The sequence below is a fragment of the Mesoplodon densirostris genome, chromosome 18 (genome assembly GCF_025265405.1).
Source record: "Mesoplodon densirostris isolate mMesDen1 chromosome 18, mMesDen1 primary haplotype, whole genome shotgun sequence".
In the NCBI taxonomy this organism is placed as follows: domain Eukaryota; kingdom Metazoa; phylum Chordata; class Mammalia; order Artiodactyla; family Ziphiidae; genus Mesoplodon; species Mesoplodon densirostris.
In genome coordinates, this window is record NC_082678.1 from 44,477,802 (window position 1) to 44,599,697 (window position 121,896).

Below are 121,896 nucleotides of genomic sequence, written 5' to 3' on the forward strand. Positions count from 1 at the left end.
GTGAACGCGTCCATTGGTGTCTTCTGCGGCGATTGTCGGAAGAAGGAGGTGGGACTGTGTGGGATGGAGCTGTCGAGGAAATCTATTTGCTCCCTGACTAAGTCCTCACTTTTTTTCCGCAGGGCGCCCCTCACTGAGGCTCCACGGACCTGGTCCGTCGCTCCTGGACACCCGCCTGCCCCCCCGCGCCCTGGAATAAACTATTTAGAGCTCTCTTCCGCGTCTCAGATTGTGCCCTTTACAAGGAGTGTCCGAAGGTCTCCATATACACCGTGGCTTGGGGCTCTCGTGTTTGGGACCCTTGCACCCCGCTTGTTATTTCCTTAATAAATAGTTATTGAACTATTAGTGCACTGGAAATACTGTGTAAACAAGACAGGCAAGTTCTGTGCTCTTAAAGAATTTAACATTCCAGGGGTAGAATATGGGCAATTTTAAAAAGAGGCAATAAATTATTTTAATTGGTGATAAGCACTTTTTAAAAACACGGAGGTAGTGGGATAGATACTGACTGATGGATGGACTTTTTTAATAAGATAAAGTCCAAGAAAGAGAAATTGGAGCTGAGATCTGGTGGATGGGCTAACCATCTGGACAGTTGGGGGATTCCAGGCAGAGAGGGCAGCAAGGACGAAGACCCTCAATGGGACTCAGTATACAGAAAAGCCACTGTTTGAGTTTTGGCGCAGGGGGGAAGGAAAACTATGGAAACGACATCTTAGCCTCCTAAGTTCTAGAAAATGAAACCTTAAGACGATATAGCATTGTCACCTCCTAATTTGGTAGAAGTTTCTTGATCTGGGGTCACTGGTGGTTCAGAAAGGAAACAACCTGGTCTCTTAATGGGGACGAGGTGTCTGCAGAGGCTCACAGAAAGGCAGGGACTTCCTTAACTTGTACGCAAAATTGTGTTTAAGTGTGTCTTTTCTGAACTATGGGTCAGTAACTTACAGTAGCTTGCCGTGGACTCCTGAGACCAAATCCTAATTGGGCCTGGCCCGATGCTAGGTTAGGAGGAAGATGGGGCTACGCAGTTTCCCACCCCTAAAACAAGCGACACCAAAGCCAAGACAGAGAAGCTTTAATAGCGGAGGTGGGACTAGGCTTGGGCTGGGAGAGGGCGGCGATGGTGTCAACTGCGGCAGCAGAAAAAGCGCGCGTCGTTAACAGCGGTGTCATCGAGGAGGCCTCTAGGCTGCTCGATCTTGGTCTGCAAGCCGCACACTCCTTTAGGGCAAGGCTCACTCCAGTTTCCAAAGTCTCCCCAGGATAGACCGGGCCCCTGCAGCTCCGTGCTGTCGGAGCAGCGGAAGCTCACGTTGTTCGCAGCCGTGTTGTCCCAGGGGGTCACGGGGGCCTCCACGCGAAGCGAGAAAGCCACCAGGAAGCCGCCGCCGGGACACCACAGCGGCTCACTCCACGCGCCCCACCTGCGAGGGAAGCAGAGACGCGCGGTCTCCGCGGGCGCCCCCACCCACCTCCAGCCGGACCCAGGCCTCGGGGCTTCCCAGTCAGGTGCTCCAGTCACCTGACCTCCACTGTGGTGGGGAGCTGGCAGTCTCCCACCCGCTTCCCAGGTCTAAACCTCCCCACAGCGCTGGAGGAACCTGCCTGTCGGTAGGGGATGCGTGTAATGGAGAGTAAGGGGCATACCCCGACCCTAGGGGATCCTCGGCCCTTGCCCCTCACCTTCCAGACTGGGACTCCACCACATGCGTGTTGAGCTCCGCATTCCCGCGCGCGCAGTGCAGCCGGATTCCGTTCAGAGCCGTGTCGTCGCCAGGAATGCCTTGGGGGGGCTCCACCTGGGCGGCGGAGGACGAGTCAGAAGACTGCCATCCTCTGCTTGGGGTCCCCACCGAGACCTAGGCCTGAGCCCCTACCTTGAGCGAGAACCCGCTGGCGAAGAATCCGTCAGGACACATCTCTGGCCAGGCCCAGTCGCCCCAGGGCCCCCCGTTGGTTACCTCGATGACCAATGTGTAGCCGCTTGACGCATCTGCTCTTGCACGCCCGAAGCACGTCGCCCACAGCAGCAGAAGCAGCTTGGCTCCCGCGCCCCGCTCCATCCCGCAGCCTCTGTGAGCCCAGGCCCTTTGTGCAGGTGTATACCACCTTTGCCCTAAGAGGGCTCCGATTGCGGAAGGGCCACCTGGATTAAGTGACACTCAAAACTAATCCGTTCCGGAAGCCTACAAACTTGTTTCTCAGCTCAGGGAGACTGACGCTCCCAGCGCCAGAGGGGGAGGGGCAGCAAGAACCCACGGGTTTAAATAACCACCAACCTACCGAATGTTTACAGACTATAGGCCACGAATCGTGGTTAGCGTTTTGCTGGCATGTTTTATTTAATCCACACAATTTTAGGAGGTGAGAATTACGATTCCTATTCTGCCAGTGAGGGAACTAGGGCTGCGAAATTGCAAGCGACTTGCCTAAGGTCACAGTCAGCAAGCCAGGGAACATTCCAGCACTACGAAATGGGGAACCCACGGCTAGGGATGGAAGTGATGGTTCCAGAATCCCACTGGACAGGGACCCCAGGGACCTCCAGGATGTGAGGGAGCATCGGAGTGAGACAGAGTAAGAATCCATGAACTGTGGGAGCTGGGAAGCATCTTGTGAGTGATTGGGGCCCCGACTCCTTGAGAATATGGGACATCCCTTCCCCTCAAAAGAAAATGTACACAGAGACAGGAACAGTTTTAAAAAGTTTATGGAGGGAACTGAGAACAGGAGAGCGATTTCTTTCATTGCTTCCTGTAGCCTTTCCCTCAATGTTTTTCCCCCTGTGACCACCAGGGGGACTCCTAATTTAAAAAAAAAAATTTGTTGTGGGGAGTACCACCCCTGATTTGCCTGCCCTGCATACACATTCCTTTGTCTATTCAATATTACTTATTTAAAAATAATGTGTTTTGGCCCAGGCAATATTCTAAATGCTAAATAGAGCAGCCACCAAGAAAAGGCCCCTGTCTTCATCAGAGCTCACATTCCAGTGGGGGAGACAGATGATAAATTCTCCAATGGACCCTGAGCTCTGTGAAGGCACATTTGTCTTCATGGGGCCTAGTACAGGGCCTGGCATGTGGAGGTAGTTAATAAAGGTTGGTTTGATGAATGATTGAGGAATCAATTTGGAGATTAAAAAATGTAAACTACAAAAATGTAAAAGGTGACAGCCTAAACTATATAATTGAGACCTCAGACATCCAGATTAAGATAAGGTCCCCTGGGCTTCCCTCATGGTGCAGTGGTTGAGAATCCACCTGCCAATGCAGGGGACATGGGTTCGAGCCCTGGTCCGGGAAGATCCCACATGCCGCGGAGCAACTAAGCCTGTGTGCCACAACTACTGAGCCTGAACTCTAGAGCCCGCGAGCCACAATTACTGAGCCCTCGTGCCACAACTACTGTAGCCTGCGCGCCTAGAGCCCGTGCTCCACAACAAGAGAAGCCACCACAATGAGAAGCCCGCGTGCCACAACGAAGAGTAGCACTGGCTCACTGCAACTAGAGAAAGCCCGCGTGCAGCAATGAAGACCCAACGCAGCCAAAAAATAAATAAATTAATAAAATAAAAATAATAATAAGATAAGGTCCCTTGGGGACAGGATAGAGAATTTAGAAGTGGGTGTTCTCTGAATCCCAGGTGCCCCATGCTTGAACTTAAAAGGCAAGATTTATGGGCTTCCCTGGTGGCGCAGTGGTTGAGAGTCCGCCTGCCGATGCAGGGTACATGGGTTCATGCCCCAGTCTGGGAAGATCCCACATGCCGTGGCTTGGCTAGGCTCGTGAGCCATGGCCGCTGGGCCTGTGCATCCAGAGCCTGTGCCCTGCAACGGGAGAGGCCACAACAGTGAGAGGCCCGTGTACCACAAAAAAATAAATAAATAAATAAAAGGTAAGATTTATGGAGCAATTGTAGTAAGCTTTTCCATTTACAGTGTTTGCACATACAATATCATTTAATCCTCACATGAAGCCTGCAAAAGAACATATTATTATCCTCAATGTACAGTGGAAGGAACTCAGGCCCAGAGTCAACTTAGGGTCCACCATTGCTCAGTGGGGGAACTGGTTCTGACCTCAGCCTCTCCTCACAATATCCAGGCTTCCTCTTACTACAACCTGGCCTTACAGGAAAGGGAAATGTACTGACGTGTCACTGCTACTGAATCCCCCAAATCCTCTTCATCCAGTCCTTCTCTCCTCAGATGCTGCCCTCTGGGGCAAAGGGCACAGGAGAGGGGGACTTAGTAGATTAATTATTAACCCTTTGCGCCTCAGGCACTGCGGCTTCTCTCCCCTCCTGGAGGCGAAGGCACAAGGCCTGGCGAGGGGCTGGTGAGGGGGCGGTGGTCCCTGCAGCAGCCATGCGGGTCGCACTGCCTCAGCCGGTCGCACTGCCTCAGCCGGTCCCTCGGCGCTGGTTGCGCAGTGCGATTCCTCTTGCTGTCTTCACACTACTGCTTGTTTATCTCTGGGATCGGAGCCTCCGTGAGTACCCCTTCCCTCACCTGCTCTGGGAGGAACCGGGGAATCCAGGCCCTTGAGACCTAAGGTTTCTCCTCAAGCCCTCGCTGCTCTCTTTCACTTCCCTCAGGTGCCCTCTCAGGCTGCAGCTCTGGGGCCCAGTCCTGCATTGCCAGGGAACCGCCTCCTTTCCAGGTATGCTCCCGGAAGGGCTGGGACTGGGAACTCCAGGTAGGACCCTGAGCAGGGGGAAGTGGACCAGGCTGAGGATCTGATGAAGGGCAGGCCCTCCTCCTCCTCTCCCTTCTCCCGTCAGAAGCTGAGAATACAGCAAGAGGGACACCATCTAGATCTTAGGAATAATTTCTTCAGAACCCAACTGGGCTGTTTGGCGAACCCAGCAAGCTAGGGATTCTGCTCCCACTCCTTTCCCCTCCTATCTCACCCCCAGGTCCCGCAACAGTCGGGACCCTTGGAGGCCCCGGAATGGGAAGAGCCTCAGTGTCTGGGCCCTCAGGGGATGCTGGGCCGCATGATGAGGCCGTTCCGCGCCAGTCTGAACTCGGAAAGGGATGTGGAGTTGTCGCAGTACCTAGCAGGATGGAGGGAGCTAGTCCGGTGAGTGGTCCCCCCCGATCCAGTCCCCGCCTCTTTGTGGCTCCATCGCCCTCTCTCATACCTTCCTACCCTTCCCACCATCACACACACAGGTTCCTAACTCCCCTCGGCTCCATCTTCGCGTTTGCCACAAGTGAGGCCTCCGCCAAAGTGACAGCCCTCGAGGCTCTGGTGCGCGGCCCAGAGGCCGCGCACTACAAGTCGCTGGCGACCATGGTGGCGTGGGAGCGGCCCGGGATCGCCCCACGACTCTCGGCCGAGTCCCCGGGCTCACTGACGATGCTCTTACTGCACCGTGCGCTACGCTGGTCCCAGCTCTGCCTCCACCGGGTGGCGACCGGGATGCTCGGAGGCCCGGACGCTGGCGCTCAGTGCAGCGACGCCTACGGCACGGCCCTGGCTCCGCACCACCCCTGGATCGTCCGTCAGGCCGCCCACCTCGCATTCCTCGCCTTCCCGGGTCGCGGCCGCTTGCTCGAGCTGGCGTGTCCGGGTTCCAAAGAGGCGGAGGCGCGGAACGCGCTGGTCCGGGCCGCGGGCACCCTAGAGGACGTCTACAACCGTACTCAGGGATTGCTGGCCGACGGCGGCCTGCTCGAGCTGGCCTGACGCCTACCGGCCGGAGGAACTAAGCGCCCTGGGGAGGGGTCGGTGCAGCTCCAGGTTGAGCCCTTGGCCCCGCCTCCCGGTGCCGGGGGCGTGGTCGCATATACTCCGCTTCCTTGGTGACGTCACCACCCCTGGAGGCTCACCTCGTTAGGGGTGCGTTTTTTAGACCCTGCCTCTATCCGCAATCTCCGGGAGAAGGGAGGAGCTGTGGGGAATAAAAAGTATTCTTTGGGACTTCCCTGGTGGCAGTGGTTGAGGATCCGCCTGCCAATGCAGGGGACCCGGGTTTGAGCCCTGGTCCGGGAAGATCTCACATGCAGCGGAGCAACTAAGCCCGCGAGCCACAACTACTGAGCCTGTGCTCTAGAGCAGCGAACCACGACTGCTGAGCCCACAGGCCTAGAGCCCTTGCTCGGCCACAAGGGAAGCCACCGCAGTGAGAAGCCTGCACAGCAAGGAAGAGTAGCCCCTGCTCGCCGCAAGTAGAGGAAAGCCCGTGCACAGCAATGAAGACCCAATGCAGCCTAAAATAAATAAATAAATAAATTTATTTATTTCTAAAAAAGTATTCTTTGGTAGCCGTCGATTAAGGGCGTTTTGTGTGATGACAGCAGGCGCTTAAGGGAAACAGGAAAAAATAGATGTGGGAAGATGTGTCATCCCTGTTTCCGGCCGCCGAGAGACTCACGCTACCCCTGGCCTATGTCAACCACTCCTACAGCTTCAGTTGCCAACTACATGCCAAGTCTCCAGACCAGACCTGTCCCCTGAGCTGCAGCCCCCATAAAGCGAACTCTTTCCTGGACACCTCCACAGACACCACAAATGCAACACATCCAACACGAATCCAGTCACCGCCTCCCAGAACTGCACCTCTTCTTGTGTTTCCTATCTCAATAAATGACACCCTTTCCTGACAACTACCCAAGGCTAAAACCTGTGCGTCTTGCCTCACGCCAAGCAGGTGCTCAGCTCAGTAATGTATGTTTATTAAATGACTCCACTCCCACAATAGTAAACAAAGTTACACACTGATAATTCCCAAATTATAACTCCAACCCACTTTCCCCTGGACTCCAGAATACTATATATCACTTCCTTATTCCACATCTCCACTTGGATTTCAACTAGAGATAGCAAACTTAACAAGTCCAAAACTGAGCTTCCGATATTCCCTCCTCCCAAAATACCCCACAGTCCTCGCTAGCTCAGTAAACGACAATTCCACTCTTCCAGGTCCTTAAGCCAAAACCCTTGCAGTCATCCTGACTCTTTGGTTTCTCTTTCATCTTACCCACCTCCAAGCAGTCAGAATCTATTTCTCACTGTCTCCACTGCTACCAACCTTGTCAAATCAACTTCATCTATCACCTGGATTATTGCAATAGCCTCCTAATGGTTTCTCTCTCCCATACTTTGCGTCCCTACAGTGTATTTTCAATAGAGGAGCCAAAGCGATCTTTAAAATTTAAAGCATATCATGTCACTTCCCTGCTCAAAACTTTCCAATGGCTTCCAATTGCAGGAAATTTTCTGGATCGTATTTTCAGTTGAGAATGATGAAAAGCTTCTCAAAGGCCCTATGTGATCTGATTGCACTAGCCAAACTGACCTCATCAATATTCATTGAATATGTCAGGCATGATCCTGCCTCATGACTTTGCACTTGCTCTTCCCTCTGTCCAAATGCTTTTCCCCAAAATATACAAATGACTTCCCTCCTTCCTTCTGGTCTTTTTTTAAATGTCTCTCCAGTGAGACCTTCCCTGATTATTCTTTCTAAAATTTCAACACACACACACACACACACACACACACACATCTTCCTATCTGCCTTCCTTGCTTTTTCTTCTTAGTATGATTCACTATTTAACATGCTGTATATTGCACTTATTTTTTTGTCTCCCTTTATACATGTAAGTTCCATGGGGCTAGGAATTTCTGTCTACTTTGTTCCCTGATGTACTTCCAGTGCTTCAAACTGTGCCTGGCACCTAGTAGACATTCAACAGCTTTTGTTGAATGAATGTATGAGCACTAAAAGTAGTTCAGATGGCTGGAGACAAGAGTGTCAAAAAGAAAAGAGGGGATTGCACAACAAGGTAAATGCACTTCATGCTACTGAATTGTACACCAAAAGTGGTTAAAATGCTAAATTTTATGTTATTTATATTTTATTACAATAAAAAATTTAGTAGTAAATAAGAGATGTGATTCCAGACAGGTGGGCAGGAGTGAGTACATAAAGGGCCTTATAAACTATGTTATAGAGACAGCACTTTATCTTGAGAGTTAATTTTAAGTGGGGGATTGTCTGGATCATATTTTCAATTCAAAGCACCAGCTCCAGGGACTCTCTGGTGGTCCAGTGGTTAAGAATCCATCTTGCAATGGAGGGGACGCTGGTTCAATCCCTGGTCAGCGAACTAAGATCCCACATGCCTCAGGGCAACTAAGCCCACGTGCTGCAACTACAGAGCCCACCCGCCACAACTAATGAGCCCTCGTGCTCTGGAATCCGTGCATTCTGGAGCCTGCACACCACAACTAGAGAGAAGACCACGCACCACAACAAAAGATCCTGAGTGACACAACTAAGACACTACGTGGCAAACATGTAAATAAATAAATACTTTAAAAAAAACAAAACCACCAGCTCCAGCTGCAGTATGTAGAAATAGTACGGCACGTTCATAGGAGGACTACTCCACACAGTAACAGCAAAATACACATTCTTGTCAAGTGCACATGCAACATTCTCCAGGAAGGACCATAGGGTAGGCCACAAAAAGTCTCAATTAATTTAAAAATGTTGAAGTCACAAAATATTCTCCAACTAAACTGGAGTGAAATTAGAAATCAATAGCAAAAGGGAATTTGGAAAATACACAACTATGTGGGAAGTAAAAAACACACTCCTGGGCTTCCCTGGTGGTGCAGTGGTTGAGAGTCCGCCTGCCGATGCAGGGGACACGGGTTCGTGCCCCGGTCCGTGTGCAGCGGCTGTGCCCGTGAGCCATGGCCGCTGAGCCTGCGCGTGCGGAGCCTGTGCTCTGCAACGGGAGAGGCCACAGCAGTGAGAGGCCCGCGAACTGCAAAAAAAAAAAAAAAAAAAGAAGAAACCCCCAAACAGTCCTGGAACTTCCCTGGTGGTCCAGTGGTTGACTCCACGCTTCCGGGCTTCCCTGATGACGCAGTGGTTAAGAATCCGCCTGCCAATGCAGGGGACACGGGTTCAATTCCTGGTCTGGGAAGATCCCACATGCCTCGGAGCAACTAAGCCCATGCGCCCCAACTACTGAACCTGTGCTCTAGAGCCCGTGAGCGACAACTACAGAGCCTGCGTGCAGCAGCTACTGAAGCCCGCGGGCCTAGAGCCCGTGGTCCGCAGCAAGAGAAGCCACCGCAATGAGAAGCCCGAACGCAGCAGTGAAGACCCAACGCAGCCAAAAAAAAAAAAGACTCCACGCTTGCACTGCAGGGGGCACGGGTTCAATCCTTGGTCGGGGAACTAAGATCCCACATGCTGTGTGGCATGGCCAAAAACAAAACAAAGCAAAACAAAAACCCCACCAAAAGAGTCCTAAATAATTCTTTGATCACCGAGAATATCTGAATTGCAAACACAGATGATTATAAACAGATGAGAATGTATCATGGCAAAACTTGAAGAATGGGTGTAAATGACACCAGATTACTGAGTACTTATGATTGGTATCAGAGACATTTCATAAATTATCTTATATAATCCTCACAACAGATATGGCATAATGCCTCTGTTGTAAATAGGCACTCATAAAAATTTGCCGAAGGGGGGTATGTGGCTCAGAGAGATTAAGTAACTTGCTTAAAACCACACAGCTGACACCAGTCAAACTGGGACTTGTACTCATGCCTGGCAGACTCCTGTGCTTGTCATTGCTGTGCCACCATCAACATGATTGATGGAATATGCAGAGGGGAGGAGCCGGTGGTTTCAGCTGGCTTTAACCGAAACCTGTTTTCTCAGGCTTTTTGCTTACCTGTTCTTTCTCTCTTTCTTCCCTCTCCTTTTCTTTCTTTCATATGACAAAGGTTATTGAGTACTTACTGTGTACCAGATATTGTTCAGTGTGCTGGGGATTCAGCTGGGGAGAGGCAGACAATAAACAAGTCAACAATACATATACAACTTTAGGGAGAAATACTTGTTGTGAAGAAAAAGGAAACAAGATAAGGAGGTAGACTGACAGGCTATTTTAGTTAGCAAGGTCAGGGAAGGTCTCTCTGAGGCAGTGACCTTCAGGAAGGGAGTGGGATTTGGGAGGAAGAGTGTTCCAGCGAAGGCAACAGTAAGTGCAAAGGCCCTGGGGAAAGGGGCTTGGCCTGCAAAGAATGGGCACAGCAGGCACTTCCCTGGCGGTCCAGTGTTTAAGACTCTGCACTTCCACTGCAGGGGGCATGGGTTCGATCCCTGGTCGGGGAACTAAAATCCCGCGTGCTGCATGGCGTGGCCAAAAATAAATACTTAAAAAAAAAATAAAAGGGACTTCTCTGGGGTACAGTGGCTAAGACTCCACGTTCCCAATGCAGGGGGCCCAGGGTCAATCCCTGGTCAGGGAACTAGATCCCACAGGCCGCAACTAAGAGTTTGTATGCCACAACTAAAGATCCCACATGCTGCAACTAAGACTGGGTGCAGCCAAATAAATAAATAAATAAATAAATATTAAAAACAAAATAAACACGAGGAAGCACGGGGAAGACAGGTGGAGGGCAAGGGAGAAAGGAGAGTAGAGGACAGACAGAGAGGCAGGAGGAGGAAAAACCAGCACAAGGATACCCTAGCAAAGGGAGAGGGAAACCAGGGGAGTGTGCTGTCCCAGAGGCCAACACAGTGCTTCAAAGAGTGAGTGCATTTAACAACTCTGTTAAATGCTGCTAAGAGAGTGAATACTGACCATTGGTCTAGGCACTATCTCAACAAGGGTACTCTTCATCGGAGTGGTTGGGATGTAAACGGAGAAGGAAGGATGACCAGACATTTGAGGAAAGCATTTAACATGAATGACCAAAAAAACAAACAGAAGAACGGAAATTGCAGGGAATAGATATCATAAGAAGCACTGGTGGAAAGATGAGGGAGTTCTGAGGATGGGGACACGCAGTGTTGCCATCTGAGGCAAGAAGGGGAATTTCAGAGAGCAGAAGAGAGTATTGAGCAGAGAAATCATAGGATGGTTGGGTGTCCTAAGAGCCCACTTGTGATTTGTTGTTACACATTCCAAGTGAGGTTTGTCAGCACACTTGTTTATCCCCAGCCGTGCTCAGTTGCTCAGGGAAATTCTCATTGTTGGTGGAGTTTGGTTTGATCCTTCTTGCAGTTTTGCAAGGAAAATGGTGGGACAAGAGCATTAAGAGTGTGTGCGAAGGAATCATTATAGTCATGGACCTAAACTGGGTGAAGTGGGATGTGAAGATGTGAAGAGGGTGATGGACAGTGAAAATGTGGACTAAAGAACCTGAAAGGTTGAAGGATTGTTGAACTGAGGATATCAGAGAGGGGACTAGAAGGATGGATAGTAGTGGGGTGCTGGGAATCAGAAGGTTGGAAGAGGTGCAGTTACTGGTAATGACAGGGCTCTAGGGTTTGGCCATTGGAGCGTGTGGCTGAGGAGGGGTGGAAGAGAAGAGGACAAGGAGCTGAGAGGTTGGGCTGTTGGATGGATTATCTCAGTGGATGTCTTAGTTACACAAATGAAGACATGATTAATGATGGAGAAGTAAACATAAGCCAAATGCTTAAGCCCTTGATGAAGCTGGTAGATGTTACAAGATGTTTGCCACAGGAAGGGTAATGGCTGGTCTAGTCTCCTGGCATGTGCTTCAAAGAGGCTGGGGTTTTGGAGGGAGGAGAAATTTTTTGGAAGCAAAAACATACGGTAAGGGCTTCCCTGGTGGCGCAGTAGTTGAGAGTCCGCCTGCCGATGCAGGGGACACGGGTTCGTGCCCCGGTCTGGGAAGATCCCACATGCCGCGGAGAGGCTGGGCCCGTGAGCCATGACTGCTGAGCCTGCGCATCCGTAGCCTGTGCTCCGCAACGGGAGAGGCCACAATAGTGAGAGGCCTGCGTACCGCAAAAAAAAAAAAAAAAAAAAAAATACGGTAAGAAAGACAACTGCCTCATCTCAGAATTTGTGGAATGTGGGAGAAAAAATGTTTCTTCAAAGGGTTGCAAGCGGGTAGTGGCTTTGGAGGAGCACCAAGTTTCTGAGAGCAAGAAGGCAAAGTGAAAACCAAGAGAAGAGGTGGACGATTTGGGGCATCTTGTTGATCTTAAATCCCAGAGGGTCCAGTGAGAGGATCTGGGGCAAGAAAGGGAGGAGGTAGGATATTGAACCCAAGAGGGGATGAACAGAGTCACGTGGGGATAAGTCAAGGTGACAACGGGTATGTTGGCAAGTGTGGACTTCTGGCGTGTTGACAGTGAAAGCGTATGACTTTGCTTCCTGGGCTCTAGGTGCTATGCTGTGCTCTTCATGCCCCTCGGATTTACAGCAGCTCTTTGGCTTCTGTCTGTGGTTCCTGTCTTCTAGGCCTCAGATCTGTGTCCACGAGGCTGGGTTGGGACTAGCACCCCACACAGGCCCATGTTGTCTTCTTCATCCTATGCTTCTACCTCGGTCCCTGCAAACTGCCCTCCTCCTTCCTTGGCCGGAAACTCCATGCGAAGTGTCTCAGGCATATCAACTCCCCGCCCACCGGGGAGGCCCAGGCAGTCTTGGGTCCTGCTTTGGTTCCCAACTGGGACACTTTCTACTTCCTCCTTCCTTTAAAATAGAGAAAAATTAGGAACTGCCTAAATGTCCCACTAGGCCATGTCACGTTCATAAAGTAAACTAATATACAGCCATCTGTATAGACAGATGAGACAAAGAGACTGTCTAATGACATAAAAAGCTGTTCATAACATATTATACATTTATTTATTTATTTACTTTTAATTTTTGGCTGCGTTGTGTCTTCGTTGCTGCTCGCAGGCTTTCTCTAGTTGCAGCGAGCGGGGGCTACTCTTTGTTGCGGTGCACAGGCTTCTCATGGCGGTGGCTTCTCTTGTTGCAGAGCATGGGCTCTAGGCATGCGGGCTTCAGTAGTTGTGGTGTGAGGGCTCAGTAGTTGTGGCTCATGGGTTCTAGAGCACAGGCTCAGTAGTTGTGGTGCACGGGCTTAGTTGCTCCGCGGCATGTGGGATCTTCCCGGACCAGGGCTCGAACCCGTGCCCCCCGCATTGGCAGGCGGATACTTAACCACTGCGCCACCAGGGAAGTCCCCAAAAGCTGTTCATAACATATTGTTTTATTAAAAGAGCAAGCTAGTTAGCATGATGTACAGTATGATTAAAGTTTGTAAAAATATGTACATTTTGATAAAAGAGACTGTAAACACACCAAAATGACGACGGTGGTTATCTCTAGGTGTTGGGATTGAGGGCCATTTGAATTTTCTTTTTAGGGTTTTCTGTATTCTCTAAGTTGCCCAATTGTTGCCTCTAATTCGCCTCACTCTCACTCTCCACCCTCTCAAGGCTGCCACCACCACTCTGTTGAATACTCTCTTGTCTTTGTTGTGAAGTACAGGGGACATTTCTTCACCTTGATCTGACCTGGCCTAAGCAGTGTCTGGCACAGCTGAGCACCCTTTCTTTGGTTCTGAAGCCTCCTGGTTTTCCACTGCTCTCAGCACTTCTCCCTCTCCTAGTTGCCTCCTCTTCCTCTGACCATCCTTACCTCCACCAGGATTCTGTTTTGAAGGCCCCTTCTTCTTTCTAGGCTCCTCATCCACTCTCCTAGTTGTGTGAGTTCCATCTCACATGTCAATTGCCTACCAGAATCTCCACCGCGAGGTCCCATGTGCATTTCAAACTTAACAAGTCCACCCTGAATTCATTACCTTTCTCTCCCACCCCTTCCGACCGCTCTAACTCCATCCCTCCTCTTCCTGTGTCCCCACTGTGAGCACACGGCACTTCCTTCGATCTGGTTGTCCTGGCTGGGAACGTTCAGCTCCTTCTCTGCCCTCCCTTTGTTCCAGTATAATTGCTCACCATCTGTTATTTCTACCTCATTAGCCCTAGGATTTAACCTGTTTCTCTCCAGCATCAAGGCACCATCAGCTCTTGCCTGTATTGCTACCAAAAACTCCTAGCTGATCTGTCTCAAGTCTTACCCTCTCATAGTCCATTTTCCCTCCAGTATAGCAGGAATAGGTTTCTAAAAGTCCTTTAGGGAATTCCCTGGCTGTCCAGTGGTTAGGACTCAGTGCTTTCGTTGCCGTGGGCCGGGGCTCAGTCTCTGGTCAGGGAACTAAGATCCCTCAAGCTGCGCAGCCGGAAAAAAAATAAAATTCCTTTAGTAAATGCCGAGTGGCTATCACATCCCAGGCACTGTGCTGGGGCATAGTTATAATCAGACAGACAAGGTCTCCCCTTTCATGGAATTCAGTTTTTAGTGTGTCTTAGAGGAGGAGGGGTAATAAACATAAATAAATGAATGACATAATAAAATAACTGTAATACGTGCTCAAAGAAAAGAAAAGAGTAATGTGATAGAGAGTGATGAGGGTAAGGGATCCTTGTAAATTTCATGGAAACAGGGACCATTCTCTTGGGTTTTTTTTCCCCACTGGATCTCTAACATAAAGCCGTGTGTGCATTCAATGAGTATTTAGTACGTGAATTATTAAGGTGGGCAAATTTGTAAATTAAACGTTTTTATTACAAAAGTACTGTGTGTTCACGGAAGAAAAATGAGCAGGACAGCAAAACAAAATGAGTAAACAAATCCTTAGTAATCCCGCTGCTCTGAGATAACAATATGCTTTCATGTAGGAGATGGCAGGAACTTAGGGAGAGGTTATTTTTCTGGCCAAGGGAGTGGGGAAAAGTTCTCTTTCCCCTCAATCCACCAGGGACCTAGGCTGCCCTTTTATGGCTGTAGGGGATTTACAAGGTATTATCAGGGGGTGTCTACCCTCATCTGGGGTCAAGGAAGGCCTCCCTTCCTAAGGAAGTGAGCTTTAGGCTGAGAAGACATTAATTGTGCAAGAAAACAGGGAACTTCCACACTGAGAGAGTGTGGTGTCTTCATTTAGAGCCCCTGGCTCGAGGGTAGGGAGGGGGCAGGAAGCAGGATGAGATCAGCCTGTGGAGGTTGGCAGCGGCCACATTAAAAGGGCCTTGTCATCTAGATCTAATTGCCAGATTATAGAACTAAAGAATATAGATGAACAGATTAAAAAAACACCCAGAGGAAATAATCAGCCAGATCCAGAATGAGGAACATTCTACAGCACAAGTGATTTAGTTTCTCATTGAATCAGTGGACTGAAAATAAAAAAGGGAAGGAGGTCTGTTATAGAAAAAAACAAAAAAACTTAAGAGAGATAACAACCGAAAGCCATGTGTAGATCCTATTCATTTCTTGATAGTAACAAACCAACTGTAAAAGCCATTTCTGAGATAATTCAAGAAATTTGAATATGAACTGGGTATTATGATAAGATATTAAAGAATAATTGTTAATTGTATTGGGTATGATAATGGCATGGTGGTTACATTTTTTTAAGTCTTTATTAGTTATAGATGCATATAAGTGAGCTAACTGATGTCTGGGGTGTGCCTTAAAACACTCTGGGAAACAGCTGGGGGTGTGTGATATTGTGATGTAAGAAATACATATTTTGGTCTTCATCCCAGGTTCTTGGCTCAAAAGCGTGTAAAACCCTTGGAATTTCCTGAGTGATAAGAGGTGAGAGGAGTGTCTTTTGTTATACATAACAGGCCCCTTTGACTATACCTGAGTTTATGCTAATGAGGTGACTTTTGGTGGGTCCTGGATAGCTTTAGGGTTATTCCTCAGGAATAACCTCCTGTGTGTCTGGTTGGCATACAGCCACTTATGATTGTTTAATAGTGAACTGTGGTCCTGTATCAACCCAAACATGCTGTTCTATCCTGAACACTTATAAACAAAGATACTGCCCCTAAATTAGTCACTCTCATAATCCATTTTAGTAAAGGTCCTTCAGGAAGCTGATGATACCAATCTACAAAATGAAGCAACTCCTTCACAACTATATTCCTGGTTTCAGTAGATCCTTGGTTTTTGCCTTCCCCCCATGCTGACTACCTTCTTGGTGAGCAGAGGCCTTAGAGGTACTTTCTGTTGTCCCAGCCTAATTATTTCCTGGATAGCTTTGAGGCTAGTGGCCAAAACTCAGACTGACTCAAACCCGAGCTTAGTCCAGCACCAAAGTCCAAACCAGAACTCTTTTTAAATTTCATTTTAGCTATTACAAATAATCACCAAGGGATTGTATATGTCACTTTTTTTCTTATTGGTTTGCATTTCCTTATGCATCTAGTGAAACAACTTCCTGGGAGTTGAATCCAACTTTAAATTCCATTTGTTACTTTTACCTGTAGTAACTGAGTGCAGCACAGCTGCTGCTCCATGCCATGGGTGACCACATGGCCACCCAGGAATCAAAGGTTCTGTATCTCCCATCTTTTTATCCTTTCTCCTCTCAAACCACATATTTCTGTGAGCTAGGGCCAGTCTAGCAAATCTCACTTCTGACACCAACTATTAGCTGTTTTTACTAATAGCACTTTTAATACCAAATAGGTGTTTTGTTTTTGTTTGTTCTCTCACACCAACCAATTCTCCAACTACCCTGACACCAACTGGGTGTCCTACAATTCAATCAATTCTTTTTTTTTTTTTTAAACAGGGTATGTATGTATGTATTTATTTATTTTGGCTGCGTTGGGTCTTCGTTGCTGCACACAGGCTTTCTCTAGTTGTGGCGAGCAGGGGCTACTCTTCGTTGCAGTGCATGGGCTTCTCATTGCAGTGGCTTCTCTTTTTGCATACCAGGGCTCTAGGCATGTGGGCTTCAATAGTTGCAGCACACGGGCTCAGTTGTTGCAGCACATGGGCTCTAGAGCACAGGCTCAGTAGTTGTGGTGCACAGGCTTAGTTGCTCGATGGCATGTGGGATCTTCCCAGACCAGGGATTGAACCTGTGTCCCCTGCGTTGGCAGGCAGATTCTTTACCACTGCGCCACCGGGGAAGTCCCAGTTCAATCACTTCTGACTCGAAATACCCAGAGTGAGCACAGACTGCCACAGGTTAAGGGCTGAGTCCTAAAAGACTGCCCCCACTTCAGATGCTAATTGCAAGCCCTCGGCCCTCTGACCAACTGACTATAAACTGAGGCTTCCTGTGATCTCCTTCTCAGGTTCAATAATTTGCTAAAATGGCTCACAGAACTTGGGAAAACAGTTTACTGATTATTACTGGTTTGTTGTAAAGGAACTGCAAAATGGAAAAGAGGTATAGGGCAAGGTGTGGTGAGGGAAGAGGGGGTAGCCTGGAGCTTCCATGTTCTCTCCAGGTGTGCCAGCCTCAGTACCTCAGTGTGTTCATTAACCCAGAAGCTCTCTGAACCCCATCGTTTAGGGATTTTTATGCAGGTTGCTTGGTGATTAACTTAATCTCCAGCCCCAGCTCCTCTCCCTTGGAGAGCAAGGGGTGGGGCTGAACGTTTCAGCCCTCTAATCATGTGGTTGGTTCCTCTAGTATCTAACTTCCATCCTGAAGTTAAATAAGGGCCCACCTAGAGCTACCTTATTAAACTCAGGTATGGTTGAAAGGGGCTTGTTATGAATAACAAAAGATGCTCCTCTCACCTCTGTCACTCAGATTATAGAAGCTCTTGTGCCAGAAATGGGGCACGCAGACCAAATATATATTTCTTATATTATCACATTATCACAGGGAGTAATAACAAAATTTGAAAAATGTTGATAATTGTTGAAGCTGGGTGATGGGCACAGAGCGATTCATTATGCTGAATCTTCTGGGCTTTTGTGTATATTTGGAAACTTTGATAATAAGATAGTTATAATAAAAGAGGGTGACAGAAAGAGAAGCACCTTACAAGCCATACTAAAGAGTCTGAAATTTTAAACTTTTTTTTGGAAAGAATTTTAGATTTATAGGTGGGGTGCACAGACAGTAGAGTGTTCCCAAACACTCCTCACACATCTTCCTTATTACTTCTGCTATAACCACAGCGTGTTTATCAAAACTAAGAAATTAGCATTGATACAATACCATTAGCTACACTGAAAACTTTATTTGAACTTCTCCAGTTTTTCCATTAATTTTTTTTTCCTGTTCCAGGGTTCAAACCAGGATACTGCATCGTATTTAGTTGTCATGTCTCCTTAGCCTCGTCCAATCTGTCACTGTTTTTTGGTCTTTCTTTGCTTTTCGTGAATTTGATACTTTTGAAGAATAGCAGTCAGGGGTTTTGTAGACTGTCCCACAGTTTGGTTTTGTCTGACGTGTTCTCATGATTAGTCTAAAGTTATGGATTTGGGGGAAGAATACTACAGAGGGGATGTGGCCTTATTGCATCATGTCAGGGAGCATGACGTCAACATGACTTCTTATTTCCTGTAAACCTAGTCACTTGGTGCAGGTGGTGTCTGCCAGGTTTCTCCACTATTTTTCCCTTTCTATACTTTGTGATAAGAGTCATTAAGCCCGGCCCACACTCACGGGGATTTTAAAAGTAGAGGAAAGTCATTGAAGGGATTTAAGCAGGGAGTAATGTTTCGAATGTCTGTTTTGGAAGGAACACGAGATATGGTGGCATTTGCAGTGGGACTGGACATAAACTGCTGGATGTTGAGTGACCAGCAGCCTGACTCAGCTGGAGCTGGTTCTTTATGGGACGTGAAGGATGAGAGAATGTGGAGTCAGGGATGGCCATGAAGTTTCTAACTTGGACAGTTGGGTGGCTGGGGTCTTTCACTGACTCTAAACCAGGGTTGTGAGTGCCCCTAGGAGGTTGCATGCCTCCCCTGCCCCCGCCCCCGCCCCCCCCCCCCCCCCCCGAGAGAAGCCACTTTCTGTTTCTTGGTCTTGCTTGACTGGGATCCGGTCCCTGCCTGTTACTGGGGCCGGAAAATGCCTTGTCAACACACACATTAGAAGAAGTTTGGGATTACCCAGGAGGGTCAGAATCCCAAGTAAGAGAGGGGACAGCTGTCGAGGAACTGAAGAAAGATGGAAGAAAATGTCATCCGTAAATCCTTTAATCCTCTTTCCATTTAAGGACCCAGTTATGAGCGTTTGACTCAGTGCTTTCAAACAAGTAATTTTATTTACCTTTTCGTGTTACGCCCTCCCCCTCGTTCTCGCCTGTTTCGTGTTCCTTTCTGAGGCGTGTTAGGGGAGGGGGTGGACTTCTACCTCTCCGCCCTCACCTCCGCCGGCGGGCCCCCAGTCCAGATTTCTTTTCTCCTTGGCGCCTACGGGCCGGGGCGGGAGGAACGGGCCGTGGCGCGGGGCGGGCCCAGCTCCCTTGCGGAGGCTTGTAGACCAGGTGGAAGATGAAGGCGTTGCAGTACCTGAGGGGGGCGTGGCGCCGTCAGGGGCGGGGCCAAGAGGCCGGGATTTTGCCAAGGGGCGGAGTTTGTGGGCTCCGAGTTTCAGGGGGTGGGGCTAAACTTAGGGCTCTGCCAGCCCGAGCGTAATCTGGCGTTTTTTTTGCGGAGGGGTTGGGGCCGGGGCTGGGAAACGAGGAGTTGGAGAGATTTTTGTGAGCTGGATCTAAAGAGGGGTGTGTGGGCGTTGTCGAGACCCTCCAGCGGGGGTGGTGGGAGTGCGGGCGGCGAAAGCAGGGTGTAGGGCTGGGCCAGGAGGGTCCCAGGACCGCAGAGACGAGGGTAGAGGTGGGCCTTTCAGGTTGCGTGGCCAGAGAGTAAGAAGGCCTTACCAGGGCATACAGTTGTCCGCCGCTCTGAGGCGAAAGGGGGAGCGGAAAGGGTTGAGCTGTGGAGGGCTGGCGCCCCCTCCCGTGGCCACCGCCATGGTCTGGTCGTCCATCACACAGCCGTACTCGCTGCTCTCGGTGAAGAAGGCCGGCACTCGGAGGGACTGGGGTGGGGGCGGGGCCTCAGACACTCTCAGAAAGGCTCCCGACCCCACGTACCTCCCGAGGACCCAGACGGACCGGGATGGGGAGAGGCACGAGGCAGGCACAGAGGGGGGCAGGAGGACCCGCTGGCGCACCCCAGGTCTGTAGAGCAGATGATGGGGAAGAAGAGACTTTCCGAAGAGGAGGAGGGACCGGGCAGGAGGTGAGAGAAGGTCCCTTTTGTCCCATCCCCCACCTGTAACCGGGGCAGCGAGCTCAGCCAAATGTCCTTTAGACCAAAGCCAGAGTTAAATCCTGCGGAGGGAAGGAGAGCAGGGAGAAGCTGGCTCCCAGGGCCTCCTCTCACCTCCCCCATGCTCCTACCCCAGGCGCTTACCGATAACCAAGTCAGGCTTGGGCCCCTGGAGCAGGTGGTAGGGCCGTGCAGACACCTTGATCTGCAGGTCCCTGCGGCGTCCCATCTCCTTAGTCCCAGAGCTTAGCCGTGCTGATACCCCGGAAGCAGGACGGACAGCTACTTCGAGGTCATCCTGGGGAGTTTGGAGTGGGGTGGAGAAGCCGGTGGAAGTTACGGTACTGGGAGATGCATCAAGTAAGACAGGGGAGAGGAGGCAGGGATCGGAAGGGCAGAGCCCAGCTGGGAGGACAGCAGGAGGGTTAGGGCTAAAGAGCAGGGCCCCCTTCAGCCCTCACCCTCTGCAGGGTAAAATTCTGCTGGTCACTCTCAGGGGGCAGGCTGTCACCCACAAACTGCAGCTCCAGGGCCACGTCGGGGAGCAAGACCAAGAGCTCCTGAAGGGCAAAGAGGACAGATCTGGGTCCCACCCTGCATCCACCTCCACACCCAAGTGCTCCACCCTCAGGCCTGGAGGGACTTACCCAAAACACCATGATGAGGTCAAACTCCTTCCCAGCCTCCACCACGTGGATTTTCAGTGACTTTTTGTTCTGGATGTTGAGCTCAGGGACTGGGTGATAAGCTAGCCATTTAAGAATATGGTCTCCTCCTCCCCTCCCTCCTGTCCCCTGCCACCCCCCTGGCCCCCCCGGCTCCACACACTCCTCCCCCTGCCTCTGCCCTCCTTACAGGACTGGGGCACCAGATGGGTGATGACGTAGTACACAGTCAGCGGGTAGGTGAGAAGCACAGCCATGGGGGAGTCCAAGCTGAGGCCCCGCCATGTGTAGTAATCCTGCCACGAGCCTGGGGAGAGTGGGTTACTGGGGACCGTGCCCCAGGCCTGTGGACCCCCACCTCTCCTGTCCAATAGCCCCTTTTCTCAGCCACCGAGACTGCTGGCCCTCCAGTCCCCGTCCCTACCCCTAGCTCCCTCAGGGCCCCTCCAGCTCACCAAAGAGACCCCTGGGTGGATCTGGGGGCACAGGAGGCATCAGAGCAGGCCCGTCCCCCTGAAGAAGCTGGTAGGGATCTCCTGAGAGGATGAAAGAAGAGGAGCCTGGTGTCAGGGAGGTCCCCACCTGGCCTCTTCCTTCTTCCGAAGGAGCTGTGTTCCCTGAGAGAGGGCCTGGAGCTGCAGCAGGAGGAATGGGGAGCTGCCTAGGGATGGGGCTTCTGGATGGGCTGGGCAGGGGTGACTTTTCTGAGGGTTGAGGAGAGGCATGAAATGCCCTGGTGGTGGCGGTGAGGTTTGGTGTGTATGTGGAGGGGTTATCTAGGACCCGGACAACTTTTTGCCCTCCCGTCCTTCCCTCTAGTCTGAGGGACTTATGCCTGGAGAGAGGCCCCACGCACCACTGAGAAGAGCGCTGAGGGATGGCGTGCTGCCCCTTGGGTGCCCGGGGGTGCCAGGGCCTGGAATCAGCATGCTGAACTGGGTCCAGTAGCCACGAGTGAGGCCTCGTGAGGCCAGGAAGGCCTCCTTGTTAAAGGTTTCACTGGTCACCTCTGGAGAAGGGTGAGGGGACGGGTTGAGGGCCTGGTGGCCAGGATTCCAGACTTTGGCTCTCCTCAGTCTCTCCCCAGGACCCTGAGTCTGAGTCTGGTTCTAGTCAGGCAGAGAACTGTTAACATTTCTGAGTGTCTACAGCGTAGCCCACAGAACCCATATAACAATTCCATGGGTTTTAACATTTGTTAGTCTGTGCATTTCACAGTTGAGGAAATAGCTCCAAGAAGTAAAGCGATTTGTTTCAGGTCACCAGTTAGTGGTGAAGCTGAGAAGCAAGTATTTGAATCCCTACTCCCATAAGTTCTCTCAGGGACCAGGGCACTCAGTTCTCAGCTCCAGAGATCCTGTGTCCAGCCCCAAATACCCAGCACCCAGCTGTTATTACAGGGATCTAGATTCCAGCCCCAGACACTTAGCCTTCAAGCCCAGGACCCTGTTCCCAGGCACCTGGGGCCCCAGTTCCAAAGACCGGGTCCCACTTTCCCCCACCCATCCTGACCTCCTTAGGGTACCTGCGGTGTAGGTAAAAGGCAGAGTTGCCAGTTCTCCGGCCCGCTCCATGAAGGCTGCAAGCCTTGGGCACCAAAATCGGTGGCTCACATCATCTGGGCATCGCTTCCAGTCAGCCTGGAGACAAGCCTCTCCGCAGTACAGGACAGCACCACACTGGGGGCTGGGGTCACGGGGGGAGGGCACTCAGTGTTAGTGTCTGTAGGTCCCCTGTCTGCTGTCCATCTGTCCTGCGGCTGCCCGTACGCTCAGTCTGTTTGTACTCTCTCTGCCTAGGGCAGCTTTGTGTGTGTGTGTGTGTCGTCTTCTTGTTTCCCTGTCCCTCACTCTGTCTGTCTGCAGGGCCCCCCACCAGCCTGCTTCCTCTCTGTTGGCCTGACTGTTGGGGTCTTCCTTCTGCTTGCTCCACCTCTGCAGGCTGCTCACCAGGGCGTTAGCTTCACTTCAAAGCTATGCCTGTGACAAACATGGCAGGTTCGAGCCCGAAGGGAGGCAAAGGTGAAGCCGGGCTGGGGACCCCATGTCCGCATCGGGGTCTTGGTTAGCTTCACTCTCAGCCTTGGGACCAGATTCTCCAGCTCCCTGAATGGGGGTGGAGACGGCATCAGGCTGGGGGGCTCAGGAGCCCAGGGCCCCAGGCTTCCCCACCCTCTACCAGGTTTCTGTACCGATGCAGCTGGGCGTCTCCCACAGTAAGCTTTCGGGGCTTTCGGGGGTCACCAGAGCCCATGGGGCAGGCCATGCTGTGGCAGAGGAGAGCATAGGCCCGAGGAGCCAGGTTCTGTGTCCCTGAGCCCCTGCCTGCCCTCCCCTGCCCTCCATCCATCAGCAGGTCAACGCCCAGGATGGTGCCGTGTGCATCCGTCACCAGTAGGATGCAGGAAGGGTGCAGGGGGGCCGCCTCTGGGGAAAAAGGGAAAAGTCAGGGGCGGGGGTGGGGGGCAGACTGTCAGGGTCAGGGACACCAAATCAAATGCCCACGGGGACTAGGAGACTGAGCGAAGGGGACTAGGGAGAGAGGGCATGCCTCATCGGAAGGGGACTGCGGCTACACAGAACCAGCATTTGCTGCCAGGTGGAAATGTGGGCCTGCTGTGGGGACTTTACATTTTTCTTGGGAAGGGGTAACTCCAGACTTCTGGAAGTTTTTTCTTTTAATGTTTAAATGTTGGCTCAAATTTAAAAAACAAAGAACATTGTGGATCAATGAAGACACCTTTTTAGGCCAGATTGGCCTGAGGGCCTCCCATTTGTGACTCCTAGCTGGATTCTGAGGGGCAGAGGAGGGCTTTGAAGGGGAGTATGCCTGGGCAGGGGCAGGGCAGGGCCAGCCCTGGGTTCTTACCATTTCTCTGTCCCTTCCTCCTCTCAGGCCCTGGTTCGTCCTCCGCCCTGTCCTCTTGGCAGCCAACCTCGCCACCTCCTGCCTCCTGCTGGGCCTCCTCTGCCTCCCCTGGGGGGTTTGCTTCCTGTGGGGACTCCCTGCTGGTAGGGGCTGGCTCCCCATCCTCCTCTGTTTCTACTTTCTCGGTGCCTGCACCCTCCTCCTCTCCATTTTCTTCTTCCTCTTCCTCCTCCTCCCCCGCTTCCTCCAGGCTGACAAAGCTGACATAGGGGCTTAGGTCCCGCAGGTGGAGTGGGGGCTCGTCTCCCAGGAGCCAGGCGGCCTCCAGGCCTGGTGCAGGGCCTGGCTCTGCCCCTTGCCCCAGGCTGATGCCCACACTACGGTTGGGCAAGACATGGAGCACCCAAAGGGCGCAGTCCTGGGGTAGGCTTCTGATCTGAGCCTCCAGCTGCTGCCAGCAACGCTCAAGGGTGGTCCCCTCGGCCCCGCGCTCCGCCACGAACTTGTGGAACCAGCTAAAGAGGAGGGCAGTGAAATCAAGGAACTCATCCCGGTATCCAGACACAAACTCCATGTCTTCAGGGGCACAAGGCCTGGGCCCAGACTGAGCAGAGGGAGGGATATGTGGTGAGAGAGAGGTACTCGGGAGAGTTTGGGGCTGGGTCATAAAATGGGAGCGATTGTGGGTTTGAGGGTCACTTAGGGTGGAATCTATGGATGAGTGTTAGGAGTGAGAAAGGAGCTTTCAGGGTGGAGGATGGGAATTCAGGGTGAGAATGGGGTCCAGACTTGAAAGTGGGTGCTAGGGCTAAGGATGAATAGTCGGGAGGGAGATGGTATTTGGGGCCCAAAATTTGAGGCTCAAACCCTCAAAGGTAGGGTTTGAGTTGAGGATAGAAGTGGGAGAGGGTTAGGGTTAGGCAAGGGTTTGGTGAGGAGGGAGGAGTTTTGGATCCGTTTGTGGGGTGTGGGAGGAGGGGGACAGGAGCTAGGGCATCTCTTCGGCTTGGCTAGGTTTGGCGGTGAGCCCCGGTACACCTAGCCCCTCCCGTCCGGTCCGCTTCTCCGGTACCGGCCACCACTTTTCGAAGGTAAATACCTCGGGGTGGGGCGTGACGTCAGGCTGCCCGAGCCCCCCGCCGGCTCCTCGGGTTGCCACGCCCCCCGTGTCTTGCGCGGCGCGGAGGCGCTCAGGGCAGTCAGTGTCTGTGCTGCTGGGCGCGCGGACTCGTCTGCCGCGGTCACTCCAGCCATGTAACTGGATCCGTGACTGGATTCCGGTGCGCCGGACCCGAGCCCGAAAAGTGAAAGCCTCTCAAAGGAGGAGGTCTAGCCGACTGACCTGCGGAGGGCGGGCGGGCGGGGCTGACATCCCCGGGCCGAACCGGATCAGCCTAGTGGTCAGTGCCCGTCCGCCGCGCCTGGCCCTGCAGCCTGGACTTTCTTCCGCTTTCTTTCGCCTTCTTCAGACATTTCTGGCTGCCCCCTCGACGGGGCTCTGTGCTGGGTGCGGGGGCGCGGGCGGAGGCGCTCCGCCTCCCGGAGTTTCCCCGCCGCCCCAGGCCGGCGATCACGCGGCTACAACGGTACTGACCGCACTTATCGGTTCGAGACGGTGAGGGCGCACAGAGGGAGGCGCCGCCACCTCGCGCCTCGCCTCGGCCGGGCCTTGGTGCCGACGGCCGCCGTCTCCCGCAGAATCTCAGGCGTAGCGGGAGAAGGAAGCGAAAGCCATTGAGACACGGGCTGGACGTCAGGCTCCGGAGCACGTCTTCGGGAGTCAGCCAGGGCGAGGCGGGCCCGAGATGATGCTGGGTTGGGAACTCCGGTTCCGCTTGGTCCTACTCTTTCTAGCGTGCCACACTCCTCCAGGTTCGTCAGGGGCCCGGCTGGTGCCCATATCCCCGAATCCGGGGACGGGGATGGGGGGCACGAGGGCCGCGGGGTTGAGTTGAATAAGTGGGGAGTCAGGGTCCCCAAGGCAACCGGGGCAGGGGGAGGGCCAGCTGCCTGGGGTTGGGGACGGGCTGGGGAACACCAGGGCCCAGGTGTGATTATGGACGTGTTTGGGGAGTGTGATGTGTGAGTTGAGCCCTGGGGGTGGGAGGGGCTCAGATCCCCGGGTCTAGGGGAGAGGCTGCAGTGGGGCTGTGGGTTGGAGGCTAAGTTTACCGCTGCGTGAGCCCCTAGACCTGGGAACCTGTGCTGACCACCTCGGTCCCGCTCAAGAGATGGCAATGAAGGTAGCATCGCTGGAAGTTGTCCCTGTGATAGAAGAATTTCTTCCCACTCCCCTCCTAACGATCAATACATGGGACATCTCCGAAAATACCTGAAAGTCTATCAACGTTGCTCTTCCTACGTCAGGTAATCTCACCCACCCCTGGGAGCGCAGAGCCTCCGGGTGCCTCCAGGACCCTCTCTGGTCAAACTTGAACTCCTTCTGGGAGGACCCCTAGTCCCTTCTATAGTCCCCATTACATTAGGTTATGTGTGCCCTAATACTCCACACCTTAGTTTCCCTGTCCTGCGCGTACCGCAAAAAAAAAAAAAACCCAAAAAACAAAAACAAAACAAAACAAAAAAAACACACTCCTAACCAACCACTGGGTCAAAGAAGAAATCACAGGGAAAATATTTTGAGGTTAGTGACAATGAAAACAAAACATACCAAAACTTGGGATGCAGCATAAGCAGTGCTCAGAAGGAAATGTGTAGCTATGAATGCCTATATTAAAAATGAAGAAAGATCTCAAATCAACAGCTTAACCTTCTACCTTAATAAACTAGAAAAAGAAAAGCAGGGAATTCCCTGGCAGTCCAGTGGTTAGGACTCCCCACTGCATGGGGCCTGGGTTCAATCCTTGCTTGCGGAACTAAGATCCTGCAAGCCACGTGTCACAGCTGAAAAGAAAAGAAAAGAAAAAGGAGGGCAAACTAAATCTAAAGAAAGCAGAAGGAAGGAGATAGTAAAGATTAGGGTGTAAATAAATGAAGTAGAAAACGGAAAAACAATAGAATCAACTAAAACAGAAGTTGGCTCTTTGAAAAGACCACTAAGATTGATGAACCTTTAGCTAGACTGACCAAGAGAAAAAGAGAGAAGACTCAAATTATTAAAATCAAAAATGAAAGACGGGATGCTGTGGAGCAACTAAGCCCATGCACCACAACTTCTGAGCCTGCACTCTAGAGCCTGTGAGCCACAACTACTAAGCCTGTGTGCTGCCACTACTGAAGCCTGTGTGCCTAGAGCCTGTGCTCCACAACAAGAGAAGCCACCGCAATGAGAAGCCCGCACACCACAACAAAGAGTAGCCCCGGCTCACCACAACTAGAGAAAGCACACACACAGCAATGAAGACCCAATGCAGCCAAAAAAAAAAAAGAATTTATAGAAGAAAATACAAAAGAGTATTAAAAAAAAAATGAGGGACTTCTCTGGTAGCACAGTGGTTAAGAATCCACCTGCCAATGCAGGGGACACAGGTTCGAGCCCTGGTCCAGGAAGATCCCACATGCCGCAGATCAACTAGGCCTCAGTGCCACAACTACTGAGCCTGCACTGTAGAGCCCGCGAGCCACAACTACTGAGCCTGAAAGCCACAACTACTGAGCACACATGCCACGACTACTGCAGCCTGCGTGTCTAGAGCCTGTGCTCCGCAACGAAGAGAAGCCGCTGCAATGAGAAGCCTGCACACCACAATGAAGAGTAGCCCGCGCTCGCCACAGCTAGAGAAAGCCCGTGCACAGCAACAAAGACCCAACACAGCCAATAAATAAATAAATAAATAAATAAATAAATTTTTTTTAAAAAAGAAGAAGAAAGAAAGAGGGGGAGTTCCCTGATGGCCTAGTGGTTAGGATTCCAGGCTTTCACTTCTGTGGCACAGGTTCAATCCCTGGTCAGGAACTGAGATCCTGCAAAAAAAAAAAAAAAGAGGAAACATTACTAACGATCTTACAGAAATAAAAAGTATTATAAGGAAATACTATAAACAACTGTAGGCCAAGAAAGTAGATAACCTAAATGAAATGGACAAATTCCTAAAAAGACACACACTACCAAACCAGACTGAAGAATAAATACAAAATCTGGGACTTCCCTGGTGGTCCAGTGGTTAAGAATCTCCCTTCCAGGGACTTCCCTGGTGGCACAGTGATTAAGAATCTGCCTGCCAATGCAGGGGACACGGGTTCGAGCCCTGGTCTGGGAAGATCCCACATGCTGTGGAGCAACTAAGCTGCAACTGAAAAGAAAGCCCAACTAAGCTGCAACTAAAAAGAAAGCCCATACGCAGCAATGAAGACCCAATGCAGCCGAAAATTAATTAATTAATTAATTTTAAAAAAAGAAAAGAAAGTGAGAAGACAGTCCATGGAATGGGAGAAAATATTTGCAAATTGTATGTCTGATAAAGGTGTAGTATGTAGAATATAAAAAGAACTCTTACAATTAGGATTATGGGATTAACAGATGCAAACTACTATACATAAAATAGATAAGCAACAATGATTTACTATATAGCACAGGGAGCTATACTCAATATCTTGTAATAGCCTATAATGGAAATACATATATATATATATAAAACTTAATCACTTTGCTATACACCTGAAACTAACAGAATATTGTAAATCAACTATACTTCAATTTTAAAAAAAGTTTGATGTTGGGAGTTCCCTAGTGACCGAGTGGTTAGGATTCTGGGCTTTCACTACAGGGGCCCGGGGTTTAGTCCCTGGTGGGGGAACTAGGATCCCACAAGCCGCGCGGTGCAGAAAAGAAAAAAAAAGAAAAGAAAAAGTTTGATGCTTTGCTCGTGAAGGGAAAAAAAAACCCTCATAACTCAACAATAAAAAGATAACCCAATTTTAAAACAGGCAAAGGACTTAAATAGGTATTTTTCAAAAGAAGATATACAAATGGTCAATCAGCGCATGCAAATATGTTCAATGTCACTCATCACAGGGAAAAGCAAAAACAACAACAACAACAACTCCACAAGATATCACTTCACACCCACTAGGATGGGTAAAATTAAAAATGCACCACAACAATTAGGAAGTGGAGAAATCGGAATCCTCATTCATGGCTGGTGAGAATGTAAAACGAGGCAGCTGCTGTGGAAAAGCTGTCAGTTTCTTAAAATGTTAAACAAAAAGTTACTAAATGACCCAACAATTTCACTCCTAGTATATACGCCTAAGTATAAACCTAAGAGAAATGAAAACATAGTGCGGTCATTCTAAATCGGAGACGCTCAAGTCTATCCTGAAGTCTCTTTGAATCGCAACTCCGATCGGATATATCAGTCCCGCGTAAACCGATAGGAAAGTAGTTTTTCCAGACGGTTTGGATCTGTTTGTTGTTTGTTTTTTTTGTTTGTTTCTTGTTTCTTTGTTTGCCACCCACGCTGCCATCAAGCTCTCACGGTCGCAAAGAACGTTCACTACACATTTCTTTTCCTTTCTGCCGTCAACCGTGGCGCAGCTTCGCCCCCAGAAGGCCTCAGAGCACGACTAAAGAGAGTGACTGAGCGCTTTACGACAGTTGCTTTGTGGCCGTACCGGAGGAGGAAGATGGCGGCCACCTTAGTAGCTGCTCGGGGAGCGCGGCCAGCACCAGCCTGGGGGCCTGAGGCCATTACCCCCGACTGGGAAAACCGGGAAGTCTCAACAGGGGTGAGGAAGCACTCGGGGTTCACGAGATATGCACAAGGATTGAAGCGATGGAAAGATAAGGCTGGAGTGGGTTGGGAGAACTGGAGGGGCGGGGAAGAGAGGTGGTCTGTGTGATGCGCTCAGGCAGGGGAGGAGGTATCCTAAGGACGCAGGAGTGGTGTGGGAGGAGGTGGAAGGTAGGCTGAAGCGTGGAATTCTGGAATCTTGCAGGACTAAAGTTTAAGGTCAGGGTGGGCCTTTGGGAACTTGAAGATTGGATTTCTGGTATTCTGCGGGTTATTGAGAACCCCATGAGATTTGACGATGTGTTGGTGGCGCACGACTTTTCTCATACTCTAGGGACTGGATAGACGGATCATTAAGGTTTGTTTGTGTATGCTGGAGAATGTGGAGAGGCCCAGACTCACCCCTTTCTCCTCTTTCTCCAGACCACTATCATGGCCGTGCAATTTGAAGGGGGCGTGGTTCTAGGAGCCGACTCCAGAACAACCACTGGGTGAGCTCAGGACAGATATGTGAAAGGTCTTCTTCCCATCTTTCCCTTCCTTCCTTCCTTGCCTGCCAGCCCATCCTTACCCTCCATAGACTACTGTGGGAAGGGAGGTTTCGCCCCTCCCGGGAGATAAGGATTTGTTCCAGCTTCTACTGCTTCGTAGTTCTCTTCACCTTTTGGTGAACTTCTTGCAAAAGTTTGTTCTCCAGCCTGCTTCAGTTTAGATGAGAACTAACAGGAAATACTGGAATTCCTGTTGAGGGAGTGGATGGTAAAAGATGAAAGTAGGAGACAGGTGGGGTCCTTCCCTCACTATTCTGCTATCCTGCAGGTCGTACATTGCCAATCGAGTGACTGACAAGCTGACCCCTATTCACGACCGTATTTTTTGCTGCCGCTCAGGCTCAGCAGCTGATACCCAGGCAGTAGCTGACGCAGTCACTTATCAGCTTGGTTTCCACAGGTACTTGTGGGCAGGGGGGGAGCAAGTATCTGAAAGGAGTTGGGACCTGAGGAGCAGAATAGTCTGACTTCCAGGTCCTGACACTGCCTTCCCTATGACTCCCTTCACCCTCTAGCATTGAGCTGAATGAGCCTCCGCTGGTACACACAGCAGCCAGCCTCTTTAAGGAGATGTGTTACCGATACCGAGAAGACCTGATGGCAGGAATCATCATTGCGGGCTGGGACCCCCAAGAAGGGGGGCAGGTCAGATACCACCACCCCGAGAACATTGGAACCATGCCTTTCATTCTCTCCCCACCGCAGGCATTTTCTAGTTCTCTTTCCAGTCTCTACATCACACTTGCTATGAACTTTTCGCATACCAGTTCTGCAGTGGACAGGCGAACATACGTGTGTTGTGGGGAGGGTACAAATGGTGACATTCTTCTCCTCCCTCCGTCTGGCAGGTGTATTCGGTACCCATGGGGGGTATGATGGTAAGACAGTCCTTTGCCATCGGGGGCTCCGGGAGTTCCTATATCTATGGCTATGTCGATGCTACCTACCGGGAGGGCATGACCAAGGAGGAATGTCTGCAATTCACTGCCAATGGTGAGAACTGCGGCTTCTGGGTCTGTGAGCATAAATCCCCATACTCAAACCAGGTCAGCATTCCTCTTGCCTTGCCATGATCCCAGCATCTGACTCCAATCCCAACTTTCTTCTTTTCTCCACAGCTCTCGCTTTGGCCATGGAGCGGGATGGCTCCAGCGGAGGGGTGATCCGCCTGGCAGCCATTGCAGAATCAGGGGTAGAGCGGCAGGTACTTTTGGGAGACCAGATTCCCAAATTCACCATTGCCACTTTACCACCTCCCTGAATCCTAGGATTCTAAGATAGCACGAGAGACACCCCATACTGATGACAAAATTCAATAAATAGTTTTGTCAGTGAGAATCTGTGTGCTTTGGGGTTCTTTTCTTAACCTCAAGCCTGAACTTCTCTGGCCCATTTCTGTTTGTGTAAACCACTGCCCTGAGGGAGCTGGAGAGGACGCTTCTCCAGCCCATCATGCCCCACACTTTCGTTACCATATCCAGGTCTCTCTGACAGTAGTGTGGTTGGTGTAGGGGCTCCCAGCAAATGACCCACTCCCCTCCCTGTTTAAGCCTAAGGGGGAACTCAGAATTCTGAGAGAGACTGGAGTCACCTCCCCTCAGCCTGCCTCCTGCCTCCTGGGAGGCTACTGGCCCTAAAGTCAGAAGGACTCCACATGTCCGACCCAGGCTCACAGTCCCCTCTCTTCACAGTCACCTCTGTCACCTCATCTTGTCAGAAGCAGCAGTGTGACTTCTTTGGCTTTGGGGAGGAAGTTGGACCTTGGTGCACATGGAGTTTCAGTTTAACCTTCAGTGGGAGAGGGCGGCCACTGGGAGTGCTGTGGGTTGGCTCCAGAAGCCACCATTCCCATGCGGAGGTGATGGGAAGTTACCTTTCAGCCCCACGGATGAGAACTGAGAGCCGGCTCTGGCCCCTGCAAGATGGTCCCCACTCCAGCCAAGTGCTCATCGACAGTGACCAACAGTCTTGCCCTAATCTACATTTCTCCAGTCTATGGATAAGGGAACTGTGGAAGCCACATTTGAAAACCTGGTTCTAGAATACAATCCTCCCCTGGAGGATTTCGGGGGGTACAGAGGAGACTTCCTAAGGAGGTGGTGAGGTCCTGAATTAAGTGAAGAAGGATCTCTCACCCCAGATGTGTATCTCAAAAGAACCAATGCACAACTTTTGATTTTCTGCAAAACCTGTTCTCCCGGTCCTCCCTGTCTCAAGGCATCTTGATTCCTCTTTCCCTTGTACTCCGCAATCCTGAGAACTCTACATCCCTCAACAGAAAGGCCTTTCCTGGCCACTTGAATTTTAAGAAACACCACCCTCCTCCACCCTGCTCTCACATTACCTGTTTAATTTTCTTCGTAGCAGTACTTAACCGCCATCTCCTATTACCATGCTTATTTATTTATTGTCTGCCTCCCCTACCAGAAAGCAAATTCAGTGAGAAGAGAGAATTCCTTGTGCTTGATCCACTGATATATTTTCAATGCCTGGCAGGGAGTGGACATTTGATAGTCATTGAACGAATACGCGCCCTAGCCCCATCTGCTGTCCTGCCTACCCCGCACCCGCTCCAAACTGCTCTCACCACACTGAACTCTGAAGCTTGATTTCAGCAAACCTACTTCCTGCTAGGCACACCTGGGCGCCGCATGAGGTCAGCTGCCTCCTGTTCCCCACTCCTGCGTCCTCACTCCCACCCCGTGCTGCACTTCCCACCTCAGCCCCATAACAGCCCTGGTGTCGTGGTCCCCACCTCCTCTCCAAAACATATGCACATACACACAGCACTTGGCAATTCTCAGTGTATTTAATAAGAAGGTCATGAGGGGTCTGTGGGAGCCGGACACTGGGATGACTGAGAAGGCGGGGGAAGGAAAGTTGCCAAGGCCTCCTGGAAGTTCAGCCCCTGGTTGTCCCCTTCAAATGGTGGAGTCGTTGGCCGATGCTATGTCATGCAGCTGGTGGCGGAAGGAGAGACGGGCTTTCCTGCTGAAGTAGACGCCAGACCCAAGGGACGGTATCCCTCCCTCAGCCACGATGGAGGCTACAGCTGGGCTGGGATCTGGATCTGGGGGGGCAGCTGGATCCAGGCCTAAAAGGGAGATTGGAGGGGGAAGAAGGGAGTTGTGTGTCAGGCGGAGGAAAGAGGCCAGGGAACCTAGGGGGTGAGTGTCGCTAGCAGCAGCAGGGAGAGGAGAGGGGACGTTGGCAGCAGGCCTGGCTGGCTTCCCTGGCCCGTGACCTATGCACTGGACACGGGGCCACACTCAGAAGGACCCCCATGCTTGGTGTAATGCTCTGCTGTCACGGTCTTGAAATTCTTAATATTTTTTTTAATAAGGGGGTCCCACTTCTCCATTTCGCACTGGGCCCTGCGAAGTGTTTAGCCAATCCTTTGACGAAGGGGTGCCCCCTTTGCCCAGGGGGCAAATTATCCTTTTCCCTTCCCTGATTTGAGCACTTACCTTTCTCCCCAGTGCAGTTTGTCTGTCTGCCTGGCAGCCCACCTTTTCCTCTGTCTCCCCCGTACCTGCTCCTCTTTCAGTCCCCCGCTGTCTCCGGCACCCACACCATGGGAAACACCATGCCCCCTTCAGATCCATCTCAGTAATGGACGAGACCGGGATGCTGACAATGGCCAGGAGCACCCTAGGAGGGGTGTGGTTTCCAAGCCCCTCCACTGTGGGCAAAGCTACCACTTAGCCTCAGACCGCCTGGTGATTACAGGCGCCAGGAGATAGAAGGGGGAGGAGAGGGAGGAGGGAAGGGGTGGGGGATCCCCCACTCAAACACCTATCCTTTTGTGCCCCCTTAATCTTGGAGTTGTCTCTGATCCCCATGGAGAAGCAGGAGAAGACTAGGAGGGGAGGCATGGTAGAGACAGACACACAAGTGCCGACACAGACAGATGCAGTGAAAATTCATCGCAGCAATGCCAGACAACAAGGGTGCCAGGCTGGACCCTGCTGGGGTTTCATTTGTATTTTATTTTATTTTTTGTTAATATTTATTTATTTATTTATTTATTTATTTGGCTGTGCCGGGTCTTAGTTGCGGCACGTGGGATCTTCGTTGCCATGTGCGGGATCTTTTAGTTGTGGCCTGTGGGTTCTAGTTCTCTGACCAGGGATTGAACCCGGGCCCCCTGCATTGAAAGCTCAGAGTCTTAGCCACTGGACCACCAGGGAAATCCCTCATCTATATTTTAGAATGAGATTCACTTGTATTTAGAATGCCCAAGATGTAAAAAATTTAAAGAATAGTTTATTTTTTTAGAACAAGAAACTTTACTAGTTAGGGAAATGTTATGTTCTCAAGTGGTCCAGTAGCTCTCAACCCCTTTTATGAAAATAGTTGTAATTGATTAATTATGCTGTGCCAGGTAGATTCTAGGGACTTTTACATGATCGTGTCAATGATTTTTTTTTTTTTTTTTTTTTTGTGGCCACGCTGTGCAGCATGTGGGATATTAGTTCCCGGACCAGGGACTGGATCCATGCCCCCTGCATTGGGAGTCTGAACCACTGGACCACCAGGGAAGTCCCTTTTTTTTTTTAACATCAATGATCTTTTAAAGTAAGTGTTATTATTATGCTGATCTCAGAGATGAGGAATCAGAGGCACTGAGAGATTAGGTAGCTTGTCCAAGGTCACACAGGCAGTTATCAGAAGAGCAGTACTTTCCCTCACCCTCTTCAGTCTGACCCCAGAGTCCACTCTGTTAACTGCCACACCGAGCTTTCCAAGCATGTTCCTGGCAGCTATTGCCCTCAGCCAGGTTTAGGGCAGCCAGAGCCCAGGCTGGGAGCCTCAGGTCCACAGTATGCTAACCAAGGACTCTAAATGCCCTCCAAGAGCTATATTATCATTCCCTAAGGGTATCATGATGTGGGAAAGGTTGGAAAGCACTGCTGACTATGCTGCCTGACTGAAATCTGTTATTTTATTTTATTTCTTTTTAATTTTTATTTTATATTGGAAAATCTGTTTTTTAAATTAACTTTATGGAAGTAAAAATTTACATACAATTTAATGCACACATCTTAGTGTACAGTTCTATGAGTTTTGACAAGTGCATACACCCATGTAATCACCACCCGAATCAAGATATAGGACATCTCCATCACCAAGTTCCCTGTGTGGCCTTTACTGTCCCTCTTTTTCCCCACTCCCTGCCGTAGGCAACTACTGATCCAATCTCCATCACTATAGATTGGTTTTTCTGTTCCAGAACTTTATATTAATGGAGTCATATAGTACTACTCTTTTGTGTATGCTTCTTTCAGCATAATGGTTTTGAAATTCACCCGTGTTGTATGTATTAACAGTTTGTATTTTTTTGTAAAAACAACTTTATTGAGAAATAATTCATGCACCATATAATTCACCCTTTAAAGTCTATAATTCAGTGGTTTTTGACTATATTCACAGAGGTGTGCAACCATCACAATTAATGTTATAACCTTCTCATCATGCTCAAAAGAAACCCTGTACCCATTAGCAGTCACTCCCCTGTCCTTCTCCCCAGCTACTGTCCCAGCTATGGTCTCTTTGGATTTACTTATTCTGGACATTTCATAGAAATGGAATCATATAAAATGTGGTCCTTTGTGTCTGGCTTCTTTCACTTAGCATAATGTTTCAAGGTCCATCCCTGTTGTAGCATGTATCAGTACATCATTCCTTTTTATGGCTGAATAATATTCCATGGTAGGGATACACCACATTTTGTTTATCCATTCATTACTTGATGGACATTTTGGTTTGTGTCTACTTTTTTGTTATTTGAATAATACTACTGTGGACATTCATGTACAAGTTTTTGTGAAGGTATACATTTTCAATTCTTTTTGGCATATACTTAGGAGTGGAATTGCTGGGCCACATGGTAACTCTATGCTTAACACTTTGAAACTGTTTCCAAGGTGGCTGTACCATTTTACACTTTATTCATTTTTATTGCTGAGTAATAGTCTACAGGCCACAAATTAATCAAAATAAAAAACCTCTGCTTTTCAAAAGGCACCGTTATTTTATTTATTTATTTATTTTGGCCATGCTGAGTGGCTGGCTGGGCCCCAGCAGTGAAAGAGCCAAGTCCTACTGGATCAACAGGGAATTCCAAAAAGGCACCATTATTTTAAAAAGACAAGCCAAAAAAATAAATAAATAAAAATAAAAATAAAAATAAAAAGACAAGCCACATTCTGGGTGAAAATATTTGCAATACATATATCTGATGAAGGATTTGTATCCAAAATATATAAAGAACTCTTACAAATCACCAATAAGACAAATAACATGTTTTTTAAAAAAATTAGTGAAAGAATTGAACACTTAAAAAGAGATATAAAAATGGTCAATAAGCACATGAAACATGGTCAACATCATTAGTCATCAGAGAAATGCAAATAAAACTATGATGATGTACTATTTTACACTTATTAGCATGGCTAACACTAAAAAGATAGAGTCTAATATCAAACGTTGGCCATGCTGCAGAACAAATGGAATTATCATACATAGATTTTGGAAATGTAAAACACAACAACCATTTTGGAAAACAGTTTGGCAGTTCCTTTTACCCCCTATCTTAAGATATTTCACTTATTTAAAAAGTGCTTTTTGGAGTTGGAGGAATCAGGCTCCCTGACTTCAAACTATACCACAAAGCTACAGTAATCAAGACAGTATAGTACTGGCACAAAAACAGAAATATAGACCAATGATACAGGATAGCGTGCCCAGAGATAAACCCACACACATATGGGCACCTAATTTACGACAAAGGAGGCAAGGACATACAATGGGCAAAAGACAGCCTCTTCAATAAGTGGTTCTGGGAAAACTGGACAGCTACATGTAAAAGAATGAAATTAGAACACTACCTAACACCATACACAAAAATAAACTGCAAATGGATTAAAGATTTAAATGTAAGACCAGACACTATAAAACTCTTAGAGGAAAACATAGGAAAAACCCTCTCTGACATAAACCACAGCAAGATCTTTTTTGACCCACCTCCTAGAGTAACGGAACTAAAACCAAAAATAAACAAATGGGACTTAATTCAACTTCAAAGCTTTTGCACAGCAAAGGAGGCCATAAACAAGACAAAAAGACGACCCTCAGAATGGGAGAAAATATTTTCAAATGAAACAACAGACAAAGGATTAATCTCCAAAATATACAAACAGCTCATGTGGCTCAATATCAAAAAAACAAATAATCCAGTTAAAAAATGGGCGGAAGACCTAAATAGACATTTCACAAAAGAAGACATACAGATGGCCAAGAGGCACATGAAAAGATGCTCAACATCACTAATTATTAGAGAAATGTAAATCAAAAGTACAATGAGGGATCACCTCACACCAGTCAGAATGGTCATTATCAAAAAATCTAGAAACAATAAATGCTGCAAAGGGTGTGGTGAAAAGCGAACCTTCCTGCACTGTTGGTGGGAATGTAAATTGATACAACCACTATGGAAAACAGTATGGAGGTTCATTAAAAAACTAAAAATAGAACTACCATATGACCCAGCAATCCCACTACTGGGCATATACCCTGAGAAAACCATAATTCAAAAAGAGACATGTACCACAATGTTCATTGCAGCACTATTTACAATAGCCAGGGCACGGAACCAACCTAAATGTCCACTGACAGATGAATGGATAAAGAAGATGTGGCACATATATACAATGGAATATTACTCAGCCAAAAAAGGAACGAAATTGAGTTATTTGTAGTGAGGTGGATGGACCTAGCGTCTGTCATACAGAGTGAAGTAAGTCAGAAAGAGAAAAACAAATACCATATGCTAAGGCATATATATGGAATCTTAAAAAAAAATGGCACTGATGAACCTAGTTGCAGGGCAGGAATAAAGAGGTAGACCTAGAGAATGGACTTGAGGACTTGGGGTGGGAGGGTGAAGCTGGGGCGAAGTGAGAGTAGAATCGACATATATACACTACCGAATGTAAAAGAGTTGGCTGGTGGGAAGCAGCAGAGCACAGGGAGATCGGCTCAGTGCTTTGCCATGACCCAGAGGGGTGGGATAGGGAAGATGGGAGGGAGGCTCAAGAGGGAGGGGATATGGGGACACGTGTACGCTTGTGGCTGATTCACTTTGTTGTGCAACAGAAACTAACAGTATTGTGAAGCAATTATACTCCAATGAAGATCTATTTTTTAAAAAGTGTTTTTTAATGACCATTTAAAAATAGCCTTTATTTGTCACTTTCTTCACCCTGCCTCTATATAAATGTGTGCAATTAGAGATCAAACAAGTTTGGCTAGTTTCTTAAAAAGTTAAAATGATGGAGCAACTCCACTCCTAGCTATTTACCCAAGAGAAACGAAAACATATTTCTACACAAAGACTTACCCAGGAATGTTTATAGGAGCTTTATTCGCAGCAGGCAAAAACTAGAAACAACCCAAATGTCCATGAAGAAATATCCATCAACCCACTCTTCCATCTAGAAGAGATAAAGAAATCTACTTTAAAAAAAAAATGAAATATTTTGTCTATTAGAACCTGAAATTTTTCCTGTTTCCCCTTAGACTGTTAGTTCCAGAAGAGCAAGTCCCGTGATAGTCTTATTCACTACTGTATGCTCAGAGTCTGGCGCGGAGCAAGTACGCGGTAAATAGTGAATGAATGAAAGAATGCAAGCTTGCGTACGTTAATGAATTTGTGGCCACCAGCCCTCGGGCCTTTCGTCATTCCTTCCATCTACAAACGCTGGCTAGGCCGGCCCAATGTGGTTCTCAGCCGGCCCGGGAAGGGGACACAGCCAGGTCCCTGCCGCGGAGGCGCGTCCCGCCAGGGGCCCTGGCGGGATCGGTGGCCGGAGAGGCCCCGGGGGGGCTGGCGCCCGAGCGGAGGGGGGTGCGCAGGGCCAAGCGCCCACAGGGAGGAGCCGGCCTGCACGGACCGACGGCGCAGGACAGACTGACAGCCCGGCAGACGGCGCCGCACCGATGCACAGGGAGGGTAGCGCCGTCCCGCAGAGCCGAGGGCGGCCCCAGCGCCCAGGCCGCACGCAGGACTGCAAGGGCAGGCCGAGGGCGGCGGGGGTGGGACAGGACCGACGAGAATCCCGAGGAGGTGAGGCCGGGGGCCGTCCCGCCCCCAAGGGCAGGCCCTGAGCGCCCGCCCCGCCCTGGCCCTCTGGGGTGTGGGCTCCCGCTCTGACTCTGCTGCGCTGCCGCCGGCTCGGGCTGCCCGGGTGAGGGGAGCCGCGGAGATGCCGGGCCGAGGAAATCGGCCGGGGACGGGAATGAGCTTTGGCTGCGGGTCCTCCTGACTCAGCCTCATGCTCAGATTTCGGGGTTTCCCTCCCGGGCGGGGAATGCGTAACTTCCTCATTCCCGCCTGGACCCCTTCTTCCAGCTGGCTTGGCCTGGCTGGAGCCCCGGTGGCTCGGGAACCCTGGCAACCCCCGGGGCCCCTCCCCTGGCTTCTTCTCTGCCCCACTTCGGGGCCATCCGGGCCTGGCCGGGTGTTCCTCGGCACCCTGGTTACGGGACGGGAGGTGGGACTCAGGCATTCTGGATGCGGGAAGGATCGAAATAAGGGATGGAGATTAGAGGCGGGTTGGCAGGGCGTTGCAGGCCGATGCGCCATAATCAGAGAGAGTGGGGGCCAGCGGGAGCCAGGGGGGTGGGGAATGGGGGACCTGTGGGATATGGAAGACCGTGGGGTGCGATGGGGGGCAGGGTTCTGCAAAGCAGGTAACCTTCCTGAAGCCTCCCCATATTCCTAGGATGGCGGCGATCTCCGAGAGCCTCTTCCCCTCTGGGGGTGACCTGGACTCCAGCCAGTTACAGATGGAGCCCGATGAGGTGGACACTCTGAAGGAGGGAGAGGACCCAGGTACACAGGGAGGACGCCCTCAGGGAGAGGAGGGGGGGTGCTGAGACCTCCTGGAGTCCACATTCTTCCACTTTCTCTCCTGTCAGCTGACCGGATGCACCCCTTTCTGGCCATCTACGACCTCCAGCCTCTGAAAATTCACCCCTTGGTGTTTGCCCCTGGGGTTCCCGTCATAGCCCAGGTGGTGGGCACTGAAAGATACACCAGTGGATCCAAGGTGGCTGGACTGGCACCAGGGAGGGGGCTAAGGGGAGGGCTGGCCAGAGCGGGGGCTGCCACCCAACCAGGGAACATCCATTCAGTCAGTTCCTCACTCCCCCAGGTGGGCACCTGCACTCTGTATTCTGTCCGCTTGACTCACGGTGACTTTACCTGGACAACCAAGAAGAAGTTCCGTCATTTCCAGGAATTGCATCGGGACCTCCTGAGACACAAAGTCTTGATGAGTCTGCTCCCTCTGGCTCGGTGAGGGGGACCAGGACAAGACTGCCTCCTGTGAAGGGCAGGTGCCCCCTCACCGCGGGGCAGCATGGGATGTCACTGCCCCAGCCCCCATTGCTGCTTTCTGTCTGTCTCATCCCCAGACCACAGCCTTTCCTCCCCCAGCTGCTTTCCTCCCCCACCTCTGGCCACTGGGCCTGCTCCTCTGACCCCGGTTACCAGGAAACCTTCCCTGCTCAGCTCTCCCTGTCCGTGGTTCTGGGCCAGTATCTCAGCAGGGCTGGATGCCCAAAGTACCCTTGGCAGCCTCCCACCTTTTTCTGTCTCCATCCTCAGGGTAGGGGGCATTCCTTCTGCCAGCCTCGAGGTCCCCTCGCCTCTTCCAAGACCCCACCTCCAGTGCTTCAGGAATCCAGGCACCCAGCCTCCCATCCTCCTATTGACCTTCCCCCATCCCTTCCACAGCTTTGCCGTTGCCTATTCTCCAGACCAAGAGGCAAACAACAGGGAGATGCCCTCTCTACCCCGAGCAGGTCCTGAGGGCTCCGCCAGACATGCATCCAGCAAACAGGTGGGACCGGACACCAGGTTCTCTGGGAAGGTGTTTGGGTGCAAATGGTTCTGGTCCCATCTGTCTCTCTCTCTTTCCCATCCCTACTTCAGAAATACCTGGAGAATTACCTCAACCGCCTCCTGACCATGTCTTTCTACCGCAACTACCATGCCATGGTAAGGTCAAGAGGCTGGTGCCAGGTCTCTTGAGATGGAGCAGGGGGCAGAGGACCAGGGTCGATAGAGTGTGAGGGGCTGAAAATCAGTCTCTCCTCTGAGCCTTCTTCTTCCTCTGCAGACAGAGTTTCTGGAAGTCAGTCAGCTGTCCTTTATCCCAGACCTTGGATCCAAAGGACTGTGAGTGTCTGACACCCCTCACCCGCCATCTGCCAACATCTGGATCTCTCCCTGGCTGAGAATAGGGAAAGAGCAGTGCACAGTGGGCTGGAGGTCTGGATCCCTCATCCAGCCTCATCCAACATCTCTTCCTGGTTTTCCCCACAGGGAGGGGGTGATCCGGAAGCGCTCAAGTGGCCACCGTGTTCCTGGCCTCACCTGCTGTGGCCGAGACCAAGTGTGTTATCGCTGGTCCAAGCGGTGAGGCCTGAGCAGAGCCGCTGGGCAGTGGGTGGGGGTGAGGAAGGAGATCCCAGGGGCATGGAGGCATGGTCAGAGCCCTTCCACTCCAGGTGGCTGGTGGTGAAGGACTCCTTCCTGCTGTACATGTGCCTCGAGACCGGCACCATCACATTTGTTCAGCTCTTCGACCCTGGCTTCGAGGTACAGGTGGGGAAAAGGAGCACAGAGGCACGGTACGGGGTCCGGATCGACACCTCCCACAGGTAAGCCTCCCTGGTGTGGACAGACATCTGGTGAGTGAAGAGCCAGCCTGGGGCCCTAAGGGGAGTTAAGTGGAAGAGACCATGGAAGAAAGGAAGGCGTTCCCACCTCCCTGGAGCCGGCCATGATTTGGAACCAGAGAACTGTTCTAGTCAGATGCTTGGGGCTGCTCTTAGAGGCTGGGCCCAGAGAAAGAGAGTTGAGTATAAGCCTGGGGGAAGGACTTTTGGTGCAAAAGATAGGGCACTCCATTCATTCATTTATTCATTCAACAAATTTAAGGGACTCCCCTGGCGGTCCAGTGGTTAAGATGCCATGCTTCCACTGCAAGGGGCACAGGTTTGATCCCTGGTCATGGAACTAAGACCCCACATGCAGTGCAGCATGGCCAAAAAAAAAAAAAAAACCAAAAAACAAACTTAAGTGGCTGGCACAATACTAGGTGCCAAGGACCCAACTGTGAATAAGGCAGATACGCTCCCTGTCCCTGTGAAGTCAAGTAGGGACTAAGGGAAGAGGTAGGAAAGAGGTGATAGCTAAAGGGGAGGTTTCTGGGCCAGGCCAGAGGTGTGGAGGGTGAGGATTGTGGTCCACCCATTGTTCCCGTCCAGGTCCTTGATTCTCAAGTGCAGCAGCTATCGGCAGGCACGGTGGTGGGCCCAGGAGATCACTGAGCTGGCCCAGGGCCCGGGCAGAGACTTTGTACAGCTGCACCGGCACGAAAGCTACGCTCCACCTCGGCCTGGGACCCTGGCCCGGTGGTGAGACACTGACATCCTTTCTGAAATTGTCAGTGGCCTTTTCGACCTCCTTGATGTTCTCTGAGTCCTTGATCCTCTTTATCTCCTCTGACCCCTTCTGACCCCAATAACCTCCCCCTTTGACTTCTCAAATCTCCCTGACCCCCTGACCTCTTTAATCATGCTGATCCCTCTGATTCCCCTTTGATCTTTCTGAACCCCAAACTGGGTAATCTCTGACCCCGACCTCTCCAACCTCCTGTGACCTTTTTAACCTCCTTTCACCACACTGACCCTCTCTGTTCTCAGTGATCTCAAATGTCTCTGATTTATTCGTCCATTTAATAAACATTTTCTGAGCACCCACTATGTGCCAGGTCCAGCGGCAGAGAAAAGACTTAGTAGGTGATTCAGTCACGAAACAATAGGAGTTTGCCACGCTGGTGGTAGATATAGGGTACCAAGCACAGAGGAGGGGCATCTGCCCCAGCGTAGGATGTCAGGACTGGCTTCTAGAAGGCAGTAACCCTGAGGTTAACCTTAGCAAGATAAAGAAAATGGAGAAGGGCAGTCCGTGCAGAGAAGCTAGAAATAGCCCAGCGTGTTTGGGAACCACAAAGACTGACTATTGTTGCAGTGTGAGGAGCAGTGGTCAGTAAAGAGTCTGGGGGTCGCAGGGTCTGATCAGTGCCTCTCCCGCTAAGCTGAGGGGGTTAACCTTTATCATAGGCAGAGAGGAGTCATGGAAAGAATTTTTCTTGGCGGTGGTGTTGAGATTTTTTTTATTGGAGTATAATTGCTTTACAATGTTGTGTTAGTTTCTGCTGTACAACAAAGTGAATCAACTATATGTATACATATAACCCCATATCCCCTCCCTCTTGAGCCTCCCTCCCACCCTCCCTACAGGGAGATCAGCTCGATGCTTTGTGACGACCTAGAGGGGTGGGATAGAGATTTATTTATTTATTTATTTAAAAAATTTATTTATTTTATTTTTATTTATTTTTGGCTGTGTTGGGTCTTTGTTGCTGCGCTAGCACTTTCTCTAGTCGCAGCAAGCGGGGGCTACTCTTCATTGCGGTGCGCAGGCTTCTCATTGCGGTGGCTTCTCTTGTTGCGGAGCACGGACTCTAGGCGCACAGGCTTCAGTAGTTGTGGCACACGGGCTCAGTAGTTGTGGCTCGCGGGCTCTAGAGCGCAAGGTCTGTAGTTGTGGCGCACGGGCTTAGTTGCTCTGCGGCATGTAGGATCTTCCCGGACCAGGGCTCGAACCCATGTGCCCTGAATAGGCAGGAGGATTCCCAACCACTGCGCCACCAGGGAAGCCTGAGATTTATTTTTTAACATAAGAACTGATCATAGCTAATACTTATGTAGCGCTTAGTGTGTGCCAGAAACCATTCTGACTGTTTTATGTTTATGAACTTAACAACAGCCCCGTGAAGCAGGTACAGTTGTTATATCCACTTTACAGGTGAGAAAACTGAGGCAAGGAGAAGTTAAGTAACTTGTCAAGGTCACACACCTTGTAAACAGTGGAACCAGGATTCAAATCCAGGTAGTTTGGATCAAGACCCTGCTCTTCACCATCAAACAGGACTGTTAGTTATTCAAAGTCTAACAATACGGAAACATATTAAGTAAAAAAATTAAAGTTCATTACACAAGCCTTTACCCCCTGGCCCTTAGTTCTTCTCTACACCCCCTCCCCCAAATCCCATTTTTCTCCCCAGAAGCATGCCTGGTGATAGTTTGATATTTATCCTCCCAGATCTTTTCCTGCATATTTTCATGTGCTTAGCATATATGTTACTTTTTGTTTTAATGTAAATTAGATCATGCACTCTCTTCTTTGTTTTATTTTTTTCACTTAACACGTGTTAGAGATTAGGCATTTACATTATTTCCCACTTTCAGTCTTATAAACGATACTGCAATGAACATAATCTTTGGTTAAGCACTTAATAGGATGTCTTCCTAGATATAGAATTACAAAGTGCATTTAATGATATCGGGGGTATGTGGATTTAATATTCTGATAGATACTACCAAACTGTCCTCTAAAAAAGCTATAAAACCAATGTATATTCTCACAAACTATGAGAATACTCACTTCCCCATATGCTAATATTGAATGTAACCTGCAATTTTAATTTTTGCCAATCTAGTGAATTTAAAAAGTGTTATTCATTTTAATATCAATTTCCTTGTTTAGTGATGAAGTTGAACATCTTTTCATCTATGATTAGCCATTTTCCCCCTGTGAACTATCAGTTCTCTCTTTTTTTTTTTTTTTTGGCTGTGCCGTGTGGCTTGTGGGACCCTGTTCCCCAACCAGGGGCCAAACCCGTGCCCTCCGCAGTGAAAGCACAGAGTCCTAACTGCTGGACGGCCAGGAGATTCCCATATCAGTTCTTATTCTTTGTTCAGTTGGCCTATATGTCTTTTTGTTATTGATACGTTGGAACTCTTTATATGTGATGTATTAATCTTCCCAATCTTTAGTCACTTTCTTTGGTTTGTTGTGTCTTTTGTAGTTTGTACTTTTATTTAGCTCGTACTGGCAAATTTATCCCACTTTGATATATCTGCTTCTGTCTGACCTCTCTGATCACTTTTGGTCTTTGACCCTGCTGTCACCTCTGACCCATGACTGTCCTCCGGTCTTCACTCTCCAGAGCTTTCTGGCTTCTGACTCCCCTGACCTCCTTGGCTTGGCCTCCCCCCAGGTTTGTGAATGGGGCAGGTTACTTTGCTGCTGCAGCTGATGCCATCCTGCGAGCTCAAGAAGAGATTTTCATCACAGACTGGTGGTAAGTGGGGAAAAAGCCTGAGCAAGAAGCGGTAGGATAGGGCCTGCAACAGATCAGCTTATGGGTCAGAAAAGGAGTGGAAGGGGAGGAGTGACTGTTGTCGGGAACTTAGCTTGCCCTTACCCGCTGCCCTGAATCCCAGGTTGAGTCCTGAGATTTACCTGAAGCGTCCAGCCCATTCAGATGACTGGAGACTGGACATTATGCTCAAGAAGAAGGCGGTGAGGAGAGTGGTTGGGCTGGAGGGGAGGTATGGTGGCGGGGTGGCCTGTGGGTGGAGATTGGTTAGAAGGGACTGTAGCATGGGGGAAGGCAGGGAATCTGAAACTTGAGGAGGAGGAAATATGCCCATCCTGGCTTAGTGTCTGGCAAACATTGCCGCCTCCCCTTCCCTGAGGAGAACTGACACCTCCCTGTTCTTGCCCTTCCTCTACCTGGTATAGACTTTCCTCCCAGTATCCATTACACTCTGTTGTGTTACTGCAGGGTGGACATGGCTGTCTCTCTCCCTGGGCTGATTAATATCACTGGTTCCAATACAAGGCGTAGTGTCTGCTATGTTGGGAGCATCCATAGATGTTGATGGGTGGGAGGGAAGATATGTGGATGATGGAGAGTGGGTGGGTGAATGGATGGGTAGATGATGGAAAGGGAGATAGATAGAAGGATATGAGGTTGGGAAGGTGGGTCAGTAGGAGAGTGGGTAGGTAGATGGATGAATGATAGATGGTACATAAGGGGATGAGTAAATTTTGGGGAAAATGGGTGGATAGATAATGCTGGGTAGGCGGGTAGATGTGTGGATGCGTGAGCAGATAGATGATATTCAATCTAGGTTTGCTGTAAGCATCAAAGCAGGGTGTAAGTGGCAGAGCTTTGAGGATCTCCACGCAGGGAGGAGGAATATACAGGAATCCTGAGCATGGGGAAGGGTTTGGGAGGGTGGGAAGGGGTCATTCCGAGGGAGGCATTAGGATCTGATTCCCTCACTGACCACCAGGAGGAGGGTGTCCGGGTGTCCATACTGCTGTTTAAGGAAGTGGAGTTGGCCTTGAACATCAACAGTGGCTATAGCAAGAAGGTTCTGATGCTACTGCATCCCAACATAAAGGTGACTCTCAGGACTCAGAGACCCCTTCCCTGCAGCCCTCCTCACCACACTTTCCCATCCCCTCAACCCTCCCTTTCCTTGAACATCTCATCCTTCCGTCTTTCCATTCTCTCCCCCAATGCCTCCTCTTTCTTCTCCCACCTAAGCTCACTCTCCTGAACTCCCCCACACCTGTTCTAGGTGATGCGCCACCCAGACCAGGTGACTCTGTGGGCCCATCATGAGAAGCTCCTGGTGGTGGACCAAGTAGTGGCCTTCTTGGGGGGGCTGGACCTCGCCTATGGCCGCTGGGATGACCTGCACTACAGACTGACTGACCTTGGGGACTCCTCTGAGTCAGCTGCCCGCCAGGTAACCCCCCAAGGCCTTCCTGAGCTCCTCCAAACTCAGCTAGCCTAAATCCACACCACTTCCCGGCTCCAGCCTTCCCCTCCAGTCATTCCAAGCCCACACTCAGGGTTCCTTGGCCTTTCTGGGACCCCAAGAACCTGCTTTGAATATACTATGACCCAGTCCCCTCCCCATGTCCGTTACCCACCCCTCCCCCCATTCCTCTAGGGATTTCAAATGCATCTGAAGGGGAGGACCGGGGAATCAAACTCTCTCTGCTTCATTCTTACTCTGTGTGTCTCTCTGTCTCCCAGTCTTCCAGTGCTCCTTTCTTCTCTTTGGCCTGGCTCTGTATGGCCCCATGACCTCTCCTTGCCCCTGGCTTGGGTGTGTTCCCCCTACAGCCTCCTACCTCATGCTCAGACCCTCCAGCTGCACCAGACCTCTCTCACAACCAACTCTTCTGGCTGGGCAAGGACTACAGCAATCTTAACACTAAGGACTGGGTCCAGCTGGATCGGCCTTTTGAGGGTAGGAGTCCCCTTCCTCCAAAGCCCGTGAGAGCTGGGAGCAGGGGCAGAAGGCAGGGCTGGGACTGAGGATGGGATGAACTGGGTCAAGGGTAATGCACCCTCCTCCTCCCTGCCCCAAGTGTCCCCAAGAGACCATCCCTGACCTCTCCCCTGACTCTCCTGGGACCCCCAGATTTCATTGACAGGGAGACCACACCCCGGATGCCATGGCGTGACGTCGGGGTGGTGGTCCATGGCTCACCCGCCAGGGACCTTGCCCGGCACTTCATCCAGCGCTGGAATTTCACCAAGGTGCTCAATCCCTCCTGTGAGGCTGGAGGGCAGGAGGGAGCTTGGGATGGCTCATCACCTCCCTCTGACTCTGCCATCCCTCTTCCTCAGACCACCAAGGCCAAGTACAAGATACCCATGTACCCCTACCTGCTGCCCAAGTCCACCAGCACTGCAAACCAGCTCCCTTTCATGCTCCCGGGAGTGCAGTGCGCCACCGTGCAGGTGAGGCTCCGACTTCAGCCTGCCCTCGCCTCCCTCCCTTCAGCCCAATGCCCCGGCCCACTTTCCCTGACCTGAAAGCCCCCGCCAGACCCCTCCTCTCCCGGGCTCAGGGGCCACATCATATTCGCCGTCCCCCCCAGGTCTTGCGGTCAGTGGACCGCTGGTCAGCGGGGACCTTGGAGAACTCCATCCTCAATGCCTACCTGCACACCATCAGGGAGAGTCAGCACTTCCTCTACATTGAGGTCTGACCGGGGTGAGGGTGGGGCAGATAACGGAGGGGACATCCCAGGGGAGAGACTTAGGATGTCAGTGGCATCAGTCGTTGAGGACTGGCATAGCTGGGCCTGGAGAAATGCAGAAGCCTGGGGCCAGGGCCTGGAGCCTGGGGGTGGGGATGGCAGTGGGGAGCTGAGGGCAGGGGCTGGGGCCGGACTGCTGATGTCTGTCATTGGTCCCTGCCCCAGAATCAATTCTTCATTAGCTGCTCAGATGGGCGGACGGTGCTGAACAAGGTGGGCGATGAGATTGTGGACAGAATCCTGAAGGCCCACAAGTAAGAGGGACCAGCCAGAGTGTGAGGATTGTGGGTGTGGTTTAAGCCCAACTGGATGGGTGGGGCTTGGGGGAGAGGTCACACCTCTGACTCCACCCCTCTCCAGACAGGGGCAGTGCTTCCGAGTCTACATGCTTTTGCCCCTGCTCCCTGGGTTCGAGGGCGACATCTCCACAGGTGGTGGTAACTCCATCCAGGCCATTCTGCACTTCACTTACAGGTGACCCCCGGCGCTCCCCTCAGCCAGACTCTGCCTCTCCATGGCCCCATCCTACCTATGCCTCCATCCTGACTCCGTCCTGATCCCTTCTTGCTGGACTTTTGAGGTCCACCTCTCTCCTGACATCCCCCATCTCCTCCCCAGTCTCCACCTCCCTCACCCATTCTCTTCCCTCAGGACTCTGTGTCGTGGGGAATATTCAATTCTACATCGCCTCAAAGCAGTCAGTGAGTGCTGGGAGCTGGGGGTTCAAGCCCTGGACCCCCGGGGAGGGGGCGATTGAGGGACTGGAGCCCCAGGGATGGAGGGAAGGAGGCTATCACTCCTGCATGCTTCTGGGGCTACTGCCTGAGCCCGCAGGTGGCCTGATACTGCAGAGAGAAGTATATAGACCAGGGCTTCTGAAGTGAGGAGGTAGATGAGACAGGGCTCTGTCTGCACATGGAGAGTACCTCTCACCTCACTCCCCTTCCCCCCATCTCTTACTCACAGTGGGGACAGCATGGCGGGACTATATTTCCATCTGTGGGCTTCGCACACATGGAGAGCTGGGTAGGCACCTGGTCTCAGAGCTCATCTACATCCACAGCAAGATGCTCATTGCAGATGACCGGACAGTCATCATTGGTCAGTGCTGGATCTCGGCCCCCAGCAACAAGAGGAGGGTGGGGAGAAGTGGAGCAGGGCCCAGCCAGGGGCAACGGGATGGAGGTGGGTGATGGAGACTGCAGCTGAGGCCCAACTGGGGATGGAGGCCGAAGAAGGCATGTTGCCCCCAGGCTGGTTCTTGGGTAGAGGTGATGGGGTCTCCTGGGCTCAGGAGGACGCAGTGTGACCTGCACCGCACCCCCCCACCCAGGCTCTGCAAACATCAATGACCGGAGTTTACTGGGGAAGCGGGACAGTGAGCTGGCTGTGCTGATGGAGGACACAGAGATGGAGGCGTCCCTCATGAATGGTGTGGAATATCAGGCGGGCAGGTTTGCCTTGAGTTTGCGGAAACACTGCTTCAGGTAGGGCCGGGGTGGGGTGCTACAGCGTGGTGGGAGAGGTGGAAAGGGGGAGGGTCTGCCTTTTGAGCAAGTGTGAGGATTGCTTAGAGGTAGTACTGGATTTCCCAAGAGGCAGACTCATCCAGTTTAAGGTACCGGCAAAGCAGGGATACCAAAAAAATGAGAAACAAATACTTCAAAAGTAATTTGGTATATCTTTTAAAGCATTAAAATAGTCGCCAAAGTAGAGACAAATTAAAGCTCTGTTGGACTCGTTTACACTTATTTTACTGTTTAACATTGCTTCTCTTTTGAAATACCTAGGTAGGCACATTATAATTTTCTGCTATTCAGGCTTTCAAAGGATCTTAATCTGGCCCTGCTGGGACCCCTTTCTCCCGCAGCGTGATTCTTGGGGCAGATGCCCGGCCGGACCTGGATCTCCGAGACCCTGTCTGTGATGACTTCTTCCAGTCGTGGCAAGACACAGCTGAGAGCAATGCCAATATCTATGAGCAGGTGGGCAAGGGGGGTGGGCAGGGGTGCTGGCAGGGGGAAGTTCATGGATAATCCTGTCTAGGGTGGGATAGAGAGGAGCCCCTGCACAGCCATCCTCATAAGAGGATAAGAGTCTGGGGACATCATGGGATTCAGTGGCTCAGGGTCAGTGTAGAGGGATATGGTGGGCATGGGGGTGTCTAGCCTAGTTGGGCTTGGACTCTTGGGCAGTCTCCCCAAGCCTTATTGGCTTCCATGCCCCTCGCCCACAGATCTTCCGCTGCCTGCCGTCCAACGCCACTCGCTCCCTGCGGGTACTCCGGGAGTATGTGGCCGTGGAGCCGCTGGCCACGGTCAGCCCTCCCTTGGCCCGGTCTGAACTCACCCAGGTCCAGGGCCACCTGGTCCACTTCCCCCTCAAGTTCCTGGAGGATGAGTCTTTGTTGCCCCCCCTGGGTAGCAAGGAGGGCGTGATACCCCTAGAAGTGTGGACATAGCTGTGGCTCCAGCCCGGGAGAGGTCACCAGCCGCTGGGCTCTAACTCATCTGGCTCCCTGCCCCCTCACCCCGAGGACCGAGGGCAGTGCCTCTGAGACCTGGGGGAGGCAGGCATCCCCGGAGGGGACTAGAGAAGTCACAGAGGACCCTTTCTTGAGAAGTAGCCAAAGAGGACACTCTCAAGCCCGGGCTGGGGAGACAGAAGAGGGTCCAGAGAAGTTCATCCTCCTCGCTGCCCAGTTCAAACCACTGCTACAAAGGAGAAGCAAAACTCCTGCCAGGATGCCTGGGGCCAGCCTCCTACTCCAGGAGGACCAGATTCTGCCCTGGGCCTTCCCATCTCTCCCTTAGTCTTCCTGCCCTTGAACCCCCTCCCTGCCCCAGGGCCTTTCCCAGTTCATTACAGCCAAGGTGGAGGGAAGGATGGAGCCACTCCCGGCTTCAGTGCCCATGGTGGTGAGGGGACGGGGGTGGGGGGATGCACACTAACCCTCTCCACCAGCTAATGACAGACACTAACTTTGTATCAGTTCAATAAGCATTTCATAAATAAAAGCCTAGAAAAGGTCCTTGCCTCTTCCTTGGCTGAACTGAGTGCTTGTCTCAGCTGCCCCCCCAGGCCTACACACAGCACCACAGGCCCCTTCATCCTCTCTCCACACCACTGGTTTCTTCTTTCTGTGACTTCATCTCCGCTCCGCTTGTCTGTGGCTTCGGGAGCTCTGTCAGTAGGTGCTGGGAAGACCAGGTGTTCACACAGGGATGCCTGGGTAAAAGAAGGGTGGGGCCAAACCAGGACTCCTGGAGGACAGTGGAGCTGATGGTGCAGCTTCAGGTGAGGGAGGCGCCCAAAGAAGGGCCCAGAGGGGCTGCCTCTTGTTCCTCAAGTGACTGCTAGGGGAGAGGCTTAGCGAAATCCCTGGGAGTGGAAAAGGGTATAGGCTTGAGGTCAGGAAGAACTGGGCCCAAATCCTGGACTTGTCACTTACTACCTTGGTGAGCTTCTCAAGTCACATCACTTCTCTGGGCCTCAGTGATCCCAACTGGGAAATGGGAATAATACTTAATAACTGGCTTGCTGTAAAGATTCAGTTATTGACTTAGATATTTATTGAGTACCTGCTCTTTGCCAGACACCATTCTAAACTCACAGCAGTGAGTACAACAAAGTCCCCACCCTCGTGGGACAGGCACGTATGTCCTGGAGCCTCAGTGTCCAGTACAGTAGCCACCAGCCACATTTGGCTATTTACATTTAAATTAATTACAATTAGAAATAGGTAAAGATTTAGTTCCTCACTCGCAGCAGCCATGTTTCAAGTGCTCAGGAGCCACTCGTGTCTAGTGGCTAGCATATTGGATGGTGCAGGTATAGACCATTTCCGTCATTGCACAGAGTTTTATTGGTTGGCACTGCTCCAGAGGGAAGAGAGAAAATAGATGGTGTAGTCTGCAAGAGAATGTAGTTCACACTGGACTGAGGAGGGTTACCTCCCACGGCAGGTGGAGAGAAAAGGATAAGATAACGGGTATACAGAGAGAGCTCTTTGAGTGAATTGGTGACTTTTATTTCTTAAGCTGGGTGGTGTGATATGAACTTTATATATATTTTTCCATATCTTTTTGTATATCTGAAATATTTTGCAATTAGGAAAAAGTTTAGCATAGTCCTGGATCTTGCCCTTTGTTCCCCCAGCCTCACTCCCCAATCTCAGAATTGACCACAGGAGCAGGAAGGAACAGAGGGGAATAGAGTGAGCAGTTTAGGAGGCCTTCCTGGAGGAGGGGTGTGCTTGTGGATGATGGCGTGGAGAGAGGGGATACTGTGGCCTTGCTCCCATCCTCTCCTTTGAGTCCAGCCCTCCGTTCCTCCGAAGAAGCCACTTCCACACAAGAAATTCCCCCTCCCATGTATAGCCAGTCCCCAGGTACTAATTGGCGTTCTGCTAATTAGCCTCATTGTCAGCACTAAGGGCCTCTTTCCCTAGGGGACCATTACCTCATTAACTGTGGAGTGGAGTGGAGGCAGCAGCTGCCCCAGGGCTGGGCCAGGGGTAGGTGGGCTTCTGCTTCATACTGTCTGCTGGTCTATCTGCTCCCCACTCATTGGTCCTGGAGTTTCTTGAATGGAGGCCCGCACAGTGTAGGGAAAAATAGCAGTGGGCCTGCAATCAGAAGAGTTGCCTCTAGACCCAGGGTGAAGAGAATGAATCCAGCCTCCCAAGGTGGGTGGGAGGCCCTGAGGGTGATTGGGTCTGTGCAGAATGTCCAACCCCCAGGGATCCAAAATTTGTCTTATTTTTATCTATTTATTTATTTTTGTCTGCGTTGGGTCTTCCCCGCTGCGCGCGGGCCTCCTCCAGCTGCGGTGCGCAGGTTTCCCATCGCGGCGGCCTCTCCCGTTGTGGAGCATGGGCCCCAGAGCGCAGGAACCCGTGTCCCCTGAACTGGCAGGAGGATTCCCAACCACTGCGCCACCAGGGAAGCCCCAAAATTTGTCTTATTTTTAATAGTTTAACTTTTCTTGATGCCTGATCCAGGGCTTCCTCTACCACATTGTCTCTTTTAAAGTTATTATGGACAATTTCATATATACATAAAAGTAGAGAATAGACTGATGAAACCTCAGGTACCCACACATCAATACTCCAGCTTCCATAATTATCAGCACAGGGCCAATCTTGTTTCTCTATCCTCCCCACCCCCCAGGTTAGACTGCCTCTTGAGGTTTGGGTGGCCATCTGTCCTACCTCTGTGATCTTAATTTGCTCATTCTTTGATTCAGCGTGTCTTTATTAAACACTGCCTGAGTCAGGCATTAGTAAATTTACTGAGGACCTTGAATATATCAAGTGCTTCACATACCTAATTTTATTTTATCCTAACCTTCCTGTTATTATCTGTTTTACAGATGATAGAATTGAGCCTGAGAGATTATTGACTTGCACAAGCACTGTGTTTTTTCCTACTATCCCATGCTCTTGTCCTTGAGTTACTATATTTCACAGTGCCTACCCAGACACAGAGGCCTTCATTCACTTGCATGTTACTGAACCTCTAGTGGGTGCCAGGCCCTGTGTTGAACAAGGCTGACATAATTCTTGCCTTTAAGGAGATTCAACATTTACAATTCAAAGTGTTAAATGTTACCATGGGTCTAAGCCAGGTAGCTAAAACAGGAGAGCCAAACTCAGTCTCAGGGGGTCAAGGAAGTCTTCATGGAGGAGGTGATTTAGACATGAAGGACAAAGCAAAAGTCAGTGAGAATGGGCATGGTCAGAATATTCTGGGGGAGAAGAAATGGTTGAGGAGGGTCTTTTGAGTTCTGGGAACTGCGTGTAGAGGATTTCCATATGGCTAGAACATGTGAGGTTGAATGGTGGAGTACTGAAAAACAGGGCAGGAGAAGCAGGCAGAATCTTGAAGGGTCATGGTTGCCACACTTGAGGCTCCAAAGACAGTGGGGGGCTAGTGAAGGATCTTAAACAGAAGATTGACATCAGATTTGAGATTTAGAAAAATCATGCACTCTGAGCATAGAGAATTGACCTAAGGAGGTCAGTCAAGAAGACCAAGTAGGAGGCTAATAAGAGTATTGGAGGTAGGTGATGATTATGGCTTGGACAAGGACAACAGCAAGGTAAACTGGGCGTGACGGGGGGGGCGGGGAGAGGAGCAAGACTGGATATGCATCGGAATGTGCAAAGAAGAAGGGTCCAGAAAGGAGGATGTCTGCCTCTTTCCAAGGACTTTTCATTCAAACTCTTCTAAGTGATGTTTACATTAAGGCTGACAGTGGGGTCTTTTGGAGATACCATCATTGCTGGAAGTGATCTCAAAGATCAAACGGCCTTCTCTTTCTTTCAAATTCACAATGAAAGAAAGGCCCAGAGAAGCAAAGCAACTTGTTCAAGGTCACACAGCATGTCAGTGGCAGAACATGACCCCTTGTTCTTTATATAGCATTACCCAGCCTCCAGTGAGGCTAATGGCTGGGGGTGCTATGCCAACATGACTAGACCTTAGGTGACCCAAGCAAGATTTGAAGGGGCTAGACGTAGATCCCTCCTCCTCCCTTCCACCTCCCCTTGCCACCCCTCCCCCTCGCACAGCTCCAGGGATCAGTCAATGAATAATTGTTGAAACAGTTCCTATGTACAGAACTAGAGGTGCAGAGACAAAGGTCTGCGGTAGGATTCCCTATCCTGAGATCTGAGATCCCCTTCTCAATCCTCCCCGCTGCAGCCGGGGAAGGGGGTCAGGGGCATTCCTGAGGCAGCCAGCGCTCTTCTCCATTCCCCATCCCCCAGGTGGTTTCTCCAGCCAAGTTCTCACGAAGAGGCCCCTCCCTCAGCGGTTCCACTGTTGCCATGGCAATTAGGTGGGTGGACAGCCCATCCTATCTAGAGGCCACCCAGCCCTCGCGTGGGGAGTTACCATAACAACTCCCCTAGTAATAGAGGGTGTTGGGTCCCGCCCCCCTCCCCCCGCAAATAGAGAGGTGGGTGGCTTGATTGGCAGCTGGGCACACGAAAGGAGGGAAAGGGAAGGAAAGGCGTCGTCAAAGAAGAGTTCAGAAGGAAACGGGGAGAGAAAGGGCAAAAAATACGGGGAGAGAAGGAAACGCGTGTGCGCACGCGCACCAGCTGGTGGGCGCGCTCCCCGGCAGCCCCGGCCACCGCCCACTTCTTTCACGCCAGGCTCGCGCGGTCGCTCAGTCCTCGCGCGCGCCTTTCGCTCTCTCTCCTGCGCCTGCGCGCAGGTGTCGGCGCCGAGGGGGAGGGGGAACCCGGCGCGCTCGCGTCACGTTCCCTCTTCCACCCTCCCCGGTGCTCGGCCATTCTGCGCCTGCGCGGGAGAGTCGGGAGGCTCGGGTTGCGGGCTCTGGGGCGATATCGCCTGTCAGTCGGTGGGTCGGTCTTCCCGCCGGCCTTCCCCCTCCCGGTTCTCCGCGGGAGGCGCGGTGGAGTCCGCCCCCGGGATCCCCCGATGGGGGAGAAGCGGCGACGGCGGCAGCGGAATAACCGAGCCGGAGCGTGAGCGGCCCCGGGGCCCCGTTCCCGGCGGAGGCCATGGGCGACCCAGCCCCCGCCCGCAGCCTGGACGACATCGACCTGTCCGCCCTGCGGGTGAGCGCGCTGCCCCCCAGCCTAGCCCCGCGGCGACCCCCGCCCCCTTCCGGGCGCCCGCTGCTGCCAGGCCTCCGCCCTCCGCTCCCCTCCGCTCTCCACGCGCTGCAGATTCTGGGAGCCAGTTTGGTCCCCGCCCTGGGGTGCCCCGCCCCCATTCTTCCCTCCTCCTCTACCTTTACTCAGGTTCCGTATCCCCTTCCTCCCAGGTGTTTGAGGGTCACCCTCTGGTTCTGAGCCTGCAGAATCTTTACCGTGATGCCCCTCCCTGGCCCCTGACATGCTTTGAGGCCTCTTTCCCCCCTTGCTCTTACTTAGGTCTTCTTCCTCCCCCTCCTCTTTTTCGGCTCCTCGAATTTTGACTTTGCCCCTGCCTTGCCAGCCTCCCCCTCATCACCCTTTCTCCTCCTCGCCCAGCCCTGAATTGCATCTCTTCCCGGTCGGCAGGCACTTCAGCCTCCCATCTCCGCCGCACACCTCCTACCGCCGCCCTCATCCCCTGCTCAGCTCTCCCCGTGCCTTGGCGTTTCAAGTGCAGCAGTCCAGAACCAGGCATTTCCGGTCTCAGGGTCCCCGCATATTACATTACCAACTCTGCAGCAGCGTGGGGCTGGGAGGAAAGACAAGTGCACTGGGGGAGGAGGGGACGCGTTTCTTGTCTTCAGAAACTCTGGCCTGGGCTGGGAAGAGGTTGTTTATATGTCTGTACACACACAAACACATGCAGCATGTGGTTTGGAAAAGCCTGGGTATTCATGGTTTCGCTGGAGGGAGGGGGAGGCGATGGAGATTTCTCCAGGGAGGGGTTCATTCGAAAAGGGATCAGAGGAAACAACTGCAGCAGGAATTTCTTCGAAATATTCGTTTTCCCTCCTGGGGCTCTTGCATGCCCTCATTTGGGGGCTTTCAGCAGCATTTATGTGTTTTTCTTCAGCAGGGAGCCCTGGCTTAAGGGGCAACTAAGTGATTTCAAGGTGAAGACTCCCGCCTGTCCCCCAGGGGGTGTTTTTGTCCTGTGTCCTTCCGGCTTTCTCAACAGGTCAGGGTGTTGGGGTGAGCAAGATTTCCCATCTCTGGGTTAGCTGCTCTGGAAGCCCCTGCTGAAATCGTCTTCTGGCTTTTGAGTTAGCCAGGGAACATGGCCAGTAGTGGGAAAAGGCGGTCAGCCACACAGGTGCCCCGGATATGACTGGAAGGGAGAGGGGAATTAAGAGAGCAGAGTCATGTCGTTAATTGGGTTTCTCTGGGTGACACAGTTTTTCTTGCCATTCAGGTCATAATTTGTTTGGTGCAGTGTTGGGCTAGGAGACCTGACTTGCTGGAGATAAGGTGATAAGTTGCTGAGGAGGGAGACGGAGCACTGATTTCTCTCTCTCTCTCTCTCTCTCAGTGTTTGTGTGTGTGGGGGGGTGGGTGGCAAGAGGGTCTGAAGGCTTTAGGAGGGAGATTCGCGGGCTTTCTCTAGTTGCGGCGAGCAGGGGCTACTCTTCGTTTTGGTGCGCGGGCTTCTCATTGTGGTCTTCTCATTCTCTTGTTGTGGAACACGGGCTCTAGGCGTGTGGGCTTCAGTAGTTGTGGCACGCGGGCTCAGTAGTTGTGGCTCACGGGCTCTAGAGCGCAGGCTCAGTAGTTGTGGTGCATGGGCTTAGTTGCTCCGCGGCATGTGGGATCTTCCTGGACCAGGGCTCGAACCCGTGTCCTCTGCATTGTCAGGTGGATTCTTAACCACTGCGTCACCAGGGAAGCCCAGGAGGGAGATTGTTAAGATTAGTTTAAACTGCGATTCTCAAGTTAAGCCAGCTGGGATACAAGATGGAAATCCAGGCTCCCCTTAATGAGCTTGTCTTTAGGATGAACCCCCAACTTCCCTTCCCACCTTGGTTGTTGATTAACTCTGGCTACAGGTTCCTGTGCTGTGGTGACTTAAATATAATAAAAAAGAAGGTGGGTCCAAACCATGACCTTTGGTTTAAACCTTGTGGGGACTCTCCTTGGGCTTCTCTTTCCCTTTAGCCTCTTCTGGTAGTTTGGCCTGGACCCTCAACCTGGGATTTCCAGCAATTCTGCAAACACCATCTGACCTTGGATTTGGTATTTCCCTTCTGGAATTCTCTATTTGAGGCAATGTTAGCCTCTTTCCTCAATCGCCTCCTGTTTTATTCTCCTCTCCCTTCATCAAGAGAGCCTGTGACCTGCGCCCAGTGCGTGTGTCTTTCCTGCCCCATGATGCTTAAGAAAGCATTGCCCTTCCCCCACTACCACCCCAGTACTCCAGGGCTGGAGGGAGTGCTTTCTTTGAAATGGGGCTGCAGAAGCCCTGCTTTCTCCTTGCTGCCGGCCTTTGCTCAGAGCCTGTCCCCTCCACCCCACCTCGGAGAGCCCCTGTGGCACTGTTGAGAAGCTCTCTCAGTCATCTCCTGTTCTGTTTCTGTCTGTTTTCCAGTGAGAAATGGCAACCTGGAGAATTAGCAGAAAAGCGTGTTTCCCTGTACCTACATCATCTCGTGTTGGGGGCCTGGGGAGGGGATGGGAGAGGAACATATTCAGCATTTATTAGGTGGCGTCAAAGAGCCCAAGTTGTCTTTCTCCTCTTATTTCAAGATAGGGCTTGTCTTCCAGCTGGTGATGAGAGTAATAGTCTGATATTAGGGAAGATTGAATTGCATTATCTCTTAGCCATGTGTGGAGGGGCAGGTGGACCTACCACACTGTGACCACAGGCACGCTTGACCTCTCTGAGGCTCTGTTTGTCCGCCAGCCCAGTAGCATGGGGTTGTGTTCCTGAGTTCAAGTCCCTGCTTTCTCACTTACTGTGTAACCTTGGCCTTTCTCCCCCTTCTTCCCTAGTTTGCTGCAGAGTCTGCAAAGAGCCTTACCTCTCTAAGGCTCCGTTTGCCCATCTGTATATAGTGGTGACGGTACTGAACTCAGAGTTGCTGAGGATTAAGTGAAATACTGCATATTAAGTACTTAGTTCAGTTCCTGGCACGTCGTGACTATATGATCACCCTTATTGTTTTTGTTGTTGTTGTTGTTGTTTTGTTTTTTTGGTTTTTTGGCTGCATGGGGTCTTTATTGCTGCGCGCAGGCTTTCTCTAGTTGTGAGGAGCGGGGGCTGCTCTTTGCAGTGCGCGGGCTTCTCATTGAGGTGGCTTCTCTTTGTCGCGGAGCACAGGCTCTAGGCACATGGGCTTCAGTAGTTGTGGCACGCAGGCTCAGTAGTTGTGGCGCACGAGCTTAGTGGCTCCGCGGCATGTGGGATCTTCCCGGACCAGGGCTCGAACCCGTGTCCCCTGCATTGGCAGGCGGATTCTTAACCACTGCGCCACCAGGGAAGCCCTCCTCCTTACTGTTAATTGTTATCAGATGACAATCAGAGAAGGCTTCCAGCGCAAGTGTATCTAAAATAGCACTTCCTCCCCTGCTTCGTTTTCATATAAATTTTTATATAGCATCCCTTAGCCTGCTGTGTTTTATTTCATAGTATTTATTGCCAGCTGACATATATTTATATACATCAACCCCGACTAAAATATAAGTTCAGGGCTTCCCTGGTGGCGCAGTGGTTGAGAGTCCGCCTGCTGATGCAGGGGACACGGGTTCGTGCCCTGGTCCGGGAAGATCCCACATGCCGCAGAGTGGCTGGGCCCATGAGCCATGGCCGCTGAGCCTGTGCGTCCGGAGCCTGTGCTCTGCAACGGGAGAGGCCACAACAGTGAGAGGCCCACATACCGCCAAAAAAAAAAAAATCTATATATATATATAGATACACATATACATATACATATAAGTTCAGTGTGAGTTAGGATTTTGACTGTTCTGTTCATTTTTGCATCCCCAGTGCCTGTAACAGTGTTTTGAACATAGTGGGGGCTCAACTGTTTGTTGAATAAACGCGTATCATAACAAGTGAAAGCTCTTAGCACAGTCTTGCTTAGAGAAAGCATTCAGTAAGTGTCATGCTTGTTAGGCTTTCTCTTGCCGTCTATATACACACAATTAAGAATATATCTTTTCTGGGTTGTTTTTGGAATCAGACCTTGTGGTAAACAAGAGTTTTGGAAGCCTCCTTCGGAGCAACGTCCTTGAAGTAAAGTGAGGACCTTCCAAGAGAAAAAGCGGGCCTCTTTTGTCAAACCTTCTGTGTGTCCAGGCTTGGTTATATTCCAGGAGAATCTTCTGACTTGGAACTCTTGGCTTCTCACAAAGGATAAGTATCAGTGGAAGAGGACGGGACAAGGAGGGACCAGACCCCGGGCTGACCTCTCTCCTTTTGCATTGCTCTTTTTGGTTGACCCACTTCATAAACCAAGCAGCCTCTCTTTACTGTCCAGCCAGCTGGAGGTTTTAGACTGCAGTGTCCTTGGAACCGTGGAGCTGTGCGCAGTGTGGCTGTATTGAAATAATACCATGACGTGCAGTCAGGAGGGACTTGTTGCCGGGTAGTAGTGCTGACAGAGATGTTCTTTCTCAAATGATCTTATGTTGTTGTGTCTGTTCTTTGGAGGAGTCGCTTCCCCTTCCTTTTTTCTTCACGAGGCTGTGGAGCCAGCACCACTCAGAAAGCTGGCAGTTCTGGGCATGTACTTGTAGGCTGCTGAGCAACTGCTGCACTCTGATGTGCTCGCTGTCCAAATGTTGGCGACAGATGCCTCAGGCAGGGGACGGGGAGACTGACCTCCTGCAGCAGAAGCAATGGCATTGACTGGGGACTTTTTTCCTAGAGAAACGCAGATGGGAGTGGGGCTGTTTGGGGAGCTAGTGGCACTTGGAGTGAAGTGAAAAGCTCCTTTGGCAAGAGGGTGGAAGGAAGGTTGCGGAGAACTTTGCTGGAACTAGGTGTTCAGCCATCCCCCAAACGAGGGAAGAGGCGTCGCCACCCTTTATGCCGCGGGATAGGCCAGAGCCATGGCCCTTCGTAACACACGGAGGGGAGGGTCTTTGAAGAAGTGAGGTTCTCACAGTTAAGAGAACAGTAAGAAGGTCAGGAAGAGAGCAGGCTGGCCCACCCCCTCACGCTTATCCCAGGAGCTCACTTAAGACTCTGCTGTGTAGAATCCCGATTTCAGATATGGCCTCCATTCCTTTCAACTCCGAACTGTGTGCCTAAAAGGGGGTAACTCACACAGTTTGGGTATGTTGAGTGTCCTTGCTTGTCATCCTGGGGACAAGATAGCAGGAAGTGTGCAACCACTCTTTACAAGCTTGTACTTTGGCATTGGTCTATGAATAAGAAATGCAGTGACCTCTCAATCCAGGAACATAAAACAGTTCTGGGGCTGCAGAGCATCTCCAGAAGCCATCTGAGAGTCTGCCAGACTAATCTTTCTGTCTCCAAAGTTGTACCAGAGAAAGTTATGACTAATATTCTTTCCTGCATCAGTCAGTCACCAAGCATTGCTGGTCTGTTTTATTGAGAATCAGGTTCTAGATACTATGGGAAGTATGTAATAGTGTGCTCATACTATTCTGAGCTTTTTAATCAGACCTCTGGAAGCATCCCTCTAAGCAATCCCTTTGCAAGCTGAGGCTCTCCCCCCACCCCCTTTTTTTTTTTAACCTGTTATTGCCTTCCTCATTATCTTAGAACCCTCAGGGTCAGGAAGTTTTTGTTAAATCTGGTTGCTGTGAATTATGCTCATTTTCTGTTGTCCCGTGGTCAGTCATCTTGAAATCTGATATGCAGTCTTTTCCCCTCCCCCAGCACTCACTTTGCACCCACAGCTCCCTCAGTTTTTTCTTTAGTAGGTTGAAGAAATTGAACAAAAAGTTATCAGGTTAACAAGTGAACTCTCAAAGCATTTCTTGAATGCCCACAGAATATAGGAAGATACAAGAACATGACGTGGTAGAAGCCCATATTCATTCTCTCCTCTCTCCTGTTCTTCCTGCTCTTCTCCTAACCAACCAGTTCTTGACTTGAGTCTGGGATTCTTCCATCTACGCGAAGCTCCTCTAGAGGGTAATTGAAAAGGTGTTTGAGGCTTTTTGTTCTTAATAAGGGTAGGGAATGGCAGAGGGAGGAGAGAAGAAAGGGATGGAATTGTGGTGATCCAAGGAGCCCCTAGAGATATTGCCCAGTGGCCAGACAGCCAGCCGAGGATGTACCTGCTAATGGTGGGTAGGATTTCCTGTTCTGCTTGAGGAAAGAGCTAGAACTAGGCACAGAGGATACAATGACACACAAGATAGACATGGTTTTCCTACAGTCTAGTTGTGGGGAGAGACATTAATAAAATAATTATATATGTATAGTTACAGATACATAAAATTGCAAGTCATGATAAGGACTGTAGCAGAAAACTTTGCCATGCCATGAGAGCCCATAAAAGAATTGTTTTTACTTTTCGCAAGACAAATATTTGGTTGGTAGATTGAGAGAGAAACAAATCACATGTTGAAAAACCAAGCTAGCGTTGCCACAGAAAGAGTAGATAGAGGTGAACCAGCAGGTAGAGGCGATGGCCAGAATTGGGAGACCTTGGATCAGGGCCATTCTTAGGGTGGAGCGTGTGGTCAGCAACCAAGGGCCAGGGGTCTGAGGATGCAGTAGAAACTCCAGGCTTAATTTCCAAAAGGATTTCTTCTGAACCTTCCTATGGGAGGGGAAAAAAAAAAAGTTTGTTTCAAAGGGTAAGGGTATTATATGGAAAGGGCATATAACTGTCTTTTTTTTTTTTTTTTTTTTTTTTTTGCGGTACGTGGGCCTCTCGCTGTCGCAGCCTCTCCCGTTGCGGAGCACAGGCTCCGGACGCGCAGGCTCAGCGGCCATGGCTCACGGGCCCAGCCGCTCCGCGGCATGTGGGATCTTCCCGGACCGGAGCACGAACCCGTGTCCCCTGCATCAGCAGGTGGACTCTCAACCACTGCGCCACCAGGGAAGCCCTATCATTTTTATTTATTGGGAGGAGCGTCTCTGAGTACTGGGTCTGTGCGGACTCGCATGTCGCTCTGCAGAGGGTGCGTGAGTGTGACGATTGGCCAAAGCGGGTGTATAAGGGAGAAAGGTATACCGCTAGATGTTTTATACTGTATTTTTAATAAAAATTGTGTGTATTTAAGGTGTACCACATGTTTTCATAGACACAGAGATAGTGAAATAACTACCATCAAGCTACTTAACATTTTCATCTCCTCACGTGTGTGTGTGTATGTGTGTTTGAATCGATGGTACTAGCCCAAGTGTCCAGGGTTGGAATGTCGGTAAGTCTCACAGGAATAATCACAAGTAGGCCCATTCTTGGCTTAGCTTTTGTGGTTGTGGGATGTGGGATTCTTCGTAACATTAGGTAGATACTGTGTGTATATATATATATATATATATATACACACACACACACACACACGTGTGTGTGTGTGTGTATGCAACTCTCAGTTTAACATTGTTGTACAAGTCAAGAATGAGTGAGCTGTGTAGGGGGAGTGTTGCTGATTTTGCACGTTTGAAATGAAACAGGGCTGGAGAAACACAGTCTTGGGCTTCTTCGAGGAGCCAGCCTCCAGGAGCAGCTGAAATGTCAGGAGGGCGGGGTGGGCTGTGGGAAGCGTTCGGTGGCACACCCCGTGGAGAGAGGGATGAGCGGAGGACATGGAGACTCTTTGTCTGAGAGGAAAGTTGAAGGTTGGTAAGGGAGCAGGCAAGAAGTCCTTGGACCGAGGAGGGAAGTGCGTGTCCCGGGGGCAGGAGAGTCTTACCGCTGCAGCCGGTGATAAGTGAAGCATCCCAACCACTCAGAGTCTGTTGACTCAGTCAGTGCATGTGGCAGTGGATGCACCTCTGCTCTGCCTTTAGGATGAGAAGGGCCTCCTGAAAGCAGGCCTGACAGTAGCGGGTCTTCTGAGAGAGAAGGGGAAACTTCTCACACCCTCTTCCACCAGAAATCATCCGAGGACAGGATCTGAAGGGCTGGGCTTGCTGAACCACAGGCTTGGAGGGGTTTTCTATGAACAGCGGTCCTTGCAGGGACCGATTGAGGATCAGCAGGGCTGTGTGAAGAAAATTCCACCTCCTTCAAGCCACCTCAACTTCCACTTCTCCCACGAAGCCTCCCCTGACCGAGCCAGCCCTCACTGGTCACCTTCTCCACCTTTTCATAGACCTTGTAATTTAGCATTTGAGCATATGTTACCCATATTGAATATTTCATGGTCATGTTTTCCCTGTCACTTCCTTACGTATAGGAACCCTGATCCATCCTTCCTGTTGATGCTCACAGTGCCCACAAAAATGCTGAGCACACAGTAGGGGTTCAGTAATTACTCGCTTGGTAGAGATAAGGAATTAAGTTTTTTTGTGTTTTTTTTTTTCTTTTAATTTTTTGGCCACACTGTGTAGCATGCGGGATCTTAGTTCCCTGACCAGGGATCAAACCCTTCCCTGACCAGGGTTAAGATTCCTGCAGTGGAAGCATGGAGTCTTAACCACTGGACCTCCAGGGAAGTCCCTGGAGCTAAGTATTCTTGTGACTTTCCCACTGGAGTGCCTTGTATGTGCTGGGCACCATGTGACACAAAACAGTACAGGTCCTTACTCAGGGCTTCTCAGCTAGGGTGGCACTGCCCTCCTGGGGGTGTTTGGATACGTTAGGGAGGGAAGTTTCATTGTCACGGAAGCACTAACAGCATCTAGTATGTGGGGATCAGGGATGTTAACCACCCTGCCATGACTGAACAGCACAGTGAAGAATTGTTTTTCCACCCAAATTGCCAATATGCCTCTTGTGAACTTGTGTGGACGTGGGAAAGGTCAGGTGAAGGACTAGACATGTTTTCTTCCATGAAGTCGGAAGTAGGTCCTAAGTCCCCTCCTTTCCTTCTTGCTGGGTGGAGAGAGGAATGTAGGCTGTAAATTACTTGTGTGCATGGCACATGGCTCTTCTCACAGCTTTTATTTGCCCGAACACCTCTGGAGGTAAACTGGGCGGGCTCCAGAGCCAGACTGCAAGGAAGAAGATTTTCATGTTCTCTCTTCACCACCTACCCACTCTCTCTTTCAAGGCACATTTGTCAGAAAGTGGTTGAAAGCATGTCGTACTTGGTCTTCAGTTCTGCATGTTCACGGAAGAGTCTTCAGGAAAAGATTCAGACAGATTCAATATCTTGTAATAACCCATAACAGAAAATAATCTGAAAAATATATATGTATATAATTGAATGACTCTACCGAACACCAGAAATTGATAGAATGTTGTAAATCAACTGTACTTCAATTAAAACAAAACAAAACAATTGGGCAGGGGCACCCAAAAGCCTGAGCAGCGGGAGGGGAGGCGGAGGTAGGTGTGTGGTCACAGCGTGAGAGAGGAGGCTGGCGTATGTATCTCTTCTCTCGTGTCTTTGCATCCTACGGTTGGCCCCTTGAAGACAGGGGTGTGCTGAGTGAGTGTCGTTGCTCAAATTGCAGGGAATAACTAGAGGGAAGACCACTTGCCTAGTATCCTTTGGAGAAGAGCAGAGCTTTGGGGGTGGGTGAGTGGCTGGCGGGGATGCACCCATGCAGCCGTGCAGCAGAGCCACCATCGCTTCGCACTCTCTGAATCCAACTTAGGAGGGCAGGACTGGAGGGGCTCTTGGTCTAGTCTAGCTAAGGTTTGGTGAAGTTGGAGAAGGTCCCTCTAACCTTCACAAGGTCCTTCTTCACTGTGGAAACTACCTTCAACCCCACAAAGCAGGGTTGGGGGGGCCAGGCAGCCTGTGGTTCAGAAGTTTGCCAGTTCCTTTATCCCTCCAGACCTCTAGGAAGCCCTCTTTTTCTCTCTTTCTTCAGTTCAGAACAAAAATTGCTCTGTAACAAGTCATTTGTATTTTAATGGGGATTCATTTCAGAAGGGGTTCTGGGGTGGAATAGGAATAATAATGAATACTTACTATGCAGTATGTTCTCTCCTTATATAATCTCATTATCCCTCACAGTAACCCTTTGAAGTGGGATATTTTATTCATTTTCAAGATGACGAGACCAAGGCTTTCAGAACTTGGAAGTTAAATAACGTGCCTAAGGTTGGACAGCCAGTAAGCGGCAGATTTCAGATTCAGACTCGGGTTCAGGGACTTCCCTGGTGGTCCAGTGTTTAAGACTCCACGCTTCCGATGCAGGGGCATGGGTTCGAGCCCTGGTCGGGGAACTAAGATCCCACATACAGAGTGGCATGCCCAAAAATGTAAAAAAAAAAAAAAAGACTCGGGTTCAGACTCAACCCAGAACCTGAGCCTGTGCGCCCCTGTGCTGGTGGAGGCCTGCGCCCAGGTGGCAGGTGTCTTTGTCTGTGGGTGTGTGTTGAGGGGAGGGCACCCTGCAGCTGACATTCTGGACTATGTACCTGGAGCAGCATTGTTTTCAACTGGCTTTAATCATGAATGTGTGGCCGGTGGGAAACAGGCTTTGTGGGCTCACTTGGGATAATATAACACTGTCCATAAAGTTTCTATGGTGAAGTATCAGGAGACTTAGGAACATGGCCTGTTTCATGGATTGGAGGCCGCCTGTATGAGAAGTGGTCACCACCTGCAAGAGCACACGGTCTAGATCTGCGTCTTGGTAGAGGACAGGTTTTAATCACATGAGTGCATTTTTTGAGAAGAGGGAGTGACTTGATTGATGGATTAAGTGACTTAAAAAAAATTTTTTTTTTCTAAGTAAATGACTTTAGCCTGAGCCTTTGTGAACTGCTGGTGGGTTGGCGTTGGTGGGCACCTGCTGGGAACACAAAGCTCCATGGGGCCTGTGCCCAGAACTGGTAGAGATTTCTAGATGTCAGGCTGCCGGGCACAGTACTCTGATGATAGGAGGGGAAAGCGTGCACAAGAATTCAGATTTATTCTGGAGGAAAGAGTTAATGATTCCGAAGGCCTGTTCTTCAGAGAGAGGAGAGGAAGACTATCTCATCCCTCCCACCTTAAAAAAATGTTTTTAAATTGTAGTTAAATGTACATAACATAAAATTTAGCATTTTAGCCTTTTTTTGGGGGCTGCGTTGGGTCTTTGTTGCTGTGGGCGGGCTTTCTCTAGTTGCGGCGAGCAGGGGCTACTCTGTTGCGGTGCGCAGTCTTCTCATTGTGGTGGCTTCCCTTGTTGCGGAGCACGGGCTCTAGGCATGCGAGCTTCAGTAGTTGTGGTACCACGGGCTCAGTAGTTGTGGCGCACGGGCTTAGTTGCTCCGCGGTACGTGGGATCTTCCTGGACCAGGGCTCGAACTTGTGTCCCCTGCATTGGCAGGCGGATTCTTAACCACTACGCCACCAGGGAAGCCCCCGTTTTAGCCATTTTTAAGTGTACAGTTGGGTGGCATTAAGCACATTCGCATTGTTGTGCAACCATCACCGCCATCCCTCGCCAGAACTTTTTCATCTTCCCCAACTGAAACTCTGTCCCCATTAAACATGGACTCCCCATTCCCCTCCCCCAGCCCCTGGCAACCACCATTCTGTGTCTCCTCCCTTCCTGTGTGTGCAGAGCTGAGCAGAGGGCTGACATAGCAGATGTTTACTGTTTGTTGAGTCAGGTGAGGTGGCCTGTTTCAGAAGTCCATGTGTCATCAGCCAACTCAGGACACACACCCCCCCTCCTGGCTCTAGTGCAAGGCGGTCACCTCCGAGAGGGATTGTAAATGAAATGGCTACATGGAATCACAAAAGGATTAGGCAGCAGAAAGAGAAGTTGAGGGTTTCTCTTCCATATTCAGCTCCTTTTGCCATCTCCCAGCTATCGTTTGCTTTCTGGTTCTCTTGTACTTATATTCATCATCTTGCTTGTTCTCAGCTCTTACTTCTCATGCTGGGGGTCTGGTGGGTATCTGCTCTAGGAAGGTGGAAAGAAGATCATGTAGGGCATGAAGATAATAAAAGGTAACGACATTTATGTGTTTGTGTGTGAGGGGTTCATGTGTTAACTGGGCGTCTCCCTGGAAGTAGAAGAAAACCATCCTTAGATGAGTACCTTGGACCCAGTAGAGTATCTCTGTCCTTCCTGTGTTCCACCTTTCCCGAGGGGTGGCTCACTTTGGCTGGAAGCTTTATTCAACATCACGTATTCATGTATCATTAGAAACTGAAAGCTCATACGTGGGTGACATCAAGTAAAGGGAGGGTAGGTTTTTAATATCAGGCAGTATGAACTCAGGAGCTTCTTTCCCGTGGAATGATGGGCCACAGAAAAGGCCCTGATTCTTACAGGGGGAAGGGGTGGTTAGCTGCTAAAGATGTCTTGGGGAAATCATGGGCAGCCTTTGAGGCCCCTTTGATGTCACCCTCCTGGGCCTCCAGGCCTGCACAGTTTGGAGCCGGGTCAGGCTGTATCCCTCTGTGGTGTCCGCACCCCTGGACAGACCCAAAGCATGACCTAGAATTGAGTTGGATTTCTTAGAATAGAGGTGACCAATTCAGTGGCCTGCCTGGCCTCCTCACTTTGTCCACACGATTTATAGTTTCTCATCAAACTTCATGGGGAAAGAAGGGAAAAGGAAGGAGAGACACGCTTGGCCCTCAAGTCACCCAGGAAGAGAGGAGGGCAGGAGAGCCTTGTGTCATAGAGAGGCCTAACAGGTTAAGATCCAGGCCACAGGGGCCTCTAGCCAGTAGGTGGGGGGTGGCAACTTAGGGTCCCCTGTTCAGGGCTGTTTCCCTAGATCACCTGTCCTTGAGTCGGATCCCAGGTTCTGAGGACTCATAGTCTTTTCTCTGTTTTCTGTGTACAAGCTTACAGGAAGCTACATGTATTCAGCATCACCTTCCAGGGTCTGCCCAGTGGCCCTTCTCACCTCAGTCCCTCTCACTACAATCTAAAGCCTATTCCTTTCTTAGATTGAGCCAGGTATGAATTAGGGTTGATTGTTTTTCTTGGGCTGAGCCTGGTCCACCCACCCCTGGTACTCAAAGTGTGAATGGAGGAACGTTGCACTCCCTGACTCACGGCCTCCCTAGTTGTTACCCCGCAGCCTGGCATTGTGCCTGCCTCGATATGGTTATCTTCACCATCATAAATAAAAGCAAAAAGTGGTTTAAGTGCCTGTGTTTAAAGCAGAGCATCCATAGACCATCTTACATTTCTAAAGCTGCCAGCAGCAGGCCAGGGTCCCAGAGCTAGTTAGATCTGACTCCCGATACTCGTACTGCTCTGCGGCAGTGTCCAGGCCCCACCAGAAACGAAGGGCTCGTGTGTGTGTTTGGTCAGCCTGGAGTCCAAGGTGCATTCTGTGCAGAGGAGGTGTGTTTCACAAGTCAATGATTAATGCCCCTGCTGCTGCCCACATCCCCCGCCCTGGCCTTGTAACCTGCTCAGATAGGGTGATACTGATGTCTCCAGAGAGCTCCCTGACGGAGGCCTGCTGACACAGGGGCTGCTGGAGTTGAGGCAACGTGATGCATAGAGCCAGTGTGGAATTAGGAGCTGGGACACATGGTTCCCGTTTCAGTTCCCTCTAGTTTACAGGATGCGTGTCATCTCTCTGGGACTTGGTTTCCTTACTTGCAAAACAAGGGGATGAGAACAGTGGCTCTTAATCAGAGGCTCAGTCAGAATCACCTGGGTAGCTTTTTTTTTAACCTACATGTCACCCGGGCCCTGCCTTCCGGAGGTGACTTAGTCCATCCAGGGTGGGGCCCTGGTATGTGTGTTTTCCCAGGTGATCTGATGCAGATTGCCTTTGAGAACTACTGGACCAGATAATCCTTAAGCTCCCCCAGATCCAAGAGCCCCCTCCTCCTTTCTTTCCTCTCTTCCTTCCTAAATATTTTTGCGTGCCTACTGTGTGGGGTGGTCTGTTTGTTCTCAACACTGACTTAAACACATGAATGGATCAGATGTGTGCTTTGCAGTGTAGTATATGTAAGGAAAGGTGCACTTATGTGTGTGAAGTTGGGCAAAGGGGGAGTTGAGAGAAACGATACTGGGGGAGGGGTCGGTCAGGGTGGGATAACTGAGCGTGGTGTCTCCCAGCTGGTCTGGGAAACACAAGCAGCTACTGTGGAGAGAGTTCAGGGTGGGGTGAAGTTGGGGTGTGGACGTGGGGCTGGGCATCCGGGAAGAACACAAAATAAAGGGAAGGTTCAGAAAAAGGTCTGAAGGACCATTTGAAGTATGAACTTCAGTATATGTGCGTGCACTCCTTAGACTTTCCTGAGTCTGTTAGTGCCGAGGGAGGAGCAGGCAGACCAAGTGAGGACTGACCTGGGAAGAGGGCATTTTTACTTGGTCTTTGAAGATAGAGAGGGACCTGGTATAGTGAGGCCTTCCCCATCATCACTCACCCCCAAAAGCATAGACGCTGGAGACAGATGTGAATCCTAATCCCAGATCTGTCACCTACTGTGTGACCCCTGGCAAGGTCATAACTACCCCCATGCCTCATTTTCGCCATTCATCAAATGAGGGTAACAGGACCCACCTAACAGGGCTGTTTCAGGGTTAAATAAAAGTGTAAGTAAAGTGCTTAGCTTGGTAACTGCTCATTAGATAGGTGGTAGCCACATGATTTCTCTTGTGAAAGTGCCCAGAAAGGGTGTCTCTTATGAAAGTTACCAGAAAGGTTCTGGTAACATTCCTCTCCTCCTTCACATTTTATTTGGGAAAGAGAAAACCACCCAGTGTATTGAGTGCAATCTTAACGGCTGTGGGTGGGTGAGTCACTAAGTCCCCAGGTGTGGGCCTGGCTTCCCCTTCCCTACCCTAGAGTTTTCTACCATCTTCCGGCTTCATTGGAAGAAAGAGCAACTTCAAAATCTAATATCTGAACTTGAAACTCCTGTTTGTCCTGCCCCCTGAGTCAGGAATTCCAGCAGTGGCTGAGCAGTGCCTCTGGCCCTGCATGCCCTTTTGTGTAAAAGCTCTGGGCCCACCCAGAGGAAGCAGTCAGCCAGAGTGGGGAAACCTGCACCCCACCCTTTGGGACATTCTGATGGGGATACATGGCTTTGTTCAGATGTGAGAGACAGGACTTTCGCACAAAAATGTGTAAAGTGCTTTATGGAAAGGCACAGATTCAGGCGGGGCGCCTAGCCACTAGGATCCTCACTGGCCTTGCCTGGAGACTAAAGGTTCTTTCTGCTTCAGGGCCTTGGGCCTTCCCCACCCCTGACCTTTGCTCAGTTAACTCCGACTTGTCTTTTTGGTCTCAGAATAACTATCACTTCCCCAGCAGCCCTTTACTGCCCGCCCCCCGCCCTAACCCCTATCATGACCTCCCTTTAATCTTTCTAATAGTGCCGTGTACTTTTTCTTATAGCCTATCACAGTTGAGTTTATGTAGTTGTGTAATTGCATCTTTAATGTCTGCTTCCTGTAAGCTCCACGAAGGAGGGGTCCATTTCTGTTTTGTTCATTGCCACATTCTAGTATCTGTCAGGCACTTGATGTTTGTTGAATGAATGCATGAACTGGTCACAGGGCCCTAAAATTGGCATGAATGCATCCAGGGAAGGTTTCTTAGAAAAAAAGAGGCAGGAAATTTCTCCTTCTTTCTCACCTATATCCTTTGGGCTGTAATTTATTCTGAGTTGGTCCTTGGTGGGGCCGGAGAGTATCTGGCCTCCACCCTTTGGAGAATAACCGTTTCTAAGTCTGTGATGCGGGTGACTAGTCCTTCCTCCCCCGCCCCCTGGGCCCCACCCTGCACCTGCTCTTCTCCCCACTGACTCAGCTTTGCTCCCTCCACCCTTCCTTCCAAGGTGTCTTTTCATTGTCCCCTGTCAGAGCCTTCCTTCCTAAGTCCTCTCTCATGGGATCTGGTTGGTCTCCCATCTGGAATTAGATAGAAGCCACACGGGGGTTAGACAAGTCACAGGCTTTCTCGGTCATGAAGCCTCTCCAGCCTCTTGCCTCGCATTTGGGGACACCTGACTCCCACAGGAGGCTGTTGGCAATGAGGTATAATGATTTGTTTGTGCTGCAGTGGAAAACCAGCAGTGAGAAGCCTTATTATTATCCAGCCCCTGATTATTGTTGTGTGAGCTTGGTGTCTGCCAGCCTGAATGGGCTTGACATCTCCCCCTTCCAGCCTCCTCCTGCTTCCGTGCTCTGCCCTTTGTCTCCCGAGCATCTGCTTCCCAGGGACCACCCCTCCCCCCACCCCTTTCAGCCCTACCTCCAAGGCCATCGGTCTTTTCTTTCTCCCTTCTCTCTCACCTGCCCTCCTCACAATTCTACCTTTTTATCTTGTTTCTTTTCTCCCGAGCTGCCACTTTTCACTCTAAATCCCAGTAACACCAACAGTCTTGGTAAATCACCTTTTGACAGTGTTTTTCTTGCTCTATGGGAGGCAAGTCTCTTCATAATGACTGTGCAAATTTGTAGCACTTTGTGGATATCAAAATGTTTTTACATCCATGAACTCTTGTGGGATGGGGTTGGGTAGGTAAGGAAAAGAGGCTCTAGGAGCTTAAGTGATTTGCTGATTTGCCTCCATTACATGGAAGAATCAGAACCAGCGCCCAGGCCTTCTGATTCTTAGTGAGGTATAAACACTAACCATTCCCTGTCATTCTATGTTACTAGACTCCTGGCTGCCTTTCTGCTTCATCTAAGAAAATATTTCCCCAAGTTATCCTCTTATACTTTGGAACCTTCTTTTAAGTTGTCTAAGATGCGTCTTTCTTCCGCCCTTCACCTAACCCAGCCTCTGCCCACTGCTTTCTCCTTTCCAAAATGCTTCCCCTTTACCTCTTCTTGTTCTGTTGCCTCCTGCGGTCGTTGGGTCCTTATTAATGTTTTCATTTGGGTTTAGCCAGCTATCTAGGAGTTTGTGCCTTAAGAAAGTCCACTTTCTAGTAATACATGTTTACCAAGCATATAAATTAGGGGCGCTGACTCACCTAACAAAAGAGGATTCACTTTTAGTAGCTGCCCTAGTACATTGCTTTTAAGTGAATATTTATGGATTATTTTGGAAAAATGGAGATAAACTCAAAACCTAGCGTTAGAAACCATTGCAGGAGGGAAAGGGGATGGTTCCAACTTGCTTTTGTTTCTATATTTATTCATTCAACAGAAGGGTATTGAATGTGGCCTTGACCTCTAAGGCTTAGTCTTGCAGAAGACGGACAATTAAAGAATCAATCACAAAAATGTAATTGGTGCCGTGAAAGGGGCCGTACAGAGTACTGTGGGAGCAGGATGGTCAGGGAAACTTCCTGGAGGAGGTGATGTCTGTGTTGAGGTCTGGAAGGATGGGCATGGAGCATGCAGGTAAAGGGGAGGGGAGAGATGCCCTTGGAAGGGTGGACAGCATGTGCAAAGACCCAGAGGTGAGAAGGGGCAAGGGGTATTAGAAGAACCGAGAGAAATCCAGTAGAGTGCATTCCTGCTTCTCTGCCTCCTCCCCACACCAGCAAGAAACAAATAACCTCAGGATGGGAACGGGCAGGGCTCCAGATTAACCATCCCTGGGATCATCAGCTGTAAGGCAGTCAGATCTGAGCTTAAGGAAGAACCTCTTTGGCCCACAGAAGGCAAATGGAATCCAGTGGACAAAGCACTGGGGGGTGTGTGCCGTGCCTCCTTGGATTTGCCATCAGAAGACTAACCAGCTTCCACTTTGAAAACACTTAATGTCTTGGAGCCTTGGTTTTCTCATCTGTGAAATGGGGTAATAATTCCTGCCTGGCTTCCCTACAGGTCAGAGGCACAAATGAGATAATGACTGTGAAAGCACCTGTATATTGTGGAGAGCTAGGTGATTGGCTGATGGCAGCGGTGGCTGGGAGGCGGTGAACTTGGTTCTCCTGGTTACAGAGACTGATTCTTGTGGCAGAGCCAAGGTCCAACTCTGATAGCTTGTAGCATTTTAAACGCAAAGGCCTTAAAAAGTTGAGACTTGAGAAGTGAGTGTTAGAGAGGTAAAGGGAGGATGCCACCTCAGCTGCCTAGAAGACTTTGCAAGATCTTCCAGCTCTGGGCAGGGGGATGGCTAGAATGACCTCCAGCAGTCTTCAGACCTGAGGCTGGGGGTTGTCCCCCGCAGGCCTGCAGTTCTCTGTTTTCCCTTAGGTTCTGGAGGCAGGCGAAACCTCAGAAGCAGGCTGTTTATCTTTTAGGTTTTTTGGTTTATTTTTAAATTTCTGACTGCAATGGTAATTTTTTCCCTTTCCCTTTCCCCACTTCTCCAGCTCAGCATCAGAAAGAGACCATCTGTCCCCTGCCTTGCTTGCGGCCATTTTAGAACCAGCACAAGGCTGCTTGAATTCTGGGCCCCTCTCCTCCTCCCCTCTCTCCCCGACTGCCTGCCTTTCCCTCCTGTGCTCCTTCATCCAGCTCCCTGCTACCCGCCTCCTGTGGGCCTCTCCATCCATGAAGACCTCTGGTCTGGATAAAGCCCCCAGCCCAGGGCCTGTGTCTGGGGCAGCCATGTCTGTGGGGAACCTAGGCATTGAGGTGTGGAGGGGAACTGCTCCCAGCCCGGCTCAGGCAGGCTCCTGTCTGCTCTGACTGGTTTCTGATCAGCATGGTATTTGTGTCTATGTGTGTGTCGGGTCTGGACTTGCTTCTGCCTTTGCGTGTATCTGTGTGTGTGCGTGTGTGCGCATGCACGTGTATGTGTGTGTGTGTGTGTGTGTGTGTGTGTGTGCGTTCATGTTCGTGTGTATGTCCTTCTGGCGTAGAGGCCCAGGAGGAGTGACTTAACAACTACCCTTCTGCCAGCACATAAATCTCTCTCCTGGTTTCTTTCCCGCCCGTCTACTCCCAGGGCATACTTGATTTCCTCCCCTCCTGCACTCCTTTCCCGTAAAAATACTTCAAATCTGCCGATAAACAGAGGACTAGTACTTCACAGTGTGGAACCAGAATAAAAGGATGCAATTCAGTTCCGCAGTGTGAGGGGTAGGCTTATCCAGAGCAGAGTGGAGCGTCAGTTTTAGAGAGTGATGAAAGCTGGAAAAGGAGTTTTTTGAAGGCCGTCCAGTTTATTACTGGACGTTGCGGACAATGGGGAATTGAGGAGGTTTTTAACCTTCCTTTCGAGCTCTCTTCCGCCCAGTTTGTTGGCCCAGTGAGGAGGTGCCATGACGATCCTGCTGCCGACTTCCTTTTTCCCACGGGAGTATTTGTCTTTATGCTTTGGCCTTGGGCCCGCTTTCCATACTGAGCCCTTGGGGTAGGAATGGGGGTAACACGACACGCTCCCTGGGTTGGCAGAGGGTAGATGGAGGCTGACTCAGGCCTCGGAGGGCCACCTTCTGTTGACAGAGGCAGGCGTCTGGACCCCTTGGGTCCTTGGGGCTGTGTCTGCTTTCTCTGCTTGGGGATGAAGGAAGAGGTGACCTGATGAAACTTTTCCTGCCACTCCCCTACCCCCAGACCACACATTCATTCCCATTTGCCTCCTCTTAACCCACGTTCTCTCTCCCAAACACACACCCTCCCATATTTCTTCTCCTGTGCATACATATACGCACATCCTCTATATAGCTGCTCACAGCTAACTGAAGGACATCCAGTGTCCACCCTCCCCCAGGCTGTGCCTTGGTACCAGCCCTGCCTTTGCCCCCCTCTTCCTCTTTGTGTGGGCCTGCTGGGTCACAGGAAGAGCTCAGGAAAACAGGCCTATTGTTTTCCTCAGGGAGGGAGTGCGGGAGGGCCTCTCCACCCAGCCTAGTCTCAGTACTAGATAAATAGAGGCTCCACAGGCTCTGGCAGCCCCGTTCTTCCAGGCAAGAGGGTGGTTTGGCTCCGGACTCCATCCTGCCGGCTTTCTTTGGTTCCCTCTGTGGACCGCAAGTTCCCATTCTCTTTCCCTAGTGGCCCCGCGGTTCTTTTTCCCGTCCCCCATCTGTATCACAGGTTTCTCTGAGTCTGTGGTCCTCTGTGGAGTCCTGGTGTGCTTGGTAATAGGAGGGGGTGGGGCTGTGGGCCCCCCCAGCACTTGTCCTCCTGTCCCCCCCCCGACCCTGGCACCGGCACCCGCCTCCTGGCAGTGCTCCCCCATTTGGGGTGGATGGCACCTGGCCCGGGTTAGGGAACCACGCTGGTTTCAGCAGGAGGACCTGCCAGGGCATATCCCAGTGAATAATCACCGCCGGGCCTGAAGCACAGGAGAGACCAGACCTTCCCTTGTCTCTTTCCCAAGGATTCACAGCCCTTCCCAAGCTTTAGAGTTCTAGGTCTTTCTAGTTCTTTCTACCATTCCAGCAGCCTCCTAGAATCTCCTGGAATTCTCAATGGATGGGCCCTTCCAGCTCAGAAATCCTGTAACTTTAAGACTCATGGGTCAGCAAAAAAAGTGGGGGACAGATTTTCCTATCCGGCCTGCTTCTCCTGCAGTTGCCTCACAAGCAGTCTTACCCCTGATGTTTTAGCATATGTAACTCTTCTCCACATGTTAATTCTCTGTGTTAGTGTGTGATTTATAAGCTCCTAGAAGGTAAACCCAAGGTTTAAGAAGGCAGTCTTTGGCAGGCAGTTTAAAAAGATGCTGCAGGGGCTTCTCTGGTGGCGCAGTGGTTGAGAGTCTGCCTGCCGATGCAGGGGACATGGGTTCGTGCCCCGGTCCGGGAAGATCCCACGTGCCGCGGAGCGGCTGGGCCCGTGAGCCACAGCTGCTGAGCCTGCGCGTCCGGAGCCTGTGCTCCACAACGGGAGAGGCCACAACAGTGAGAGGCCCGCGTACCGCAAAAAAAAAAAAAAAAAGATGCTGCAAATGTTGATAATAACAGTTTGCATTGTTAAATACTTCAAAAGCCCCTGTACCCCTCAGGGTATTTCATCTATGTGCAGAGCAGACACAGCACACACGTCCCTCCCCACTTGGAGGTGGACGATCTGAAGCAGCACAGGTGGACGCATGTGTTAGAAGAGGTGTTATCGGTGGAACAGCCCTGGAGCTGAGGGTCTGATCTGCCAGCTCTGGGCCACTTCAAGAAATGTGACCCTGGGACTTCCCTGGTGGTGCAGTGGTTAAGAATCCACCTGCCAATGCAGGGGACACGGGTTCAAACCCTGGTCCGGGAAGATCCCACACGCCGTGGAGCAACTAAGCCCGTGCACCACAACTACTGAGCCTGCACTCTAGAGTCTGCGAGCCACAACTACTGAGCCTTCATGCCACAACTGCTGAGCCCATGCACCTAGAGCCCGCATGCCTAGAGCCCGTGCTCCGCAGCAGGAGAAACCACCGCAATGAGAAGCCCGCGCACTGCAACGAAGAGTAGCCCCTGCTCGCCGCAACTAGAGAAAGCCCGCACCCAGCAACGAAGACCCAATGCAGCCATAAATAAATAAATAAATAGATAGATAGATAGAAATGTGACCCCAAACGAAGGCCCAATGCAGCCATAAATGAATGAATGAATGAAAGAAATGACCCCAAACCTCAGGGGCTGGCCTCCTTTTGCCCCTTCTGTCACCCACCCCTTCATCCTGATTCCACTGTGACCCCAGGCCGCTCCTGTACATTTCTAGGTACCCACACACTAATTGTGAGGGAGCAGTTGGGGTTTCCTCCTTCTCTCCTTCCCGTGTCCTGCAGCCGTGGCTCACGGCTCCCCGTCCTTGAGCTTCAGCTATTATTATCCCCGCTGCCACCCCATCCCAGCTAGTCCTCAAACATCGATGCATAAACTCTTTCACGTTTTTCTCTTGGGAAATAGTCACAGCGTTCATTTTTCACCTAATCTCAGTCAGTCCTACTCCTGCATTAAAATGATTCCTTGGTTTCCAGAGAAGGAAAAGGAGAATGCCAGTTGGTGCTGGCCGGGGTCAGAGTAACTGCCTTGTTGTCTGTCAGAGCTCTGTTCGCCATCTTCCCCTCTCCAGATACGAGCTGGAGGGGGATCCAGGGAGCCCCTTGAGGGTCCACAGAGCAAGGAAGAAAGAGCCCAAGGCCAGTTTGTGCCCAGTTCTCTCCTGGCTCGTCCTGGTGAGCAGAGCCCACGACGAAGATGCAGGTCGGCGCCTTGGAAGGGATCAAGGCTCCGTGCCCAGTCCTCTTGTGTAGCTGGCTTTTATCGAGCACATAGTATGTCAGATGCTGGGGAGGTTCTGAAGCGCAAGGCAGTGCCTTTCAGGAAGTCTTCGGGCTACAGCTGGGGAGACTTAACTCACTCGAGATCATTAAAGGGGGACTTGGAGGAGAAGAGTCTGAAGGGACAACCCATTCTGTCTGCCCCCTTGCCCCGCCTCCCACTGCGTGTCTCCTCTTTACCCACCCAGCTCGGCACCTCTTCTCTCCCTCCAGCTCTTTTCTTTATCCTCCACTTCTTGCAGAACGCTTTCCCTGACCAAACCCACCTCTACCTTGCTCTGCTGGCATTTAAAGGTTAAATCAACAAGCATCTGAACACCTCACGGGTACTTAGAAATGCACCTGGTGCTGTAAGGAAACTAGGAATAGGCGCCAGGCGATTCGAGAGTCGTGTGAGGGCAGCATCCTGTGTGAGCTGCATGTCACTGCATGTGTGCGCGTGCGTGTCGGGATGAAATGCGCATGCGGAATGCGGTCCTTTGTATTGCACCTGGAGGCACATCTACCCGGAGAGTTATTGCAGGTTACATCACTGTTGTCTCTTCATACCTGAACACGTACAATTATAAATCGTAAATGACATCGTGTGACCTAAAGCCCGGTGCCATGTAACATCTCTGGCAGTTTTTGACCTGGATGAGGAGTCTGTCAGGTGACTCAGAGCCCTACTCTTCAGTAATGGATTCCAACACTTTTATGCTGCCTTTCTCAACCTCTCCACCAACTGAAGGCTTTATAGAGTGCTAATGTATAAAATTTATGGAGGGTAAGAAATGCTTAGTAACATAAACCCTAGTGAGTTAAAGAAAGTAGCCACAGACTGTCACTCCACATGCTCACAATGGAACAAAATGATTTTGCATATGATACAGATTCCAAGCTGCCCAGGTAATATACTAAAACATTTGGGCACCCATATAAGCGCAAGTCTGCAGAGCTCTCATACCAGACGGTACCCAGGTATCACCTGAGCATGGTTCCTGCCCTGAAAGAGCTTCTCTTCTACTTGGGGAGATGAGACATAATCATGAGAAAAGTTAAATGGTGATGTTGCGATCTGGCTTGTTCGGTTGCAGGGAACCTGCTCGAGTGAGGTTGAATAAAGGGATAGTTAGAGCAGAGACTCTGGAGCCAGGCTACACGCATTCAAATCCTGGCTCTGCCACTTAATTAGCTGTTGGGCACGTTACTTACGTTCACTGAGCCTCAGTTCACTCGTGTAAAATGAGAATCATAATAGTATCAATGTCGTGGAGTTTTGTGGGGTTAAATTCAGTGGTATGTGTAAAGCTCTTAGAACAACAGCACTGGCTGTCACTGCTGATTTTTATTTACTTCAAGATCCAGAATCTCACCGCAGTCCAAGCACATGAACTGCATGCAGCATACATAGCCAGTTCCTTGGAGATGGAAATGTAGGGTGGAGCTGGGTCATGGTAGCACCAGGGCACAGGGAGAACCAGTCAGTCTCCCCGCCACTTCCCTCTCCCTCCATTCTGCTCACAAACAGCCTCTGCTTTCCTTTACTGAGATAAGAATGGCCTCTGCAGCCCTGGCTCTCCAGGTACCTATCTGGCATCTTCCCTCTGAGTTTCAGTTGGAATGGCTGAGAGGGAAATTTGCCCTCGTTCGTCTCTTCTCTTGGTCTTGGACTGGCTACCTTTGGACCAGGAGCCCATCTCTTGGACTCATGAGCTATGTCTAGGGCAAGAAAGGGATCAAATGATTGAAAACATGGTGCCTTAGGCAACAGGAGCTTTGATCAGGGCAAAGCAGGCCTGGGAGTCAAATTTTGAGGTCAGACCTTGGCTCCATCACTTCCTGGCTGTGTGTAATCCTGGACACGTCATTTAATTGCTCTAAACTTCCTTCCCTGTGAAATAAATATGCCAATAACACCTACCTTAGAGTTTGCTATGAGATTATACTTCTAAAGTGCTCAGCAGTACCAGGACCAAAGAAAATGCTCAAAAACTGTTAGCTCTTTAATTATTAGAGGGATATGGGGAGGGTGGGCAATGAAAGAGATCTGTGAGACAGACAATGTGGGAGATCTCATGAGGTATTCAAGATAAGGGCCACAGGGATAGGACATATAATAGCATTCATTGCTCAGAGGGTCCTGGGAAGGCTTTTAGACCCCAGCTTAAATATGTTGTCCTTAGTAGAGCCTTTCCCTGATTCCCCAGACTTGGTCAAGTTTGTTCTCTTAGCACCCTGTGCTTCTCCGTGGCACATGAGCGGTACCACAGTTACAATTAAAGAATTGTAGAGTTGTTTAGTGTCTGCCTCCCCCATCAGAGCGGAAACACCCTTACGGCGGGGACTGCCCCATTTCACTCATTGCTATATTCCAGAGCCTAACACAACTCCTGGCACACAGTAAGGAAGTAATACATAGTCATCTGGTTGGCAGCTTCGTGGAGTGTGGACTTGAGCATTTAGAATCATAGAGTTAGAACTGGAAAGTTTTCCTGTTGAAAGGGAACCCAGAGAGGTTAAGTGACTTGCCCCCAGACACACAGCCTGGTAGCAGCAGAGCCAAGAATAGAAACCAGGTTGCCTAATTCTATATCATATACATGGTTATATTTTATCATTGTCTGTGTTTGTCTCAGGACTATTTCACATGTGTTATTAGACCAGAAGCACTCTGGGGGGCTCCCTTTCATGTTAGTAGGGTAGCTTTCTTAGAATGGAAATTGTCACTAATCAACAATAATTTATGGAGCATTATGATAGGGGCTTTGGGATTATTATTTTTAATAACAGCTCTATTGATATATAATTCACATAGCACAAAATTCACCCTTTTAAAGTATTTTAAAGTGGTTTTTAGTGTATTCACAGACTTGCTATCACCACTATCTAATTTCAGAATATTTTCATTTCATTTCAGCCCCAAATAAAACCCAGTACCCATTAGCAGTCACTACAATTCCTCCCTCCTCCCAGCCCCTGGAAACCACTAATCAATCTACTTTCTGTCTCTATGGATTTGCCTGTTATAGACATTTCACATAAATGGAGCCTTATAATATGTGGGTTTTTTTTTTTTAACTGTCATCTTTCATTTAGCATAATGTTTTCAAGGTTCATCCATGCCATAGCATGTATCATTATTTCATACCTTTTTATTGCCTAATAATACTCCATTATTGGAATATCATATTACTGGAATATCCATAAATGGATATATCACATCCATTCATCAGTTGATGGACATTGGATTGTTTCTACTTTTGGGCTGTTACGAATAAAGCTGCTGTGAACATATTATGTGCAGATTTTTGTGTGTTCATATGTTTTCAATTATCTTGGGTATCTACCTAGGAGTAGAATTGCTGGGTCATGTGATAATTCTCTGTTTTACATCTTGAGGAACTGCTAAACTGTTTTCCAAAGTAACTACACAATTTTACATTCCCACCAGCAATGTACGAGGCTTCCAAGTTCTCCAGATCCTCGTCAGTGCTTGTTATTATCCGTCATTTTGATTATAGCTACTTTCGTGGGTTTGAAGTGGTGTCTTGTTGTGGTTTTGGTTCGCATTTCCTTAGTGACTCATGTAGAATATCTTTTCGTGTGCTTATTGGCCACTGTATATCTTCTTTGGAGAAATGTCTATTCAGATCCTTTGCCCATTTTTAAGTTGGGTTATTTCTCTTTTTTATTGTTGAGTTATTTTATTCTTGAGTTTCTTTTAGTATTCTGGATACAAGTCCCTTATCAGATATGTCTTTTATCTAGACATAAGTCCCTTATCACTGATATATAATTTGCGAATGTTTTCTCCTATTCTGTGGGTTGTCTTTTCACTTTCTTGATGCTATTCTTTGAAACACAAAGGTTTTAGATTTTAAGTCCAATTCACCTTTTTTGTTGTTGTTGTTACTTGTGCTTTTGGTGTCATATGTAAGAAACCATTCCCTGATCCAAGATTACGAAGATTTACTCCTGTGTTTTCTTTTGATTTTTCTTATTGTTTTAGCTCTTACCTTTTTAGGTGATCCCTTTTGGGTTAATTTTTTGTGTATGGTATGAGATACGGGTCCAAATTCATTCTTTTAAATATGGATATCCAGTTGTCCCAGCACCATTTGTTGAAAAGACTATTGAATGGTCTTGGTACTCTTTTTTAAAAAAATAAATTTATTTATTTTATTTTATTTATTTTTGGCTGCATTGGGTCTTCGTTGCTGTGTGCGGGCTTTCTCTAGTTGCGGCAGGCATGGGCTACTCTTTGTTCCAGTGCAAAGGCTTCTCATTGCGGTGGCTTCTCTTGTTGTGGAGCACGGGCTCTAGGCGCGCGGGCTTCAGTAGTTGTGGCACGCAGGCTCAGTAGTTGAGGCTCGCGGGCTCTAGAGCGCAGGCTCAGTAGTTGTGGCACACGGGCTTAGCTGCTTTGCGGCATGTGGGATCTTCCTGGACCAGGGCTCGAACCTGTGTCCCCTGTACTGGCAGGTGGATTCTTAACCACTGCGCCACTAGGGAAGTCCTGGTCTTGGTACTCTTGTTGAAAGTCAATTGACCACAAATTTAAGAGTTTATTTTTGGATTCTCAATTCCAGTCCATTGATCTATATGTCTATCATTATGCCAATATCACGGTCTCTCTTTTTTTTTTTTCCACGCTGTCTTGATTTCTGTAGCTTTATAGTAAGTTTTTAAGTTGAGAAGTGTGAGTCCTTTAACTTCATTCTTCCTTTTCAAGATTTCTTGTCTCTTTTGGATCCCTTGCATTTCCATATGATTTTTAGGATAAGCTTGTCAATTTCTGGAAAAAAAAAAAACAGCTGGGATTTTGATAGAAGTGCACTGAATGTGTAGGTCTTAACAATACTAAGTCTTCTGATCCATAAATACAGACTAGCTTTCCATTTACTTAGGGCTTCTTTAATTTCTTTGAACAGTGTTTTATAGTTTTCAGTGTACATGTTTCATACTTCTTTGGTTCGATTTATTCTTTTTGATGCTATTGTAAATAAATGGAATTGTTTTCTTTTCTTTTTTGGTACGCAGGCCTCTCACTGTTGTGGCCTCTCCCGTTGCGGAGCACAGGCTCCGGACGCGCAGGCCCAGCAGCCATGGCTCACGGGCCCAGCCGCTCCACGGCATGTGGGATCTTCCCGGACCGGGGCACGAACCCGTGTCCCCTGCATCGGCAGGCGAACTCTCAACCACTGCGCCACCAGGGAAGCCCTGGAATTGTTTTCTTAATTTCCTTTTTGGATCATTCATTGTAGTGTATAGAAATAGAGTTGGTTTTCATATATTGATCTCGCATCCTGCAACCTTGCTGAACTCGTTGATCAGTCTAATGGATGAGATTAATATGTGAAATTGAGGTTGAAATTCATGGGTTGGATAGCTTGTGGTGGGCTAGAGTGGCTAGAGAAGATTTCTTGAAAAAAACTAACAAACGAAAACCTTGGGATTTGGCTTGGCTGACAAGAGGGGTCATTTTTAGGGAGGGTTGGCCACATGAACATAGAAAAAAAGGGGCATGAGTTGAGTCAGTGCAGACGGAGCCGCTGCAGAGCTGTTGTAGGAGAGAGCAGTAGCGCTCCACCGCTGTGACTCCACTCAGATCTCTGCTGCTCACCGACAGTCCTGTACCTTCCATTCACCTGTTAGTAACTCCCTAAAGCAGCTCAGTCTCTCCGAATGGGTCCATTGACCCTCTGCATTGGAATCACCCAGGGGATCTGTTAAACATTTAGATTCCTGCTTCTCACCCCAGACCTATGGTGCTAAATCAGAATCTCTGGAGTAGGATCCTAGGATTCTTACATATCCTAAAGCACCCTGTGTAGCATCTGTTCCAAGCTTTTCCACCTCATTCCTCAAGCCCCACACTCCTACTTAGCAGATGATCTTCCCTCCGACATAATCATTTAAGTCAAGGTCATTGGGTATTCATGGAGCTCCCCCATCGTCCTTCCTTTTTAACCTCAATAGACCAGTGTCTCTTCACGTCTCATCTCTTCCTGTGCTTCTCTCTCCCTCCTTCATTAGTTACCCACACCCTTGTCCCCATCCCTTTCCACCTCCCGGCAGCTGGCTGGACAAGAACCAGGCTGCTGAGAACAAAGAGTCTGAGCACCAAGGGAAAGAGCTGGAGAAGGCCTACGGTAGCATCGCTACAGAGCTGTGCCTGTGTGCAGAGGCGACCAGGACCGCCCGGTGGCTTCCCAGGAGCAGAGCGTCTCCCTCTGGGGGCGCCTCTTCCAGATCATCATCGACGAGGGTGGCCAGGCACAGGGACAGGCAGATATTTGAAGGGCCCACGTTTAAAGCCAGATCAATGGCATGAATCGTGTTTGAACTGTGGTATTACTCATTTCTGGGCATTCTGAATCCTTGGGTATGTGTGTCAGGGAGAAATAGGCACTGTTGTCTTTCATCATTGCTGTAATGCAGTGGAAGATACAGTTGACATACTAATACATACATACATACGTATGCACACATGTATACCATTTAAAGAATCAATTGGTCAGGCATCATCAGCCTCCTCTCTCTTTGTCTTCTTCCCTTCCATAAGCATGAGAGAGCTTCCCTAGTTTGCAAACCCTTGTGTCTGACCCTGCTGCCTGCTCTGCTTTTCCCCCTTCCTCTCAAAGTCAGACTTCTCGAGAGAGGGTGCTGCACCCACAGCCTTCACTTCCTCATCACCCTGCTTCCCCCAGCCCCCGCTGTCTGCCTTCTGCTCTCACAGCTGCAGTTTCCACAGGGATGCCCAGTGGTTCCCCCAGTGCTAAGGCCAGTGGCATTTCTCTCAGTCCTCTTTGACCGCCTCCCCTCTGGTGTCTGTTCTGTTCGCCGGTGTGCAGCACGTGGCCCTTCCTCAGAGGCTGGCCTTGGCCCTTCTAGTCCTCTTTCCCTGTGCACTCATCCTGGACACCATGTCTCACACTCACAAACGTCCTCTAAATCTTTATCTCCAGACCCTTGTTTCTAGCTGCCTGTTAGACATTTACTTCTGTGCATCCCCTAACATCTCACACTCAACATCCAAACCCAAACTACTGTCCCTCAGCAGGGCCTGGCCTTCCCCACTCTTCAGTTCTTGTCACCACTCAGATACCACCTCTTCCAGGGAGCCTGCCTGAGATTCCCACTCTGAATTTAATTCTGTCCCCTGAAACTGCAGAGCAGACTTTTTACCCAGTCCAGCTTCCTCTCAGTTGTGTGAGGAAGATGAGGCCCCAGACAGTTAAATACTTGCTCAGAGACACACAGCTCCGTTCCCTCTAGAAGGTCACTCTCCAGCGCTCCTGCCTCTACTCCAGACTTGAGTGCCTTCGATCGCTCTCATGGTGTGGAATCATAAACCGCCACATGTCCACGTTGGGGTGCTTGGCCTGTCTGTAAAATCATAAGGCCCTTGAGGGACCGTCCATGGTTCTCATATACCATTGAGATGTGCCTAATTGAGGACTTGTGATGCAGTCAGTGCACAATAAATATTTAATGGGTAAATGAAAAAAGGTAAAGTCGCCTGACAGGTCTCCCCTGATTAGGGCCCAGCCTAGTGCAGGGCCGATGTAGACACTCATTCAGGCAATATTTATCAGTTGGTTAATGATAGGGCAACTTCAAATATCCAGCTTAGGTGCTGGGACTCCCTTCCGTGAGCAGCAGGGGGCCATGCCCGTCCTGGGCAGAGTAAGATCAGGAAAGTGCTGTTTCTGGCAGCAGCAGCAGAAGGCAGGATGGCGAGGCAGGAGCTCTGGGAAGGAGGAGTGAAGGGATGGGTCTGGGGTGGCACCTTCAGGAATGGAGAGGAGGAGACAAATGGGCATCTTGAAGGGAGAAAGGACAGGGTGAGTGTGAGGTGGAGAAGGAAGGGAGGGAGAAGATGCTGCAGAGGTGGACTTCGGTGAAGATGGTGCTGCTATTAAGAAGCAGAGGGCTTCCCTGGTGGCGCAGTGGTTAAGAATCCGCCTGTCAATGCAGGGGACACGGGTTCGAGTCCTGGTCCGGGAAGATCCCACATGCCACGGAGCAACTAAGCCCGTGCGCCACATCTACTGAGCCTGCGCTCTAGAGCCCGCAAGCCACAACTACTGAGCCCGGGCGCCTAGAGCCCGTGCTCCGCAACAAGAGAAGCCACGACAATGAGAAGCCCGCGCACTGCAAGGAAGAGTAGCCCCTGCTCACCGCACTAGAGAAAGCCCGCGTGCAGCAAGGAAGACCCAATGCAGCCAAAACTAACTAACTAAATAATAAAAACTAAAATGAAATAACTTGTGCCAGGCACTGTCTTAAGCATTTTATGGGCATCGCCTTGTTTGAAGTTGACCCCAGCCCAGAGGTGGGTACTCAGGTATCCCCATGGTGCATACAAGGCCACAGGCTCTCAGTTTGTCACCGAGTTTGGAAGCAGCAGCATGTCTGAATAGCCAGAGGGGCTCTGACTTCCGTTTTCTCTCCCCTCCTTCTGACTTTTCCCCTAGAACATGAACTCTGGCCCAGTCCAGGAAGAGGGCACCTGGCCGCCAGGCCCCCCTGCAGCCCCACGTAGTCGTGTTCACCCTCGTCTCCTGGTTGAATAGCTCTTCTGTGTTTCTCGCTACATGGCCCTGTTCTGAGGTGCTGGCGCCTTACTCTTCCTCCCTCCCCCCCCAGGACCCTGCTGGAATCTTTGAGCTGGTGGAGGTGGTCGGCAATGGAACCTATGGGCAGGTGTACAAGGTGAGGCTCTGTGTGCAGCAGCGGGGCCCATCCCCATGGGCCTCCTCAGGAGTGGGCCCCAGCCTGGAGATTTGAGGGGGGCGGGGGGCCCTGGCAAAGGGTGGGGGAGGGCCAGGGAGGGAGGGAGAGGAGAGGGATAAAAGTCATGAGGGAAGGAAGCAGCAAGAAGTGGGGTGTTTTGGCTGGCTTCTGCCTCTGAGTTTAGAACTAGCTCTGGGTGTGGCAGGAACAGTCTGGAGCTGGATGGGGTATGGGACAGGGACACGGAGCAGGGGGAGGGGTCTGGGGACGTGTGTGTCAGAGCTCAGAGGTGCAGTTTTGGCTTCTCCTGAGACCACAGGACTCAGGGTTGGTGGGACCTAGTGGGTGACCTTCTGCAGAGGGGAAACAGCTTTCTGGAGCTCCCCCGAGTGGCCTGCTGCAGGGCTGGAGCCCGAGCTCAGGCCCTCTGCTTCTGAGGCCTCCTCTCCCCACACAGAAGTGGCATTTCCTTGACCACTAATTGTGGCTTTTAGCCTGGCCAGCCCAGCCCTTTCACGTGGTCTGACCACTGGTCACACTTGGCTCGGGGTAGGCAGCTGCAGCAGAGGGATGTTCAAGGCAGGTGCTGCTCCAGAGCACATACCTGGCTGCTTTGTCTCCAGGTACGACGCTCGGTCTTGTCACGAGTCCCCTCTGTATCTCAGGGGCCTGCGTTTCCTGGGTCACTGGGACCACCTGCCTGTCTCGTACCCTTCTTCCCTGTGAACTTTGGGAAGCAGGCGCCCCCCCATCCCCCCATCTCTTGCCTAGTTGTTGCCATGGAAATAGCAGCTCTGTGTTCTACTGCTTCTCTGGGCTTGGGGTCGTGAAAGACTGCTGAGGATAAAAATAATCCATGGCTGGCAATACCCCCACCCCACTCTTTCCCAGGAAGCCTTGGACTTTCATACCCAAGCCTCAGATGGCTCCTGCTAGGAATTTCGGAAGGATGGGGTGTGGGGGGGGATGGCAGGGACACACTCTAGAAGAAGTCTCTTCCCATTAGCACTGGTGATGGCATTGACATGTCAGTCAGCCCTTCTGTGTTTCTCCGAGTTCCCTAAAATCTCAGCTCTATCTTTATTCTTTCCCGTGGACAATAATAAAAAGCCTTGGCGGGGGGGGGGGGGTGATTCTGGGAAAGGCCTCCTCACCGGAGGGGATGGATCAGGAAAGCACCCAGGCAGTTTGTCTTGCATAGAAGATGCTGGAGAGGCAAAGCCCCGCCAGCCTCGTCCCCCAGCTCCCTCCAGCTCTGTCTGAGGATGGAGAGGTGTCTTTTACTCCCCATTCTAACGTTCAAACGGGGACGTCTAAGCCAGAGAGCCTGGCGCAGAGCACGAGGGTCTCTCACTCACCCTCTTGAGCATTTCAGGGGAGGGGACCCTTCATCGTTATCCAGCGTAGCACTTGGGATCCAGCCTCGGTGGTTTTCCTGTAGCCCTCTGTCTATGACCAACCCATAAACTGAGGTGTCTAGCCACCATGAGGGGCACTTTGTAAGACAGAAGACAGCCAAAAGTTGTGGCCTCTCCCAAACTAACCCCTTCCTGATGCCTCCATGCCTGGCTCTCTGTCCTGCAGGGTCGGCATGTCAAGACCGGGCAGCTGGCTGCCATCAAGGTCATGGATGTCACGGAGGTAGGGAGCTGTGTGGGGCAGAGGGAGGGTCAGAGCGTTGAGAAGGGGGCTGGGGGGGACTCTCAGGGCTCACCTCCCCGGATTCACCTAGGATGAGGAGGAAGAGATCAAACAGGAGATCAACATGTTGAAAAAATACTCTCACCACCGCAACATCGCCACCTACTACGGGGCCTTCATCAAGAAGAGCCCCCCTGGGAACGACGACCAGCTCTGGGTGAGAAGCGCCCCTGGCCTGCCCACCTGCCCCTCCCCCAGTTAGTCCATCCATTCTCCCGCCTTTGTGCACAGCTCCTGGGAAAGCAACACATCAAAATATTTGTGGGTGTTGGCAAGACCCGAACCCCTCCCGGCAGCGCACAAGACTTTGTGGACGATTACTCAGCCACAGCTTGCTGTAGCTCTTTCGGGCCTCCCCCAAATTCCCTCCTGGCCAAGAACATTCCTAAGAGTCATTGCCCTCCCTAGCCTGGGCACTGGTGCCAGCTGATTCCCCAGCCTCACCCTTTCTGGTGCTCAACCCAGCACAGAGGAGAGGGCAGAAGGGAGCACAGCCATGGCTGGGGGGCTGGAGCACATGCCAGGTCCCCGCTCCCAGCAGTTGCCAGACAAGTACTTACTGAGCACCCTCTACGTACCCTGCACAGATAGTCATGAGTTGTGGTCCCTGCCTCCAAGGCACTTAGTCTTTTTTGGGGAGACACACACACACACACACACACAAACAGAAAGGTGAATAACACGTCAGGTAGTGTGTAGTGGGTGATCATTGAGGGCTAGAAGCTGAGCGCTAGTGACCAGGTGCCCCGCTGTGGACCTGATGGACACCATCCTCCCCTCCTCCCCCTGTGCTCTGCTGTGGGAGTTGGAGGCCCCAGATGCGGACCGTATGCAAATTACCTCTAGTGTGCACACGAATGTATGTATCCCAGCCAACGTTTTTTTTTTGCGTTAGATGCGGCTTTTAGAAAATGTACAGTGAAAACATTTGGATAGGCATACTGATCCCCTGGCACTTTTTTGGCCGCTGCCTCTGGGTCCCTAGAGGAGACCAGCCGGGAGCTCTTCTCATGTCCCTGCCTCGGCCCTGCCTGTTTGCGGAGTTTCTGCCGAAGTCTCACAGGTTCCCTCCTGCGGTTCTTTGGTAGCCCCATGCACTGTTTTGTCTCCAGCAGACCTGGGGACTTCTGACTCTTAGCCCCTTTCTTCTTTCTCGGTCAGGGATTGGCCAACTTTTTCTGTGAAGGGCCAGCTAGTAAATATCTGGGGCTCTGTGGGTCACAAAGTTTCCAACAACTACTCAACTCAGCCATAGATAATGCACACATGGGACTAGGCGTGTCACTGGATTCCCAAAGATCTTTACGCAAGACACTAAGGTTTGAATTTCATCTGATTCTTCCTTTGATTTTTCTAAAAATTCGAAAAAATTTTTTGGCCGTGGCATGTGGGATCTTAGTTCCCTGACCAGGGATCAAACGCGCGCCCCCTGCAGTAGAAGCACGGAGTGTTAACCACTGGACCACCAGGGAAGTCCCCTTTCTTTGATTTTTATTCCAACCATTTAAACATGTAAAAACCATGCTTAGCTTCCTGGCCATAGACTGCTGACCTCTGCCCCAGAGGAGTGGTTCTTAACCGTTTGGGGTTTATGGATCCCAGTGAGGATCTGATGAAAGCTTTGGACCCTTCCCCAAGGAAAGTGCACAAACCCACATCATGTTGTCTATAATTTTAGGGATTCCTTGGGCTCCTACTCAGGAGCCAGACCACCTCCCTCAGCCCACCTGCCTTGTCTTTCCCAGCTGTGTCCCCTTCCTTCCCTAATCTCAGCAAGTTCTGTAGCCTTTATGAGTGGTCTCACGGCCCCTGCTCTCCAGCTCATACCAGTTCTGGCCCCAAGGACTCCAGTCCTCCTCCAGGGGCCTGGCAGGGGAAGGAGGCCTTGCCTGACAGATGCTTTTCCTTCCGGTGCCTCCCTGGGACCATAGCTGGTGATGGAGTTCTGTGGTGCTGGTTCTGTGACAGACCTGGTGAAGAACACGAAAGGGAACGCCCTGAAGGAGGACTGTATCGCCTACATCTGCAGGGAGATTCTCCGGGTGAGTGCCAGGGCCCTCCCCGCCTCCTCCTCCTGGGCCAGCCCCTGTGGAGCGTCTCCCTGGACGTGGGCCCTCCCCGCACGCACGGGGAAGGAGATGGAACTGTGCCCTCTTGAAGGAGTAGAGAGGGCCTGATGCTGGTGGGGGTGGAGGCTGAGTGCCAACCTTGGAGAACACTAGGGAAATGGGCGCCTCTGTTCCCCGGCACTGCCCCTTCTCCACCTGCAACCCGGCAGCTGGATTCTCCAGAGCCACCACTCTGGGGAAGCTCCCCCCACAGTTCAGCCTGTACTTGGGCCCCTGGGTGGAGAGGGGCAGCTCCCTCAGCCCAGCCCAGCCCAGACTGATGCCTCCCCCTCCCCTCGGCTCACATCCTTGTCCTCTAACACAAAGGCTACCTCCCCCTCTCCTGCCCCAGGGTCTGGCCCACCTCCACGCCCACAAGGTGATCCACCGAGACATCAAGGGGCAGAATGTGCTGCTGACGGAGAATGCCGAGGTCAAGCTAGGTACGCCGACGCCTTCTGACCTCCAGCACAGGATGAGCCCCTTTATTCATTGCCTCCAGTGGCTCAAGTCCAACGACCCATGGGCTGGGAGGTTTGCTCCTCTCCTGCTGAAAGTCACCCGAGAACTTGTCTTGCCTCGTCCCTGTTAGGTCCCAGGTGCCGTGCAGGCCCCTCTGGGGAGATGGGATTGTTTGGTTCCTTCCGCCTGGAATGCTGTCCCTTGGTCCTTTCACCTTGGTTTTTCCCCCAGACGCAGGAAGACTAAGTCAGGGTCTTTGGGATGTTGATGGGGTGAAGAGATGGCCGGGAGTGGCCAGGTAGGACTCGTGGACGCCAGCACAGACGAGGGAGCAGACGTGGTGCTCCATCACAGCCTCTCCCTCTGTCCTCCCAGTGGATTTCGGGGTGAGCGCACAGCTGGACCGCACCGTGGGCAGGCGGAACACTTTCATCGGGACCCCCTACTGGATGGCCCCCGAGGTCATCGCTTGCGATGAGAACCCTGATGCCACCTACGATTACAGGGTATGGAGCAGAGAGTAGGCGCGTGGAGGCAGCCAAGGGCAGGAAGGAGGTGGGGGCGGTGGGTGGATTGAAAATAGGGGGGGCTTGAGCAGGTTGGGGAGCAAAATGACGACCTAGGGTCGTGTTAGCAGTGAGAAGTTGAGGGACGTTTTGTGGTCAGGAAAGTACGGACGGGAAGGGTGGGAGAGTTGGAAGACAGCGCAGGTTGGAGCACAGGGGCCTCAGGAAGGGCGTGGACCAGGAAGAGAGGCCGGGAACGTTCACCTGTCCCTCTTCTCTTGCCTCCACAGAGCGACATTTGGTCTTTAGGAATCACAGCCATCGAGATGGCAGAGGGAGCCCCCCGTAAGTGCAGAGGCTGGGAGAGAAGGGAGGGCCCAGAAAGAGCTATAGGGAGGAGGTGGGTCGTGGGAGGCCTGTGGCGAGAAGGACTCCAGGCTCTTGGCCGGGCGGGAGGGGCTGATTGCGTCTCTTCCGTGCGCCAGCTCTGTGTGACATGCACCCCATGCGAGCCCTCTTCCTCATCCCCCGGAACCCGCCACCCAGGCTCAAGTCCAAGAAATGGTAGGTCTCTGGGGGGTTGGCGTCTAGGAAGGAGGCCCTCGGACAAGGCCTCCACTTCACCCCCTGCACCCAGGCTTGGGTGTGCACCAGAGAAGAGGGGGCGGGCGAGGGCAGCACTGCAGCTGGGGAGCCAGGAGCCTGGTGTTGGGATACGGGGGAGACAGGAGGGAAGTCAGGGTGGATCCCCCTTCCTCCTGGAATCACCCCACTTCCGAGGGGGCCCTCCCAGTGTGAGCCACCATCGTTTCCAGGTCTAAGAAGTTCATCGACTTCATTGACACGTGTCTCATCAAGACTTACCTGAGCCGCCCACCGACGGAGCAGCTGCTCAAGTTCCCCTTCATCCGCGACCAGCCCACCGAGCGGCAGGTCCGCATCCAGCTCAAGGACCACATTGACCGATCCCGGAAGAAACGAGGCGAGAAAGGTCAGTGGGCAGAGGGAGGTGGCGGGTCTGGGACACACACAGCCCCTGCTCCTCTTCACCAGCCCTGGCTCCTCCTGGCTCCCCTTCAGCCCCCCTTTCAGCCCCAGCTCTCCCTGTCCAAGGAGATCTCCTTTCCCAAACTTCCAACCCCAGAGGGGTTTTTCCTCTGTCGCCACCTGATTTAAGTCCGCCTTCCACATGAGGGCTCATGCTGAGCATGTGCATGTGTGAGTGCACGTACACCTCCCACCACATCCCGCCCACGGTGGGGTCTAATTCCGCATCTGCGTCCAGGCCCAAACCTGCGACCCACCATCACCCCGTTGCTCCAAGGAGGCGGGTGGGGACCCAGGAGCATGGCCATCCAGACAGACCTTATTGGTTATCCCCATCTAAGGTTTCCCTAGCCCAGGGTGGGGTCTGGGGCACTGGGTGAAGAAACAGCAGTGATCTCCCCCCCTGCAGAGGAGACAGAATATGAGTACAGTGGCAGCGAAGAGGAAGACGACAGCCATGGAGAGGAAGGAGAGCCAAGGTGGGCTTGGCAGGTGGAGGTTGGGGACCATCGCTTACCGTCTGTGGGGGCAACAGTGGTCCTTGGCTTGGGGACTCAGTCTGGGGGTGGTGGGCACAGACAGGTAGACCCATAAGACGGAATCCCTGGGTGCTGAGATGGAACGGAACGAACGAATGAGCAAGAGGTGTGCGAGGGGGATTCAGGGCTGCAGGCTGGGATGTTAGAGGAATCGGGGCCTGAAAGGGGGCAGAGGGAGGGCAGGTCTCCGGTCACCCGGGAGTGACCAGAGGCAGACCGTCTGGTCTGGTCGGGTGAAGCGCCCATTTAGGGCTCCCAGGGATGAGGGTGGCTTCTGACCCCGATCCTCCGTGTGCGGCCCTGACCCAGCTCCATCATGAATGTGCCGGGGGAGTCGACCCTCCGCAGGGAATTCCTCCGGCTCCAGCAGGAGAACAAGAGCAACTCGGAGGCTTTAAAGCAGCAGCAGCAGCTGCAGCAGCAGCAACAGCGAGACCCAGAGGCGCACATCAAGCACCTGCTGCACCAGCGGCAGCGGCGCATAGAGGAGCAGAAGGAAGAGCGGCGGCGGGTTGAGGAGGTGTGTGTGTTGGGGGGTGGGGGCGTTGAGGGGGCGGGGCACGTAGAGGGGCGGAGGGTGTTGAGGGGGCGGGGTCCTCCCGGAAGGGCCTCCTGACCAGGTTGCTGGTCCTACCCCTGGTCCCCCTAGGGCAGCAGGGAAAAGAGGGAGTGCGTGGGGCCTTCCCAGCCTCTTGCTCTCAGATTTGTATAGGAGGGCTCTGTCCTCTGTTAGGCGTACCCGCCAGCCCTATGTGGGTGGTTGTGCCATCAGCGTCCCTTCAGAGCAGAGATTTTTCTGAAAAGCCACACTGTCCCCCCTCCTTGTTTCTGCACGTAAACCTCCACTCCGGGTTTGTCTGCTCCTTTACCTTCAGTCCCGGGGAGCTGGGGGTCTGTGTACTAACACTTCAGTGCTCTGGGCATCGGTCTCTCCAGCAGCTGCTCCCTTTGAACATGAAGAAGATCCTTCTAAAGACCCTCCTTTTACTTTTGTTGTTTGGGCTTAGATTTGCTTTGTACAGGCTTGTCAATCGCACTAATTGGAGGTGGGTGGGAGAAATTCATTTTAATTTATAGAGAATCTTATTTATTTTTGAGAATCTCATTTTTAAATAGGGGCAGTTTTTTATTTATTTTTTTCATAAATTTATTTTATTTATTTTATTTTATTTATTTTATTTTTGGCTGCGTTGGGTCTTCATTGCTGCACGTGGGCTTTTCTCTAGTTGCGGCGAGCGGGGGCTACTCTTCGTTGCGTTGCACGGACTCTAGGCACGTGGGCTTCAGTAGTTGTGGCACTCGGGCTCTAGAGCGCAGGCTCAGTAGTTGTGACACATGGGCTTAGTTGCTCCGCGGCAGGTGGGATCTTTCTGGACCAGGGATCGAACCCGTGTCCCCTGCATTGGCAGGCGGATTCTTAACCACTGCGCCACCAGGGAAGCCCAGGGGCAGTTTTTTAAATCACCAACTTAAGAAATACTTTGTATCTGTATGCATATACATTTAAATGTATTTATTTTGGAGGGTTCATGGTGGGGAAGAAGAGGTGTATAGATTGGTTAAAATTTTGCCTTAAATGATGGGTTTTTTGTTGAAACAATTACATGATTCCAAAGTTCATGGAGAGCTGAACTTAATTTAAAAGTTATCTAAGCAGTAGGAGATAGATGGAAGCATCCACACTGCACATGTACTACTACTCCCCAAAGTAGACCCCTATCTTTGTTGAACAAAAGAATGATTTGCAGGAAAACCTAGTAAAAATTCTTCTTAATAAATACTGTATTCAGGTAGCAGAGTAACCAAAAATTGTGTCTACCAAGGTGTTTCCTGAAGCAGGCCTGCTGGATCCTTAGGGCTTGTGCTCTTTCTTTCTTTCTTTCCTTTCTTTCTTTCTTTCCCTTCCCTTCCCGTTCTTTCTTTTTTTTTTTTTTTTAAGCAGAAAGATTGTGAAAGTTATTAAGTGAATGTGACCTGGGCTAGTAGTGATGCAGCGCAGGTCACATTCACTTAAGGATGCCGGCCAGGTCCCGAAGTTGCTTCTCTGTGCATGGGCCCCTGGTGCCCTCTGGTGGCTGAGGGCTAGCACTACGGCCCACTCCCTTTGGGCTTTTGGGCCGAGATTCGAGAGGCCAGGAGTGGGGCTGGGGGGCGGGGAGGTTGTTGTTGACTTTAGGTTCTGTTTGTTTGGTGGAGGAGTGGATAGGAGACAGTTTTATGCAGTTCGGCCCGCCCAAGGGCAGAAGTCAACCTCTCAGAAACTGTAGGCCGAAGCCCACAGCCACCTTAGACAGAAGTTTCTCGCAAGCCAAGGCCCCCCCGCCCCCCGTGGGCTCTTACGTGAGGGTAGGTAGGTTTGTAGAAACAAGTTGAAGCCACCCTCTCTCACCTCCATCCCCAGTGAGATGGAGACCAGCCCGCACTGTCCAGTAGGGATCCGCTTTCCAGAAGTGGGCTGGGGTGGGTCCGCCTTCTGGGGCTGTGCTGTCCCCGTGTCTGGTGCAGCCCTTAAGGCCACACGTCTCTACCCCCACAGCAACAGCGGCGGGAGCGGGAGCAGCGGAAGCTGCAGGAGAAGGAGCAGCAGCGGCGGCTGGAGGACATGCAGGCCCTGCGGCGGGAGGAGGAGAGGCGGCAGGCGGAGCGGGAGCAGGTACAGCGCCCCCAGCGCACACCGGACACACCCCCACCCCCGCCCCCGCCGGGCTGCCCCCCCGCTCCCGCTGCCTGCCTCCCCTGCTCCCCAGCCCCCTTCCCCTTCTTCCCCTACCCCGAGATTCCTCCTATCTTTTCCAGCTTCACTCTTTCTCTCTGTTTTCTCCCACCCTTCAACCCCCCACCCTGGCTCCCTGCCCTCCTCCTGTCTCTGTGCCTTCATTCCCATCTCTTTGCCCCACCCCTGCCCCCTGCCCCCTGCACCTTCCCTCGTGGGGCCTGCACCCCGGCTTCCTCCTCATTCCCTGCCCTCTGCGGGGCTCATCCCACCCCCGCCCCGCCTCTCTATTACTCTACCGCCTCCTCATCCTCACCCCACTGACCCTGTCCGCCCACTCCTCCGCCGCCGCCGCCGCCCCCCTCTGCCTCTCCCTCTTTCCCTGCCCTTTGCCCCCCACCCCACCCCCCCAGGAGTATATCCGTCACAGGCTAGAGGAGGAGCAGCGACAGCTCGAGATCCTTCAGCAACAGCTGCTCCAGGAACAGGCCCTACTGCTGGTAACGGGGTCCCCAGCTTCCTCTGGGAAGATGCGTATTCAGAGTGTCTCTGCTGGAATGGGATGGGAACCCTTCAGGGGAAGGGATTCACCCCAGCATCGAGGGAAGACATCGCCTCTCTAGGCAGTTGGAGAAGAGGAAGGGCATGCGTGCTCTAGCTTCCAGGGCCACACCCTGCTGAGCCCTCTCTCCCTACCCTTGGGCCCAGGAATACAAGAGGAAGCAGCTGGAGGAGCAGCGGCAGTCGGAGCGCCTGCAGAGGCAGCTGCAGCAGGAGCACGCCTACCTCAAGTCCCTGCAGCAGCAACAGCAGCAGATCCTGCCCGGGGACAGGAAGCCCCTGTATCATTACGGTCGGGGCATTAACCCTGCCGACAAACCGGCCTGGGCCCGAGAGGTACTCACTGCCTCCTTTGCCGCCTGAGACTCCATCCGCCTGGGGCCTGATAGCTGCAAGCATGGTCCTTCCGCACAGGCGGGCGCTGGGAAGGGGAAAGGGGCACGCGGTGCAAGCGGAGGGCTGGAGGGGTCTGGACCTCGATTCTGAGAACAGGACAAAAGTTGTCCTGTTTGGCATCCTCTTGCATCACAGGTAGAAGAGAGAACGAGGATGAACAAGCAGCAGAACTCTCCCTTGGCCAAGACCAAGCCAGGCAGCACAGGGCCTGAGCCCCCCGTCCCCCAGGCCTCCCCTGGGCCCCCAGGACCCCTTTCCCAAACTCCTCCTATGCAGAGGCCGGTGGAGCCCCAGGAGGGACCACACAAGGTGAGTCTCTCCCTGTTCCTGTCTTAACACGCAGACGCAGGGGGCCTCACGCAGCACAGCTACATCTCGAGTACATACATGCACACGCCCTTAGCCAGGGATCACAGACCTCAGGATACGTGGGCAGAGACAGGCGGCTGCACACATCTGTTTCTGTGTCTTACCTGTTCTTGGGCTCTAGGAGCCCCTTTCAATGGATAATTGGAAGCCAGAGGCTTGACTTGCCCCTTCCTCCCGGCCCAAGCCCCAGCTCCCAGGTGGGGACGTGCCACAGAGCAGGCAGCCCACCCTCCCTGGTCTCTCCCCGCAGAGCCTGGTGGCACACCGGGTCCCACTGAAGCCATATGCAGCGCCTGTACCCCGATCCCAGTCCCTGCAGGACCAGCCCACCCGAAACCTGGCTGCCTTCCCAGCCTCACACGACCCCGACCCCGCCGTGCCCGCACCCACTGCCACGCCTAGTGCCCGAGGAGCCGTCATCCGCCAGAACTCAGACCCCACTTCCGAAGGGCCTGGCCCCAGCCCGAACCCCCCAGCCTGGGTCCGGCCTGATAATGAGGCCCCTCCCAAGGTAAGGACAGCCCTGCTGAGCCGGAAAAGGGCAGAGAAATAGTAAGGGAGGGGAATGGAGGTCGAGTGGGCAGCAGGCGAGGTGGACATGGGTTCGGGGTTGGAAGGGAACAGAAGGGCGAGGCGTCTAGCACGGTGCGTCCCACAGGTGTTACCCTAATGTCGGGTGGGCGGGCCGCCACCCGAGTGTGTCCCGGTGATTCCATGGTGCATATGGGAGTGGAAGAGTGCCCAGGGTGTTTGGGGAGCACCAGGGGCCAGACTTTCTGGGTCAGATCCCAGCTCTGCTGTTTCCCAGCTTCGTGACCTTAGACAACTTCATTAGCTTCCCCGATCTCAGTCTGCTTCTCCATAAAGGTGGGGAGAGCCCCCTTCCAGCATCTCCATGAGGACAAGTGTCCGCCAGGCGCCCAGCACAGAGCACTGACTCCTTTCTCCTCTCCTCAGGTGCCTCAGAGGACCTCATCTATCGCCACTGCCCTTAACACCAGTGGGGCTGGAGGGTCCCGGCCAGCCCAGGCTGTCCGTGCCAGGTAACCCCTGGGTGCGGGCGGGCGGCAGCCCAGGGAGCGGCGTGGGGGGCAGAGGGGAGTTTGCCAGGTTACCCGCCTAGGGGTGGGCAAGCCCCTACCCAGTCACCTCAGCCCCCTCCCTGCCCCCGCCCCCGGCACCCCTGTGCTCCCTCCACAGACCTCGCAGCAACTCCGCCTGGCAAATCTATCTGCAAAGGCGGGCAGAGCGGGGCAACCCCAAGCCTCCAGGGCCCCCTGCTCAGCCCCCTGGCCCGCCCAACGCTTGTAGGTAATGGAGTTGTCCCCACACTACTCACTCCCACCCTCACTTCTGCCACCTGCTTCCCCCTGGTGATGGCTCCCTCTGTGGTGCAGCTCAGCCTCCCCAGGCGGAGACACCCCGTGTCCCTGACCCTGCCTCTGCCCCTCCCACAGCAACCCTGACCTCAGGAGGAGCGACCCTGGCTGGGAGCGCTCGGACAGCGCCCTCCCCGCCTCTCACGGGCACCTCCCCCAGGCTGGCTCACTGGAGCGGAACCGGGTGGGAGGTACGTGAGCCCGGCCTCACGGGCAGCCTCCATCAGGGTGGACCCTGCCTTTGGCTGCTCTCTACTGGGTGGGGGCAGGGTGGGGAGCGGGCTGGGCTTGAGGCCACCCCCTGTGCAGGTGTCAGTGACCTCCCTTACCCCACCCCGCCACCTCTAGCCTCCAAACTGGACAGCTCCCCCGTGCTCTCCCCTGGGAACAAAGCCAAGCCCGATGACCACCGCTCGCGGCCAGGCCGGCCCGCAGTAAGTCATCGGGTGGCACCTCCGGCCCTGCCTTCTCCTGGTTTGGGGCTTTGGGGCTGATGTGGAGCCTCTTGAGCCCCAGGGAGCAGGGTTCCAGGGTCAGGGGCTTCATTAATCTGTGACTGGAGGGTCTGTGGGCTAACAGGGGGGCGCTTCTCAGTTACTAACCTTTCTTAACCTCTCTCCTGCCTCTTCCTGGCTGCGCTCCTTCCCCCACGGCCCCTCCCAGAGCTATAAGCGAGCCATTGGTGAGGTTAGTGAGCAGGGCCTGCTGGCGGAGCCCCTCCTCTGGCCTCCTTCGTACCACCGCCTCTCCCCTCACGCAGCTCCTCCCCTGCAGGATTTTGTGTTGCTGAAAGAGCGGACCCTGGACGAGGCCCCCCGGCCTCCCAAGAAGGCCATGGACTACTCGTCATCCAGCGAGGAGGTGGAGAGCAGCGAGGACGAGGAGGAGGAGAGCAACGGCGAGCCGTCAGAGGGCAGCAGAGATACCCCCGGGGGCCGGTACGGGGCGTCCTGGGGGCGGGGGAGCTGCAGCCAGCTTAAGGGAAAGTGGTTCCCTTTTCCCAGAGGAGGGCCCCCGGCTATCACTGCTGGTCAGTTCTTCCTCCCCTTCCCTGGAGAATGGGGTACGGGGCTGGGGGCTGGTGTCCCCAGCTCTCTCTCACTGTCCTGTCAGTTGGGGGGGCCTCTTCAGGTGCCTCTGTGCGGCCAGCCCTCCCCGCGTGCTGGGCAGGGGGCAGGGGCTGCCGGGTGAGGGCTGAGTGCGTCGTGTTCCAACAGGCACTGAAGGCGCCAGTCCTCCGGCTCTTGTCTGCTCCCTGTGGCACTCGGGTGGCACTTGGGTGGCAGGCAGGGCCTGGAGGGCCTCCTGACCTTCCTCTCTCCCATAGCAGCGATGGAGACACAGACAGCGTCAGCACCATGGTGGTCCATGACGTGGAGGAGATAGCCGGGACCCAGACCCCCTATGGGGGTGGCACCATGGTGGTCCAGCGCGTGAGTGGGCCCCCCCGTTCTTCCCCAGCCTGCCGTGCACCTCCTTGGCCCCAGCACTGGCCCCCTTCTCTCTGTTCCTTTAGACCCCTGAAGAGGAGCGAAGCCTGCTGCATGCTGATAGCAACGGTTACACGAACCTGCCAGATGTGGTCCAGCCCAGCCACTCGCCCACCGAGAGCAGCAAAGGTCAAAGCCCCCCCTTGAAGGATGGAGGCAGTGATGTAAGTCAGTGAAGGTGGCTCCACAGGGCGAGAAGAGATCACTGGCCATGGGCAGGAGGCCCAGGGGTGCCGGGGGCGCTGTGGTCAGCAGGGTGGAGCCCCGGGGAGCTGGTTGGCCAGGGTACAACAGGAGCGGGGAGGGCAAGGGCTGGGGTCTGGTGTGTCTGCCTCACTGCCGCCCCCACCCCGCAGTACCAGTCTCGTGGGCTGGTAAAGGCCCCTGGCAAGAGCTCGTTCACGATGTTTGTGGACCTGGGGATCTACCAGCCTGGAGGCAGTGGGGACACCATCCCCATCACAGGTGAGACGAGAGATCTGGAGATGGGCACGGGTGGGCCTCTGATGACTGGGCTTCACAAAGCAGTCATGGCCTCCCCTGTGGCCTGAACCTGCCCTGGCACCAAGGGGCCCCCTTGACCCAAGAGAAAAAATGCTCAGTGGTGGCCCAGGGACTCGCATGACAGAACGAGGACTTTGCCAGTCCTTCTGGCCCTGTTTAAACTCCTCCAGGTGCCTCCTCCGTTCTCCAGTCTTTCCCTTTCGTTCGGAGTATCCTGGGGTGTGGAGTAAAGAGAGACGGGGTGAGAGGGCTGCAGCCCACTGCCCGTTCCTCTCATCCTTCTGGCAGCCCTGGTGGGTGGAGAGGGCAGTCGGCTCGATCAGCTGCAGTATGACGTGAGGAAAGGCTCTGTGGTCAACGTGAACCCCACCAACACCCGGGCCCACAGCGAAACCCCCGAGATTCGGAAGTACAAGAAGCGGTTCAATTCTGAGATCCTCTGTGCGGCCCTTTGGGGTAAGCCAGGACCGGGAAGGAAAGGTGGGGCCTGGTGTGCCCCCGTGCTCCTGGTCAGGCGAGGGCCTGGCTCTGCCTCTGATCTGCCCAAGGGCTCCTATTGCAGGGGTCAACCTGCTGGTGGGCACGGAGAACGGGCTGATGTTGCTGGACCGAAGTGGGCAGGGCAAGGTGTATGGACTCATCGGGCGGCGACGCTTCCAGCAGATGGATGTGCTGGAGGGACTCAACTTGCTCATCACCATCTCAGGTGTGTGTGGAGCGCAGGGCAGGGCCGGGAAGGGGGCTCAGCCCCTGGGCCCTCCGTCACCACCTTCAGTCTGGGAGGAGGGCAGCCTTGGTCCAGGAGCTGGAAGGTGGGGCTGCACTTTCTCACCCCTCGTGGTTTGCACACGAAGGACGGTGGGGAGGCAGAAGCTGGACCTCCGATGAGGGGTGTGTGTGTGTCTGTCCCTCAGGGAAAAGGAACAAACTGCGGGTATATTATTTGTCCTGGCTCCGGAACAAGATCCTGCACAATGACCCAGAAGTGGAGAAGAAGCAGGGCTGGACCACTGTGGGGGACATGGAGGGCTGCGGGCACTACCGTGTTGGTGAGGAGGTCACGACGCAGTGGCTGGGGCACATTTGTTTATGAGAAGAGAAAGAAACGGGCCTGGGCTAAGAAAGCCTTGGAGCCAGAGATGGGGGGCACACAGCTGGGGGTACAGACAGACCTGTGGGAGGGGCTGCAGCCCAAGAAGGGAAGTTCCTGCATCCCTCTTCTTTCCTGCCCCCAGTGAAATATGAACGCATCAAATTCCTGGTCATTGCCCTGAAGAACTCTGTGGAGGTGTATGCTTGGGCCCCCAAACCTTACCACAAATTCATGGCTTTCAAGGTAACCCCAGCCTCAGCCCCCAACACTGTTCCGAGGTCTGGCTCCTCCACCCGCGTCCCCTGAGCTCTTCTGTCCTCCATAGTCCTTTGCTGACCTCCCACACCGCCCTCTGCTGGTGGACCTGACGGTCGAGGAGGGACAGAGGCTCAAGGTCATCTATGGCTCCAGCGCCGGCTTCCATGCTGTGGATGTCGACTCGGGGAACAGCTATGACATCTACATCCCTGTGCACGTAAGCTTGGCAGGGCTGCAGACAGACTGGGGCCACCAGTCTGTGCCCCAGACTTGGGGCCTCCAGCCCACCTTCTCCTCCCAGATCCAGAGCCAGATCACGCCCCACGCCATCATCTTCCTCCCCAACACGGATGGCATGGAGATGCTGCTGTGCTACGAGGATGAGGGCGTCTATGTCAACACGTATGGGCGGATCATTAAGGACGTGGTGCTGCAGTGGGGAGAGATGCCCACCTCTGTGGGTGAGTGAGGTGCCCGCCCTCCAAGCCTGCGTCCCCGACCGACCTGGGCTGCAGCCCACTCACTGCCCCTCCACTCCCTTCCCCCCCAGCCTATATCTGCTCCAACCAGATCATGGGCTGGGGTGAGAAAGCCATTGAGATCCGCTCCGTGGAGACGGGCCACCTAGACGGGGTCTTCATGCACAAACGAGCCCAGAGGCTCAAGTTCCTGTGTGAGCGCAACGACAAGGTGGGAATGACAAGGGGCCCGGGCTCCTGCACTGGGTGGGCCCCCAGGACCTGGGCCCCTGGGCAGAGCTGGGGGAGGGGTGGTTCTGGCTCTTCCTGGAAGGAGGTCTCCAGGGAGTGCACTGTGTGGTCACAGCTTGCCCTTCCCTCGTCTTCCCTCTCTGAGAACTCTCCAGATTCCTTCACCCGGGAGGTCGGCCTGCTGCCCACTTGCCCAAGTGTCCCCGCCTTTCGGAGGGGCTGGGGGGCACTCTGAGGGACTCCGCTTTGCAGTCTCTCTCTCTCCCCTTCTCCCAGTTAACTGAGACGCCCCCCCCCCCACACACACACACACACATCCCTGGTGACTTCTGCTCCTACTCTACCCAGGTGTTTTTTGCCTCAGTCCGCTCCGGGGGCAGCAGCCAAGTTTACTTCATGACCCTGAACCGTAACTGCATCATGAACTGGTGACGGGGCCCTGGACGGGGCTGTCCCACGTGGACCAGCTCTCCCCCCAACACCCAGACTTCCCAGGCCGCCCTTCTTTTCCCTTCCTGGGCTTTGCTTTTACTGGTTTGATTCACTGGAGCCTGCTGGGAACGTGACCTCTGACCCCTGATGCTTTTGTGATCACGTGACCATCCTCTTCCCCAACATGTTCTCTCCCCAAAACTGTGCCTGTCCCAACTTCTGGGGAGAGGCACAGCTTCCCCTTACCAGGAATTGAGTGGGCCTAGCCCCACCCCCCCTTCTCCACTTAAGAGGAGAGTGCTTGGGGCTTGGACCCCATAACCCACTGCTGCTGACTCGGCAGGGCCCTGGGCCCCTTTATTTGCACGTCAGGGGAGCCGGCTCCCCCCTTGAATGTACCAGACCCTGGGGGGGGCCACTGGGCCCTAGGTTTTAGGGGGGGTCACCAGCCACTCCAGGGGCAGGGACCATTTCCTCATTTTCTGAAAGCACTTTAATGATTCCCCTCCCCCCAAACCCCAGGGAATGGAGGGGGGACCCCGCCAGCCAAAACATTTACCCCTTTCCAACCCCTGTCTCTTCTAGCCTCTGCCCTTCCCTGGTGGAGGGAGGGAGCAGGGAGCTCTCACCCTCCATACCCCCTTTGCTTGCATCTGTATATAGTGTGAGCAGCAAGTAGCCCCGGCCCCTCCCTGCCCCCACCACTTCTCAATGTAGTGGCCTTGGAGATCTCCGTTTGTTAATAAAGACCATTCAACCAGCTCCCACCATCTCAGGACTTATGTCATTCTGTTTTCTCTCAGCATCCCAGGTACTAGCCAGGGCCCGCCAGCACTGCTGGGATGAACCTGGGCAGGGTGGTGTGGAATCTGCAGTGAGCGAGCCTTGGTGGAGAGGGGGTGGATGGGTACTGCTAGGCCAAGAAAACCTAGAGGAAGCAACTGAGGGAGGGCGAGGGCATCCTCAGCCTTAAACCTGTGGGGCCCTGCACAGGGGCCATTTGGTTTCCACCCACTCCAGCCTGGCCAGGCCACAAAGGTGCCTGACTTGAACCTCTCTATATTCAAGTCCTGCATGGGGCGGGGGAGGGGGGGTCTCTCCTGTTTGACAACAACTGGATAAAGATCTCTTAGAGGGTCACATGGAGCTGGGACCCAAGAAAAACGGGGAGGTCAGGAAGAATGAATTGAGGACGGTTCTTGCCTTCTGGAGGGTTGACATGCAAGAGCCTGCCTGAACCATCTGCCGTCTCCTTCTGCTGTCTGCCCGGTGGGCAGACCTACACACGTGTGCACATACAACTCTTGGAAGCTGAATACAGATTTATCATTGGCAGTACGAAAGGATGGTCATAAAGCCATGGGAGCAACTTGTTTTCCAGATTTCCTCCTGGAGGTGGGTGGGAACGTTTGTCACCGTGGCCGCAGGCTTAGGCCTACCTACAGGGCGGGTAGGGCAGGTCAGGCACCTGGTTGAAGTAGGCCCCGAGGAAGATGAGGCTGGAGCCGACAAGGAAGAGCACCAGAGCGGCCCAGAAGCAGATGTTGTCAAGAGCCTTCCCCATGCGCACCCAGTCGGACACCTCCTGGGGAAGGGGCGGGCAAAGCTGAGTCCCTAAAAGCTGCAGGAGCCTGGTGCACGAGTCAGGGAGAGCGGAGGCCCCCAGCAGCTCCCCACCCAGCCTCTCCGGCTCCTGCCCCACCTCGCCGGTGGCCTCCTGGTCTCTTGTGCTCTCGGCCACGAAGTTCACGGCATCCACACAGCAGCGGATCTCGGGGGCGGCGGCGCCCAGGCTCTGGCAGAGGGTAGCTGGTGGGAGCGACCCCGGGGGGTGGGGGGTGATTAGGAGCCTCTCCCGCTGCAGGTGCCCCCGTTGGCCCGCTCGGGCCACTGCTCACCAGTCCAGGTCCCGTGCCGGTGCCTCTGCCCCTCAAACATTAGCTCGCTCCGCGGCTTTTTCAGTATCAGCTCCTCCGCGCGGAGCAGTAGGCCCAAGGACGATGCCCGCCTTGGGGGCGAGGCGGCCCGGGGTACCTCGAGGGGTGCGCCCGAGCCAAGGAGTTGGGGCAGCAGCTCCAGTAAGACCTGGGGGTGGGTGGGCGGGCGGCCGGGAGGTTAGCTCGAAGCCCCGCCTCCCGCCCGGAGCCCCCCCCCAACCCGGTGCTTACGTGGCGCAGCCGCGGGGACGTGGCGTGAGTGGTGGGCGTCCGACAAGACACGTTGAGCACGATGACGCAATTCATGACAATGAGCGTGGCAACCACCATGACGAAAATGAGGTACCTGAGGAGCCCGGAGTTGGTGACGTCGCAGCCTCCCCACTTCCCCTGAGCCACAGAGGGGGCCACTGGTCCTCTGCCCTCACAAACGCACCTCTCCGCAAGGGGTGGAGTTATGCCCCTTAGCTGCTGCTCCTCTGCGGGGCCAGACGCGTCCCCCCCCCGCCCTTCTCCCCCATCGCACGGCCGGTGGCAACCATGAAGGGGACCCCCAGCTCCCTGGAAACCCTGCTGTGGGTCTGCCACTTCCACAGCTCCACGGAGGTGTGCCGATACCCACCCTCCACCCTCAAGGGTGGCACCTCGAAACGCTCTGGGAAGGTTTCCAGCGTCCCCCCCTTACCTCTGCCCTATGACCTGATGACCCCACTGTCCCTGTGCTTTTCCAGGTAGCCCTCCAGCCCCCGCTTCTATCTTCCCTGGAACTTGTGGCCGTAGCCCATGAATATCTGGAGCAGCGGTTCAGAGAGCCGAAGTCCCTGGAGCCGCGAGCCAGAGAAGCCGCCCGCCCCGAAGCCCACCCTGGGGCTGGTGCTAAGAGAAGCCGCAGCCAGCGTAGTGAACTTCGGGGCCACCTTGTTAGAGGTGGGGTGCCGGGGGTGCTGAGGAGAGGCGGGGAAGGGAGATCGAGCGGCAGGAGCAGGGACCTCTGGACCCCCGCCAACTCCTGTACCCCACTGCAGATCTCAGCCCCATGCGTGCAGCAGGAGGTGCGGCGACTATACGCCGGGGATCCGGGTGGAGCCCGGGCCCGGGTAGCCCAGGCCGCGGGGCAGGGGGCTCGGCAAGCGGGGTCTGCGGCAGGCGCGAGCGCCCGGCTTCTGCTCCAGGGGGCGCGGCTATGCTTGTGTGGACGAGGTCTGCAGGGATCCGCCTCATTCCTGCAACAGTGGCGACGCCAGCTGGGCCTCGGCACCCCCGGGGAACCGGTGAGTTCAAGATGAGGGGAGAGGTGGGGGCCAGAAGCGGCGGGGCTGGGTGGGCACTAAGCCGGCCCGCCCCCAACAGAGATACTCCGGAGACCTCCAGGTGGCGTCCAGCAGCAGTACGGAGGACGGGGGACCGGAAAAGCCACCACATCCCAGCCCCACCCCGCATCCAAATAAAGCCCAGGCGGGGATGAGACAGCTGAGGCTTCTCCCAGAGTCATTAGGTTTGAGCCCTGCCCTCCCCAACGAGCCCCTTGGCTCCACCCCATGCTCGTCTGGCTCCGCCCTTCACACTGGCCATGCCCCACGTAGGCACCACCGGGATCCACTCTGCCCCCACCTGCCCAGCAGCGGCACGCTCAGAGATGTCTCCGGGATTTTCTGGGCAATTAGGAACAAGAAGACGGTCTGGGCGAGCAGGACGTTGATGGAGACGGTGCATTTCTGGCCGCCAGCTGGAGGGAGTGCCTGGTGAGAGCAGGCCCCGCCCCCCAGGAGGGAGCCCGGGTTTGGGGCCTGGGCGACTCCATACCCTGTGCCGGCAGGAAATAGGCGAGCAGCACTAGGCCCGAGATGAGCACGCAAGGCACGATGATGTTAATAACGTAGAAGAGCGGCTTCCGGCGAATGATGAGCGTGTACATGACTTCAGTGACCCCTGGACCATCATTAGAGCCACCGTCGTGGCGGCGGATCACCCCTGGGCAGAAGTCGATGGCCCACTCACCGTTCTCTGCAGGACGGGAGGCGCGGTCAGCTGGCTCTCGGGGGTGGGGCGCGCTGCTCTGCTCTCTGTCCCCTCATCTGACCGCGGGGGGCCTGCAACTCCAGGCGAGGAGAGGATGCAAACCGTCTGGACAAGGGTGGGTGGGGCAGGTAGGTGGTCTGGATTGCTTGGGCTGGTCAGAAAGGGGCATTCCCAGAGAGGCTAGGGAATCACCACAATCGAGAAAGCTGGACTAGTCCTACGATCAAGAATGACTTCAGGGGCTTCCCTAGTGGCGCAGTGGTTGAGAATCTGCCTGCCAATGCAGGAGACACGGGTTCGAGCCCTGGTCCAGGAAGATCCCACATGCCGCGGAGTAACTAAGCCCGTGCGCCACAACTACTGAGGCTGCGCGTCTGGAGCCTGCGCTCCTCAACAAGAGGGTCCGCGATAGTGACAGGCCCGTGCACCACGATGAAGAGTGGCCCCCACTCACCACAACTAGAGAAAGCCCTCACACAGAAATGAAGACCCATTACAGCAATAAATAAATAAAAATAAATAAAAACAAAAAAAAGATTAACATACAAAAAATTGTTGCCAAAAAAAAAATGATTTCAGGAAAGGGTCAAGTTAAAGCAGGGTTGCCAAGTCAATCCCAGCATCGATGGCTTGGGGCAGCCCCACTCTGCAAGTCTCTCTCTGGACCCGTCTAGAAGCGAGTTTTTTGGAGAAGGCCTCACCAGTATAGGCCTCAGTGTCGATATCTATGTTGCTGATGGTGTCGCCATCGTCGTCCACAGCAAAGACGAGCTCCACCTCTTCTGCATTGTACGTCTGCGAGCTGCGGAGCCGGGGCCCGGACCCCCCACCGCAGAGGCTGGGACTCGGGCCTCAGCCTCAGGCCCCGCCCTGGAAGCAGGGATCTGGCAGGGGAATTAAGCTCCACCCGGCAACCCAGGCCTCGCCTCCACCCCTGGGTTTCTACACCTACTTCTAACCCGCTAGGGCGACCTTACCCCATTCGAATGTCTAGCTCCACCTCCAGCACAAAGCCCCGCCCCGAACTCCCCCCCGCCCACACCTGGCCCCACCCCCTGCCCCCGTAATTCCACAAAGGTCCGGGCCGCTTCCCACCGGAAAACAAGTGAGCAGTTCTGCCAGTCGAAAGGGAAGTAGGTGACCTCCACGGCGCAGATACTGCGGTAGATGGCTGGGGGCAGCCAGCTCACGTAGCCGCCCTCCGAGACCAGCACGTTGGCTTCATAGGCCACACCGAACTGGCCGTCGATACTGTGGGCTCCGGGAAACCGAGGGTTTGAGCAGATCTGTGGCCCCCTCTCCCTCCAAGCAACCTGCCCCAACCAGGTCCAACCCAGCCCCCCGGGCCCCGGCTTCCCTCCAGTCTGGCCCCGTCCTCACTTGTTTTCCAGCACAATCTCTGGCAGCCATACGAGTTCTGAAGGGACCCGCAGGGTTTCTATGCCCCCAAAATCGCCCTTGCTGTAGTTGAGTCGGTAATCATGCCAGTCCTAAGGGTGGGGGAAGGGGAGGGGGACGGAAGGACGTGTGCCTTGGTGCCCAAGAGGAGTTTGGGAGAAAAGGGTCCCCTGGACAAGACCTCACACTGTTCCCCAGACTCCACTCACAATTCCAATCCAGACGCTGGTGGTGAGGGTCTCCTCTTTCTCATTCTGCGGATGGGAGATTAGGATGATGGAAGCCAGCTTTAGGAGAGAGCTCAGCGCCTGGGACCAGAAGTGGGAGTTGAGGCTCAGAGATGGCGCTTGGGGTGACGGTGGGGGTATCTTACCAGTGAGATGAGGTTGGTCAGGGTGACTTTGAGGGTGATGGTGACAGTGTCCTCAGGCTTCTGCACTGGCCGGCGTCCTGGGTCATAGTTGTGGAAGAGGTGGTGGTAAAGACGCAGCTCCTCGTTCTTCCCTTCACCTCTGCCTGGGGGTGGGGCCAAGCAGTGGGGTCACTGGAAACGGAGAGGCTACGGAGCCTCTCCCTCTCTGCCTCTGGATCTGCATGGCTCTGCTTCTCTGTCTGCCTCTGTCTAAGGCTGTGTATTTTTACGTGTCTTGTCTCCCGAACCAGTGATGTGCCTGGGGACCAAATATCGCGTCTCCGTCTACATCTCAGTCTCGGTCTTTGTCCTGTCCCTTTATGTCAGCATTCTGTGTGTGTGTCTGACCACTTCCCCCGACCCTGGTCCATACCGAGCAGCTGCAAGAGGAGCAGAGAGCCGAGCAGAGCCCCTGCCATCCCACCGTCTGGTCCCCGGGGTTATTCTGAGTTTGGCAGCCTCCGACGGGGGCAGGCCAGGGTGCTGTGAGTGTGGGGGAGGGGGCTGTTAGTGGAGGAGGGTGTTAGTTCCGGGCTGGGTTAGGGACTGACACCTAATCCTCTTACTACCCCTACGGCAGCCAGGGACATCTTGGCTTCTTCCAGAGGCAGCTGCCCCATCCTGAGTTCCCTGCCCTCACCCCATCCCAGCAGCCTTTGCCTGGGCTTCGGCCAGCTCCCCAGCCACAGACCCAATCCCCTCATGACTGGAACAGGCCTGATGCAGGTGGACAGGTCTTTTAAGAAACACCTGGAACCACAAGCCTGGCAGTGGGGATATGGAGGGCCCTGCTTTCCAATAATGCACTGGTGTCCTTTGAGTCAGCTGCCCTGTGCAGGTGACATCACTTGCCGCCCATACTCACCACCACCCACAGCCCAGCCAAGGTCACATTAATGCAGTTTCTGCCTGCAGAGTTTGGCAAAAGCAGAGCGTCCATAAAATCTGGTAATGAGACAGGCGGTCACAGGGGGTTAGTCTGCAGTAACAAACTCCACCTGGCAAAGGAGAGGGTGCCACAGTACAGGGCCCACCTCCTCCTGCAACCCAACCCCATGCCTGCCCACTCTCAGCCGGTCGGGGGCGGGGGGGGCGCGGAGCACTCACCGGAGACACCAGTTTCTCATCTCTCTGCTGCCACCTTGTGGCCACATATGAAAGTACTGTCTTCCCCACCCCAAACACACACACACCCCTTTCAGTCTTTCCTAAGTCTCCTTGGACCACCCTAATCAATCACTGGAGATGCTTATTTAAAATTCAGTTTCCTAGGCTCCATCCCCAAAGAATCCCAATTTAGTAAGATGGCAGAGATGGGGTGCCAGGAATCTGCTTTATTTAAGAAACTCCCCATATGTTTCCTTATGGGATAGGAAGCACTTTTTCTGCCTTACACACTGCTTCCTCACACCGATCCAGCAAAGCAGTTACCCTCGTCCAGAATGTATGAAAGAGGACTCCAGGTCAGGTCCAAGGTCACGTTACTGAGTCCAAGCGCCTCCTGCTCACCTCATGACAGGCCAATAAATCAAGTGACAAGTTGTTGGGGCAAGGAATAGCAACTTTATTTGGAAAGCCAGTAGACCAAGAAGACGGTGGGTTAGTGTCTCAATGAACTATCTTCCCTGAGTCAAAATTCAGGCTTCTTTTATGCTAAAAGGTGAGGAGGTAGTACTGGTTCCTGCCAGACTCTGGAGGGGATATGTTAACTTCCTCCTCCCTGGACTTCCCTGGTGGCGCAGTCGTTGGGAGTCCACCTGCCAATGCAGGGCACACGGGTTCAAGCTCTGGTCCAGGAAGATCCAACATGCCGCGGAGCAGCTAAGCCTGTGCATCACAACTGCTGAAGCCCGTGCACCTGGAGCCCGTGCTCCGCAACAAGAGAAGCCACCGCAGTGAGAGGCCCGTGCAGCGCAACGAAGAGGAGCCCCCACTCGCTGCGACTGGAGAAAGCCCATGTGCAGCAACGAAGACCCAACACACAGCCAAGAAAACAAAAAATTTCTTCCTTCCTGCAGCCACTTATAGGTGGACCCTGTCAGGATGTTTCCCGTGAGCTAAACAAAGGTGTTTTAGCTTAATGCTCATTACCTAGGAGGCAGGGTTCCCAGAGATGGGCCATTATGTATGATTTAAGCTTATAGGCAACATTCCTTTAGTAATTAATGTAATAGGACACACAGGTTCTTCCCTATGACAACTCCCCACTGTCAATGATCCATTCCACAATCCTGTGGGGAAAAGGACAAAGACTGCTCTACTACCTGCTGAACAGGGGTGACAAAGAGGTGATTATGGAATGGAATTGATCAGCCTTGGACAGGGACTATTCCTTAAAATCTTTAGTCAGTTGTACAATCCCCTTTCCTTTTTTACCTACAACTGTTTGAACCTGATGAAACCCCTTAGCCCTTTGTTGTCTAATTTGCAATTTAATTTGGGGTATTGGTTCCAGTTCCCAATACTTATCTATTAATTAACTTTGTACCAGAATTACACTAAATTCCTGGGCTATTTGGACAAAATTAAACAAATAGGTTGACCCTTCTTCAGCTACAATGAAAATTTTTTGAAGTATTGAGATTATAAAGAGCAACCTTAAGTCATCTAAGGGTTCACAAACCCATTACTCTCTAGACGTCTCAGAAATTGGGTCATGGGCTTCCCTGGTGGTGCAGTGGTTGAGAATCTGCCTGCCAATGCAGGGGACACGGGTTCGAGCCCTGGTCTGGGAAGATCCCACATGCCACGGAGCAACTAGGCCCGTGAATCACAACTACTGAGCCTGCGCATCTGGAGCCTGTGCTCCACAACAAGAGAGGCTGCGATAGTGAGAGGCCCGCGCACCGCGATGAAGAGTGGCCCCCCGCTCCCCGCAACTAGAGAAAGCCCTCGCGCAGAAACGAAGACCCAACACAGCCCAAAATAAATATATAAATTAATAAAGGAGTTCCTTTAAATAAAAATTAAAAAAAGAAATTGGGTCATTTTTTGATGACAGTGGCGCTGCTTTAATCCGAGTGTGATGATGAATCCATGGCTTTACCCCAGCTAACTTTACAGACAAGTGTGTGGTAAGTAATACCATGTGTGGTCCTATTCACCTTGCATTCAGCTGAAGTTCAGGCCCTGGTTCTCTCCAGGTTTTAAGGAAGACTCGGTCCCAGGTCAGAATGGATGTAAGGCTACGTTAGTTGGGTAGGCAGAACTGCTGGAGGCAAACTCATGAACAGAGGTTAGTATAGTGACCAAAGTTTTAATATAATTGGCAATTGCTGGGTCTTTTAGAGCATTTGCAGATTCTCCTGCCTGGGCAGACACCTTGAATGGCCTACTGTACAGCATTTCAAAGGGGCTTAATTTAAGCCTGCTTCTGGGAGCCACTCTGATCCCAGAGTTGCCGGGCAACTGGCAAGCCCTTATCCCGCCTTAAATTAGTCTCTCGACATATTTTAGCAATGCTCCTTTTAAATGTATCGTTCATTTCCTTGGTTTTTCCTGTCAGTTGTGGTCTCCAGGATAAATATATTTTCCAATTAATTTGCAATGCTTTAATCCAAATTGGGGGATTATTTCCTTGAGGAGGGCTTTAAACACTCCTGAGGCTTTTTCTGTCCAGGTGGGCTATGCTTCCACCCATTGTGACAAAGTGTCCACGCACACTAGCAGGTTATCTGAAATTTCCTGCAGCTCGAGGATTTGAGTAAAGTCTATTTGCCAGGTTCCTCTGTGCTGAGTCCCCATCTGGGGAGGTCTGAAACCCAACTCTTTGGCCCTTCTTTGTCCTTTTCTACACAGGGGATCTTGCCCCAAAAGACGGACTGGATACTCTGGCATCTATAAGAAACTATTTCAGGGTAAGGTTCCCTAGTTGGCATTCTAAAGGTTGTAAGAATGAGCAATTTTGTACCCCTCCAAGGACTCCTGTGACTGGGATGGATTGAGATGTTTTCTGTGCCACCTTGGTGTTTACCAGAGTATGTTGCACCTGTAACAAAGTTAATCAGCTCATTCCCCACTGTCAATTTTACCTGGGACTCCTGTGGGGAAATTGGAATTGGGCACAAGTGCAAGGGAGCCCCCCCGGGTCTCTTTGTTTATCAGGGTGTTCCTCTCTTTCTACCATCTGAGAGGCTCCTGACTTTTATTGGTTTCCTTCCTATTTAGCCTATGGCAACCTTTTTTTTCCTGTACCTTTCCTCCTTACAATAAGTGCATTTGTTCCTTTCCCAATGGTGGCTGACCTCTCTTTGGGTCACTCACCTTCTGGCGAGTGCCACTGACAGAAAAATGGCGTTGTCTTTTGCATCTTCTTTCTTCTGTTGTTGTTCTCTGTTGTTGAACCCTTTAAAAGCAAGATCTACCAATGGAGAAGGGTTCGTTCCAAATTTACCATCTAACTTCCGTAATTTTCTTCTTATGTCTGGGGCGCTTTGCCCAATGAAGATCAAATTTACCATTCCAGTATTTTCAGGGGCCTCAGGATCTGCATCAGTGTAACATCTGTAGGCCTGATAAATCTTCATTTGGTTTTTGGTGAATTTCGTTCAAAATCTTGCTTGGATTCCCCTTTTCAAAGCCTTGCCAAGATGCACTCATGGTAGTGCTCTGATAAGGGCATTCCTCTCTCATCAGGGTCCAGTGGGCTTCAGGTGTACCATGTGGGTCTGTTAGGTGGAGTTGCTTCCCTGGCCTGATCAATGACCAGTCTCCTTTCATATAGAGGATCCTCCCTATGAACAAGTCTGAGGGGGAGAAAGGACTCTGCATCTGTAGAAGCCCAGTCTGCTGGCCGTTTGCATTCAGGCCCCTATGGGATAACAGCATAAGGGAAATTGCCCTGCCCCAGGAGTGCCTCCTGGCCCAAATTGGGTCGCATCTTAGATGGTGATACCAGACTAGGTCCCTGTGCCCCAGGAACTAACACAGGATTTTTTAAAAATATAAATTTATTTATTTTTGGCTGCGTTGGGTCTTCATTGCTGCGCACGGGCTTTGTCTAGTTGCAGAGAGCGGGGGCAACTCTTTGTTGTGGTGCGCGGGCTTGTCATTGCAGTGGCTTCTCTTGTTGTGGAGCATGGGCTTCAGTAGTTGTGGTGCTTGGGCTTAGTTGCTCTGCGGCAGGTGGGATCTTCCCGGACCAGGGCTCGAACCCGTGTCCCCTGCATTGGCAGGCGGATTCTTAACCACTGCACTACCAGGGAAGCCCCATTCCCCCTTTTTTTTTTTTTTTTTTTTTTTTTTTTTTTTGCGGTACGCGGGCCTCTCACTGCCGTGGCCTCTCCCGTTGTGGAGCACAGGCTCCAGACGTGCAGGCTCAGCCGCCATGGCTCACGGGCCCGGCCGCTCCACGGCATGTGGGATCTTCCCGGACCGGAGCACGAACCCGTGTCCCCTGCATCGGCAGGCGGACTCTCAACCACTACGCCACCAGGGAAGCCCCCCATTTTTTAAAGACATAAATACAAGACAAAACAAACAGCACAGGGACTTCCCTGGTGGTCCAGTGGTTAAGACTCTGCGCTCCCAGTGCAGGGGGCCCGGGTTCAATCCCTGGTCGGGGAACTAGATCCCGCATGCCGCACCTAAAAGAGCCTGCATGTGGCAACTAACATCCAGCGCGGCCAAAAACAAAACAACAACAACAACAACAGAAACCCCAAAAAACAAAAACACCCAGCACACACAAACCAGCACATCCAAAGAAATGAACCAGTTCACAAATCGGGTAAAAGCCCACCAACTATTTCCTCTTATCCTCTTTCCAACATGGTACCCCACTCAAAACAAATTGGCTTATTCTAGAGAAAAAAAGCCCCAAACAGAGAGGAAATAAAGTTTCCAGCTTTACATACTGGAGTGACTTACCCTACAGTATGGAGCCCGTCGGCTCCCAGATGTTGATTCCTTTGTTCCAACTGCCAAGAGCTGGGGCAGCCAGTGCACCTTCAGGGAACTTTAAAAGGAATATCCTCAGGACAAGCGGTCCCAGCAGCTGCTAGGGCCTTACCCAAAAATTCCCCAAGCAGAGCTGGCTGGCCATGAGCAGCAAGAGCCCTGGCTGGCTTATACTGCTTGCCGTACGACAGGCCAACAGATGGAGTAACAAGTTGCTGGGGCAGGGAATCGTGACTTTTTTCAGAAAGCCGGCAGACTGAGAAGATGGTGGACCAGCGTCCCACTAAACCATCTTCCCTGAGTTAGAACTCAGGCTTCTTTTATGCTAAAAGAGGAGGGGTTAAAGTCCTGGTTCTGGCCAGACTCCAGAAGGGATTTCTCCCTTGCTGCAGCTATTCACAGGTGGGCCTGGTCAGGAAGTTTCCTTGTTAGCTAAACAAAGGTATTTTAGCTTCATGCTCATTACGTGGGAGGCAGGGTTCACAGAGGTAGGCCATTATGTCTAATTTAAATTTATAGGCAACATTCCTTTAGTGATTAACTTGTAAGAGAACACAAAGTTTCTTCTCCCTATTACAGTCACACAAGTAGATTGGCAACAATGCATGAGACTTACTAATAAGCACCTACTGTATAGCGCAGGGAACTCTACTCAGTACTCTGTAATGACCTATATGGGAAAAGAATCTTAAAAAGAGCGGATATATGTATATGTATAACTGATTCGCTTTGCTGTACACCTGAAACTAACACAACATTGTAAATCAACTATACTCTGATAAAAATTTTTAAAAAAAGAAAGCACGGGCTTCCCTGGTGGCGCAATGGTTGAGAGTCCGCCTGCCGATGCAGGGGACACGGGTTCGTGCCCCGGTCTGGGAAGATCCCACATGCCGCAGAGCGGCTGGTCACGTGAGCCATGGCCGCTGAGCCTGCGCGTCCGGAGCCTGTGCTCCGCAACGGGAGAGGCCACAACAGTGAGAGGCCCGCGTACTGAAAAAAAAAAAAAAAAAGTAATAAAAAAAAGAAAGCATAGAGATTATACCTGATGATATTTACACTGAAAAAATAAAAACAAGAAACAAAAACAAAAAATGCATGAGAATTATAATCAGCTTTTTTTTCTTTCTTTCTTTCTTTTTTCTTTTTCTGGCCAGGCCTCGTGGCTTGTGAGATCTCAGTTCGCCAACGGCAGTGAAAGCCTGGAATCCTAACCACTAGACCACCGGAGAACTCCCTATAATCAGCTTTACTGATCATGGATACCTGTGTTCATTTCACAGGTTGCAAAACGCTTTCATGTCCACCATTTTGGGATCTCCTTCTTCTACTTCTGAGCTCCTTCATAACCACCCCCCTGTTACAAGCAAGAACACTGAATGTCCACACAGCTTGTCCATTTCGCCACATGTCCTTGAAGCCTTGGCTCCCACTGTTAACTGTCTTTTCATTGCTTGTTTTCCACTTCAGACGCCCAGAAAGAATCTCCTTGGCCCAGCTCACCTCCTTGCACATGGCTGATACGGGTACTCAATCTAAAATCTGTGCTGCTGCTTATTCCACAGCCTCTCGGTGAGGGCTGGGCCAAGGCTTATTGTGATAAGTACAGTTATTTATTTAAACATTAATAGGCACCTACAAGTTCCCTGCACAGGGCCAGATGCTCTGATTAAACAGATGAATAAGCCATGGTCCCAAGGAGGAGGGAGAGACCTCACAGGGTGAAAAGCAGAAACCATGGAGGCTGTAGGTAGGGTCCTTAGCTTCTTTGCATTGCAAGAGTCAGATCCACCAGCTAGGTTTCCTGTAGGTTTCCACATGGACTGGGACAACATGGACCAATGTCAGAGGCCAAGGCAGCCCTGGGGACCCGCCAGTCCTGCCTCTGCTCTGTCTGCTCTGGGCTCCTCTCACACCTGCCTTTCCTCTCTCCTTTGTATATCCTCTTTCTACTGTGTGGTCTATGCTTTCTCGTGGCTTCTGCATCATTTCATCTAAGGTCTTGGCCACAAATTGACCTCGGCTTTTCTCTTCAGGTGCAGCCAATTCAGCCTTTGCTGCCCAACACCATGAGGCTTCGGGTGCAGGCATGGAAGGGTGCTGGGGTGGGCCTAAGACACCCTGTTTACCGAGGGTGGTGTGTGTGGCCACTTGACCAGTGCCTTCCATCCCTTACCAACCCAGCCCGCCTCCTACACATTTAGCTCCCAAAACACCCTGTCATGATTCCATTCTCGCTGCCACAACTGAAGATGCACTGCATCCTTCCTGGCAGGATTGATACGTGATATCTTGCTGCCAAAAGTGATGGTGGCAGGGGCCCTTCCAAAAAGCTCTCAACCTCAGAGTCCAGTGTCCTCAGATTTACATACAGTCTCCTCCAGGTGTGATTTCTGTCCATTCCCCAAACTATGGGCTAAATCCTCAGTTTATTCACCATCACTACATCATGTGTAAATGATACACCACACACACACACACACACATCACATCATATAAGATACGATAGTGGGACAAAACCACGCTTGGACCAACAACCTGCATGTCAGAGTAGTCTGGGGTGGAGGGACAGTGAGTAGAAATCCTAGCCCCTGATGCCCAAACCCAGGTACTGCAGCCTGGGTCGCTGGCCCCAGGCATCTATCACGTTCTACAGGAGAGTGCTTTGCTGCAGTCCTTGGCCAGGTCTGTAACTCGTGGGTGGAGGTCTTGCTCAGACCAGTGAATCCTATGGGCATTTCTTGCAGAGTCAGCACATCAGAAAATCTGGGGAGTCTCCAGGAGGGGCTCTGACCTACCGTGCCCCTCCCCTCCCCCACCCCACAGTGGTCCCTTCCTGCCAGTGCTGGGCCCAGAGCTGAGCCAGCACTTTCCCGTGTTTGCTCAGGATGACCATTGCCTGAGGGCCTGAGACGCCAACACTGGTGGAATCAAGCACCTGATCTAGGCCTGGGTTCTGTGCGTTATAATGAAAGTTCCACAGAACCTCAGTGGGCTGCCTGGCACTTTTGTTTCTGGGGACGCCTTGACTTCCAAGCTGGAGCCAAAGATCTCAGCTCAACAGGAAGCCGCTCCCTTCACCTCCCGGCTCTTGGCTGGCAACTCGGAACAGCTGCGCTGCCCCCGGCTGCCAGCTGGGTTCCTTAGCCATCAGCACCTCACAGGGGAAACATCCCCAAGCTGGCCTGCCGAGGCCCCACCACAGGCAACAGAGGGGCTCCTCTTTCTTTCATGAACAGGGAGAGTGGGTCTGGCTGAGCCAGGACAGGGCAGTGATTTCTAGGCCGTCTCCCTCACTGGGACCTAAGCTCTTGGATCGCTGAGACTTTGCTAGGTTCCTGTGTTCACGGCACATAGCACAGAGCCTAGGACATAACAGGCTCCATAAACGTTTACTGGATAAAAGAGTAAGAATAAATGAATGTGTAATCTTCCCAGCACCCTCCCTTCTACTGAGAAGTGTTCTTCTCAAACCATGTGACCCCAGAGGAACTGCCAGGTACTTAGAGACACCGCCCGGCCCGAGTCACGGGTCCAGGGCAGGACACCTGACCCCAGCCAGACTAAAGAAAGTCCTTCCTGGGAATTTTGTTAAACAGGAACTCAGGAAGTCAGTCTCTCCCTGCTGTAGGAGATGCAAGATGTGAAATTCAGATGCATGAGGCAGCCACGTTCATTCCTTGCAGTTTACGTGGAGTAAGAGAGAATGTGGCCGATACTCAAAGACGAGTAGAGACAAGAAAGCGCCTCCAGCATCCCAGCCCCTGGTTCCAGAAATTCCTGAGGCCCAGCTGTGCTTGTCTCCTCCTGCAGGCTGGTTGCCCAACGATTCCTTTGATTGAATGAGGTACCTCAGTATCTTTCCAGTAAATCCCCCTTTTCTTGGCTTAAAAATATTAAGATTTAAGAAAAATAAACTGAGGGACTTCCCCGGTGGTGCAGCGGTAAAGACTCCACGCTCCCAATGCAGGGGGCCCGGGTTCAATCCCTGGTCAGGGAACTAGGTCCCACATGCCTACAGATTCTGCATGCCACAACTAAAAAAGACTCTGCATTCCACAACGAAGATCCCGCACGCAGAAACAAAGATCCCGTGTGCCACAACTAAGACCCAGCGCAGCCAATTAAATAAATAAATAAATAAATAAATAAATATTTTTAAAAATTTATTAAAAAAAGAAAGCGAAACAGGTATAAAAGAAAACAAAAATGCCCAGGAAAAACCTCTCTGACAATAAAAAAGCAATACATGCCAACGCTAGAAAAATGGAAGAATCCAGAAAGAAGCAGTGAAAATCAAAAACTTTCCTCTTCCCAAAGGTTAATAGCTTCCTGTAAATCAAATTCTCCTAGGGGCTTCCCTGGTGGCGCAGTGGTTGGGAGTCCGCCTGCCGGTGCAGGGGACGCGGGTTCGTGCCCCGGGCCGGGAGGATCCCACATGCCGCGGAGCGGCTGGGCCCGTGAGCCATGGCCGCTGAACCTGCACGTCCGGAGCCTGTGCTCTGCAACGGGAGAGGCCACAGCGGTGAGAGGCCCGCATACCACAAAAAAAAAAAAAAAAAAAAAAAAAATTCTCCTAGACCAAAGTCCAGCATATGTGTGTGAATATATGTATGTATATATACATACATACATGTTTACTTATTTATTTCACGTATACAAGAAGCATCAGAGTATGTTTACTATTTTGTAGCTTTTTCTCACTCAGCGTATTGTAGAGATTGGCTTGTATCATCACACACAAGTCTTCCCCATTCTCCTTAACCGCTGCAGTGTTCTACTGCATGCATGTACCATAGATAATTTATGCTGTTCCCAATGGATAGACATTTAAGAAGCTAACCATTTTGGGTTTTGCAATCACATACTATGCAACCATATGCATGCATTTATCTTTGGCAGACCTTTATCCATAGCGTAAAGTTCTAGCAGTGAAATTACTAGGGCAAAGAGTTCATGCATTAGAAAAAAGCAACTATTGATGCCTTTTCCCATGTTGTTCTCCAAAAAGCATGCACATACTTACATTCACACCGACATAACATGCGGATACCTGTTTCCTCATACCCTCCCCAGGACAGCCTATTGCCAAACTTAAAATTTTTTTGCCAAACCAACAGGTGAACATTGCTGTCTCGTTACTTTGATTTACATGTCTTGATTAAGAAAACAGAGGGTTTTTTCAGCAGTTATCTTGGTCATCTATATGTATATATTTTTTAAAAACTGCTCATTCATATCAATGAACAAAATAATATTTATTCTAATATATGAGAATCTGAAATATAATGAAGATAAAATATTACACCAATGTTGAAAACTAGGGGACTTCCCTGGATGTCCAGTGGTTAAGACTCCATGCGTCCACTGCAGGGGGAGCAGGTTCGATCCCTGGTTGGGGAACTAAGATCCCACATGCCATGGTGTGGCCAAAAAAAAAAATTTTTTTTTTGAAAACTAGGTTAATCAAATAAATGCTTTGGGACAACTGGAGAACCAGTCATCAAAATAGCCACCAGACCCTCATCTCTTCCACCAGGTGGATCAGATATTTGAATGTAAATTGAAGCCAAGAAAGTCCTAGAATGAAACAAGGATTAATGTATTCGTCATCCTGGAGAGAAGGTGTTTCTTCCCTTCCCTGGAGCCCAAAATCAGAGGCCATAAAGAAGAAGAAAAAAAATGCAGAAAGCTTCTGTAGGGTCAAAAAATCAAAGGCAAGCAAATAACAAAGTGGGAGAAAATACCTGCAACCAGTGACAACTCCTTTATTAATAAAGTGCTCATAGAAGCCCTAAAAAGCTGACAAGGTAGTGAACTCACTTGGGCTGTTGGCTTTGTCCTCAAATGTAGACGCTCTGCTATAAAACTGTGAGAAACCCCTGGGGAGAGAGGAGGTGGTTGGTCTTGGTGTCGGAGGGAACTGGCAGCCAGAGTGGAAGGGTGGCTGGCTCCATTGGAAAGAGATGAAAAGGGTAAAGAGTCATAATAAATACCTTCAAAAAGGGAGGGCGGATATGAAGGGGTAGGGGAAAGAGAGGGAGAGAGAGAGCAAGAGGAGGGAGGCAGCACAGCTGTCCCCTTGGGGGACCCTTGAGAAGCCGGGGACACTGAGCGCACCCAGGGCGTCCGGAGGCCTGGGGTGAAGGGTTCGCTCTCCCAGGGCAGCGCTCTCTGTACCGACTTGGGTAAAGAAGAAAAAAGTCCTTGGGACTTGGTACAGGAAAGAAAGTTCATACTCGTCATCTTGTTAAATGAGATCACCAATCAACTTTTTTAAAATTAATTAATTAATTAATTAATTAATTAATTCATGTTTGGCTGCATTGGGTCTTCGTTGCTGTGCGCGGGCTTTCTCTAGTTGCATTGAGCCGGGGACTCTTCATTGCGGTGCGTGGGCTTCTCATTGCGGTGGCTTCTCTTGTTGCAGAGCATGGGCTCTAGGCACGCAGGCTTCAGTATTTGTGGCACGTGGGCTTCAGTAGTTGTGGCTCATGGGCTCTAGAGCGCAGGCTCAGTAGTTGTGGCGCACGGGCTTAGTTGCTCCGCGGCAAGTGGGATCTTCCCAGACCAGGGCTCGAACCCGTGTCCCCTGCATTGGCAGGCGGATTCCTAACCACTGCGCCACCAGGGAAGTCCCTCCAATCAACTTTTCACTTCAGGACAGAAGACAAGAAAATGAATCAGGAAGGAAAGTCTCAGTATCAGCCAAGAACCGAGAGCACCTTCACGGGAAGTTTCTACACCTTGTGGGCCTGGCTTCAGAGGTGATGCCACTGTAGATGTGTAGATGCACCACCAGGATTCCGCCAATTTTGAAGGCCCAGGAGAAAATGATTCAAAGTCAGAGAAAAACCACTAAGAACTCCCAGTTCCTGACAGCCTGATGAAATGGGACTCCTCAAGCCAAGAGGATGCAAAAGGCAATTATAAATGAAGTGTGTTAGATCCAGTGGTTCATACTCCTAAACTCTCACTATTAACACTCTTAGTATTTATACTATTAATATTAAAAGTAGTGGCGGGACTTCCCTGGTGGCGCAGTGGTTAAGAATCCTCCTGCCAATGCAGGGGACATGGGTTCGAGCCTTGGTCGGGGAAGATCCCACGTGCCAAGGAGCAACTAAGCCCATGCACCACAACTACTGAGCCTGTGTGCCTAGAGCCGGTGCTCCACAGCAAGAGATGCCACTGCAGTGAGAAGCCTGTGCACCACAACAGAGTAGCCTCAAATCGCGGCAACTAGAGAAAGCCTGTGCGCAGCAACAAGACCCAACGCTGCCAAAAATAAATAAATTTATAAAAGCATGCATTTCCTACCTGACCCAGGAATTCCATTCCTAGGACTTTATCTGAGAGAGAGAAAAGCTTATGTCTGCCAAAGATTTGCACACAAACCAGATCAAGCGTTGCTTGGCTGCAAGGACCGATAGGAAGGGGCACAAGGGAATAGATGAAAATGTTGTCTATCTTGATGAGGTGGTGATTACATGGATGGACACATTTGTCAAAACTCATGGAACTGTACACCTCAGATCTGTGTATTTCTCTGCATATATAAATTACTTCTCAATTTTAAAAGGTTATTAGGGAATTCCCTAGCAGTCCAGTGGTTAGGACTCCGCGCCTTCACCACCAAGGGCCTGGGGAACTAAGATTCCACAAGCCACGTGGTGTAGCCAAAAAAAATTTAAAAGGTTATTAGTTTAAAAAATTAAAGTAAGACATTGTTTAAATGCACAACAGAGGACTACTTACAGAGCATTTATAGAGCACAGACCTTGGTATTATAATTCTAAAAGGCCATTTTAAATACAGTCAGCCCTCTGTATACATGGACACAGAACCTGTGGATACAGAGGGCTGACTGTATATACCCAAAAAAAAGGGGGAAATATCAGTAAACTGAAGCAGAACCAAGAAGTGATAAAGAATAGCTAGTGAT

The 121,896-nt window shown here is 51.8% G+C and overlaps 10 protein-coding genes across 22 annotated transcripts in view; 6 read left to right on the top strand and 4 right to left on the bottom strand.

Moving 5' to 3' along the window:
- TM4SF5 (transmembrane 4 L six family member 5) overlaps window positions 1-137 on the top strand; it is a 6,432-nt gene extending 6,295 nt beyond the window's left edge. The window contains exons 4-5 of the mRNA XM_060082794.1: window positions 1-48; window positions 123-137. The exon at window positions 1-48 is cut by the window's left edge and continues 136 nt beyond it. Of these exons, the coding sequence (XP_059938777.1) occupies window positions 1-48; window positions 123-137 (63 nt within the window). The remainder of the gene's footprint in view (window positions 49-122) is intronic.
- Window positions 138-1,132: 995 nt separating this feature from the next.
- On the bottom strand, window positions 1,133-2,069 carry VMO1 (vitelline membrane outer layer 1 homolog). 2 transcript variants are annotated; one of them, XM_060082189.1, is made up of 3 exons: window positions 1,884-2,069; window positions 1,690-1,805; window positions 1,133-1,430 (listed from the first exon to the last, which is right to left on the bottom strand). In XM_060082189.1, the coding sequence occupies exons 1-3, from the start codon at window positions 2,067-2,069 to the stop codon at window positions 1,133-1,135; spliced, it is 600 nt and encodes a 199-aa protein (XP_059938172.1). The 2 variants fall into 2 exon arrangements, with proteins under 2 accessions (XP_059938172.1, XP_059938173.1); XM_060082190.1 differs by having other exon boundaries at window positions 1,413-1,430; window positions 1,710-1,805.
- Window positions 2,070-4,376: 2,307 nt separating this feature from the next.
- On the top strand, window positions 4,377-5,703 carry GLTPD2 (glycolipid transfer protein domain containing 2). Its single transcript, XM_060082795.1, has 4 exons — window positions 4,377-4,500; window positions 4,607-4,671; window positions 4,928-5,094; window positions 5,187-5,703. The coding sequence occupies exons 1-4, from the start codon at window positions 4,377-4,379 to the stop codon at window positions 5,701-5,703; spliced, it is 873 nt and encodes a 290-aa protein (XP_059938778.1).
- Window positions 5,704-18,961: 13,258 nt separating this feature from the next.
- Window positions 18,962-24,035, bottom strand: LOC132479005 (zinc finger MYND domain-containing protein 15-like). Of its 3 annotated transcripts, none has more exons than XM_060082518.1 (13): window positions 23,462-24,035; window positions 22,785-23,019; window positions 22,543-22,698; window positions 22,119-22,279; window positions 21,450-21,602; window positions 21,049-21,129; window positions 20,784-20,900; window positions 20,576-20,664; window positions 20,390-20,488; window positions 20,073-20,226; window positions 19,932-19,990; window positions 19,535-19,695; window positions 18,962-19,166 (listed from the first exon to the last, which is right to left on the bottom strand). In XM_060082518.1, exons 1-13 carry the CDS (start codon window positions 24,033-24,035, stop codon window positions 19,019-19,021), a joined length of 2,187 nt encoding a protein of 728 aa, XP_059938501.1. In that variant the 3' UTR covers window positions 18,962-19,018. The 3 variants fall into 3 exon arrangements, with proteins under 3 accessions (XP_059938501.1, XP_059938500.1, XP_059938502.1); XM_060082517.1 differs by having other exon boundaries at window positions 19,932-20,035; XM_060082519.1 differs by lacking the exon at window positions 20,784-20,900.
- Window positions 24,036-29,005: 4,970 nt separating this feature from the next.
- Window positions 29,006-31,043, top strand: PSMB6 (proteasome 20S subunit beta 6). The gene is made up of 6 exons (XM_060081170.1): window positions 29,006-29,149; window positions 29,578-29,645; window positions 29,974-30,105; window positions 30,221-30,350; window positions 30,554-30,698; window positions 30,824-31,043. Exons 1-6 carry the CDS (start codon window positions 29,048-29,050, stop codon window positions 30,964-30,966), a joined length of 720 nt encoding a protein of 239 aa, XP_059937153.1. The 5' UTR covers window positions 29,006-29,047; the 3' UTR covers window positions 30,967-31,043.
- A 1,458-nt stretch (window positions 31,044-32,501) lies between these two features.
- Window positions 32,502-38,820, bottom strand: C18H17orf114 (chromosome 18 C17orf114 homolog). Of its 2 annotated transcripts, XR_009530376.1 has the most exons (3): window positions 38,407-38,820; window positions 38,107-38,200; window positions 32,718-32,799 (listed from the first exon to the last, which is right to left on the bottom strand). XR_009530376.1 is itself a non-coding variant. In XM_060081265.1 (2 exons), the coding sequence occupies exons 1-2, from the start codon at window positions 33,308-33,310 to the stop codon at window positions 32,627-32,629; spliced, it is 246 nt and encodes an 81-aa protein (XP_059937248.1). In that variant the 3' UTR covers window positions 32,502-32,626. The 2 variants fall into 2 exon arrangements, 1 of the variants encoding a protein (XP_059937248.1); XM_060081265.1 differs by lacking the exons at window positions 38,107-38,200; window positions 38,407-38,820 and adding an exon at window positions 33,238-33,310 and having other exon boundaries at window positions 32,502-32,799.
- On the top strand, window positions 38,642-50,777 carry PLD2 (phospholipase D2). 4 transcript variants are annotated; one of them, XM_060081261.1, is made up of 25 exons: window positions 38,644-38,832; window positions 39,491-39,600; window positions 39,687-39,817; window positions 39,923-40,065; window positions 40,507-40,612; window positions 40,705-40,770; window positions 40,892-40,950; window positions 41,098-41,190; window positions 41,283-41,435; window positions 42,045-42,194; window positions 44,906-44,989; window positions 45,132-45,210; window positions 45,990-46,100; window positions 46,281-46,451; window positions 46,835-46,961; window positions 47,136-47,254; window positions 47,345-47,458; window positions 47,599-47,703; window positions 47,926-48,014; window positions 48,121-48,234; window positions 48,412-48,461; window positions 48,727-48,861; window positions 49,094-49,247; window positions 49,631-49,745; window positions 49,997-50,777. In XM_060081261.1, the coding sequence occupies exons 2-25, from the start codon at window positions 39,492-39,494 to the stop codon at window positions 50,219-50,221; spliced, it is 2,802 nt and encodes a 933-aa protein (XP_059937244.1). In that variant the 5' UTR covers window positions 38,644-38,832; window position 39,491; the 3' UTR covers window positions 50,222-50,777. The 4 variants fall into 4 exon arrangements, with proteins under 4 accessions (XP_059937247.1, XP_059937244.1, XP_059937245.1 ...); XM_060081262.1 differs by lacking the exon at window positions 38,644-38,832 and adding an exon at window positions 38,900-38,953; XM_060081263.1 differs by lacking the exon at window positions 38,644-38,832 and adding an exon at window positions 39,084-39,259.
- A 4,254-nt stretch (window positions 50,778-55,031) lies between these two features.
- On the top strand, window positions 55,032-103,050 carry MINK1 (misshapen like kinase 1). 6 transcript variants are annotated; one of them, XM_060082100.1, is made up of 32 exons: window positions 55,033-55,351; window positions 85,933-85,998; window positions 87,604-87,660; window positions 87,752-87,877; window positions 89,652-89,762; window positions 90,181-90,271; window positions 90,666-90,796; window positions 91,087-91,141; window positions 91,282-91,360; window positions 91,612-91,787; window positions 92,253-92,322; window positions 92,692-92,902; window positions 94,919-95,035; window positions 95,804-95,992; window positions 96,188-96,361; window positions 96,732-96,932; window positions 97,379-97,464; window positions 97,622-97,732; window positions 97,879-97,991; window positions 98,149-98,234; window positions 98,575-98,738; window positions 99,128-99,233; window positions 99,317-99,454; window positions 99,647-99,755; window positions 100,083-100,250; window positions 100,357-100,500; window positions 100,709-100,843; window positions 101,030-101,130; window positions 101,213-101,362; window positions 101,447-101,606; window positions 101,696-101,835; window positions 102,204-103,050. In XM_060082100.1, exons 1-32 carry the CDS (start codon window positions 55,295-55,297, stop codon window positions 102,285-102,287), a joined length of 3,906 nt encoding a protein of 1,301 aa, XP_059938083.1. In that variant the 5' UTR covers window positions 55,033-55,294; the 3' UTR covers window positions 102,288-103,050. The 6 variants fall into 6 exon arrangements, with proteins under 6 accessions (XP_059938087.1, XP_059938083.1, XP_059938084.1 ...); XM_060082101.1 differs by having other exon boundaries at window positions 99,131-99,233; XM_060082098.1 differs by having other exon boundaries at window positions 55,038-55,351; window positions 96,672-96,932.
- Window positions 103,051-103,656: 606 nt separating this feature from the next.
- CHRNE (cholinergic receptor nicotinic epsilon subunit) lies at window positions 103,657-108,472 on the bottom strand. The gene is made up of 12 exons (XM_060081634.1): window positions 108,427-108,472; window positions 108,015-108,157; window positions 107,851-107,895; window positions 107,624-107,733; window positions 107,339-107,494; window positions 106,945-107,045; window positions 106,028-106,228; window positions 105,836-105,950; window positions 104,456-104,570; window positions 104,186-104,372; window positions 103,990-104,096; window positions 103,657-103,872 (listed from the first exon to the last, which is right to left on the bottom strand). The coding sequence occupies exons 1-12, from the start codon at window positions 108,470-108,472 to the stop codon at window positions 103,723-103,725; spliced, it is 1,476 nt and encodes a 491-aa protein (XP_059937617.1). The 3' UTR covers window positions 103,657-103,722.
- On the top strand, window positions 104,765-105,510 carry C18H17orf107 (chromosome 18 C17orf107 homolog). Its single transcript, XM_060082902.1, is given in 4 exon segments — window positions 104,765-104,830; window positions 104,956-105,053; window positions 105,055-105,151; window positions 105,250-105,510. Coding segments are annotated over 4 exon segments (522 nt in total).
- Window positions 108,473-121,896: the final 13,424 nt, after the last annotated feature.

Bases quoted from the DNA above. Each gene is read 5' to 3' on its own strand.
- VMO1 (XM_060082189.1), bottom strand. From the start codon at position 2,069: ATGGAGCGGGGCGCGGGAGCCAAGCTGCTTCTGCTGCTGTGGGCGACG. The intron at 1,806-1,883 runs GTAGGGGCTCAG...TCCGCCGCCCAG, and splicing joins CCAGCGGGTTCTCGCTCAAG to GTGGAGCCCCCCCAAGGCAT. The intron at 1,431-1,689 runs GTGAGGGGCAAG...CTTCCCTCGCAG, and splicing joins GTGGAGTCCCAGTCTGGAAG to GTGGGGCGCGTGGAGTGAGC.
- GLTPD2 (XM_060082795.1), top strand. From the start codon at position 4,377: ATGCGGGTCGCACTGCCTCAGCCGGTCGCACTGCCTCAGCCGGTCCCT. The intron at 4,501-4,606 runs GTGAGTACCCCT...CACTTCCCTCAG, and splicing joins TCTCTGGGATCGGAGCCTCC to GTGCCCTCTCAGGCTGCAGC. The intron at 4,672-4,927 runs GTATGCTCCCGG...TCTCACCCCCAG, and splicing joins GGGAACCGCCTCCTTTCCAG to GTCCCGCAACAGTCGGGACC.
- LOC132479005 (XM_060082517.1), bottom strand. From the start codon at position 24,035: ATGGAGTTTGTGTCTGGATACCGGGATGAGTTCCTTGATTTCACTGCC. The intron at 22,280-22,542 runs GTGAGCAGCCTG...CCGTGACCCCAG, and splicing joins GAAGTGAAGCTAACGCCCTG to CCCCCAGTGTGGTGCTGTCC. The intron at 21,130-21,449 runs GTGCGTGGGGCC...TCATCCTCTCAG, and splicing joins CCTCAGCGCTCTTCTCAGTG to GAGATCCCTACCAGCTTCTT.
- PSMB6 (XM_060081170.1), top strand. From the start codon at position 29,048: ATGGCGGCCACCTTAGTAGCTGCTCGGGGAGCGCGGCCAGCACCAGCC. The intron at 29,150-29,577 runs GTGAGGAAGCAC...CTCTTTCTCCAG, and splicing joins ACCGGGAAGTCTCAACAGGG to ACCACTATCATGGCCGTGCA. The intron at 29,646-29,973 runs GTGAGCTCAGGA...GCTATCCTGCAG, and splicing joins GACTCCAGAACAACCACTGG to GTCGTACATTGCCAATCGAG.
- C18H17orf114 (XM_060081265.1), bottom strand. From the start codon at position 33,310: ATGGATCTGAAGGGGGCATGGTGTTTCCCATGGTGTGGGTGCCGGAGA. The intron at 32,800-33,237 runs GTACGGGGGAGA...TCTCCCTTTTAG, and splicing joins GGGGACTGAAAGAGGAGCAG to GCCTGGATCCAGCTGCCCCC.
- PLD2 (XM_060081261.1), top strand. From the start codon at position 39,492: ATGGCGGCGATCTCCGAGAGCCTCTTCCCCTCTGGGGGTGACCTGGAC. The intron at 42,195-44,905 runs GTGAGACACTGA...GCCTCCCCCCAG, and splicing joins CCTGGGACCCTGGCCCGGTG to GTTTGTGAATGGGGCAGGTT. The intron at 47,459-47,598 runs GTGAGGCTCCGA...CGTCCCCCCCAG, and splicing joins TGCAGTGCGCCACCGTGCAG to GTCTTGCGGTCAGTGGACCG.
- MINK1 (XM_060082098.1), top strand. From the start codon at position 55,295: ATGGGCGACCCAGCCCCCGCCCGCAGCCTGGACGACATCGACCTGTCC. The intron at 98,739-99,127 runs GTACGGGGCGTC...TCTCTCCCATAG, and splicing joins AGAGATACCCCCGGGGGCCG to CAGCGATGGAGACACAGACA. The intron at 100,844-101,029 runs GTGAGGAGGTCA...TCCTGCCCCCAG, and splicing joins CTGCGGGCACTACCGTGTTG to TGAAATATGAACGCATCAAA.
- CHRNE (XM_060081634.1), bottom strand. From the start codon at position 108,472: ATGGCAGGGGCTCTGCTCGGCTCTCTGCTCCTCTTGCAGCTGCTCG. The intron at 104,373-104,455 runs GTAAGCACCGGG...ACCCACCCCCAG, and splicing joins CGTCCCCGCGGCTGCGCCAC to GTCTTACTGGAGCTGCTGCC. The intron at 103,873-103,989 runs GTGGGGCAGGAG...CCCCTTCCCCAG, and splicing joins ACCAGGAGGCCACCGGCGAG to GAGGTGTCCGACTGGGTGCG.